Source organism: Xenopus tropicalis, chromosome 9 (genome assembly GCF_000004195.4).
Source record: "Xenopus tropicalis strain Nigerian chromosome 9, UCB_Xtro_10.0, whole genome shotgun sequence".
NCBI classification, from domain to species: Eukaryota; Metazoa; Chordata; class Amphibia; order Anura; family Pipidae; genus Xenopus; species Xenopus tropicalis.
The window spans coordinates 27,167,005-27,311,183 of NC_030685.2; the positions used below are offsets into that span (position 1 = coordinate 27,167,005).

Here is a 144,179-nt window from a genome sequence, read left to right on the forward strand (position 1 = left end):
ATAAATCTTTCTATATACACAGCTTTGCCTTGAGTGCCACCCTATCCCTGCCTGCACCATGATGATGATGATGGTATCCCTGCTATGTGGCTATGAGACATACAGTAGAATTGTTGCAGGAATGATTTGTATAGATCCCTGAGAAGCTGCCGCCCTCTCCTTGCCTTTGCCGGAGCTGCAGACAGACAGAGAGAGAGAGAAAAAAAGCCCCAGGATTTTACTTTTAGCTTGAGGTTTGTCCTGTTCCTATCGCTGTAGCCTTCCTATAGCCAATCTCCTTGTGTGTGACGTGTGGGGGAGGCAGGTTCCAGCGCTTGCACATAATATTTAACACACCCACAGGAGGCTGGAGTTGCTGCGCTGCGAGTAGGGGCAGACTGATGCTTTTTGAACAGAACAGGGGGATTTCACTCTGCACCTGCCAAAGACCTTCCCTTCTGCCTGCTCGCTATCCGCTCTTCTTGCTCCCCGGCCCTCCCCACTGTAAGTGCCCAGGCTTGATAGGAATCAAGGAGACCCATGAATGCCAGCAACACAAGCACCCCCCCAGATCTGCTCTAATCTCTTCCCTGTGTGTGTTGCACTGTTTCAGCAGCTTGTTTTCCAGCCATGCTGAGTGCCAAGCCGGGGCTGCTCCTATGTCTCCTATCCTCTCCTGTGTGACTGCCCTCTCCCTCTCTCTGAATGAGGATTTCTGGATACATTACAGAAGAACCGTCCCAACCCAATGATTCCCAGCTCTGTGCAGAGGCAGCCCTGCAGCTGAAGCCGGGGGTCACTTCAGTGGGGATGCCCAGCAGCTCTATGCCCAGCTCATTCCAACGTTTCGGATTCTTCTCTTTCTCATTTCACTTCTGCTAATTCTCTTCTTCATTTTGTATTATCCATTCCTTTTTAACTTTTAATATTCCCTTTGCCTGCGGACTTGATTGCGATACCATCTTTAGAACCAACAAGGCAAATGGAGACTATTTATAAAGAACGCATTCTCCTTTAGAGCTTGTCGCCGGGGGTTACTCCGTCTACCTGCGCCGCCTTTGGTTTTGGACCTGGTTGTTGGGGGTGGGGGGGTGGATTCTGTATTCATAGAAGGGGAAAATGAAGATGATTCTGGTTCGGAAGTTCAGGGTGCTGATCCTGATGGTGTTCCTGGTGGCCTGCACCCTGCATATCATGATAGATCTCTTGCCAAAGCTGGAGAGGAGATCAGTAAGGAGTGATGGGGAGATGGGGTGCGCCTGCTCTCAGAATCACAATGAGGAGTCCCACCAGCAGGGATGGGGTAAGGTTCGACCCAAGAACACAGGGGAGCCGGGCTGGCCCAACAAGCACACCCTGAGGATCTTACAGGACTTCAGCAGCGACCCCAGCTCCAACCTCACCTCCCATTCATTAGAGAAGCTGAGTGGCACAGTGGACAAAAATGAATCGTTCAGAAAGCTGGAGCAGCAGGAGGGCCCCAGAGACATTGCTGATAAGCAGCTGATCCAGGAAAGGAGTATAAACAAAGCCCATGTTGGCACTGGGCACTCCAGGCTGGCAGCCCTCTTCCAGCACCCCCTGTACAAAAGCTCAGTCCCCCCACTCACAGAGGATGATGTCTTATTTAATGTCAACAGTGATATTAGGTTTAACCCCAAAGCTGCTGAGTCCCAGGACTGGTAGGTCATTTAAAAAAAAATTTATTTATTTTAAAATCGAACCCTGCGGTTCTTTACCTGTATTATACTGTACACTTCTATACCTATGTATTGTTTACTGTATTCCCTCATTGCCTCTGGGAATCCCAGCTATTGCAGGACTACAAGTCCCAGCAGGGAGTGCTGTAGTTTAATAAGAGCAGCAGGCCCCTAAGTTGGATTTAGCCATATGAGCTGTGTCCATATAAACAGGGGGTATAGGACCGTGCACTTACAATCTCATTTTCATTCATTCTGGGTTTCCAAGATAATTTAATTGCTCTATATCACGAGTGGGCATTCCTTACCTGCCTCATTCTCACTAGGCTGGGTTGGCAGGCTTGTCAGAATTGACTGCACAGCCTGCAGGTTTCAAACCCTTGCACTTTATTTGAGCAAACAAAAAGAGCATACATGCATGTATTTGCATAGACTCTTTCCTTATCCTAAACCCCACAGGGGAGTTAATATTTCTTACTAATTCCCCCCATTCCCTAAGAAAAAGGGGGGATACCTGGGCTGCTATTTCAACAAAATGACCATTAATGGTGTAAATTATATATAAATGTATATAAACTTTAAACAAATTCTTTATTGTTTGTAGGTGTACATTTATCTAGTGTATATATAGAAACCAGATAGATAGATAGTGTACTTTCACCCCCTTATACATATAATATACAGACAAGTATACCTGCTGGGCCAGAAGCAATATAATGGAAATAACTAGAAAACATATACCTGGGACCATCTGTTTGTCCCAGGTTTTACACTTAGAATAAGTACAAGTCTAACCTGTATCGGTTTAATTGTCAAGTACTCTTTGCTAAAATAAAGAAAAGAAAAGGTTGTATGTCATTGTAAGGCAAATGGGGGGAGCCGGACTTAATATAATACAACAGCACCCTCTTTCATGCTCAGTGACATTGTGTTGCCCAGAACAGCTGCATTGTTCTTGTCTTTTGGAGACGCTAGATAATTGCAGGATTAAAGACTTAATTAAGGCAGTAAATATATCTTGCATGCAGGGTGCCCCCTTTTCAATAAACAAAAGCCATTTCCTATATTATAGAGGGAACTTAAGGTAGAATATACCTGTATAGGTCATATTAGTGGGTTATATTTTATAATACACTTCTACTTATCATAAAGCACAAGTAATAACAGATGGCAGGTAAATGGAGTAATCAAGTATAATATATATAAATCTGATGCTATCAATGTTATTTTCCCCATTAGATCAGCTAGGCCCAAGGAAACAATGTAACAAGATGTCCAAGGCTTCGATATATTGCAATTAATAATATTAAATGGCTTTATATCGCTGCTGCATTATTACAGCATTACAAAGTCTGTGCTGGGGAAATGCTGGATAAAAAGCATGCTTGTTTAGAATAGATTCACCCACTTGGAATGTTCACCTGTTTCGCCATTACCCAGAATGCATCTGTCAACGCCAAAAAGAGATTGGGGAGCTTTGTGTAATGAAGTCTTTATCTGGCAGAGGCTGAATTGAAAGTCCCATTGCCCCGGGGCAGAGAGAGATAATGGGGTGTGTCACAAGGTACCAAATGAGAAAACAAGCCAAGCATCTCCACTTCTAAATAAAAGTCACCTGATATCATATATTATAGTACAGGCTATTTATGAACACAAAGACCATTAATGCATCACCATTACAAATAGTTTCCTAATGTTAAACTACCACTCCCATTAGTCTTAGCCACCCAAAGGTGGTAAGGGGGGGGCACAAGTTGCAACCTTGGATCCAGTATATTGAATATGCCTCTGTTAATAAGCCACATACCATGTATTTGTTGAGTACAAGGTTATCCCTGGACCTTTTCATATAATATAATTATGACTGCCATCATTTTCATGCTCTGACCCACTTCTGTGCTGTATGTGAGCTGACAGCAGCATGTATGTGGCCTTTCTCTTTAGGCAACACGTAGTCAATGAAGGCAACGAAGAGGAAGTATTTATGCCGACGGGAGAAGCACATATAGATTCCTATCCCAACTGGTTAAAGTTTCATATTGGCATAAACCGTTACGAGTTGTACTCCACGCAGAATCCGGCAATAGAGACTTTGCTTCAAGACCTGGCCACTCTAAAAATCAACACTGTGGGTAAGTGGATTTGGAACCTCAATATATTCATTTGCTTCCATGCATGAAAAATCTTTCATCTGCAGACTTTGTGGTGTTTGGTTTCCATAATCACACAGGGTGGCAGAGAAAATAAAGATGAGATGGGATGTCCCATATAGCACCTTTAATCTGCTGCTGAACTACAAGTCTCAGCATCTACTTAGAGCCAAAGGTGTTAGTTTATGTTGAGACTTATAGTTCAGTTAGCACGGATGGTGGCCATTCTTTGTATAGACTCATGTCATAGAGATTTTTTTGTTAAAAATATTCTGCCTGTAATATCATATAGGGAATAGGTATCTCCTTAACAATATTAGGGTGGTGATAGTTATTGAAAATTCCTATCACCATATAGTAGGCCAAGTGCTTATATTGGTCATAAAGTAGTGTAATAACCTCATGTATTACAATGCAGGTTACATTATTTTTTATAATGCATGTTTCAGTAAGTCACGTGATGCAAGCGACATCACTGAGCACCAATTATAACACACAACCTAACTAACACCATTTATAAGCATATATTAAACATGGACCATGAATACCCCGTAAATTATATCCTAATAAGTGGAGCTTAGTGATCAGTTATAAATGGTGCTTAGTGATGTCATTTCTGTCCCATGACTCATTGAAACTTGTATATACAGGTATAGGACCCATTATCCAGAATGCTCAGGACCAAGGGTATTCCAGATAAGTGGTCTTTCTGTAATTTGGATCTCAATACCTTAAGGCTACTAAAAAATCAATAAAACATTAATTAAACCCAATAGGATTGTTTTGCATCCAATAAGGATTATTTATATGTTAGTTGGGATCAATTACAAGGTTCTGTTTTATTTCTACATAGAAAAAGGAAATCAGTTTTAAAATTCTGAATTATTTGATTAAAATGGAGTCGGGCATTCCGTAATTCGGAGCTTTCTGGATAACGGGTTTCCGGATAAGGGGTCCGATACCTGTAATAATAAATAATATACCGCCCCCCCCCCATTGTAAAATATAGGTGCCATTGCATTTATATGGTCTTGAAATTCCTCAGTGACTTATAATATCCTTATATTTTTACAACAGACGGTACATTATTTACTATATATCATACATTATTATAAGGAGTGCCCATTCAGTCATTAGCAAAGAGAGCTATTTATCCTATCCTAATGAGCTGACTCTGATGATAAGTACAGGAGGGGGCTAAACAACTTTATTACGATTTCTCAACATATTTGTGGGCTGTGAACATTAATAAGGCTTTTGGCATCATACAGCATACGCAGTGTCAGTGGCGTTACCCTGAAGCAGTCTTGTTTTGCCATGTTTAGGATGTGAGCAATCCCACAGTAGGTATAGCCTGGTCTCGGCTTGCAGCAAGCTCCGTGCACAATTAATTGTTGCCTAGAGCTTTAGGGCAAGATTTACTAAATAGCGGTAATTATAGCTTGTGTAGCACCTACAATTGTGTTATTATCTCTGGGTTAATAACTTCCAATTCACTGAACTTTTTGGTTTTAGTATCACCATGGGAGGAGTTACCAATCTGTTTGCTTAGCTTAGAACCCTGTTTTTAGGTTTATATATAAAATGCAGGCACTTAAAGACTTTGTTATAAATAAATGTATATGTGCCTATGTGCAATGCAGGTGACTATTGTTAGACTATTGTTTTTTAGTGTTTTAAAGTACATAATACATTTTGCTTTCATAGCAGGGGAAATGTGGGCTAATAAACACTGCTAAAATGTCATCTTAAATAGATTAGGAAGCCTTTAATCAGTGTGGTTCTTAATGTGGTTGTGAAAAAGCATAATAAGGTAAAGGTCCTGCAGCAAGGGATAATGGCTCCTAGGTGTAGGTGGCTTTGCCTCCCTGTATAGATATGATAGAGGCATGGGATCTATTATCCAGAATGCTTGGTCCTGGAGTTTTCCGGATAAGGAGTCTTTCTGACATTTGGATCACCATATAGTCTACAAAAATGAATGTAAACCCAATAGTATTGTTTTGCCTTAATTGAGGATTGATTAGCTGTGATTAAGTAAAATGTACTGTTTTATCATTACAGAGAAAAATCATTTTTAAAAATGTGAATTATTTTATTATAATGGAGTCTGTGGGAGATTGCCTTCCTGTAATTTGGAGCTTTCCAGATAACAGATCCCATACCTGTACTCATGCCCTTAGGCTACTCAGAGGCACTGTTACATGCTATGCCTGCTGCCTAAACGTATGCTTTACTTATCTCTGCTCTCACCCCCTGATAGGGTGGGCCCTTCAGCTCACAAATATATCCAAGCTCGGAGGCCTTGTTTAGTAATCAGTGTTTCCCGTCTGGCTCCTGAAAAATGTGAAGAACCCTCTTTTCTTAATAAAATTTGTAATACCTAACTGGGAAAGCTTTCTCTCTCTCTGTCCCCTTGTGCACCACTTTAAATCAGAATCTAATAAACTGGCATAAAGAAAAAAAAAAAAATAAGAGCAATTTGTTTCTCCTTTGTTATCACGACTTGCATTCATATAGAGTTCTGCAGACAGATTCACTCGTTGTTAATAGGAAACACGATGTGCTCAGGCCCATTGCCAGCTCAACCTGATTGTCATGGACAGTGCCCCTATTTTGACTGTGCATTCCAGGAAATTTTTGCCCCCTGGATATGTTCCAGGTGACCACCTGCGCAGAACAATGACATTGTTTCTATGGGCAGAAAACAGTTGCTGTAGTTATTGGAAAGCTGCTTCTTTACTGATCCCTTCACATTCTATATTGATGGTTTCACTATAACCAGACAGCCAGTCTCAATTTCATACCAGCAAGCAGTAAAAGTATCCATTCATATAGTGGCATATGCTTTACTCTACCAGCAGGCCTGGAATGGCAATCTGTAGGTTCTGGCAAAAGCCAGAGGGGCTGCTGTAAGATGCCATAGACAGTCAATACTTAATGTGGAGATCTTTGGACCACTCTGTACCTGAAATGTCAGGGTCTATTTTGATTCTTCCTCCGGGTCTGTCTACGGATCCCCCAGGGTAGAGGGGGTGAGCAGAAGATTAGAAGGTCCGTATAATTATACAAAACATTCATGTTAAACCAGCGGACCTTTGTGGTTTCACAATGTTAACGTTGGAACGGATTTGTTTGCTCGCTAACCCTTTATCAAATACCTAGAGATTAAGTAGATGAAGTTTTTTTTTTTTTTGGTTCTCGGAAATTAAACTACAGCAGAGATTAATATTGAATATGATCTTTTAGATTAATTCTGTGTTCCGAGGATTTATCTCAGCACAAAATCATCCAGCCAAGTGTATTATCCCATCAAATGACTTAGCTATTGTTTATGATGGCAATTTTATAATTTTGGCACAATTCAGCAGCTGCAACTAAAAAAGTACTTATGATTAAAATGGGGGGGGGGGGATGTAATAAAAGTCATTAAAGGAAAAAAAACGCAAACAATGCAAACAGTCTTTTTAAAGAATAATAAGAAAAAGTTTTCAATCATTTTATAATCCAAATTATATTGTGAAATGCAAATCTTTTTTTGTAAAGGGGATCTTAACCCAAAATATTACTCATGTACAAACTTATTCAGAGAGCTTCTTCTGAGACTCTTACACTTTACATTCATTTCTGAAATGGTTTTAGAGATAGTTGCATTTTTTAGACTACTAATAGCATGATATTTATTTGTCTTAACCTAGAGTCAGCAACCGTAGGGTTAAGTGTATACAGGAAGTGCAGAGATAGGGCCACTGACACTTAGGGGTGCCACCTTTTCCCCCTAGTATACCAGCCTGTGTTGATTAAGGGGTGGTGGTGAGGTCATGGGGATGGGGTGTGGGTGTTCTGGGGGTTGGGGGTAGGAATGATGGGGGTGGGGAATTTGTGTGTCAGGTCTGTGGGGAGGTCCTGGTCATAAAATGTGGATCAGAGTGGTTAAAAGTAAGTACAGCAGAGGGAGAAACCAATGAAATAGGGGGAATTACATATTTTCTAGCAATTATATTGTGGGTAAATTTGTAATACTGGCCAGTGAACTACCACCTGAGTGGCAACCCTACTTATATTGTGGGTAAATTTGTGTGTCAGGTCCGTGGGGAGGTCCTGGTCATAAAATGTGGATCAGAGTGGTTAAAAGTAAGTATAGCAGGGGGAGAAACCAATGAAATAGGGGGAATTACATATTTTCTAGCAATTATATTGTGGGTAAATTTGTAATACTGGCCAGTGAACTACCACCTGAGTGGCAACCCTACTTACACTCTGGGCCTTTAGTGAGCCTTCAGTTTTATATTAGCAGTATAAAACTGCTTAAAACTACTAATTTCTCAGAAACCACTGAAAATTCATGCATATTGCATGAGTGCTCAGGAGACTACTCTGAGTAACTTGTTTAGTTTAAAGGAATACTGTCATGGGAAAACATGTTTTTGTCAAAACACATCAGTTAATAGAGCTTCTCCAGCAGAATCCTGCATTGTAATCTGTTTCTCAAAATCACAAACAGATTTTTTTATAATTAATTTTGAAATTTCACATGGGGCTAGCCATATTCTTCATTGCAACAACCATGTGACCTGTGGGCTGATAAACTTCAGTCACACTTTACTGCTGAGCTGCAATTGCAAGTGATATCAACCCCCTTCCATTTCCCCCAACAGCCAATCAGCAGAACAATGGGAAGGGAGCAAGATAGCAGCTCCTAGTAGTTATCAGAATAGCAGTTGATAGTAAGAAATCCAAGTCCAGCTTGGGACTCCTCTAGTTACATGGGAGTAGCAGAACCAATATGGTAGCTGAAAGCAGTTCTAATGTGTAGCGCTGGCTCCTTCTGAAAGCTCAGACTCAGGCACAATGCACTGAAATGGCACCTACACACCAATATTACAACTAAAAAAAAATACATTTGTTGGTTCAAGAATAAATTTTTAAATAGTACAGTCAAATATTTGAAATGTAAACAGTGCACTTTAGAAAAAAGTATACCATAAAAATCAAGACAGAATCCCTTTAAACTATTTTTTATTCTTATTTACAACTTCTATTATATGTAACTAAAAAACAAGGAGACCCAGAGACTTCTGGGATCCCAGGGGGTATAGGGACTTAAGTTTCCATATATGTTTATGAAAAATATCTTATTCCCAAACTTTAGAGGGCCCTAAAGGATTGTGTTTTGGAGCTCAGTAACTTCTAGATACACTGTCCCTACAATACCTACTACCAACTGCCTACTATAGTCGTGGCTGTAGGGGTTATAGTCCCAATTTATACATGGATGCTCTAGTGGAGCAAGAATTCTACAAATCTTTATTCAAAATCATTGCAACACTTAGGTTAGTTCAACTGAGAGTCAGTTTCAAACTTCTGATACATGTCTAACTCTAAATAGGAGTTTTCAAAACTTGATTCCTCTATTTTATATAATATTATACCAGACCGTTGCGAAGGAAGATACACAGAGTATTCATCACTGTAGGTTAGACCAGGTGTGTGCAACAGTGCATACAGGCAACATCTCAGGCATGAGTTTATTCTGTGGGTATATGATATTCAAGACCCTGCTGCATGCAAGTAAAAACTAGTACTCACCTATAAACAATATGCCCTTTCAGGTAAAGAATGAGGAAATAATTTTGTAATTATTTTTAATAGAATGGTGTTAATAGGACATTTTTTTGTCAGGTCAAGCTTAGATGTCTCTCTATCCCCTTGATACATTTATTTGAGATATAGGTGTATCAGTTGAATATCTAGGACATCACATAAGTGTTCATCTCATCATAATTGCCCTTCAAGCTAGTCTTTCAGATGTATCTAGGACAGTGGTCCCCAACCAGTGGCTCGTGAGCAACGTGTTGCTCACCAACCAATTGGATGTTGTTCTCACTGGCCTCAAAGCAGGTCTTCATTTTTGAATTTCTGACTTGAAGGCATGTTTTGGAGGCATAAAGACTGTGGGTATTGCCAAACAGAATCTCCTGTAGTCGGACAGGTCACATTGGGCTACTAAATAACCAATCACAGCCTTTATTAGTCACCCCAAAGGAACTTTTTTCATGCCTGTGTTGCTCTCCGACTTATTTTATATTTAAATGTTGCTCATGGGTAAAAAAAGGTTGGGGACCCCTGATCTAGGAGATCAAATAAGTATTCTTCCCAAATCTCCTCCCAAACTAACCTTCAGATGGGGCCTTCTTTGCCACCACACCAACCCCACCGTTTGAGAACCACTTCTGTAGAAGGAAAGACTTCAATATTGTAGTTTCTCTTATTTATTTGTGCTAGCATAAGTCACAATTTTCTAGTCAAACTCAGCCTTTGTCCCTCGCACAGCAGAGTTCTGGCAGTGTTTATACCCATGTCTGATCATTCAACATAATTTGACACAAGTGTAGTCTAGAGAAAACAATCCAATGTGAATGTCACTCCTGCATGGTATTGTGTGTACCCATCTCCGACTGTTAATGATGCTGATTCAATAAACCAAGCATTTAGCCCTGATGTTACCTGGCAGATAAACACTCCCATTTTCCCAGGGTCACCTTCTGTGTATTGCAACACTTCCAGAATAAACCCAGTGGTAACACACAGCAAACAGCTTACATTTCAGAACGGAGAGATAACAATAAAGGTTGGATGCCAGGATACACAGAAATCTAGTAGTCTATACACTAGTCATTGTAATTGTCATAGATATATTTTGAAACATCACATATATACTTGAGATTGATCTCTTTAAATAGAACATAATTTATTGTTATATTATGAACAATTTACTTAGTGTATAACACAGAGGTACTTATCCAGTAGGTACTTATATTACGGGAGCTTACAGGTAGTTTGTGTCATAGAATGTTTATACAGATATACAATGACCTAGAAGTGTATTGCTCAACAAACAGCGGCTCTAAAAGGTTAAGTGTTCTGCCAGCAATGAGATATGGAGGACTGAACCATTGTGCCTGGAGTACTGACGAAGAAAAAGAGGTCAGCGGTTGTTGCTTGCAACTCATCACCAGCTCTTTATAAACAAAAAAGTAGGCCAGCTCCTCTGCATTTAACTTACACCACAATGGCTTAGCACTGTTAAAGAAATGTTATCATTAGCTATGAGAAAATAGGGTGTTATTTCTATTACAAAGCTTTTGCTTTGTCAGGCTGATTGTTGAAGCTTGCTTCTTGGTACATTACTCTGCTGACTTTGGGCCATAGTCATGTTGGCACTGATTGGCAGCATTTTTTTATTAATGGAGAAGACTTTAATGGTCTACTATGAAACAGGATACTCCTGTTGTACCATTGTGTTATTATGCAACACGTTGCTTTTAGCCTTTGTCTTAATACACCATTGTATTGACCTCATTCTACTGGTAGTATGGTTACAGCTGAAGGTCCAAAACTAGAGGATCCCTTCTGTATTGTATATTTCTAGATGGTTCAGAGATGAACAATGATTCCATGTTTTTTCATGATGTTATCATTAGACTATTCCAAAGCTTCAGAATCATTTCCTATGGTTTATTTAGATGTTACAGGGTTTTATGCAATGTATTATTTGGGGGTATAGTATTCCTTTAACAATAATTTGTTATTTGAAGTGACAGGCATATCGCTCACTTATTGTCACTTACTGTACATACACAAAGCAGATACTATTGGTACATTAGGCATGCATGTCATTACAAAAGGGTATGTTCATCTATGCCTGCTCATTGGTCTGCTGCATCTATATTTCACCTTGAGAAGGGCCTCAGATTACAGCAGAGACATCAGTTTGATGCCCACAAATTCTATAATTTATATGAATGTTTTCACCACTTTACGGGAAAAATATGAATTCAAAATAGTCAAGTACACTAGAATTACTTGTAGCAAAGCCCCAGCAAGCCGGCTATAAAGAGAGTTAGTCGTATTTACCCACAGCACACATAAAAATGAGATGGGCATTGGGCTATGTGTATGTACAATAACTGATCACTGATAAGCCATTTCTGGAATTTGTGGTTACTCCCTGCACAGCTCTGTAATATATACAGTTTGTGTATCTACACACTCACATACCGTTTATGAGGAAAAGCAGTGTCAGATGAGAGTTATTTTATTTGTACTTTCCATTTCCTAAGGTCAGAGCAAAACACAGCAGGGCCTTTCTCTTGTAAAAATGAGGGTTTATAGAGCAAGAGAAGACTTTCCCCCATCAGTTTAAAACATGATTTCAAAAACACATTTTATTAGAAGCAACATGCACTTTAGCAGTAGGCTTCTGTTAAACTGAATCTTTTCTATGTGATAGAACATCTCATTTTTCTGCATGAACTTATTTCTCTTCAGTTTCATTATACTCCTGTAGACAGTAGAATGAACTTCACCACTTGTCAGTCCTCGGCAATATGAAATCCAGCAGGTCACGGATTAAAGTGCACCATGTTTTCTGTACTTTGCTCCAAGTAGTGCACCATGAAAAACTGCCACAGAGAGAAAGCTGCACCCCATTATTTAGCAGCACTGTATTTATTAGGGGATGGGGTTGGGCACATAGGTGTCCCAACCTCCACCCCATAGGTATCTCACTACTTGTAGGTCATTCAAAAGGATGCAGGTTGCAACAGAACTCTCTACTAGATAGGGTCTGGGCTGCTGAGCATCAGTATTGCACTCAGTAAATAGCAAACAGCACTGGATTGTTTGTAGGATGAACACTTGTACTTCCATCCAGGGTCTTTGTAGATTGTGCCTCCTTATTCCCACCCATTGCTTTATAGTTCCTTTACCAAAAGCTAAGGGGGGCATGGATAGGGTTGCCTCCTGGCCCGTATTTGACTGGCCTAGCCAGTAAATCATCAGCTAGGGCTGTCACTGGAAGTACAAATTTACTGTCAGTGTACTTGCTGGTAAATTTGTAATGGCCTATAAATCCCTCCCTTCCCTGACCCTCTTTGCTGCCAATCACCCTTTATAACTTTAGTCCCACTTCTGCTCCGCCTATAAACTCGCCCAGTCCGCCAATTTCCCCGTCAATTACCGGCCCCATCCACCTTTCCCCTGCCCAGCCCACATATTTTCCCACCTCTTACATAACCCCGCCCCTGATTGATGTCACATCACGCCCACCCAACCCTATTGCCGGTATTAGTTATAGAGAAATGTGGCAACCCTAGGCATGGCCTAGCAGTCCCAGAGCATAACTTTGTAGAGGGCGTGACTTAACTAAATAGTGTAATTCATTGTAGTCTTCAAAGTAAATACAATTTCTTTTCTATCTAAACTTTCTCCCAATGACTTGTGTGGTTTATGGAAAGGCTGGGACTGGTGTGACAAAATTGCAGTTGCCAATAAATTTGTAATACCCTTTAAATAAGCCCCTAGCCTGCCCCCCATCCATTTTAATCTGGCCCAATTTCACCTTTTTTTCATTCCTGCTCCTTTCTAAGCCGCCCTCAATTGGCCTGTGCCTTGTTGCTCCACCCCTTTTATGTCACTGTTCCACCCCCCTTTACATCTCTGCACACCCCCTTTTATGCCCTAACCCATAGCAATCAATCAGCAGGTAGCATTTATTGGTCACCTGTTCAAAACCAAACATATTATTGGTCACCATGAGTTACTGCTTCGGGGCAAACCTAGTGCCTTTTATTTTATATGGGGGTTAGTTTGCTTTTGTCTTTCTGCATAAAATCTTCGGCTTGAATAATAGAAATATTCTCTCTCTGTGCTGGCAGATAAGAATGGCTTATGGGCTGGGGAAGGTGGGGGGATGCCTGTAAAACTGATATTTTTAAATGTAAATATTGAATGAGCAGCGCTGCATGTGTGCAAAGCAATCAGTTAATGGGAGTGCGGAGCAGGCAGATGCAGAATCAGCAGTTTGGCAGAGATGCCATAGTTCATTCTCATCAGTTCCTTTTATTAAATAAACAATGTCCCTACCTGATTAGGATGCAAGGGGAGTGCAGTTTCCAAAACTAGTTATAAAACTTAGTGATATATCCCATCCCTGATTTCTTTATGGGGAGCAAGGGCAGTTAACCTGTCGTGGAACCTGCTGATTGATTAACATCCAGCCATGAGCGAACAATAAAGGCCTTTTTCCAATGGGGGTAACAAAAGCTGTTTTTATCCAGCAATATTTTAAAATGGTTAAGAAAAATTCTCAGTCTTAGTATATAGAAGCATTGAATATAAACTAAGGGAAGCCTACTGTGCCGCTTTTAGCAAAGAACAATCATGGGTGTCACTTATAGTTACTCTGACACGTAAAAAAAAAAAGCCAAGTTTGTTTAGCAGGAGCTGCTCTCCCATAGAAGGTAATGGGAAAGTCATGTCATTCAGGTTTTAGTTGAATAGCTAATGTGTAACCATGTGTAGTTTGCAATTGCTTTTGTTCCCAGTTGCTTTCTTAGTTCATGCTAGACTATAATTCTCTAGCATTCTCTGGCATAACTGCAAGGGGTATGTAGGCTCCTTTAACCCTAACTATAACTTTATTGATGTTGAAAAGGGTCATGCCGGCTTGTTGGCTACAATAATTATGGGAGGCTTTGTAGATCATATTTTGAAGTTATCTTTATAGGGAACCTCAGTGTACTTAATAAATGAAATGCACTGCTCAGTATAAATAGCTAAATGGGTAATAAAGTGATTGTATTTTACTTGATGATCTCCTCCTAAATGGGTAATAAAGTGATTGTATCTTACTTGATGTTCTCCTTCCCTTTAGTTTGTGGTTTGCCAACATAAGTATAGAGGTCAACATGTGGGGCAATCTGGTTAGGATCTGCGTCAACCATGGCTGCCGTAGTAGGAGTAGACATTGGAGCAGGAGGAGGAGTTGGCCTAGAGGTTAAAGTGATCAGCCCTTGATTTGGGATCTGATGCTAGAGACCCTGGTTTGATTCCATGTGGCAACTCCTTGTGACCCTGAAGAAGTCACTTAATCTCCTGGTGTCCCAGCATACTTAGTGACCCACAGTGGCCCAAGTGACTGCTCAATACATCTGTAGCAAATGTGGAATGCTGCAGGGCACCCTTGGAGTAGGGAAGGTTTCTTAGTTATTTCTCCTGCATCTTTCCTGTTTATGAGGCAACCTTATCTCCCTTTTTAACCTGTGGCTTTGTAAGACTTCCCCGAAAGGAAACGAGCAGTAAAAATACAAATTACTGTTGTGAAACTGCGTGTTGTAACAATCACAAACTTTCCTCGTATCCGAAGAGACTGAGACGAATAACGGCACAAGCTGTTCGCCAGCAGCAGGGGAAGCAATTTTCCGGTGCAGTTCTCACTTCCAATGTTGGTAAACAGCACAGTTCAGTGTTTATTCCTAACCAAAGTCTTTGGATCATCCATATTGTAGATTAATGCTAGAAATCTCAATGCCCATCTACAGGCCTGGACTGGGATTCAAAATAGGCTTTGGCATCTTAAGTATATAGAGCCCCAAACAGCTCCCCAAGAACCCAATAAACAGTGCCTGTCTATGGCAACTTAAAGAAGCCCCTCTGGCATTTGCCAAAACCCACAAATTGCCCATCAGTCATGTACATGTAAAACTTCACTTTGTGTTTTCAGAGACTAATCATGTTCCGTGTAAAAGGTTGTAAATGATATTGAACATAAAAAATGAACATTATAACATTATAAATGCATATTTCTGTCTCACAGATCAGGAATATACCACTTCTGGTGCTCAGATGGTTGCCAAACGTTATTTCGTAACATGCTTTCAGCAGCTTGATAGATGGAAATATTACAATTTGTAGTTCTAAAACACCCAACTTTCTGATAGATCGGCTAACATTGCAATAGAGTAGAAATGAGCATTTATACATGCCCGAGGACATTTTGTAAACATGCCAACCAGAATAACAGATGACCTTTACCCCAAGATAGTAAATTCTTACACTGCAATATAAATAGGAAGTAACAAAAGAATCTGCCACTTTATCACAAGTGTCTTTTACTTTGCTTGGAAAGTATAACTCTAGGCAGAATGAGTTCACTAATATACTAATAACATACTAATAATATATCACAACAATATAATCTCAGGCTGGATGCTAGTAGCATGTCAGTCACTCTCTGCCTGATCCTCAATGTAAACTCTATTATCTCCATTCAATGAACGAGTGAACGTGTTGCCCAGCTTATTACATGCAGTGGCCCCATTATTTCTCATATAGCAGGTTTGAGGGCCAGATTAAATTAAAATGATGATGTTATACATTGAAGTCTATGGGGCCTCTGAGCAGGCTGGGGGCCATAAATATCCTTTGGAGGGCAGCATCCGGCCCATGGGCCTCCAGTTGGACAGCCCTGTTCCAAGCTATGGGATACCAGCAAGCGCCCACGATGCTGTTGGCATCACTGAGGTCTCTCAGTCTTGTATTCCGATTATCAAAGCTAGTTGTTGGCAATGTGTTTCCACATGCATTAACCATTCACCCCCCAACAGGCTCCCACTATTACAGTGTCTCTAGGGGGTAGGAATGCAGCCCACAGTAATCTCTAAATCTCTATTAAAACATGTGATAGTAATTTAACATGGATTCGTCGCTCTGGATGTGGAACGTTTATTCAGCTAAAGTAGAGCCCAACTTGCTGTTTTAGCTGCTGCCGCCGCCTCTGTACCCTGAGGCTCTGCAAACCCTTAACGGCATCCACCAAGGGAGGGCTACTGTAATAAAGAATTGCTATTTAATAGTTATAGTGGGTTTGAAGTAGCAGAGGCTCAGACACCACAAAAAAATCAATGTTCTCAGGAGTCTGTATATTATGGTTGTATTAAGTTATTTTTCTCCATGGAGGGATTTTGCTGGGTTGGAAGTGCATTGCAAAATTAAGCAGTCACAGAATCCTGTTCATATGAGCTGGAACCTTTCTCTGCTTGGTCAGAGTAATGTTATAGTGTTAGAGAGTCATTTAAGTATTATGTGATTATTGTAATCCAAGATCTTCATGTAGTTATCAGACTGTACCCTTGTTTTGCACACTACCTCTAGGCTACCTCTAGGCTTATGTCACCCAGGCTATCGAGCTGTCAAAAAGTGCCATGTTGCCTTCACTGGTCAAGGTAAAGGGAGTCTGAGATGCACGTTAATTGTCCATGATCTGCAACCGTACATCACCACTAGGAATTTAAATCATTACCCTGGGAAACGGAGGTGCCTAATAAGACATACAGTGCAGTTACACTACATTTCCGCAGTCGCTCACTTTACTGATGCATGAGTTTACTTGCCAAGTGCCATATGACCTTGCAATTATTCTTTGTCTGAATGAACCAATTAATATGGAAGACCCATATTGAGGTTTGTAGGTGGATGAAAATATGAGCAGAATTCATTTAATATGGGTTTTTCAACAAAGTTATAAACTACCTACTCATTTCATCAGAGCAGCTATTGGAGGTAGATATCCAGGACTGTTGTATCTGGGATAATATGTTTTAGGTTTGGCAGCAGCACAGCTTGGCAAGGCAATATGTGGACACAAGTGGTACCTGTACTTGCCAAGTGTCCACTGCATTAAAAAGCTATACCATTTAGTTCATGGGGCCACAAGTTTGTATACAGTTGCCCTGCACATCACTGATGTAGTCCTGCAGTCTGTATATTCTCGTAGACAAGTTATATGTTCCTCATTTGAAGGAATTCCTCTGGAATCCCTCTTCCTGAAGAGGCTTTTCCTTGGTTGTTCAGTTTACTTTAATATGGTTGTTTATGTGCAGAGAACCTTGATCTGCTAAAATTTGTCATTATGATGCTGTCAAATATTGACTGACCCACCATTGTGGACAATTCCACCAATGAGCAAGTACTCTAGCAGAACTAGCCTTAAAAAGGTGAGCTTATGCCACACAGGGTGCATTAGATGCTCCCACGAGACCCACCCTAAGCCAAGGCATTTGTAGTGGCTTTCTAAATCCAGACCTGTCCTTTATTTTGTGATGTTTGTGTTTATCTTACCAGTACTTGAATGACTTTACATAGTAGAACCCCCAGATGAAAGAAAATCCTTCCGGTTTTCACCAACCTATATAATATATCTTTATAAAAAGTGTATAGTGATGTCATCTGTTATAACAGGTGATATCACATGACTCACTGAAACTAAGAATAATACACATGCTGGTATAGAATACGGCATTATTCACAACAACAACAACAAAGATACTAACTGCAAATTTTTTTCTCAATCATGTTGTTTTACAGTGATTTTTTTTTTTTTGCCAGCATGAAAAAACATGTCAATATCTCTTTTTTCTGTCCAAGTGGGGGCTGAGCTAGCCACATCCTGAGGGTTTATTTATAGTCAGAGCAGCATTTCTTGTTACCCTGTCACACTGTGTCAAATGTACAAGTGGTTATTCAGCAATAACTCATTGATGTTCAATGTCAGCGACACAGGTATTAGCACACTTTGACTTCCTGTATACGTTGGGAGTAACCGGAAAGGAAACCCAACTGCTTTGGTTCACCCCTGACTAAACTGAGAGCTGCAGTTAATGCAGCATGTTTTTTTCTTTTGATAAAAAATATTTATTTTCTGTTCTTTAGATAAATGCATTTTCTATTCTGTAGTTGTAAAAGGAAAGGTATATTTCCAGCATTTCTCTTGTGCAGCCCCCGGGGCTGTCAGGCCTACAGTATCAGGCATCGAGCTTTTGGCCTAAGGGTCAGTCATTAAGAAAAATCAGCCAACTGGGACTAGTGGAAATAAGAAGGCTGACAGACGTACAACCTTCTCGCTGCCGCAGAACTAACATATCCAGGTTACATTTTATTTTTAACAAGATCTCTAATGGTTTTGTATTTTAATTATTTAGCCTTTTCCTTTGGGGAAGTTCTGGCAGAGCATTAGAAAACATGGGTCAATACAAGCAACAAAGCACCTGAGATCAAGCTATAATGAGCCAGTAATTAAAGCAGAGGCACTTGCATAACAGTTTTATATTAAAAAAAAAAATGAAACGATATTGACCTACCAATACATTGTATGTGGAGGAACAGCCAAGTCTTGAAGAAGGCACAAGTTTAATTGGCATCAGTAACGGCCTGGGGCATTGTGTTACGGCAAACAGATTCAGTACTGGTAAGGAATTACAATTAATTCAGTTTTCTGCATCTAATTCTTTGGGTTAGTGTGTCTGATACATATTGGTGGCAAAACAATCCAGTTGGGTTCATTTAATGCTTAAATTATTTTTAGGTAGGAAGGTTCAAATTATGGAACCCTCATCTGGAAAACCCCCAGGTCTCAAGCATTCTGGATAACAGATTCCATACCTGTATATAGAGGCTCATTTACAAATGGGGGGTGGCATTGTGCCTAGTGTAAAATAGCTGGCTGTGTACCTTGAATTCCCCTGCCAAAGAATTGTGCCTCTCTCTTTATTTGGTGCTTGCTAGCATTGCTAATGAGTGCTAAATTGCATCCCCAGAGCCACATACACTTAACACTTACATTGGAACCTAAAGCAAGATTTACAGCTTGCAAAAGGCAGAGTGCAGTGCGTTCCCTCATCCCATGGTCCACCTATGTTCCAACCCCTTTGTATGTGTTGCGGGAAAGTACAAAGAGTTGTCAGCATGATCAGGGTCTGACTGGGCCCGGGCCCCTCCGACCCAGGCCCAATCCCCACTTGCTGCTCCCAGTTGCTGTCGCTCCCCCACTGCCCTCCCTTTCCCATTTGCGGCAAAGTATAAGATAAGCATGTGGGGGGAATAGGGTGGCCACATTCCCCAGGCAGGGAGGAAGGAAGGAAGCAGCGTCATTTGTCGGTGTTATGATATTTTGTGGGTGGGGTGGTGACATCATGGGGCGGGGCTATGACATTGCAGTCGACAATTGGTCAGTTGCGTCTTGGACTCTTGGAAAATCTTGGAAATTCCTGCCAGTTTTTAATAATTTGGAAAACTGGGAAGGCAGTTTTCAGATGGGCTGTCCTGGTCAAAAACAGACAGGTGGCAACCCTATGGGGGGAAGGGTTTGGCAGTGGGTGAGCAGGCAGTTGGGGGCCCCTGTGGTTGGTGTGAGCAGAAGTTAATTTAAAAATAAACAAGAGGAAGAGCAAGAATAGGCCAAGAACCAACCACAGATTTTCCAAGATTAAGGCTGATGCAAACATGCCATATTGTAGTGGCTGAGTTTGCTTCCTCAGGTATATACTCTGCTTATAGACTTGCATGCTAGTTTCTTGTTATGGAAGGTTTTTATGTGTGTCTGTGTGTGTGTGTGTGTCTGCGTGTGTCTGCGTGTGTCTGTGTTCAAACCACACATTACCTACTATATTTACAAAAACAAAATCAACATGTAATCTAATAGACAAGAGCAGCACAGCTCAGCCTGATAGAAGTGTGGGATTAGACATTTCATTTTCCTCTACTTTTCATTTGACTGAAATGCAGGAAAGGTGGAAGAAGTCTAAGAAGGAAACCATGTGTCATTACACGTTTCCCTGCAACCTGTGAATTGCACATTTAATAAGTTATTAAATACGGGTGTGGGATCCTTTATCTGAAAACCTGATTGTCTTATACAATAACTATCTGCTATAAAGTGATTGGTGTTGTAGATATTGTATGGTACAGGTATGGGACCTGTTATCCAGAATGGTCGGGACCTGATGATTTCTGGATAAAAGATATTTCTGTAATTTGGATCTCCATAACATACTCCATACCATACTATACTCATCATACTAAAAATGATTTAAACATTAAATAAACCCAATAGGCTTGTTTTGGCTCCCATAAGGATTCATTATATCTAAGTTACATAGTTACATAGTTACATAGGGTTGAAAAAAGACCAGTGTCCATCAAGTTCAACCCATCCAAGTAAACCCAGCACACCTAACCCACACCTACCAATCTATATACTCACATACATAAACTATAAATACAACCATTAGTACTAACTGTAGATATTAGTATCACAATAGCCTTGGATATTCTGATTGATCAAGAACTCATCCAGGCCCCTCTTAAAGGCATTAACAGAATCTGCCATTACCACATCACTAGGAAGGGCATTCCACAACCTCACTGCCCTCACCGTGAAAAACCACCTACGCTGCTTCAAATGGAAACTCCTTTCCTCTAATCTAAAGGGGTGACCTCTGGTGCGCTGATTGTTTTTATGGGAAAAAAGAACATCCCCCAACTGCCTATAATCCCCTCTAATGTACTTGTACAGAGTAATCATGTCCCCTCGCAAGCGCCTCTTTTCCAGAGAAAAAACCCCAACCTCGACAGTCTCACCTCATAGCTTAAATCTTCCATCCCCTTAACCAGTTTAGTTGCACGTCTCTGCACTCTCTCCAGCTCATTAATATCCTTCTTAAGGACTGGAGCCCAAAACTGCACTGCATACTCAAGGTGAGGCCTTACCAGGGACCTATAAAGGGGCAAAATTATGTTCTCATCCCTTGAGTCAATGCCCTTTTTTATACAAGACAGCACTTTATTTGCTTTAGTAGCCACAGAATGACACTGCCTGGCATTAGACAACTTGTTATCAACAAAAACCCCTAGATCCTTCTCCATTAAGGAAACCCCCAACACACTACCATTCAGTAGATAGTTTGCGTTTATATTATTTCTACCAAAGTGCATAACTTTGCACTTATCAACATTGAACCTCATTTTCCAGTTTGCTGCCCAGTTATCTAATTTTGTCAAATCGCTCTGCAAAGCAGCCGCATCCTGCATGGAACTTATAGTTTTGCACAATTTAGTAAAGTTGGGATCAAGTACAATGTACTGTTTTATTATTACAGAGAAAAAGGAGATCATTAAATGGAGGGTCAGTTATACGCTATACCCATCCTCTCTGTCACTTTATTACATGTGATTGCCTCCAAAAACACTGCTTTTCCTTGTTATGTAGTCTTTACCATGGGACTGCCTGGGGCTCATGTACAGCTATATCCTTTGATCCCTACATACTGTCAGTTCTTAAGGCTTTGTACCTTTTACATTATTTACCTTTGTTATACCTGTAGCATTTGCTTACATTGCATTTCCCTCATGTTTTACTGCAAGGCAGTGTTGTTACAGAAAGGCCATCTCCCATAGACTCCATTCTAATCAAATAATTCACATTTTTAAAAATGGTTTCCTTTCTCTCTGTAATAAAACAGTACCTGTACTTGATCCCAACTAAGATATAATGAATCCTTATTGGAGCCAAAACAATCCTGTTAGGTTTAATTAAGGTTTAAATCATTTATTTAGCAAACTTAAGGTAGGAGATCAGAATTATGGAAAGACCCCTTATCCAGAAAACCCCAGGTCCCGAGCATTCTGGATAATGGGTCCCATACCTGTACACACGTAACCAACATTTCAGGTAAAGCTGCCCATAAGGAATCTACCTACATAACTGTAAATCACAAGACAGTGGAATATCTCGTGATGTCTGTAGATTCTTCTCCGTGGGCTACAAGTTTTATGTAAGGTCTGTGAGGGGATTTCCAGACAATCTGATGGAATTTATCAGAATCAATTCAAATAGCCAAGAGAACGACTGCTTTGGGAAATGAAATCCCATAGAAGGCTATGGTCAAAGACCATAGTTTCTTACCCATAAATTAAATAAATATTAATATCTGTTGTATGAATGCTTACTTGTACATGAAATATGTCATCAAAATTATTAGTCTGATTTCATCCAATTGGTTATTTTCTTTAATATATGCCAAATATTTATGGATCTATCAGAATCAATCAATTCCATGGCAATGTTCAATAAGTATGGCTCTATTTTATCTTGTTTATTTGTGGTAGGGAGGTGTACTTGGTTCGGGGCTTTGTGGTTATACATATCACTGTGTACCCCTCCACTGGTTTTAATTGATATTATTATGTCTAATAGAAGACTGCTGCTACTAATAGAAGATTGAGAAACTTGCCCCCCACTGGCTGTTCTAAATACCATTGACAAACATGCCCAAAAGCTTTAGAGATGTTTTTGCATCACCCAACTGCTACATGTGTGCATATTCTGAACATTTTGTATCATTTCACTATTTAATTAGGTAAATGAACATTACTTGAACAGTAGTATGTATCCTTTATCCCATCAAATCATTTGGTATGGTCAACATACCTGATCAAGACCCTGACAGTCTTCAGAATGTCCAACTTAATAGAAGGAAACACTCAAGTGAAACCTAAATATGGGCACAATATTTAATAGAAAGAATCTCATTAAGGCACTGAAATCTGGCACAGCAACATGACACAATGAATCAATGGATGAATCTGGGGGTATTGTCTCCGTTCCCATGTTCTTCATCATCTACTCTGCCTTATTGCCTTCTTCTTTCATCATCCATCATCACAGCTTCTCCTGCCTACACAGAAAATTCCAAAAATCTTTCCTGATCTTTGTCTTATCTGCCTATCACCTTCCGTAACCACTTTTAACAATCACCAAAACAGATTCAAATAGATTCAAATGCTTACCTTCTCATGGTATTAGACTGACGTGACTCCAGCACATTTTTCAGACACAATTTAGAGCACCTTAATGATTGACAGCATTGCCCTGGTTTTTCACCTCTTCTGTGTTGCAGAGGAAGCTATATATAATTGCCTTGGAGGTGGAGAGATTCCTTTGTACAATAATAAGTGGCATTTTAGGTACGGCGATGCTGATTTCTGCATGAATACATTTTTATCTGCCTTCTGCTCATTTCTGCTAAAGTTTCTTCTTTTTTGAGCGACAATGTGTCTCCTTTGGGCCTAGTATGTACCGACAGGAAAGCTTTAGGCTGTTGTTGTTGCTCCGGCATGACAACCCTAAACTCTAGTATTGTAGTCAGTGCTACTCTAAGCACACCTTTGGGCATTTTATAGCAATATATTTACAGGTATAGGACCTGTTATCCAGAATGCTAGGGACTGGGGGTTTTCTGTATAAGAGATCTTTTCATAAAATGGATCTCCGTACCTTAAGTCTAATAAAAAAGCATTCAAACATGAATTAAACCCAGAAGGATTGTTTTGCCTCCAATAATACCTTAGTTGGGATCAAGTACAAGGCACTGTTTTATTATAACAGAGAAATCATTTTTTAAAACTAATTATTTTATTAAAATGGAGTCTATGGGAGGTGGAGCTTTCTGGATAATGGGTCTCCTGATAATGGGTCCATACCTGTACTCCCTTTTTGAAAAGGTCTTTGCCACCATCCCATTGATTGCTACTTGAGAGGTATGTTTGAGATTTCCATGAGGCAGTCTTTTACCAAAGGAGGCATGGTGAGAGCTGAGCAGAATGGTATAGATTCAGAGTTCTCAGATAGAGATTTATTATGTAAAGGCTTCATTATGAGTCAGAGCCAGAAAAAGGAGTTTACAGCTTTGCAGGAAGGCTGCGGCCCAATCCAAGAAAAACATGAATATCATGGATTTACAACCTACAATATCTCCAGGTGTTGCACCTCACTGGCAGCCTAAGCTTATTATGGAGATAGAAATAGAATGCCTTTATGGACCCCGTGACTGCTGGAGGCCCCAGGAATGTAAAAGGGCCCAGTTAGGTCCTTACTAATGTGAATGTAAAGAAGATGTTTGTGAAATAGGCCTTGTTCATAGAGATTTGGTGGACCTAAGGCAAAAAAAAGATCTGTGTGGCCACTTCCTTTTATACAACTGCTGCCACTTTTGTAGAGATGGAGCAAACTTTATAAAAACATTAGGGCTGATTCACTAAAGGTCGATAAAACGTGCATAATTTATAGCGTGCGTTAAAAATTTTATTGCGTAAAATTTTTTCACGAATTAACGCACGATTCACTAAAAGCATGCTTGCGTTAATTTACACGCGATGCGGCTTGCGTTATTTTAGTCGCGAAGACTATTTTCGTGCGGTATTTGACGTAATGCGTGCTAATCAACGCCCCGCGTACAAACAATCGCAGCATGCGAAAAAATGCATGCGATATGGGACTTAACACATGCGTTAATACTTTAGCGAATCGTGTGTAAATATTAACGCAAAAAAGCGTGCAATAAAACTTATCGACCTTTAGTGAATCAGCCCTATTGTATCAAAATGATGCACCATTTTATTCTCTTTAAATAGACCATTATCACACCTTCTCCATCTCTTCCCAGTGTTGTTTCTGCCCAGTAGTTGAGCACTGGAGCCCATGTTGCATCATAGTTAGCCATTAATCCACTTACTAGTAATAGTGGTTTCTTGACTGAATGCACAAATTTTGATTGAAGTAAAATAATCCCTACACAGATGGAGTGATGCTTGAGTTCTACAGAATAGTCTCACCAACTTTACTCATATGTCCTCTGTTGTGTGTGATTTTGTATAGTTGAATAATTCAGCACCATGGAAAGCAGCCATAATTAATTGGCAATGTAGTGTGCCCTTAATAGACTGAACAGCTGCCCCTTAGTAACAAGGAAAGCAGATCGTCACAAGGTGTGGCAATCGGCTTACAGTTATTTTTGCAATTTCCTGTTGATATTTGTTGTTTTTATTTTTGCACCGTGGCTTAAGCTCTGGAAGATTTGATTCATTTGAAAGAAAATTTGTCCAAAAGCCATAGAATGTAACAGTAAAGTAAAAGATTGAGGAAAAACACAGAAGAAACAATGATCTCAGAGATTTTTATGGGGGGAAACTGTTCCCATTAATAATACCCTGGGGCAAGGCGTGCTGCCATTTACAGCAGATGCACTGCTAATACATTCCAATTTCCAGGTGCACTGGTCATGGAAGGACTCTGGAGCACAGCATAGCAAGGGCACTTTTGGATCTTATTGACCTTTTTGCCTATGTGGAAAGGATTGCACATTTCCCCTGTGTCTCCAACTTTTGTGCCGAACTGGAAGGCTCCGTTCATACAGCCTTAGCTAGAAACTCTATGCACTATAGAGACAAATAAGTACAATAGCAGATGTGCTGATGTGAGACAGGGTTGGAGAGAGTCTTATGCATAAATTGACCCTTTTCTGCCCAATCTGCCTATTGTCATACCTGCTTCAACTGCTCAACCATTTTCTGCTGAAAAGCTACTTTAAACCGTGTGTTCAGCATATGAAAACGGATAATTATGTTTTAAAGCAACCCAATCTTGTATAATGATAGTTTTCTCGGTATAAACAGTACTTTTCAAGTAAATCACAATCAGCAGGGAGGTATCAGCAGTTTGGAGTCATTGGAAGACGTGTTAGAGCTGGAAATCAGAGTGCACTTATGCACAAAGATGTGTATGGTGTCTGAACACAACATTACAGGAGGACTGTAATGAACTACTTAGCAGGGCACTGAATAGTGAAGGAGAAGAGATACTTTATGCTCCTTTATGAATAAAAATAACCACTGGCTCACCTTGTGCCAATCGGCTCTTTATCTATCAGCTAACCAAGGGCCACCCACAGGTCTCCCCTTACATGGCAATCACAAGTTACCTGGCTTGTGTGCCATACACTTTCTGGAACTGGACACCTGACAGCACTGGGTACAAATATAAAGGGAGCAAGTTGCCCCGTGAGCTAACAAATAGCACTTTTTTGGCACTTTGTACCTTAACCTGTCAAGAAAATTAGCCCTTTGAATGCATTTCCAATGTTTTATTGGCAGATATTCATCTCTACATCAAGGTGGCTTCCACTGATTCTGTTCTTGTAGATCATGCCTGTAGAATACTCTGTAAGTGAACAGAGGATATTTTTACGATCACATGACAAATATTTGCAATGAGAGATCATGCTACACTGCCTTTGGCTAAATGTTGCTAGATTGCTATGTCAACAGTAAATATTCTACTTTATGGAGGATCTGTAATGCTGAGAATGTTTGTTTTTTATCTAAACAGCAATGAAGACTGGAGGCACGCAGCTTAAGCTCATCTTGACATTCCAGAATTACGGACAAGCTTTGTTTAAACCGATGAAGTAAGTGGAAGCTTTATATTTGACTGCAATGACAAACTATTGTTCATAAATGAATCCTTAGTAATTCTTAAAAAACGTATAAAAAGGGCAACTGAGCCTTTCCTCCTATCACAAGGTGCAAGCGTGGATGACTTTATTAATGTAGCAGTGACAAAGGAGTGAGGCAAAATATAACCGAAATGCCTTTATTTTGCAAACAGCACAAATCCATTATGTCTGTATCTCTATTTCATAAAATGTGTAATATTTGAAAATATGCAGGTTGGTTCTGAATAGGAGAGTTTGTGTTTTTCTGGAAATGTTCATGGGTTCATTTTATTTGTTGTTGTATTTTTAAAGTAATACTTGTGCTACCCTATATTTATAGGAATTGTGTCAGCCTGCATTTAAGGTAATGTTCAAATTATTCTGGATGTTGATTGCCTGGACCCTGCTGGTGCACTCGCCAGTCAGGCGATTATCATTTGGAAAGACAGCAGGCGATTACCATTATAGTCAATATAGGGGCAATTTAAAGTGTTTTGCTGCCTGTGCTTAAATCCTTCCCTGCATGTTTTTTATTCTTCTATAAATCTATCTCTTGCCCAACTTGCCTTTAGCCTGCCGGCAGCCTAGTAAGAAGGCTGCATAAACAGCAATGTCTAGGGAACCCAAGAGGGTGGGGGTCATAGTTGGGCATCTAGTTGTTGTGATGGGTTTGGGATAGGGGAAGGAGGGGGATTAATAAAAAATTTGATTCTAAAATACTGACACAATCGTTTTAAAATTGAAGTCGATATATTAGGCATCATTTGCTGTAGCTGTATACAGTGCATTCAAACACAAAATTGAGCATATATTTACAAGATTACTTGTGTCCATACCAGTGAGCGCTCCTGCCCAAGACTAGATGAGAACCTTGCCTCAGGTGGAAGTGCCCCCCAAGTTGCTAGAGGCAGCAGAAAGCCGCTCCTGGTAACTTTAAGAGATGAATTTTCAGTTATTGGGGGGAGAGGTGCTGGGGGAGATGGGCAGGCTTAGTATAGCTAGAATGCCCTTGGCCCTTATATGCTCCTTAGTAACATGTGCATGCTCAGTCTGCTCTTATGACTTGGATGGATGCAGGGGAACCTTGGAATAACCAGTAGGCTTTTCCTGCCAGGTTTCCCTTAGTAGGTTGTAGTTACAAATTTAGACTCTAATGCCATTATTGCCATTGTTCACACTGGTGATGGATGTAACGTAATTCCCATTAAAAAGAATATGAGCCACAACTTGTACATGATTTACCAAAATGGCCACTAATTTGCATCCTTTTTGGGTGCCATCTGTGGGGGAAATAACTCAGTATTGTGGCTTTTGCACTTTGCATTGTGTTTGTAAATGAGCCTTAAGGTGGTCACACACATGGCGATTTCTGATCTTTTGTGCAACCATTGGTCGCACGAAAGATCGTACAATCGGCCACTAAGCGTTCAGGGCTGAAACGGCAGGAACAATAGGATTTCTACCTCCTTCTGCCGATTCAGCCCTGAAGGCAGATTTTGATCAGGCGCCTTCTATGGCGCCCAATCAAAATCTTTTAACCTGGCCGATCGGTGAGTCGACCGATATCAGCAGCCTCCTGCAATATCAGTCGACTTGCTGACTTGCCATAAACGTACCGAATATCGTACGAAACGGGGTTTCGTACGATATTATCAGTGCGTGTATGGCCAGCTTTATTGTGGTACATAATACAGTCAGAGATATGCACAAGAATACGGGCAAATGCAGACAATAACTTTGGTTAAGAGAATGCTTAACTTAAATATAATTTGTTTTGAGAGATCTAATAGAAGCTAGCTAAGTTCCCACCCGTAGTAGCTGCAGTTTAATGTAGGTAGAATCCTTCTCCGATATTCCTTCCCACATTCCCATAATTCATAGTATCTGAAGTACAAACAGTCACTGCTGCAGAATGAGCCAGTGTCAGCCACCTCAATGGCTTGAGTTAAAGTGGCGTTTCATAATATCCTCATTATCTCCTCTCCACTAGGCTTCTCAATGCGTACCACCAGGATTCATAATCATTCTCTGTGTTTTGCAAACTGCAGAATAATAACACCATATGGGTGTTGCAGGAGTTATTTATAGACCTGACAGTGTTGGAGTTCAGAGAAGGTTCATTAAAATGTTTGTTCCAGTTTCTAGATCAAGATCCAGCAACAAGGGCTAGTCTGTAAGCCTAGTGTATGTGCATAGAGGCTGTAGCTTGGGTTGATATTTATGATGACACTGAGCTCTGGCATATGGTGACCCATGGAAAAGCAGCTATTTACAAACTAAGGATTATCCCTATATTGTCAATGGGGAATTGAGTTGGCTGGAATAAAACCTAGAACCCTAGCATAGAAATGTTGACCACTAAATCACAATGCTGCAGTGCTCCTCTTCACTGAAGAGCAGTGATCATGAACATCATATTGCTCAACAAAGTAGGTGCCCATTTTTAGCTTTCTGGGTCGGAGACACGATTTGGAAATGCAAACACAGTTTTACTCCAAGCAGAGCCTCCTACAGTCCACATGTTGCTTCCAATTTGCCAATCGCAGCCCCTATTTGGCATCCCAAAATAATCTTTTTTATGCTTGTGTTGCTCACTAACATTTTTACATCTGTGTGGCTCATGAGTAAAAAAGTTTGGGGATCCCTGTTCTAGTGCCGTGCCAGTATCTTGTTTCCTTCTCTTGGTAAGGTGAGATGATGGCAGCATGGCTCCCACTAGAACATGACCCTGGGCCAGTGGAGATGTCAGCCTATTAAATTTACATCCCAAGTAAACTAGCCTTTCTTTATAATTTAAGTATGTAAGCCAAGGGATGGATCATTTGAAAGGATTTGCAAGTTCCCTTGCCACAATAATGAAATTTAAATTCTATTAGACGAGATTCATCAGAAGGCATTGTCTTCCTACTAGTGCATAGTATGCCCCACCATTGAGGATTGGGGACAGGCTTTCAGTTGGGGGAAATGTATGGGCCATTTTTCTTTTAAATGTTTCAAAAATTGATAATAAACAAAAAGGACAGCGGTACCTCGGTGCTTCATGGTCCCTGAGCTTCTCCCTCCTAACGCAATTCATGCCACTGGGTGCATACCTGCCAGCATTTGAAAAATGCAAAGGGGGACAAAGAGAAAATTTTGACCACGCTAATTTTTGTAACCACAGCGCCTAAATACCACTCTCATTTTACACAATTTGGTGGGTTATGCAAAGTTTAAACCCATTTTTGGGGATTTGGGGATCTTGTTTTATGTATTATTACAGTTTTGCTAATGAAGGTGAAGTCTCAGTTCCCCCAAGAGACCTGTCTATCTTATTAGTTACAATTATTTCTAAGTGCAGGTGTTGAGGATTCTGGGCTCTCTGCCAAAAGCCTACTTGTCTAATTAAGTTTGAGAAACATTGTATCTTTTTTTGGCATTCAGTGCAGGAGATGAGGGAAATGAGGGATTTTTCAATACAGATCTGGAACTGGGGGCTGAGCTGTGCCAATCACAGGACGGGTATGTCCCAGGGTGCTTCACCATTGCACTAGCTGGCAGCACTGGCATACAAGTACTACCACACTGAGCCCATAGATTGTACATTTCTGAGTTTCTACTTAGTTCTTTCTTACATAATTTAGAAACCCCCAGCTCACAAAGGGTTAAAGTGAAATTTACATTTTTCTAAGACAAGAAGATGAATTAGTTTCTTGATTTAGTTTATGCCATTAGTTTAAATAGCAGGGGATCCTGTGACTGCTTGGGGGGGGTGGGGGGGGCTCAGATGTGGAATTTTAAGCCATGATTTAGAGTTGGGGTCCTGTAACCTCTGATTACACCACTGCTGAAAATCAAACATATTACCTAGAGTTATACGATGTGTATGTAGTATTTCACAACATTGCAGGAAGCACATACCTCTGAGTCAGAGGCTCCGTCCCATCCAACTGATGGCTTCATTTTCCTGGCTTCGTTATGTGTCATTTTCTGTCTGGGGAAAAAATATGTATAAAATAATGTTTTTTAAAACTGTAAAAATACTGTAAAATTCTGCAGCCTCATGACTGATTTGAGACATCTTTCAATAGTTTGTCTAATGTGACCGATTCATACAGTTTGGCAGTCTGGCAGGGTCAGTAAATACCACTTGCTGATTGATAAGTGGTTGCTATGGGTTACTAGGGTAGTAGCTTTGTACTTCTTATTACATTATCCCTAGGAATGCTTGTAGTTGTAGAACTACAGGTCACAGGTCAGTCATTTTATTGAGATCAGTGTATTAGGTTTGAAGTAATAGTGAGTAGTGATTATTGGGTTTATGTAATAAAAGGCACTAAGTTTGCCCAGGAGCAATAACCCGTAGCAGAAAGCATTTACTGGTCACCTGTTTTAAAGCAAACTTCTTATTGGTTGCTATGGGTTACTGCTCCTGGGCAAACTTAGTGCCTTTAATTGCATATGGGAGATATCTTCATATAATGTTCATCGGGTAATAATGACAGGCTAACTAAACAAAGGGCCCGCAACTCATCCTTCTTGCTTCAGACTCTCTGGATAACTTACCAGTGAATACGGGTCATTTATCAACACTGGTCAAATTTGCCAATGGTTACTAACCTCTTACAACCAATCAGTGATCATCTTTTCTCAGCCAGTTGCGGTTAGAACAGTGAATGCAACAATTTGATTGGTTACCATGGGTTACTGCCCACAGGCTGTTCACTAACGGCGTTAGAGCTGTCATGGAAGATTACAGCAGCTCTATATATTAATGGGCCTAATTGAATCATTTTGCATTTAATTAGGTTTTTGGCAGTCGTTTAATATAAAAGCGGGCAAATAGCTGGTTCATCTTAACTCTGCTCTAAATGATACATTTTTATTTTGCATCTAGCATCTCCTTTATTTTACAGTTTAGCATTTCTTTGTCTCGCTGGCATATGCATCACTGTGTCCCAGAAAGTAAAGCATGCCTTTCTATTGATACATTTCATTTGCACCACCTTTTCCATTGCCTCTTAAGGTGGCCACACACGTGGGATCTGACAATCTTTCGTGCGACCATCGGTCCCACAAAGATCGTCAGATCCGCCACTAACCTTCGGGGCTGAAACAGGCAGATAAGGAGGTAGAAACAATAGGATTTCTACCTCCTTCTGCTGATTCAGAGCTGAAGGCAGATTTTGGTCAGGCGCCTTCTATGGCGCCCTATCAAAATCTTTTAACCAGCCCAATCGGCGAGTCGACCGATATCAGCAGCTTCCTGCGATATCGGTCGACTCGCCGACTTGCCATACATGCACCGAATATCGTACGAAACGAGGTTTCATACGATATTATCGGTGCGTGTATGGCCAGCTTTACAAGCTGAATGGCAGGATAGAAATTGGGCTGCCTATGACATGGGAAGGAATGGGGGAGCAGAGCTGCTAAACTTTCAGGAGGAAGCTGAAGGGTAGAAGAGGTAATGGGTGGGATGAAGGGGGAGTGGGGGGGGCAGGATTGAGGCGGAGTTGGGCGGAATTGGGGCGGGTGGAGGAATTACAAATTTTACTAAATCAATTTGTAATTTTCTTGCTGGCTGGTATTTTACTATCTACAAAATACCGCCTGGTGACAACCCTAATTTTGTTTAGGTGTGTGAGTGCCTAATGCAGCTTTGCTACTGGATTTGTTTGGCCCAGGAAAATGAGATGATTTAATACAAGGTCTATTCATGCCAACATGGGATTTAAATGCACAGTTCCTTCTATTGTACAGCTAATAACACACCACGTCTCTGGTTTCAGGAAGGCAACACAGAGACATAGCAGTTGGCACACACTGAGGACGTTTCAGAAATGTGTCTCTGATGATCAGGCTACTTTGCCTACTTGCTTTGGTGAATAATTAGAAAGGCTGCTGTACAATTACATGGGAAACCAGCCACACTTATATATTGCAAAGTATCCTGCTCTACAGATGGGGATTTCGCCTGATACCGTGTTCCTTCCGTGGTAATCTCAGAGGGGTCATAATATGGTCAAGATGTTTCTTGGTAGATAAAAGGCTGGAGATATTTTGAATAAGATACAGCTTGTTCCAGGTTTCTGAGCTAATTCCAATTTTAAATCCCTTTCAAAACAGGCATAGATAGGAGCATTCTGAATGAAGCAAAAGAATACAAGGCAGAAGTTAAGCAATGCAGAAGTTTTACGGTGCTGGTAAAATATTGTGTATATGTTCATTTTAATCATGTGCAAAATGAGAGTACATGGTATGTTTATGTTACCACTCAACTACTACTAGGGATAAAGCCCTAACAGTAATGGCTGCCCCTTAAATATTAACTATAAACATCATTGCAATCATCATTGCTAAATTATAGGATGAGTATAAGAGTATATAAGTATATAAGAGTGTTGAAAGAACCAACATCCACAGAACAGCAGGGATTAACCCCTTTGTTAATGTGTCATGCACAAAATGCACACTACATTTTGGGTCAAAGTACAGAGGGTTATCCCCATTCAGCTTTATATCTGTGCTGGTTCTGGCATTTTCGGACTTTTGGAAGGTGGGTGCTAATCACCTCTCATCACTGAGCACCAGAGTAAACATTTATGAGAAATCAGGGAGTGCTTGTGAAACTGGTACAACCTTGTACAACCGCACTAACAAAACAGCGCCCTGCCCAAGGCATTGGAGCATCAAGTGATAACCTGGACACACCCTTCCAGGCCTGGAATGGCAATCTATGGATTCTGGCAAATGCCAGAGAGGCTGCTGTAAGATCCATAGACAGTCACTATTTATTTAGCTGGTGGGGGGCTGTTTAGGCCTCTGTGTACTTGACATGTCAGGGCCTATTTTGTATCCCAGTCCAAACCTGCACTCTTTTTAGTTTCACACTCTCAAGTGTCAGTGTCCAGGAACTAGACCAAAACCCCAGCATTCCTCTGCATGGATTTATGTTCTACAAATACATATCCCCATATGTATTTGTAGAACATAAGTTTGATGTAGAATTCAAAACTGAACATCCAGCTGCTGGCCAGCCAGGCTGTGATCTTGTAGATATTGTTTTGGGGTTCACTTCCTGTCTCCTCTGTTGTTGGACAACTGACCGGGACAACAAAACACCCCTATATTTTAGCATCATTTTGGCTAGATATATGCAGCATATTGCCCTCTAGACACTCATAACTAGTAACAACTTCTCAGTTAGCCCAGAAGATGATAAGACATCAAATATTCACTGGCCGTTTCTTTCTAGGTCCATCTCCCTAATCAATATTGGCTAATAAAATTACTTCAAAATAAGGGAACAACCACAATAAGAATTGGGGTTCCATGCAAGTATAACATATGGAGCTCATGTGATTTGTTGATGCTGGCAGACTAAAGTAACGGATGTGTGTATTATATATATATATATATATATATATATAGATAGATAGATAGATATACTGTATATAAAAGTATTGATGTAGCTGTCCATAAAAGTACAGTATGTGTCAACTTAGCAATCACTATTCATCTTGGTGCTGTTGTGGATAATAACATGACCCATTTGGACAGGGAGGAAAAAGCATGTTTTTTTTCTAAATCTCCATTTTAGTGAGACAGATCAAAGCTAGACATTGCCCTTTTCATCATCTTGTGGCTTTGAGTCAATATCATAATGTACTTTACTCATTTATCTCCGTGTGTAAAATTCTGTTAGCAGGAATTGCTGTACGGTACTAGAAAAACAGAGTTTTGAAGAAGATCTATTTGGCTTTGCTCTGCATATTTGCTTTCAGACCTCAGGCACAGTTGGATTCCTTGCATTATAGTCAGTTGAGCCTTGGCTCAAAGCCTATCTGCAGTGGCTCAGGTCTGCGAATAATTAAAATATATAAATATGCATAGAGAAGTTTTATAAAAACATGGGAACCAAAGATGAAGAGTGCAAAAAAAATCCATGTGCCTCTCCTTAAAAAGGCAACCAGAACTTTCTAACTTAAGTGATTGGAAATACATAATTGGGGGCAGGAGCAGGATTCAAAATAGGCCCTGGCATTTCAAGTACACAGAGGCCACACAGCACCACACAGGCCCAATATATAGTAACTGTCTGTGGCATCTTATAGTGGCCCATGGGCATTTGGCAGAATCCACAGATTGCCATTCTATACAATCAAACATATTCAAACATGCAACCTGGGACAGGCCTGTTCTGGGATGCAAAATAGGCCCTAGCATTTCAGTACACATAGGCCCAAAGAGCCCTCCCCCATAGGCCCAATAAATAGTGACTGACTGTGGCATCTTACAGCAGTCCCTCTGGCATTTGCCAGAATCCACAGATTGCCAGTCCGGGCCTGGAAGAGTCCAGGTTATCACTGGATGATCCAATGTCTTGGGCAGGGCACTGTTTTGTTAATATGGGGCAGTTGCTGAAATGCAAGGCAACCGCCTTCCTCAGTGGCCTATCACTCGGGATTCTACCTGATCCTTTGTAAGGCTAACTTAATCTGTAATTCATGACCAGGGTGCTCTAAGTCATCAGTGATGTCACCTACCAACCCACCCTCTCCTGCCCATGTGTTGGCTTAGAGTAACTTACAACTACTCTTTTCATAATATTGCTAACAAATACTGTGTGTGCAGTACAGGTTAGGTATAAAGTACTCATAAAGTTCAGAGTTCTCTGTTATTCTGACAGGACCAAACTGAGAAGAGTGACATGAGTTTGCTGGATTCTTGCCCAAAGATATACGCAGAGTTTTAATGCAAAGTAGACAACAGTGAATGAGTTATTTTGCTAGGAAGTGTTGTGATTTATAGAAGAATACAACCCTGGAGTCCAGTGTTCTGACTTCAGTTTTGAAGGAGCTGCAGCCTCCATTCTAAGTTAATTTAGGTTATAGTTTTGTGTGCTGTGTACCAGACATACTACTTTACCAACTTTTCCATCTCCAGACATAAAACAAAATGTATGCTCTTCTCAATAGACATCTTAGTAGCCCCATTAGATCATCTGGGCAGACAGGAAGATCCTACAAGATGAGAAGCGCATCTGCTCCCTGGTCAAGTCCTGCCATTGTCTTTGGGACTAGAACGTTAGAACCTCTCTTTTTGGCCCACTAATTAGGTGGCAAACATTCACTCCTTTGGTGACCTGGCCACATGAGTAGTTCTGTGCATTTATGGCCATTTAAAATGACAGAAGGAGGCAAATGTGTGAAGTTTTAGTAATGGGCTTTGCAAAACTAACCATTATTTGCTGCCTTATTTAGAGCTGTGATTTATATAAAAAAAACATATCAGGTTTATATTTAACACTCAGTGACAAGTCATATTTTTCCTCCTGACTGGTATTGTATCATCACTGACTGGTTAACCTTAGTCATCGGATTTGGAAAACATCTGATAGTGGTGGGCGGCTGCAGACTTCTGGGTAAATGATGACTCTGGCATCATCACCGTCTGACGGTACAATGACCCGACAGCGTTACTGGACTTTCCAGTGCTGGCACTGTGCCTAGGATTGGGGATCCAGTTCAGATATATTTACTGCTACTTTAGAAAGGGAACCTGGGAGTCTGGCAGCTAAAAGCACAGAAGCACAGGCTGCAGAAGTAGCAAACTAACAGACAAACCCAATTTAGATGAAAGTCAGTTCTGCTTTTGAGTAACTTTGGGGAGATTTGGGTCTCAGCAGCTCTGAACATCAGGGCTAATGTTTCACTTCTAAAATAACAGGTAGGGTTAAAAGTACCATTTCATGTCCGACTAAGACATGTCTTTAACTGGCTCTGTTGTCTTTCTGCCAACTATTCTGAAACTATTTTCTTATTTTTAACCAGTATATGTTTCACACGAACACTGTGGGTTAATGATTTGCTTGGGTAGATCTGTCCCAGTGACTCATTGGCTTATTGATTCACATGTGGGTCTGTGCAGATACCGAGCCAACATGCACTCAGGGTGTGAGGACAGGGGACATTTTTAGGTTAACTTTTGGAGACTTTGGATTTGTAAAGCAAATACCAGGTCTCCAGGGTCACCAGCTGAAAACTAGTTCAGAGTTTTTCAAGTCTCTGTCCTTGCCCTGCTTGACCTGTTATCCCACCTACACTATTTCATTCCTAAATCCTGTAACTGAGCTCTGGGAGCCTGGAGTAGGAGCTGCTGCTGTGACACATGTAGGGCGCTGTTCCTTGTCCTAATGCAGAATAAGCTGCTAGAAGCTCTGTAAATAGCTGTCATTTGCACAGATTATATTGCTGCAACCCCAGACTCTGCAGTTTTCTGTATATAAGGGGAAAACATTTTGGAATAGAGTTAACCAATTTTAGTCAGCACTTGGTGTGGGTACTATGGGGATTTACTTGAACATTTGAGAAGGGGATTTTGTATCTAAATGTGGTGTATCTGAAGAAAATGTATTTGCTGTATTATTGAGAACTATAATACTTATTTAAACAACAGATATGCTTAATATGTTGGTGGCATATTCCTATAACATACCTATTGATGTTTCAGACATGAGGTAAGTTAAGAACCAAGCCACCCCTGATAACATATAAGAGGCCAATTTCCAAAAATTATAAGCATAAATGTGTAGAGAGGTCAACTTTCCTCTCTGCTCCTTTGAATTAGCCCCCCTCTGCCCACTACATGCATTGGAAGCAAGAGATGGGTGGGGAGGCATTGAGTCTACAGCCTGAGAGGCAGCCCACCTACAGTAGATGTGTCACTGGTGTAAACTACAACTATTTAGTGGTAGGAGAATGTTATACTGTATATGGTACAGGTCAGGACTAATCAAAATGTAGCCTTTACTGGTCAGATTGATTGGTATGGTTTACTAGACCTGGAACATGTTATTACATTCCCCCCTATAAATATCAAAGCTTATACATTGCTCAGCCAGGCCCTTCTTCATGTTTAACACATACTCCAGGGTTTTCCGGGGCCTGGTTTTATAATGGTTAATTCCTGCTGTATAGTTTGGTCATCTGCACTGTAGAAACATGTCTCTTATATTTCCATGGAAGCCTAGCATGGTGTATTATTAGACCTATTATGATACATACACAATTACGAGAGAAATGTACCAAGTGGATGTGGGTGGAGTGCCATTGTGCTTTAAAAAGTGCTGTAATTTCCAGTTATTTGATCCTATTTATTTCATGCTGCTAGTAGTGTATAAGATATCTGTCTACGCTTTCAGGGAGACGGACAATAATGGCCATGTTTCTTAGGAATTCCTTCCTGCGGTTTTAATCTTTCTAGAAGTACAGTCAGGCATAGAAGCTTTGTAGCTTTGTTTCACTGTATATTAGCACAATGCAGAGGTTTTCAGTGTAATCCCCCTTTGAGGCTCAAAGCTTGCTCTTGGCCCCTTTATTTCATAACAAGGTTACAGAAATTAGATAATACTCCTTGTTTAGTCACTCAGCCATCCTTCTAAGAATATCTGGGACAGGGAATAATTGTTCACTTCAAGTGTCCCCTTAACTGACCTTCAGACTGGGCTTTCTGTTGTATCCTGAAGAGCAAGTAGGCATAGGATCTTATTTATCAACAGTGGGCAAATTTCCAACTGGGCAGTACCTTTCACCTACAGCAACCAGTCAGGGATTAGTTTGTTTCAGCCATTTGCAGGTAGACCAGTAGACACAGTAGCTATGGGTTACTGGCAAGGTGCAAATTTGGCCACTGTTGAGAAACGACCATTGTCTTCAAAGCCTTCCCTATCTGTACTTCAAACTGGTGCCCCCAAGCGAGACTGTCCTGAGCCCCACTAAGGGGGGGGGGGGGGTGCAGCCACATTGTATAGAACCACTGTTATGTGGTAAACCATGTATATTGTCCATAAATGAACATGAATTACTTTTCTTAATATATTACTTAACAATGATAAGGTGAAGTTTAATAACAGGTGCTCCAGGTTGGACGCAGGTCCCGTAACCAAAAACAGCTAAGCACTCAATTTATGTATTGGTTTAGTGCACTAAAAATGAAAGCACCTTATTGATGGGTATGAGATACTAGACCTTTTATTGCCTGGGATGATTCTCCCAGTCAGCCAGTTATATCCAACACCTAGTACAAAGTGCTTTCCCAACTGAGCCATATAGTTTTCCTTGCAGGAGTTCTAACTATGTCTTTAGAAGATGGTGGTTGTCCCTGTAGCGGCTTTTAATTCCAGCTATTTATTGTAGCTGTATAGATCTCCGCTGCACAGTCAGGATTCTGTCATTTGATCACTGTTCAGATGAACTGTGGGCTGTTGTTTTATCTTCCCTGTACAGGAAATTCCAAAGCCACATGATTATTAATCAACCTAACTAGAGGGCAGATTTATTATTTCCATTGCCTGTATCAGATTAACCAGGCTCCCGGCATTAAATGGTGGTGCTTTCCATGAGCATGATGGGCTGAATCAGAATGTATTTACAGCCTCCATTGTTAATTAATAGAAAATATTGGAAGCACATCATGTATGTGTGTGTGTGGGGGGGGGGGGCAAGGGGAGAAAGTTACTTGAACTATAACAAAATCTTTTACTTGCCCTTTCGCGGTGGGAAGATCAGTTCTGCACACTTCTAATAAATCTGGGCTTTAGGCAATAGTGGCTATTAGTCATTTGGGGAAACCACATACCCAAAAGGGTTGCACTCTACTATGGTTAGGGTTGGCACCTACTTGATGCTAATATTATTAATATGGAAAAAAAATGTATGATTACATTAATATTGAATAAATATTTTATAAATAGTAACTTTCACTTATATCAGCTACTTGGAAGTCATTTTACTTTTTAAACACATCTGTAATGCCCGATCCTTAGACACCAGCAACTGTTGGGTCTCTATAAGCCTGTAACGGTGGCAGTAGGTGAGATGCATCTTTAAAATAGTTGCTTCCCTGATTATAAGGGTAAAGACACACTGAGCAGCTGCTTTTTCATTGCTACTAAATGGCAGAAAATACTTTGCCATAGACAATACTGAGAATTGCCACTGCTAAAACACACATAGAAACCTTGAGACAATTATCAGTAAATGATCAGCATTGTATATTTTAGTAGCTGCTACTAGTAGCTCTGTGTGTCTTCACCCTAAGACCTGTGGCACATGGGCGGCTAATCTCCCCGATATGACATCGCACCGGTGAGAATGTAAATCGCCGGTGGGATGGCATACGCAGCGCCGCAATCGCGGAAGTTAATCGGGCGACTAATCTCCCCATGTGCCACAGCATTAACCGACTAGGCATGTGCCTTGGGCTTGCACACAAGCGGCCACATGGTATGGCCACCTACCTATTGTTCTTTATCTTTGTGCACAAAATCGATAAAAACAGAAGAAAGTGAAGATGGGCGCAGCTTCCAATGGTGCAATTGGTGCACTGGCCAACATGGTGCATCACCAGATTAAACCTGCCTGATTCCCAAACCAAACATCTATAGTACATGGACATCAATCAGAATCACTGGGCTACCATACATGGCTCTTATGATTGTACCTATATGTATATGGCCACTATAAGAAAGCCTATTGAAGCCTGAGATAATCATTTTTACCATGGAATGTGCACAGGGAGCACCACAGACAGTGCCATCTTATACTTACAATCTGCCCTTAGAAAGACCCCGCTAATCTCTTTCAAATCTCCCAGCTGGCTAGAATAATGAAATGCAATAAAAGTCTCTGTGGATCAGATTCATTTTAATATTATTTTAGTAACTTAGATACAGTACTTGTTTTGAAGGCTTCAGCGCTGTTGATAAGATTCAGCTCATTTACTCAAGGATATTGCTGGCTTGGGCCACACATACTTTCTTGAGGCTTTGCCAATGCAGCATCCTTTCTTAGATTTCTTTCTCTCTATACAAGCTCAGGCTTTGTAATAGCAAGATCAGACAGTAGGCAAACAAACTATTAATGAGATTGTTCTCTAACAACACACATACAGTATGTAACCCTAGTGAGGTTTCTGCTTTTTCATTTTAGTACTATTCCCCCATAGTGTCCCCGGAAATTCTTCTCAAATATTAAAACGAAATATGAATGGTCTCTTGTTTGAAAGAGCCCTTTCTGACACCATTATTGCAATTGGACCAATCCCTCGATTGTGTAGCTTAAGCAGTAGCTTAAGCAGAAGAATTCAAGGTGTTAGATTATTTGTACTGTATATACAGTATGGCTTCAACTGTCAAGGTGAAAAATAAGATGAAAAGTTCTGTGTAAGCACAAGTTTACAGTTGCGTTGAAAAATGGTGAAACACCAGAAAAACAAGAAAGACAGGGAGGGAGAGAAATGTAATCCTAGGAGGGTTTTTCTTGTGGTGGAGAAAGCACACAGTGTGACACAATAGGTTGGGAAATTCTGTTTGAAGTCTTGTGTGCTGAGGAGCAAACATTGGTCTGGCACGAGCATTATGTCTCCAAAATAAAGGTAATATAATAGTAGATGGCACACAAATATCACTTTTATGCCTTTAAACAACAGTTTTAGTGTGTGATGTGATATTATTGACAAGCACAGCTTTATTACAGACCTATGGCTATTGGTAGCTATGAGGTGGCAAAGAGCCAATGCCCAGCTTTCTTATCAAGGTGTTTTCAGAGGTCATTGTTTCTTATCTGCAAAGCTCCAATTTGGAGTCTGTCCAGGGTTAAAAGCTGCAGAGTTAAATGTAAACTTCTTGTTTTGCTCCAGTTTGCATGAGACTTGGGAACTTGCAGAAATAGGAGTGAGTAACCTCCATCATAAATTATACAGGTACAGAAAGTCATTGTATTTGAACAAGATCCTTCTCTTAACCCAAAATGCAGGAAACTCTTCTGCAAAAGTCATATTGGAGGCTGATTTATGAACTTAGGTGCAACATTGCACAAGTGCAATGCAACCAGTGCAACCAGTTTTAGACAAGTCGGAAAATGAAAGCAAAGATCTGATTGGTTGTAAATTGATAAGGGCGCTTGTGGTATTTTCCTCTTAGTAAATTAACCCTACTACCCTACAACAGGTGGTTTAATAGTTCTAATTTCAGCAATAAGCATTTGACTGTTTTATATAGTGCATATATTGGTGGTTTTGAGCTGTGAAGAGACTTTTGCCCAGCAAATTGTACAGAATAGCCATCATTGTATTTATAGGAGAATCTATAGTATAATTCATGCCAGTGAGCAGGACATCGGGAGCGCTGCATGAGATCTAGCGCACAATCTTTAGGTTGCCCGGACACACAGCTGGCGCTCCTGGGGAGAAAGCAGGAGTGTGGCTTATTATATGGATACAGCTGGCTCATTGGGACCCTACTGTGAGTTCTAGTTGGATTGCATTACTCATCCGTTCATTAAATAGCCATTATCTCTCGCATGGTATATGGGTTTTAGGTTGAAAAAATAGGTGTTAACTCATTGTACTTATTAACATTAATGTAATAAAGAATGATGTGATGCGTTGCTGGCTTGGGCGCACCACTGTGACATGGATTAATAATAACAGCATGATGTAGTGGTTGCTAGCAAACGCATCTCAGTAACGTGACTTCACTCCACATAAAGTGCCAATAAAAAGTAAACCCATATAATAAAATAATATTAAAATAGTTAAATGATCTCCTGTTTAAGTGGCACACATATACCCTATGTATGGATTAATAATAATACCCTTGTCGTGTCCAACATTATTAAGGAGCTGCACTGGAAACTCCAGCAGATTTCAAATCTCCTTCAATCTCAGCCTCGTCTGCTTTTAAAACGTAAAGAGCTGAGCAGACAAAAGTGGTGGAAACTACAAGATTTCTGCACTTTTTGGTCATGGCATTGTGAGCAGCTAGCTGGGCCGGCAGTTATAATACTTAATTCTGTCCCTATAACACAATGATCAATGTCCACCACCATGGGGAATACGGAGACCAACCAGTGTTCTAGCCACCTCGGAGAAAAACAAAGACTACAGCGGCGTTCTCATTAAAAGAATTACTGTGGTTCAGTTCCCTAATTGCAGACTAGGTAACAATATATTTAATACAGTATTGTGATTTTGCACTTATTCCGGGCCTCTGCTTGTGTAGAAAGCACAAAGTTGCAAATTAACAGTTCATTAAATCATTCGTATTAAAAAAAAGAAAAACCTGATGTGTTTACTCTTTTGTAGTTAACAATTGAGATTCAGTTCATCAGTTGCCTGGCTATTGTTCTGGGTGATGTTGTTTAATAGAGCTGCGGGATGTGCCAACAGAAATCAGATTTAATTTTGAATGTATTTTGAATAAAATTAGATTTATTGAAAGGCTGATTATTTCACTGGAATATTATAGCTATAAAAAAAATCCAACATGCTGGCATTGAGCATGGCATTAATATTGCCAGCATAAGAATGGGAATGGGAATTTACAAAATAATTAAGATAAATAAGAAGCAAAGATGTTGCCTTAGTGTATATGATATGTGAATCCTAATAACATGCATGCCATTGATTGGCTGGAGCACAACTATGTTGAAAACCCTGTACAGCAAGCTATAAGAAAGATAATGCAGAAAGTTAATACCCCGCACCATTAATAGGCACCCTACAATGTTATGAATTATATGACAGGACGTGGTCCTTTATATATGCTTTATATGCTCATGGAACTCTTTGGAAACTTTTATATCCTTAATATTTATATTATGGGATATGTTAGCTCAGTTATACTTGGAATTAGACTAGTGATAAATAATATAACTATGTTTTGTTCTTTATAGGTAATATGAGCCTTTCTATAAAGTATAAAGATATTTAAAGCCACTGAGCTGCTCCATGACCTGTAAAAAATGTTCAGCTTTGTGCTTTTGTTGATATGACATTTGCACACACTTCTTGGTATAATTCATTATCTTAGAAAGATCTATTTGTTCTTTGAGGTGCACCACCTCAGTGACTAAATGTAATACTTTGAAGAAGTAGGTGCCATTGCCTTGTGTCTTAGAATCCATAGTGCCGTCATGTCATGCATTCCCATACCTCACGGGACAGTTACGTTTTTAACAGCTCAGCCTGCAGTCCTGGATTCTTATTGAAAAGTCACTCATTTCCCTTTGAGTGGCAAAAAAAATACAAAGTTTCTCAAACTTAATTAGATAAGTAGGCTTTTGGCAGAGAGCCGAGAACACCGGCACTTAGATACAACTGTAACTAATAAGATAAACATGTCATTTGGGCGGAACTGAGCTTTGCATTTTAACGGGCAATTTCACCTTCATTAGCAAAACTGTAATAACACATAAAACAAGACCCCAAAACCCCCAGAAATGTGTCAACATTTTGTAAAATGGGAGTGGTATTTAGGGGGTGTTTTCACAAAAATAGGAGTGGTAAAAACATTTTTGCCACACTGCGTGCACCGTTGTTGTTGTTTTTTTTTTGTCCCTCTTTCCATTTTTCAAATGTTGGGAGGTATGCAATCTACCAAGGCATGGCAAGATAAAAGCTCTTCGGTGTGTTTAGCGGCAGCACTGAACTCTAACACCCTGAGTCAATAATTCTAAACTACAAGGGTGAATTAAAAATTTCTGAGACTAGATCCCATAATTGATGCAAATATAGTGCAGTTCATAAACAAACTGCTATCCAGTTTGTCAGTTAAAGTACTATCCTTCATTCATAGCATCATGCAGATAATCTTTAAACCCAATCAAGGGCTGTCATAGTATGTTGTTAAGTTCTAGTGTATGAAACTGTAGGTTAGTGATTATATGCCTACAACTGTATCCAGTAGGGGTGTTGGAGAAGTCAGTATCATTGAATCATATCATTGATTTGCCGAGCTTAGTTAACATGTGGGTTTTCTATATATCCAGAGAAATGCTTCTGCCTATTCATTTCACTCTGATTCTACCACTGGAGAGTTTATTATGCTTGACCCAGATGGTCATTTGGATGGCACCCACTGCCTTAAACATGGTGGCCCATAGCTCAGCTAAAACTCTCTATGCCAGGGATCCCCAACCTTTTATACCCATGAGCCACATTTAAATGGAAAACATTTGGGGAACAACACAAGCATGAAAAAGGTTCCTGGGGGTAGGAATAAGAGCTATGATTAGCTACATAATAGCCTCTATATGGACTGGCAGCCTACAGAAGACTCTGTTTGGCATTACAATTGTTTTTTATGCAACCAAAACTTGCCTCCTAACCAGAAATTCAAAAATAAGCACCTGCTTTCAGGTCACTGGGAGCAACATCCAAGGGGTTGGTGAGTAACATGTTGCTCCTGAGCCACTGGTTGGGGAACGCCACACTAAAAATTGGTAACCCCCCCCAAAGGTCACTTCTAAGCTTCTGTTCTCCTTTCCCACCACATTGTTCTCTTAAATACTGCATAAATGATTACATATATGTTTGTCATCCTCAGGCCTGTGCTGTATAACCATTTTCTTGGTAATGACAGCTTTTACATTGCTTTGTCATTCCCCTCTTTGATCTGGCAAGGGAATCATATGGTTTGGTTTTAAATATTCTTGAGAGTAAAATATAAATTTCTAACATCGTCAGCCTCAAGGTCAGTATTTTATGGATTCCTGCTTTAAGACTGACATGCCCCACTTAAAGTAGCACATGTCCGACACATGTATGGCATTGAGAAACCTACAGCAAGTAGCCTCTAAATTCTTACCCGTTTAGGCATTTTCATGTGATGACCAAAGAGTGCAGAATTAAAGCCTGTACCTAGGGATTGTGTAAGGGAGTATAAAAATGATTTCCTTCAGGCCTTTGGCCCCAGTAGCTTTGTTCTAGCTGATCCACGTCTATTAGAGTAGCCTAATGAGCCTTGTCTTTAATGGACTTGAACAAAGGACTCTTGCAGCTGGCCTACATCTGACTGAACTGCTGTAGCTCAAAATATTTTCAGCCTGAAATCCAGTCTGCCTTACACTTATTATATGATTGACTGAAGTTATGGAAGCAGCTGCATGTGTGTTCAAGATGTAGCTTTAGAGTAATGTAATCATTCAAGTGTAGACACACAAATATACGTACAAAAAGTTTAAAGTCTACCGCAGTGGCTTCTTACTTTTTTGGTTCAAGCCCCTTCTGTTGAGGCTCATCTCTGTTTAACCCCCAGCCCTTAATAAGGTTACATAGATATGAAAACATTGCTATACCAGTCATTCAGCAATTGCTCCAAACATATCTGGGTTGGCAAATAAGTGTTTATCCTAAACCTTATCCTAATTGGCCTTCAAAATGTGCTTCCAGGAGTATGTAAGAGAACAAATATTCTCCCCTAATTTCACACTAAAGGACCTTTAGGCTGGGGCCACCCAGCCACTGTTCTGGGCCTATCTAAAGGGGCCAGCCCCATTATTGGGGAATGGTTTGTTTTGATGGACAAAATTCCTGCCTGCCACCTTTCCATAATTTGATCATTTAGCCCCAGACCAAATAAGCCTAAATTCCCCCGATATCACCCACCCATAGGTGGGGATATCGAGAGAAGATCCGCTCGCTGGGCGACCTCGACAGGCGAGTGGATTGTTAAGTGAATTTAACTGCTCCCTAAGGGGCTTTTGTCTTCTTATGTTCTCCACCTGAAGGCAGGGGTGAAAAATTTGGCTTAAACTCTAGGGGCATTTGATTTTTATTCAGCAGCTTTATATATAGCATTTTGGGTTTTTAACTATTATCTCATTGTTAGGACTCCCCTTCCTTATCGACCAGACAGGGATTTGATTTACAGACTGAAAGATGAAAAGGAAAAGAGGAGCAATAAAGAGTTATAGTCTCAATAAATTGATAGCTTTAAAAAAAAAAATGCTTTCTAAGTTGTCTAGCCAGTCCAATAACTAAGAAACCTTAAATAAATAATTGAGGATATTAGTTTCTACATCATGGTAAAAGTTACATTTAAGCTTAATATCCTATTTAAATACTCTCCTGAGATATATGCCAACCAATATTAATACTTGTGTTTAGTTTCAGATTAAAATGAGGTGGAAGAAATCCAAAGGCCCCTGGCTGAACTACAACCACAGCCAGAGATCAATGGTGCCTGACACCCCACTTATTGATACTCACTATAAATATATTTTGTACATTTACTCTGTCTCGTACAGAAAACAAAAATCTTGTTAATAATGCCGTTCTATTAAACGCTAAGATGCTTCCCCCTGGGTCGCATTCCACACAGTGACCTTTCCAGCGAGTTTAATCCTGCTCAATTTATTTATTTATTTCCATTTAATCTCATCGGACTCCATGGCCAGGTAAAAAAGGAAAAAGAAAAGAAAAATAAAGCCGAAGCAATGTTTTCCAACACAATAAAATGGAGATCTTGGCTTGGTCACTTATAGGGGAACAGACTTTCCAAGTATCTACATCTGGTCTCTTTGGTAAAAGAAACATCCCTAAAAAGATGGAAAAAATGTGAAAATGTTAGTTCCTTTTTGTGTAATAGAAAGAAAAAAAAAATGTTCTCATATTTTCCAGGCTGTTTTATTAATGTGAGGAAGGGTCTAATAGTCATATCGGCATTCAAGCAATGCCATGTTTATTAAGCTGTTAAAGAAAGAAATGTAAAGAAACCAGTGGTTACGGAAAGAAATATTATTTATGTGTATATTTTTATGCTGTTAGGACAGCGAACACCAGGAAATTAAATACCTTAAAAGCTCTTGGAGGTGATGTTTATTTAGGCCTTTAAAATATGACTGCACTTGATCTAAATCATGTAAATTCATATATACTATGTGGCCCAAAGGAGGTGGGCGCCCTTTCTAATTATTGGAATGGACTATGTAAGCCACAGCCATTAATTCTGATGCAGTTGCCACTACATCTTACATTGACATTCTAGACAATTCCATGCACATTAATACCTTTTGCACAAAGCTCCATCTGTACAGAATGGGTTTGGTTGAGGAGGAACTTGATTGGTCTGCCCCAACCTCAATCCAAATGAACACCAGCGGGATGAATTGGGACACGGACTCAGAGCTAGGCCTGATTAATAACATCAATACCCAACCTCAATAATGGTCTTTTGGCTGAATGGAAGTAAATTGCACCAACAGTGTTCCAAGATCTTGGAAAAAAACAAAAAGCCTTCCCAGAATAGTTTAGGCTGTTACAGCAGCAAAAGCAGCATTTGTCTATGGTTATCTATATACTTTTGGCCATGTAGTGTCAAATGTAATATAAAAACTCAGAGGGGCATGGAGTACATCCATTGGGCAGAGAGGTCAACCCAGATCAGAAGTGATCTGGTTGCATCTTGGCTTTATCTGCTCTGCCTCCATTCCATCCAAGCCCTCAGTCATGCTTTCTGCTCCACTGTATTTAAGGATTCTGGTGATGATTCTGTTTATTTCAGTAAAGTGGATAAGTTAGGATTTTGGTGAAATTACTGACTGCAGGTGAAGGGCCTGTTACTGTAAGTGACTGGGTGGGGTTAATTCAGGTTAATTCCTAAAAAGTACAGGTGAGTTGTCATGTCATGTTGACATTGTGGTAAGCAATGAGGTCATTTGATTTACACTTCTCTTTTGATGTTATGGCTTGTGTAAATCTGAGAGCTCAGTGCTCCATCTGTTTTATACTTAAGCTGTCAGATCAACTGCAGTCTTAAACTACAGTATAATAAAAAATCGTGCATGAAGCCTTAGGGGCTGATTCATCAAAGTACGAGTTTGAATCCCGAAATGGGTAATATTCGGATTAGATACAATAATTTCTGATGATCGCAAATATCAAGAAAATGCTTACGAAAAATTTGTATTAGTCGCGATAATGTCGTATTGGCGATCCGAAAGTCACAAAATGTTCGTATCCGAACGATCGTAAATGGCGGGAAAAGCTTTCTGACTTTGATCCTTCAGTGCATGATTTTGGAAGCCTCCCATAGGAATCAATGGCACTCTGCAGCTCCAACCTGGCCCAAGGAAAGTCTCCCATAGGGCTCAATGGCACTCTTCAGCTCCAACCCGGCCCAAGGAAAGTCTCCCATAGGGCTCAATGGCACTCTGCAGCTCCAACCCGGCCCAAGGAAAGTCTCCCATAGGGCTCAATGGCACTCTGCAGCTCCAACCTGGCCCAAGGAAAGTCTCCCATAGGGCTCAATGGCACTCTGCAGCTCCAACCTGGCCCGAGGAAAGTCTCCCATAGGGCTCAATGGCACTCTGCAGCTCCAACCCGGCCCAAGGAAAGTCTCCCATAGGGCTCAATGGCACTCTGCAGCTCCAACCCGGCCCAAGGAAAGTCACGATACCGAAGCTTGAATGAATCCGAAATGTTCGTACTCAACGTGAAATTACGATTTGGTCGCGTAATTTTTGCCGCACAGTACGAAAAGGTTGTGCAAATTAGAGTAAAAATAAGCAAAAATATGCAAGGTACGAAAAATATGATTTTATTGTATTCGGATTCAATCGTATTAATTGATAAATGGGCCCCTTAGTCTTTACCAACTGGTATAATGGTAGCAAACTTTGCAACTATATTTTTGCATTACCCCCTATGAATTCCATCAGCACCCAAGACCCAAAGTCCCAACACTCTCATTTAAAGATGAGTGAATTTCTTTCAGTCCTTTTCAATATGAGTTGTTTTGTCACATTTAGATAGAATAGGTAGAGTATCTGAAATCTGACCCCATGGGATGAGTCTTTAGGTTTTGCTTGGTTTTAGCACTTCCTTGACCAATATGATAGATGTATCACCAACTTTGGAAACTTGATGAAGAATTTTCCTCATTTCCACCCATTGTCACTATTTAAAGTAAATTAAGGTACCATATAAGCACATACAGTAAAAAAGGTTCAGTGCTCAGTGTTTTTGTGGGGAGGAAGAAACCAAAATAGCTGGAGAAAATTAATGCAAGCAGAGTGGTTATCATTTTGCAAAGGGGGCTAATAAAAATTCAAAGCTCTATAACTGGGGGTTGATTGATATAGGTACACCCCCTTCTACCAGACAATGACTAGAGCTCTTTAGTTACTATGCATAACAAAAAAAAGTAATTGCATAAAAACTTGAAATGTAAAGAATAGTGTCTAATTAACAGTGGAAACACAAAAAAGATATACAATATTTATAACATATGGGTGTGTGAACGAGTCTTGTTTTTTTCCTCATTTATAATTGAAGACCTGTAGATGCATGATGGAAATACACTATTATTTTTAAAAGAGCTGCCCTATGTCTTTTGTCTGAAACAATACACAGCAATATAACTCAGTAGGTGCCCCCGTTCAACAACTGTACTGCTCAGCTGACATAATAGAAGACTATTGTTATTACGGAACATAGATTAATTCTCTCCAGTTGTGTGCCAGGAAAAACACTTCTCTCAGTTAACTGCGCTCGTTAGAGTGATATTGAGAATATAAATTTTATTCAGCCCTATACGCGCGCACTTCTGTTTTTTTTACCGTGTCGCCTTGGCTTTGTACCTGCAAATGGCAATAATAAGCGCTATGGAAAGTCATTGTCACACTAAAGCCTTACTAATTCTCTGTGTACGATTCTCTAAGCCTGAGAATGCTGCAGCATTTACTAATAGACATTTAGAAATGTTTATCCCTTCACTGCCTTGCTAATACTGCTTATGATAAGGCACGGCTGCAGCCCAATTACACTGTGCAGTTTTACAATATACATATTAAATATTTTTCAGCAGCTTTGGTTATTTGTCAGTGTAATTGCTATCGAAAGCAAAACTTTCCCTTTCTGTTGTCTAGTTATGACTGTTGAAACAGTGGAGCAGAAGTCAGTTCTTTTCCAGGTCTTTCAATCAGCTGCTACACTGCGGTAAAGGTAATGGAAAAGGACCAACAGATGCAGCTTTAAATAGCAATTACATGTACAGAAACATTTATATTCATTGAAAATATATATTCAATGGATATTGGATATTTGTTTTGAAACATATCTGAAAACAAAACTTGCTTCTATAAAACGCTGAACAAATATTCAGTAAAACATTTATTTCTAGATTTGGATTACAGGTATGGGATCCATTATCCAGAAAGTTCAGAATTACGGAAAGGCCGTCTCCCATAGACTCCATTATAAACAAATAATTATAATTTTTGAAAATGATTTCCTTTTCTCTGTAATAATAAAACATTACCTGTACTTGATCCCAACTAAGATATAATTACCCCTTATTGGGGGCAGAACAGCCCTATTGGGTTTATTTAATGGTCAAATGATTCCCTTTTCTCTGTAATAATAAAACAGTACCTGTACTTGATCCCAACTAAGATATAATTACCCCTTATTGGGGGCAGAACAGCCCTATTGGGTTTATTTAATGGTTAAATGATTCCCTTTTCTCTGTAATAATAAAACAGTCCCTTGTACTTGATCCCAACTAAGATATAATTAATCCTTATTGGACCCAAAACAAACCAATTGGCTTTATTCATTATTTAAATGATTTTTTTTAGCAGACTTAAGGTATGGAGATCCAATTTACGGAAAGATCCCTTACCCGGAAAACCCCAGGTCACGAGGATTCTGGATAATAGGTCCCACACCTGTATTATATTTGGCATTATTATATGTTTAATGGCTCCAAGCAGATGTGGGGAATCATATTGGCTTTATAAATAATGAAATACATCCCATTATGGGGTTAAAATTTCTTTAAAAAATGTCAGCTCCCATGGGGTTCACATGCTAACGTCACTTCAATGTCTAGAGCTGAAAATGACTTAATCCCCGCTGTGAAAATGGTAGCCGCAACTTGCACGGCAAAAAGGACCAAGGAATTCTGGGAACAAACGCAATGGGGATAAAAAAAAGTGCAATTTGCATCTGAATTTTGGAAATGTCCCTTTATATTTCTTATTAGCCAGAATTTCTTTGTATAGAAAAGAGTTTCATTGCCATAGTCACAAATAACCCCTGCACTCATGATAAATCACTTGGCAGTACTGTAATAAATTTGACATTTGTGCCATGTCTATGCAATGGTCAACTGAACACAAGTTGGTTGCTATGGGATATTAGACCTTGGTGTTTTTGAATAGTTATTATCTGCTATGCCAGGGTGGCTCTACATTCCTGCCGTTCCTTACATGGCAACTTCAATTACTACAAACAATCTCATTTATATAAATGAACCAGAACTTCTGGAATAAAAAAAACAGTTGTACAAGAGCTGGGTAACTATACATCATACATACATATGTATACATTTTTGAGCAACCCTTTTTAAATATAGCTATAAATATGTATAGATTTTAGAAACTAAATGGCAGGTGGAGCTATCAGTTAAGGCCCTCCACACGTCACATGATTTTGTTTGACTTACTTAAAAAACACATTTTTGTAAAGATTGCGCTTCAGTACATTATATTTAAGGAAACTAAAATGTGTTTGTTTTATCCCCCATTTAAACCTTTTTGGAAGATTTAAATGTAAATGCTGTGCACTGATTGCATGCATATTGCATGAATGTTCAAAATATAAATAAAAAGGATGAAGGTTTATAATGAGACTTTAGCTCCGAACATCATGCTGGCATTGTTCGACATCCCTTTGGTCTATATATATATATATATATATATATTTATATATACATAGAACACATAAGCACAAAAATGGTTCCTTTACCGTCGGTGTTTCAGTCCCCCTGTGAGGACCTTTCTTAAGACATAACCACAACAACCATGTTGTTGTTCCACTATGAACACTCACTAAGCACCAGTCTTTTTCTGGGTGTTCACCAAGTCTATATGTATTCTCAATCCTCTACGTGCAGGGTCGGTCTGGGCCGCTGGGACACCGGGGAAAAAACCTGTGGGCGCCGGCAGCCCAGACCCGATCCCTGTTGCCGCTTCCCCTGGCCACCGACGTCCTCCCTTGACGAGTTTCACGCTCAGGGGGAGGACGTCGGGTGGGTGGTGGGGAGGACGTCAGGTGGGTGGTGGGGGCCCCTGCAGGGGGTTAGGGGGATGAGGGTGATGTGGCTGGCAGGGGCACCTTGGGGGGTGCAGGGCCTCTGGGGAGGCAGCACCGGTGGGCGCTGCACCCAACAGTCCGACCTGTTTTCATTAAAAAACAGAAAATATTTTTTTATGCTGTTCCGTGAGTGCTTTTTATTGATATATCTGACTATATCTTTATATATTACCGCTCCTTACAGGTTTAGTCATTCATTCACTGCAGTTACTTTCAATCTAATTTCTATATCACAAGCCTTCTAGGGGCAATTTAAATAGGAATTAGTTCATATAGCAGTATTTTTGCACTGCACTACACATTGCAGTGTGTAAACACAAGACTCCAGCACTATCAGTCAACTAAGCTTGCTTGAATGTTACCATGGTGCTCATGGTATTTACATTACATACAATGTACAATATAAAATATATATATACACAATATATTATATTAAAGGACTAAGGTAAAAACTAAGAAAGGTTTATCAGAAACTCTGCACGGAGTTCTCTGTCAAAAGATTTGTTATGTCTGTAATTCCTGTGCCAGAGACACACAGCTCTTTCCTCTCTCCCCTCTCCTGCTCCCCCCTCCATCAAGAATGCTCCCCCACTTAGGAATGTGTGATCTGAGCCAATCAGCAGGAAGCTTCCTCATAGTCTAACTAACTGAGCATGTACACTGGTCTTGGTCTCAGTGCAGGAGTGAGGCATTATGGGAACTTTCTTTACAGAGCTCAGCGTTTTTTTTCCTATGAGGCTTCTGATCATCTGAAGGGGAGAAATATGGGGAGACTTAAGGGCACTATTGAGAGAGCTGGAGGTATGCCTGCAGCTTGAGATTAACTCTTTATTAGCCTTTCCTTCTCCTTTAAGGCACAATTAATTGTATAAATCTAACACATGAACAGATTACACAACCATCTACAGCAATGATCCCCAACCTTTCATACCCGAGCCACATTTAAATGGAAAAATAGTTGGGGAGCAACACAAGCATGAAAAATGTTCCTGGGGGTGCCAAATAAGATCTATGATTGGCTACTTAATAGCCTCTATATGAACTGGCAGCCTACAGAAGGCTCTGTTTGGCATTATACTTGGTTTTTATGCAACCAAAACTTGTCTGGGCACCTGCTTTGAGGCCACTGGGAGCAACATCCAAGGGGTTGGGGAGCAACATGTTGCTCATGAGCCACTGGTTGGGGATCACTGATCTACAGTATATGGTGGCAGTGAAATAATATAAATTATAAATTATATTTATTTGGTCAGACATGACAAAATCCAAAAACATCTCATTTAAAAATGTCTCCGTAGTGAGCTAAAGATTCTCTTAGTGTTTAGGACTAATCTTGTCCAGTGATAGAACTATTGTCGGTGCAGCAGGGCTTGCCCCTGCCATGGGGTCCACTGAAGCTACCAGTAAGGAGCATAAGTGGGCAAGTGGCAGGGGTGTGTGGCCAGGTACAAATTTCATACCAAAGCAGGTGATTTTTAAATTCCTGGCTTGGAGGCAAGTTTTGGTTGTATAAAAATCAGGTGTACTGCCAAACCAAGCCTCCTGTAGGCTGCCAGTCCACATTGGGCTACCAAATAGCCATTCACAGCCCTTATTTGGCATCCCAGGAACCTTATGTTGCTTCCCATCAGGGGTCAAAACGTTTGGGGACCCCTGGTCTATAATTTTTTACCTATACCTTGTGGGCTTCATCTTTTGATGTTGTATTCCATTTTGCTGTCTTAAATTTGTGTTTCTTTTTGCTTTTGAGTCTACAGCCTGAGGATCTCCTCATTTGTTACAATAAGAATACACCTTCTGGTTTACTGAGCGCTTATTAAAAACATAACACTTAGGAACATAGTCACCATATGATTTACAAAGACAGGCCCACCTTAATCATAAATAATGACGTGAAACAAAATGCCGGCAGATCAATCATTTAATTACCGGTTTAATGGATATTCTATAGAAAAGAAAGATTAGTGAGGCTAAGACATGAACCTGTAAAGATGACAGAGTGAAGGTAACAGGGTTAATATATTTCAGTTATGACTGTATTATGATGTACAACAATATATAGATGTAGATCGAAGACTCACCTCAAATAAGAATGGAAAGCCAAAATGGAACAAAAAGGAATACAGAGAATGACACACATGAGTGCTTTATGCTTCTGATACACAAACAGAATGAAATAGTCTATAAATTAGTAAGTATTGTTATTCCATACACTCAAAATATTATGAGATTGCCACAAAATACGCATTTTATTGTGCAACATTTATCATCTGGCGGTGAAGGGCATTCATTTTGTGTATGAATTTCTCCAATTTCTTCTGTTCTCTTGGCCAGAAAAATCACAGAGCAGGCAGATAAAAACCAAGGTGACATTCTTGCCGCTACCTATTACAATGAAAAATATATTTACTTGTACACTCTCACATTTGGTCTCATTGCACATTTTAGACTTGCAAAAAAATGCTCTAACTCTAGAGTTATTTGGTGCCAAGACTCTTTCTCCCTGGAATGATAAAATGAAATTGCTCTTGTGTGTTATACTAAATTGATTTTGTGTAGATCATAAAAATCCCATGGTTGTTGCAGAGCATTCGCTTATCAGCTACAAAGGATGAAGTTTAATACTACCCATTAAATATATGTCTGGCTGCCTGACCTAAGCCCACCTAAATATAATTGATAATTGCTAATGTGTGCCACTCTTATAATATTGGGCACTGCTAAATAGTTCTCATTCCTATTTTCTCTTACGTTCTTGAAGTCTTACCAAATTGGCGAATGCAGAACTCATTACCATTTTATTGCTTAATCAAAACGGGCTGTGATCATTTTCCTGCAGATCGGAATTTTCACTTAAGTTTATAAGCTTGCGGTTCTTTGTTTGAAATGAGTGTTGGAGCAAAGTATGTTTTTAAATCCTTTGTCGTAGCCAATTATGGCTCCTTCTTCCCTCATTTACACATTTATATGTGGACAATATAAACAAGGGCTCATTTACAATCGTGCAAAAATTGCCACAATCGTTGCATAAATTGACGCCATTCATTAAAAGTACTTGTGTCCAAAGATGCTCCTTGCACTTCCATAAAGATTTTAAAAGTGTTATTATTAGTGATGTGTGGGCTGGGCCAAAACTCACAGGAACCGTAGGTTTACCAGCAGGTTGGGCGGTTCAGACTTACATTCTAATACACAACAGAAGCTGGCCGCAGGTGGGTTTGTGCCAAGCTCTTTCTGCTGCCCTTCCTGCCCCCAACCTGGGCACTGGGCCCAAGGCAGTGCTCCGCTCCCCTTCATGATGTCAGAGATGGGACGGGTGTGGGTCTATAAATAGATGTGGATCCCCGGGTTGGGAGTGGATGGGTTAAGGGCGGGGTGATAAATAGTCGAGCCGCACCCGACACTAATCAGCTTATTGGTGCAGGGGAACCCTAGAACCACCACCATCTTCAAGCTAGTGGTAATTCCAGGGTTACTGTGAGCTGTGTCCATTGGTGCAGCAGACTTGTGCCTAAGAATCATAAGCAAACTTCATTTTGATGCTGGAAATAACACAATTCTGACTCCACAACTCCTCTTCTTGGCTACAGTTGCACTGGAATTATGGGGAAAAAACCCTAAATTGTGGGTACAAAACTTGGTCAATAGTATCCAGAACTGTACTTTTCACATTGCACTTGGGAAATGCTTCTTATGGTCTTCATTGTCATAGGCATTTGGTTTTTTATTTGTCTACAATGAAGTTCAATTAAGTTATTTGGATTCGACACACATAAAAGTCTATTCCTATTCTGCCAATATAGAAAGTTGATGGGTGGAAACAGCTTGGAAATGTCTAACACCAATGTCTGAAAGTAAATGGCAGCATAAATGAGGCAAAATATAGGTCTATAGTGGATTTTTTTAGTTCGTAACACATTTATAAAAAATTATACAAGTACTCAAATGTGCACAATAAATTAATTTCAAAGGTAAGCGTAGGCAGCAGTTGCCTGACTGTCGCTCATATAATTTTCTCTTGACCTTCGCCCATAGAAAATGGTTCCTTGTTTAGCAAAATTATACTTTTATTCTATAGGACCAACATTTTATACAGTGCATAGTAACACCCCAGTCTTACCCTATCACAGTTACACATATGCAAACAACTAACAACAATCCAAATTTACCCACTACTGTGATTGTTGGACTGGAAAGAAGCCTTTATACTGTATGTGCAGTGAAAAGAACATACAATCTTCTTGCAGTCAGATTTAAATGTATGGAATCTGTACCAACCACTTAGTCAGCATGTTTAGGGTATGTGTCTATTCCATGTAACTTTAGTGGTCATTCATGTTTTGTAATTGCTGCCTTGCCTACTGGAAATTGGTGGAGGTCTTGAAACTGTGGGCTGGAGGCAACCATTGTACTTAACCATTTACCCCATATGAGGTTCATATATACTGTAAGTGATGAACTATTATTCCTAAGTGTATTGTTTTGTATTAACTCTGCCTTACTAGGAACAATACTTATGCAATCATTGCTGGATGCATCCAACCCAAGCAGACCAGGTCCTGTAAAATCAAGTCCTGATTTGTGTACAAAGATAAGGAAGAGTATTGTAGTCAAATAAGAATATGAGATTGCAAATACTCCTTTATTAGTAGTAGGAGGGGGTTGAAGGATACATTGCTGAGTACCTCTAGGACTGGTATAGGTGCACCACCTTTGTAACATATATCTATAGGATATGTGTGATCAGAGAGGACAGTTGTAGGCTCATATTTCCTGCCATTTTATCTGTGTACATGTCTTTGAAAATGTATGAATTAGTGAAACTTCCAAAATATATTGGTGAAAACTAGTTCAATGCCTTGGGTTGATCTGCCCAGGTCACTCGGATGGACAAATTGGGTAAATATCTGATCATTTGGTGAACTTGACTCAAGAGGATCTCTGTATGTATCGTATGAGCCTGTCTTATCAGGCATTCTTCATGCACCATAGTCTTCATATGAAAACTCTTGGCTATTTATTTGCAGAATTACTGATGCTATTAATAGGCCTTGGCACTAGATACACAGAAGCTGAAATAAAGTTGTCATGGAATTAATGTTTGTATGCATGCCTGTATTTTAGTGTGTTTGTGCCACATTGTGTGTGCGTGTAGCCATGGAATTCACTTTCTTTTTTCTCATAGCTAATAATGGTTTCCCAGATTGATTTGTGTTCCAGAGAAAACCCTCAATTTATTTCAGTTTGTGCCACTGCCGGCTCCCGAAGTCTCTGCCCCGCACACTGTGACATTTGCTTGATACATTTATCTTCATTAAAAGCGGCTGCACCATTATAAGTTCATTTTATCAGTCTAATTGAATTGAGAATGTGTTTGCTATAGACATTATTTTCCCTTGAAGGCAGAGGGAGGGATGCTCTTTAGCTTTTGTCTTTGCCTATGAAATCTATCATCCTTTCCCCCCCCCTGTTCCTCAGGGGGTTTCCCCTTACACACGGCTTCATACTTTTGAACTTCAAAAATGAGAAATCGTACAATAAGAAAAGCCGTTTCTTTCAAGGTGCTTAAAAGGCACACGGAGTTGCTCATTCCGACCGACTCAGTAGGGAAATATCTCAACAGCAAAGTTGCTCAAAGTGAAAAATATATTCTATGTCTCCAAAAAAAACCCTTCTATTGATTGCATTGTTTTAGGTCAAACTCTGCGGCATGACAGCTTATATGAGGCTGTGCCTATGACAAATATATATTCTGTTGTGATATTATCTGATACAACACTTGAGTGCATGAAAGGGAATATTCCCTCACGTGTGCGGCTCACCTTACCGTCATGTCTGAATTTTATGGGTCATCTGGGATTTAATGGTACTGCAGAAAAAGAGAAAAACATTACATTTTTCATGCACAGCTAAAGGATTATATTCTCCTCTGCAAATATGTACAGGTATGGAACCTGTTATCCAGTTATACTCAGTACCTGGGTTTTCTGGAAAAGTGGTCTTTCCTTAATTTGGATCCCCATATTTTAGGTCTGCTAAAAAATTACATAATATTAAATAAATCAAATAGGATTGTTTTACCTCCATTAAGGACTTATTCAGCTTAGTAACCATCAAGTACAAGAAGTACAAGGTGCTGTTTTATTATTACAGAGAAAAAAGGTGAATTATTGGATTAAAGTGGAGTCTGTGGGAGATGGCCTTCCCAAAATTTGGAGCTTTTTGGATAACATGTTTCCATGTTGCCAACTTTTGCTGCACCTAGCTCCGGGCAGGGGGCGGAGAACGATGTCACCTGGTACGGCAGTGACTTCACATGGGTGGGCTGGTAATGTTTTGGGGTGGGGCTATTACATGGCAATCGGCTATTGGTTGATCCTCATGTCAATCTCAAAGAGTCCTGCCCAGGTTTTCCAAATTGGGAAAATCAGGCAGGCCCTTTCTGAACTAGACAGGTGGCAACCCTAAATGGATCCCATACCTGTACTAAATATATAACTATTTTATTCATCAGTCTTCACATAAGGACGAGAAGCAAAGCTAGGGCAAGGGCTGAATCAGACTCTATCTGCAGACTAGTTTCACTATTGTTAAGTCTTGTTTGTACAGGGTCAGTTAATGTTATATATATATATATATATATATATATATATATATAAAACACCAGTAAAACACCAGTACACCTGGTGTACCTGAGGGATCTTTCTGTGATTTAGATCTCAATACCTTAAGTCAACTAAAAAATTATTTAAACATTAAATAAACCCAATAGGATTGTTTTACCTCCAATAAGGATTTATTATACAGTATCTTAGCTGGAATCAAGTACAGCGTACTGTTTTATTATTACAGAGAAAAAGGAAAACATTTTTAAAAATGTGAAATATTTGATTAAAATGCTCTATGGGAGATGGCATTCCCATAATTTGGAGCTTTCTGGATAATGGATTCCATACCTGTGCCTAGAAGAAGTCTCTTACATAGCACAAGATACACTGCACACAATGTTAAGGGTATTCTCAACACATTCCATGCCATGTTTTTTTGCTCTCATAAGAAACACGAGTAAGATTTTTATAATTAACATTATTATTTTATAACAGTTGTGTAAGGCGTGCTGGGTTATCCCTGGGATAGCTGCAGTGCATATGTGCATAGGCCTGTTCATCATCTGAACATTCATTAAACTCTCATCCATAGACAGAGGCCTCTCCGGTGTCCTGATAATCAGTTACAATGGTGTAATGAATCCTTAGCTTTACCCGATTAGTATTTAAGAGAAACACCACACAGCCATGATAATGCCCTTTTTCTATCCATTAAGATTACAGCTATATATATACATGTTAATGTTTTGCAAATTTATCATTACTTGGTATAATGCCTCCCAGTGAATGGCAAGCACCGTGGCACTGCGCTTCTAAAAACAACTCTGCTACAACTGTACTTGAATAATATTCTGCACCACCCACGCTGCTCCCTGGAACATTAGTTCTCAGCTAATATGCACTTACACTGATACCTATTGTTTCTGATTACTGCTCCTTTTATCCAATTAAACTGTATGCTCTTCTGGACACGTCTCCCTACTCAGTGTTTCCCTGCTGATGTATATTATCACATATTCCCTTTTTGTATTAATGATTTTTATTTGTATAAAAAGATAGCGTAATACATAGCCAATAGTTTGCATATATTATACATATATAGTGAATAATGTAACTCCTATTCTAATATAAAATAAAATATAAAGGTATTAGAAGTCACAAGGCATTCCATGACCATATATAGCTCATGGAATACAGAGGTGATTTTTAATATCTTCATACTTTACAACTGGGGGTGCATTATTTATTTGAATGCACAGGTTCCAGTGAGCAGTGGCGTAACTATAGAGCAGGGGTCCCCAGTCAGAGAGCAAAACAAGCATGAAATAATGTACATGGGGTGCCAAATAAGGGCTGTTTTTGGCTGTTTGATAGCCAATATGTAGACTGACATACGCCACTTCGAAAAGCCTAACCCTCTCAACCACAGCTCCAGCACTGGATTTCTGCAGATTTTTTTTCATTTTTTTAAGAAAAATTATATAGGCACCTGAGCCCCCTCCCCCACCAATAAAAAGCTGCTGCCCCAGGCATAGGCCTCAGGTGTCTATATATATAAGTCCATAGCAGTATTGGGGAGCTCAACCCTCTGTTAACTTACCCAAACAGGTATCAGGTGCAAATACTGGAAGAACCTCACCTTGCATGGGGGTCAATATCCAACAGCAAAAAAAATCCAGTAGCACACTGAAGATGCAAGCCGAAATAAAACACTTTTTTCACGGCTTGCATCTACAGTGTGCTACTGGATTTTTTTGCTATATATATAAATCCGGCCCTGGAGACAGGAGGGTCCTGGACCATGGGGGTCTGCTTCCGCTATAGCTTTAGAGGACCCGCACCCCTACTGTTCTACCTGAAGGGGGACTAGATGGGGGGTGGGAGTTGGGACGTTAGGGCTGGGCAGGCGGGTAGTGCTTGTGTTGTGTGCCGGCGCCCTTCTAAAGATGTTTTGCAGGGGGGCCCGGCGTGGTCTTGAAACACCACTGCCAGTGAGTCATGTGACATGATATCTCTAAGCAATGATTATAACTAATATATATATATATACAGCATATACAGGATATTCATGTACAAACACACACACTTTATATATATATATATATATATATATATACGTTTATACATATATATATACGTATATATATATATATATATATATATATGTATATATATATATATATATATATATATATATATATATATATATATATATATATATAGCCAAGTAAAAGTGTCGGCACTCATAGGATTTAATCATCTAAGCACAAAAACAATAAAGGCTTTTTCAGATGCAAACGGTGAGATTTTATTTCCAACGTTTCAGTCCTTACCTAGGACTTTCCCTGACGAAAGTCCTAGGTAAGGACTGAAACGTTGGAAATAAAATCTCACCGTTTGCATCTGAAAAAGCCTTTATTGTTTTTGTGCTTAGATGATTAAATCCTATGAGTGCCGACACTTTTACTTGGCTGAAATTTTCTTGCTCTGGCACCGAGGTTTAGTACGATTATTTGGTGTGCTCCCCACTCTGGACTCTATATATATATATATATATATATAAACAATTAGATTACTCTAATATCACGATTGGATCTTATAGTGTATGACCACCTTAAGCTCCATTGGGGCAGGGACTGATGTATAATCTCTTTAAAGATCTTCAAAATATGTCGACCCTGTATAAAGTAATAATAAATGAATAATTGTAGACACGGTTGCCTAAAGTAATAAATGGGCCATTTACACATCACTAAGACAGACTAGCTTTTATATAATACAACTTGCAGCATGCCCAGCTCACATCACAAGGAGCCACATGGGTTGGACATCTCTACATTACGAGTTCTGAGAGGAGGTTTTCCTTTGAGAGGCCAGACAGCCGCTAGGGTAAGACACTAGTGTGTGTGTTACTGAAAACAGATGACGGTGCTGGTACTTAGATAAGGTGGGAAGATGTCTGCTTCCTGAGTCCCTCCTTGCCAGCGTTTTGCTGGAGCTCACCCTGTAATTAACCTATAATAACATGCTGGAGAAAGTAAAACAAATATTCCTACGGCTTCTATAAATACAACAGCCGGGGCTCTGGTTTATGTATACTGAGAAATATGTTTAGAGCCGAGTTAGGAAAATCCAAAAGTCACGTTAATGCTTTCCGTTCTGGGCGATATTAAATCATCTAAGGGCTCCCCTAAATAAATGTAGTTTGGAGCATAACACCAGACATGTGATTAACAAGGAATCATACACATTTGCAGAACAGTTGGTTTTCTCTTTTCGTCTGCCTATTTTTCCCAGCAAGCTGGCAGTTAGTGTTGGCATCCGGTATCCAGAGCTACAGATGGTATTGTCCTGCAGTGAGTGCAGTCTTGCCAGGCATTGTAGTCTGTGGTTAAGATAGGACATGGCATTGCTGGGAAAACTGTGCCGTAGACTAAATTAATTAGTGATGAGTGAATCTGTCCCAATTTGCTATGCAGAAAAAATTGTGAAACGGCGAACACACGGGTCATTTATCAACATTGGGAAAATTTGCCTGTGGGCAGTAACCCATGGCAACCAATCAAACTATTGCATTCATTGTTCCACCTGCAGTTCGCTAAAAAAAGCCAGTTACTGATTGGTTGCTAAGGGTTACTGTCCGCAGGTAAATTTAGCCGGTGTTGATAAATAACTGACAAAATAATTTTACGCAAAAAAGTCAATGGGCGTTTATTGCAGCTTTTTTTTTTTTTTTTTGCATAAATACATTGCAGCCGATGGGTGTTTTTTTGTCGCATTTTTCTCCCTTCTTTTTGTGGTGAAAATTTTGCACAAAGAAATTAAGCCGCGTTTCCAAGAAAGAATTTACCAATGGCAAAACATGGAAATCCATGTGTGCCGAAAACTTTAGTCTATCACTAAAATGAAAGGGGTTAACTTGGGTTAACTTTCAGTACGACCGATTACTGGCAGCTTTGCAATTGGTTTTCATTATTTATTCTTTTCCGAATTTTTGAATTATTTGCCTACCTCTTCTGATTCTCTCCAACTTTCAAATCCGAGTCACTGACTCAGGCAGCCAAAAACTATTTCGCTGTGAGGCTTTTAATCTTATTGTTACCCCGGCGGCCCAGATCCGGTTGGCGGTTTTCCTTCTATGATGCGTTAAACTGAAGCGCTCAGGGGAGGACATCGGGCAGGGGCCCCTGCGGGGGGTTATGGAGGCTCAGAGTGGGCCCCTGTGGGGGGGTTAGGGGGTGCAGCGGGGGCCCCTAAGGGGTGCAGGGGGGGGATGTGGCTAGTGGCGTCACCAGCTCCGGTAGGCCCTGCACCCCCCAGTCTGACCCTGCATATTCCAACCTCTCATTCAAACCACTGCCTGGTTGCTAGGGTAAATAAGACCCTGGCAACTAAATAGCTGCTTAAATACCAAAGTGAAGAGTTACTGAACAAAAAGCTAAATAACTTGAAAAAAAAACAAAGAATTAAGAATGAAGACCCGTTGCAAATTGTGTAAAAATATCAATCCCTATATCATAATAAAATGTCATTTAAACGTGAACTACACTTTTAAGTATTACCTAGCTTAAGTGCACTGTAGATCATGGCTCCAGAGTGCATCAGGTTTAACCACGGTCATTAATGAGCCAAACTTTCCCTTTATGTGATTAACAGAAAGTCATCTCCGTGGATACAGTAAAAGCATCATAGAATTTTCAGTTTCTCAGTGGAAATATTATCTGTACATTTATAGATGGATGGCAATCAGTTTTATTGCTCAGCCATATCCCCAACGCCTCAGCCAAATGTAATGCTTAAAGCAGGCCCAGAGCTTTGCATTAAATGTACATTTTCTTGTGCACCAAAGCCTAAGAGATCCCATATATTTCACAGTGAAACGCATGGGTTTAATGGCAGCTGCGTGTGTTGATATTTCATTTTACGCCCAGCGTGTATCCATATTTTTTTTTTCGTGCTTGAGTTGCTTATAGCGTACAGCTCGGCTGGGGAATATATCGGAATTGAGGAGTTTAGTATATACTTGATATTTATTCTTGCTAAACAAAATGCATGGTGTGATGACGACGGAAGCAACTTCCCACAGGGCGAGGCAAATGCTATGGCTTCTAGATGTACGTTTTCATTTTGGTGATTGGGTTCACTGCAACCCTGGTTGTAAATCACAGTTGGCAAAAGAATGTCTCTTTTTTATATGGTCTGCGGCTTTGCTTAATCATGGGTAGATTTTTCCACAGCAACCGGCGAGAAGCTATTTTTCATAATTCGAACAGCTTTAGATCTGTAAAAGTGAACAGAACTAGACCGGAACAAACCTATTGTCAACAGCACAGGTTCGATCCCAGCCAGTGCTCTATGGCCGGAGCGTTTGTATATTCTTCCTTGCATTGTTTTCCTCTCTGGAAACCTACAGGCAGGTTAATCGAATCCAGATAAAATTGACTAAAGTGTGTGTAAATACAAATGGGACTATATGCTCTATTGGAACAAAGAATGATGTATAATTGTCTGTAAAACACTATGGAATAGGTGTGTGTATAAATGAAGAATAATAGTGATAACCTGGTTTGAGCTTTATTATGGCATCCCCTTTCCAACTTCTTTGTGACCTTACCAAGTGACCTTACCCTTTTGAGCCCTTTTTTTGTGTTCATATACTGTAAATAATCATAATGGACAAAGGCAATAGGCACTTATAGCCTAAAGCAAATGCACATAAATAGCCAGACGTCAAACAGAGGCTTCTTTGCTAAACCCATGCATTACGACAATGCTCAGTAGAGGTATAGGATCTGTTATTCATAGTGCTTAGGACCTGTAGTTTCTCTAGAGGGGACTTTCTGTAATGGGTTGCTTCATGCCTTCAGTTTAGAAAGGTTAAAACAAGATGGATGAATGAAGAATTATTTGTTTTAATTGTATAGGATGAGAATAGGAATGGCAATGCAGCTTTTTGGAGCTTTCTGGATAATGGGCTTCTGGATAACTAATCCCATATTTACACTGTAAGTCTCTCAAATGCTTAAGAGTTTAAATTCATAAGACAAATGAGCTTGTTGACGCCCATAATTTTTTACTGTGACGTCATAAGTGGGTTTTAGCCAGTAATTATAGTTAGCTATATCTGTCAGAAAGGTTGGTCTTCACTACCAATACAGTATATAGTTTCCCCTAAGGCTAAAGACTATACTTTACTTTTAGGTAATTGGTTTCATTCTTATTTCTTTGCTTTTCTCTCGATAACTACAGAGAATTACCCTTTGACATCAACAGGCTAATTACATATTTTAGAAGCTTAATGACTTTCAAACCACAGTTAATTAATATTCAACACAATACTGTAACATTGCTCCGCTGGTTGTAACTCAATTTAAAGAAGAATCTCTGAAGATGCCCCAGTAGCTCCCATCTTCTTTTCTGCTGATTCATTGCACATGCTCTTTGCTGCTGTCACTTACCAGAGCTTAGGGACCAACAATATACTGTATATATAGAATATAAATGTCACAATATAAGGCTGGTTAGTAGGTTTTTTAGATCCACATTACATGGCAGCTCTGAATCCACTGCATTTAGGATCAGAATTTAATAATCAGCCCTGTAGCATCAGATTCCTGAAAAATGTTTTAGATAACCCTTCATATCAGTCATAGTCTGCTTCCTCAGTTTATTACCCAGAGAAGCAAGTCCTTCCTCTCTCTTTTAACCATTTCATGGTTGATATACGCAAACACTTAGCAGACCTTAGCATACCTTGACTATAAGACCCTCTCCAACTGATTTCCACCTGTTTAGAGAAGCCTATTAATGCCCCTTGACTGATCAGAAATCAGCTTACAATAAGGAATCACCAACTGTTTTCAACAACCATATATGTCGATTTTTCTTCCCCCCTCCCCATTAGACTGTATGGTGAGCAGGACACTTGAATCCTAATTTTATTCTCTGTGTTACATTATTGGACCCACGTTTGTTGGACATAAATGCAAAACTCTTTGTAACTTGCTGCTGCTAAAAAAATGAATGATGTTTATTTATGGAACAGCCTTTATCTTGCTATATGTTGAAGGTATGAGATTATCACTGCCTTTCAACTGTTATGCTATGTGCTGGGGGGCAGGGCACATGACGCTACTATATTCTCGGATACAGTATGGCACTACTATATTCTCAGATACATTATGTGTCAATTCGGAGCTTTCTGGATAATGGATCCTTAAGACTCTGCAGCTTATCCCGTGTATGAGACTGGCTTGATTTTTTCATCAGACTGGGGACCGCATGGGCTCATTGGTGCAGTCCTCGCTCCGACTTTTCCTATCTGTTTTATTGCAATGCAATAAAAGAAAGAAAGGGAAAAAAGTAATATATGGTGTCTAAATACTTAGGACCAAGAGGCAGCTACAAAAGAATTAAATTATTGAAAGGGAATCTATGGGAGATCTTCTTTCTGTAATTTCTGAATAATGGGTTTCCAGAAAATGGATCCCATACCTGTACAAGATACTAGGGCTCAGTGGTACAGGTTCAAGTGCTGGAGTGCTAAGGGGCACAAAATAACATGCTACTTATGCCAGGAGACCATGTGCCCTTACCATTGGCAGGGCAAGTTCTTAGTGCTGAATACAGAGCACCATGCCCCTTTTTGTAAGTGAAGCCTACTCTCTTGTTACTACAGAGAGAAAGCAAATATGTCAAAAATGAAGAATTTTATGTTCAATAGAAATCTATGGGAAATGGCATATACCCTGTATATATATTTCAGAGCTGTTTGGATAAAGCTATTCTACAGATGCAGCCAAGTCCCTTTACCATGTTGTCACGTTATGTCTCTTCCAGTTAACACAAAGAAAAAAAAATTTGGCACATCATCTATGGCATTTTCTGTTGTGTTTTGTGTCTTATCACTCTAGCACCATCTAGAGGCTCACAAAATGATGTCTGGACATGGTGAGACAAAATGTGAAAACTTGCTGGCTGCATCTGTACTTCACTTGGCCTTCCAGGGAGTTTTTATGAACAGATAAAACCACATTTTATTTATCGAGATTGTCCCCTCAAATGAGTCATCTTTCTTCAGTGATTTTACAATATGTATTGTACCTTTTTTTATCGGGGAAGAGAATAAGGCATTGTTCTGTTCTGCTGACTCTACCTGCAGACTTCACTGAATCTGTCTTTGTGGATTGTGTTCTTTACTTTGTCCTTGTTAAAAAGAGACTTTAGAATTAACTGTGAAAAAAAAGAATCCAGCTGGGTAAGAACTGCGTGACAAATATTTCATGCGGTATTCATTTCTCCATTTTGTTTTATGGCTCCAATATGGATTTGTCTTTATATTTATATTTATGCTCTTTATAAAGTGGTATTGGGATTTAAATCCTAATATAATCTGAAACACAATAAAAACAAAGAAGATTTGTGAGTACCCATGATGCGCCTTGCTGCTATATATTTACTTGACTCTCTAGCTTACTCATTATAGTCGATAACAAAGTGCAACAAAACTGAAAATGAGACATAAATATAATTATTTAGCAAACACTTCCAAGTTTTTTCCTTGTGCGTATACTGTATTGTAATGTGTCATACATTTATTATGTAAAGAACAAATAGGAATAGGAAATGCAGCATACTGCAGAACAGAAGAACAAGCAAGTGGCACCATGAAAGAGCCTGGATATGGAATTCTGCTAATAATGTTAGACACAATGGTGCTACATAATAGGGAAAGTCAGGAGGGGTAACACAGGGAGATGGCAGGGAACCAAGAGAAGCTAAGGTGAAAGAGAAAATAGGGACATATTTATGGAAAAAGGGAACAGAGAAATGGAATAGAGCATGGGCGGAGAATAATGAAGGCTTAGCCTCCCCAAAAACAAACCAGCTGCCATATGTAAGTATTTGTAAGTGTATAATTATAAGCTCCTCTGTGGAGAGTCATCTATTGATAGCCTCTAAACAAACATTGCACTGTCCTTCCCTGAAAGAAATCTGCTGAGGTGACATAGGGACACAAACAAAATAGAACAAGAGAAGATAAAGACAAACTCTGAAAGGCAGGATCTAATGGAGGCAATGGTAAGGAGATAACAGTAATAAGGTACATCCAGATATTATCAAGCACATTGATGGGGAATATAATAGAGACAGGATGAGAGTGAACAGAAAATAGAGACACAAAGAGTGTGGGAGTCAAACTGGATAGTGCTGAGGGGGAAATGGAAATAGAGACACCCAAGTGGATGATAGAGTCCCACTACAGTGTTTAAAGGTAGACTAATTTACATTGGTAGGAAAGAAAGTTAATACAACCAGATGGGAAACAAAATGTTATATTTTTGAGATCCTCCAGCTAGGTTTTTGTAATTAGATGTAACAGGTGTATGGGTGGGTACCCCAAAATGCTCTATGATAGAGATCCAAGCCCACTAGTTTTCCCTGAACCTATTTTTCTCTGCCAGAATGAACTATGACAAGATCTGACCTGACACTTGCTTCTCCTATACTGGTCCTACCTCATCCCAAGGCCCTCTGGATCACACCTCCTCCTCCAAACTAGAGACAGAACACACCCAGGTTTCCCTTTTTATTACCTTAGGTACACCTGACACCCTTGTCACTAGGGTAACTACTCCCCCTCCCAACTTATCAGGACCAGCCTAGCTGGCTAACTCAGTGTCAAGGGATGCCCTTTTACTTTTGGTTGAATGGCAGTTGTTTTCTACAAAGCTAGACAAAGATTTCAGAAAAAACAGCTCAGTTGTTTAATATATGATGTCTATGATACAGAAAGATCCCTCACAAACAAAAATTTGTCAAAGGGGCCAAGCACACAGGGATGAAGCGCAATCACAAACTTAGGAGTCATCAATGATCACACCCGCAAGTGGGGGTGCAATGGAGAGCAGTAGAGCACATATTGATACAATTCATTAAAGTGCAAACATGTTCCTGCACTTCCACATAGTTGCCAAAGTGTCCATCTTGCTTCTTCTGATAAATGCTGCACAACTGCACATATGGACTTGGCAGTAGCTCCAGGGTTCCCACAGCTGTTGTTTTTATAGGTGCACCACATTTTTTTCCAGCAAATCAGATGCAAACACAGAAGTGATGCAAGCTGCCACTCTGAAAATGCTAGATACACGGCAGACAGAACTCTACTGAAATTATGGGAAAACATGCTGCATTATGGGTAAAGAAAATTTGCTACAAAAATTGCACTTTTGCAATTACATTTGACTTTATAAATGTCACTAATGTTATATTTATGAATAAATTGTGCTACACTGTATGTTAGACAGGCAGACAGACAGACAGACAGTAATCCAGCCTTCTGTACTTCAGGTGTTAGGAAGATTTTCCAGTAGGACAAAAACATTCATCCAATGTGCGGAAATCTCTCTCTCTATATATATATATTTATCCTCAGCACATACCAAGTCTAGCCCTTAATTAGCTTTATGGAATGTTAAGAAAAGAACCAAGTAAATAAGCAGAGAAATTTCTCAACAGAAAAAAATGCTTGGTATTATAACAATGCAATTATCGCTGCCACGTACGATATGAACCTATCTTTCCTGCCAAAGGTCTGTCTTTTTACTATCTGAAAATATATCAGGTTCTTAAAAAATAATATTCTGTCTTCCTTAGCATATTCCTTTCCAAATAATCCTGATCCTGCGGTTCATGAAAGAAGCACTTGAGGCATGCTGGGAGAGAAGCTGTGCTGCTAGAATACTGCAGGCCAGATATATGAATGCATAAGAAGGTTAAAGGGAATGCAAAATAAAATCTGGGCTATAGGCAATGATAATTTATTCTCTTACTGGGCCTGCCACTGATTTGTATTGTTTATTTGCCAACTATCAGTTTAAAGATGAGCTCCGGCTTGGCTTCCTCTAGGTAGTCCAGTTTACTACCACATTTTAAGAACATACAGGTTGGTTAACTGGCTTTTCATGAAATATACCCTTATGTGTGTGTGAATGTGATAAATACAGGTATGGGATCCCTTATCCGGAAACCCGTTATCCAGAAAGCTCTGAATTACGGAAAGCCTGTCTCCCATAGACTCCATTTTAATTAAATAATTCAGAATTTTAAAACTGATTTCCTTTTTCTCTGTAGTAATAAAACAGTATCTTGTAATTGATCCCAACTAAGATATAAATAATCCTTATTGGATGCAAAACAATCCTATTGGGTTTAATTAATGTTTTATTGATTTTTTTAGTAGACTTAAGGTATGGAGATCCAAATTACAGAAGGATCTCTTATCTGGAATATCCTTGGTCCTGAGCATTCTGGATAACGGGTCCTATACCTGTACCTTAAATCTAAGATCTTTATTACATTCACACACACATACTAGGGTACATTTCATGAGAAGCCAGTTAACCAACCAGTATTTTCTTAATATGTTAAGCTTCAGTGGGGCAGGAACTGATGTGAATGGTGAACAATTTGGTGAAAAAACAAAATTACTAAACCCCAAATCTGCAGTCACAATTGTGGTCCTATGAAGGACTATACTTGATGTATAAAACCTGATCATTTCCATCTCTGAGACACACCCTTTCAACATTCCTGATTAAAAAATAAGTACATTTTAGGCACCTCCCATATCTTCTGGGGCCATATCTAACTTAACCACACAACTATTTTCTACCCGGCACTAGCTACTTCTATCTGTATAATTGTACTGGCCCACCTTAATAGGCAGTATGGAATTCTCCAAAGGTTATTGCACAGGAAAGCTATGGTAAATAAGCTTTCTGCTGCCTTTGAGGTTGATCTGGCAGAGTACAATCTGTAGATAACATTTCTCTTTGAGGCAGGTTAGTGCTGATTTGGCACATTGGAGTTTATTGATTGGATTTCAGTTGACATGTAGATGTAACAGATGCCCTTGACATAGTCATACCCATATTCCCTCTGAAATAAATTCTGTTCCACATGCACTATGGGTACTAGATGCACCAAAAAAGCCCTTCTACTAGTGAAGTGCAAGCAATATGAAACCAGCCAACTTGAGTGGGTTAAGTACTAAAGAACATAATGACTGCAACACCTTCTTAGCCTTGGCTGTACATCCCCCTAAACTTTGAAACCTCCCTTGATACTACAGGTGAGTTATGGTGATATTGCTATGTATACACCATGTAATATAATTCCAAGAGTATTCCACAACTGATGTCCTATCCAACTTATAGGAATAATATCCCCCTTTAGTTATGTGGAGTAACATAAAGGTCATTAGAGAACTGATTTCCATGACACCACTTGGACCCAGTTAAGCAGTGGAACAGTGCTCCCCATTAAAGTCTTGCTGTATTTCCATTAAACAGTTGTATTCAGTGTCGGACTGGCCCACAAGCATACCAGGAAAACTCCCAGTGGGCCCAGGGGTCAGTGGACCCTCCTACTCCAAACCATTTGGCCTACTTCATGGTCATTCACTATTTCTGAATGAGAAAGAAGGAAAGAAGAGGAAGAAGAAGGATCAATGCCAACATGTAATTAAAAATAATAGGAGTATAAAGAGGTTGAGTGAGGAAAGGAGGAAAAATATTTTGGAGAGTGGGCCCATGGTCTAAGGTTTTCTGGTGGGAAGGTTTTCTGGTGGGAACATTGGGGTTCCAGTCCAACACTGGTTGTATTGGGGGTCCAATCATAGAAGTACATGACACTTTAAGTAGGGACATGCTGGCAATTTAATATATGACATGCTGTTTAAGTATTGATCACATACAGAATTTTTCAATATATTATTTCAGGTTCTTTACGAGCAGCACTTGTTTTAGGGTTAGGCTGAAATGTCCTTTAGGAGGAACATAGATAAAAGAAGAAAGAACATCCTTACTGCTTTGCCAGGGGTCCCTTTTTATTCCCGTTTTCAAACTTCTATTCTGTGAGGCTTAAAACAAAACGTTGTTTCACAGCTCATGGATGCCTCATATTTATTTAAGGTGAAGATGCAAAGTGTGAAGAGTATTTATCTTGATAATGTTTGCAGCTGTAAAATGCCTCATTGCATGAACACAAAGCAGAGATCCAAACCTCTTAGGGAAATGAGAATAGCTGAATCATTGCTGCATTAATGGCACTACATTATCTCATGGTTTTGTCTGATTTGAGGAGAAAACAGAGGGGAAATGGAGAAATTATGCCAAGATAATATACATCTTGTTTTTATTATGAAGAAGTGGAAATGTCACCAACCATTTACTCAACAGGCACAGTAAATAAATGGTAAAAAGGATAACGTTGCGATGGAAAACAAGTCATATACATATAGGCTTATTTATTTAGCAAGGCAAACAAAAAGCTGATCTTTTCCCAATTTGGTCACCTATTTGGGTTGGGCTAATCCTCTGGTTCATATCCATTTAGATATTAGCTGAGCAAGCTGACATTTTGGCCCCATACAAGGGTCCCACAAGTGGCTGACTCAAGAGTGACCAAGTCTGCAATCAACATTGACCCCCATATCAATATGAGAATGACCTTATCCTCTGTAGTAATCAGACAGTAGGGGTGATTATAAACACTGGGCAAATTTGAACCTGGGCAGTAACTCATGTCAACCAATCAGTAAATTGCCTTCAGTGTTGAACCTGCAGCTGGCTGGAAAAATGTAACCACTGATTGGTTGCTATGAGTTACAGCCCTGGTGCAAATCTCCCCAGTGTTTATAAATAAGCCCCAGTACCTTGACAGTAACTAAGCTAGCATATATGCATATCGAAGGCTATATAATACTTTTGTTTTGATGTTTTTTTAGTAGCTTTAAGCCATGGTTCTCCGCATTACAAAAAAAAAGAACTACATATAAAAAGCCCAATGAATTCCAGATAATAAGACCCTATATTTGTATAACACGCAATCCCAGCTGTAAAATAGCCTTATCAATAGTCATAAATAATAATAAAGTAATAAATACTTTGAAATTACAGTACAGGCGCATCTGGCACATAAAGCCTCTCCCTTTTGCTTTATGCTGTGTGCCATGTTTGCCAGATGCTGAAATTGTGCTACCTTCAACTCAGAATTCTATTCAGAGACATATATTCAGATTTTATCTAACAGCATTGCTGTATCCTTTTGATTGGAGTAAAACTGGGAGCTTCTAAACATTTTCATATACATCTACCATGATCCCCATGAAACTAAAGGTGGTCAGACATGCACCGATATTATCGTATGATACAAATAAGTATGCTTCATATAATTATGAGTGTGTATGGTGGGAGATAGGACGCCCAATATTGGCAAAAGCCTTGGATATCAGTCATCTCGTCGGGCAGGATTCAAAATTTTTGAAGGTTCTTGAACATCAGCAAATGTTTGTTCATTTTTACCTGTATATCTGACTATTTAGCTCTTAACATTAGTGGAGTGGAGGAAAACCAGAGGTTGCTGGAGAGATTGTAATTGTAATGTGTATGGGCCACCTTAAGGGTTGTATATAGAGTACTGTATCGGCGAGCTGAGGATCTGCACCTTTATTTGGTGACATATTACTGTATTTCAGATATAAGTATTTATATATATATATGAATTTATGTAACAAGGACAGATTAGGGGAGCAGAAATAAGGATAAGAAGAAATTGGACAACCTGTCTAAGTTGGGGGAGGACATCTGCATTCCACACAATAGGCAAAATATTGGAAAGTGCTGGCTCTGATGTCTCAGGATGATTTACACAAACAAGCTGAAGAGTACAGGACTCTTAGCAAGAGGAAGATGTGTCTGTAAGATGCTGAGCTAATGATGGAGATAGTGGGAGCACCCAGAGCTGCAGGCAGCTATTAGAAGAGAGGAATTTGTGAGAATGTACTGTTCCTGCAGTGATTTAATGGATGTCCCATATGCCAGTTATGCAGCAATAAGGAACAATTACAGCTTCTGCAGCTGGCTAAACTGTCAGGATTAAGCACAAGCTTTTAATTCTGCCCGTTATTCTGAAAAACTCATTGTTTGTTTGCCACTCTATACAATGCCATTCCCTCCGCAGGGTAAAAATGCCAACAGGCAAGTTGAGAAAAAAAGGCACCGGTTTTGCTAAAGGAGAACTAAACTCTGAAATGACATTAAGGATGAGCTCTTGTAACGTTATTGACTAAAGACCATCTGTTTTTAAATTTTAAACATTAGTAATGGCATTAGTGTGTCAGTTTTGTGTGTGGGAAGCCAGGAAGTAACATCTCATTAAGGCAGGTATTAATTCCAGGTCTCCCTTGAACAACTGCCTAGAATTCATCACATTTATAGAACTCCCATCATCTGGTCAAATCTACCTTGGTTATATTTTTAGTGCCCCACTGCCCACCCATATACATTTACATTTATGTGTAATTGCAATCAAAAGCAGTATTTGTACATTGCTTCCTATTCTCTGCATACCTGTTTCTAACACAGGGATCCCCAATCTTTCTTACTCGTGAGCCACAGTCAAACGTAAAAAGACTTGGAGAGCAACACAAGCACCATAAAAGTTCATGGAGGTGCTAAATAAGGGCTGTGATTGGCTATTAGGCAGCCTCTATGCGCACTGTCAGCTTACAGAAGGGTTTATTTGGCAGTAAATCTTGTTTTTATTCAACCAAAACTTGCCCCCAAGTCAGGAATTAAAAAATAACTACCTGGTTTGGGGGCACTGAGAGCAACATCCAAGGGGTTGGGGAGCAACATGTTGCCCCTGAGCCACTGGTTGGGGACCATTGTTCTAACACTTGTAGACATATGCATAACACACCTAGGAATAAGTCTGCAGGGCGTTGTGGGGATTTGAGGTTTTTGCTGGAGGAAAGCTGTCTTCTGATATAATATTTTAAGATTTAGAACCAACATAAAGAGGCAAACCAATACCACATTTGTTAATAATGTTATACTGGGCCATAACTAAGGGCAAGCACCTGCCTAGGGTGCCTTGCTTTAATTTGATAGGGCTTATTTAGGCCTACAAGCGTATTTGTGCTCCCTCACTTTCCCCCCCAGTGCTTGTGTCAAAACGCGCTTCTTGCACTTCCGTATATTAGCACATTTGCAGCTGCTCAATCCTTCCTGCCTTTTGTTCCAAATTCAGGGCTGCTGCCCATTGATGCAAAGGAACCATGGAGCTACCGCTACCTCCTGACTAGGCGTATAGCTGCAGAGTTTCCCTTTGTGGCCAGTGTCTATAGGTACCTAAAGAATCCGGCGCAGGCGTCACTCGCATGCTGAACACTGCTTACTATGCCAGATAGACTTTTAATTGCATAAAATTTACAATGCAGTTGCGTTCAGTTTGGTGAAATGGACACAATTGCATCAAAACCATCACCCTCTTGCAACCACAATGATGCTGGAATTCTGGGGAAGGAAAAACATTGCATTGTGGGAAAAAACCTTGGCGATTGTGCTTAAAATTGCACTTTACTCAATGCCCTTGCTGATGTAAATGAGCCCTAATATACCCTATTACAAGGAAGAACCATGAATTCCTAATTCCTCTGCTGTTCTGCCTCCAAAGCAAGCTAAGCAAGCTTCATACATTTGCACATGCTGTGCATATGTACATATATACGTTTATGCGCACTATCAATCTCAATAAAATGAAGCAACAATCTTAATATATTCCATTACTGAAAGAGAGGGGAGTTGCCTGTATGGTACGCGTAGGTTGTTATAAAAATGCTCCTCTAGATATTCTTGGCAATATTAATCCTCGAAGGACAAATTCATTTGAGATGACTTCATTACAAGCTGCATTGTTAGAGAGGTGAGCAGCATCAGTGCCGAGGCTCCTGTAACTCCCAGCAACCTTCCCAGGCATCCTTAGGAGCCAAGCAAGCAGCAGGCAGCAATGACAATGGATTTCCAGCTTTCTGACATTTATGGGGGACTGTCAGAGTCTATTCAAGGTAGATGCACTAATAGGAAAAAGGAACCTATGTGGCCCACAAAGGAATATCATGCAGTCTCATTTTGATTAATCAAAGAAGCACTAGTTAATGACTCTGTGCTTGTCATTGTATAAGTTCTTGTTCTGTTACTGTGATAATTGGGAACAAAAGAAGAGGATCTCACATATCCTGAAAGATTAGTCTGTGCTTTAGTTGGTATCACAGTTCTACCTGGGTAATCCTTTCCTTATTGCTCTTTGGATTAAAATGGGCAGTTCCAGGCAGAGACAACGACCCACCCTTTATTGTGTGAATTGTGGGAAAGCATACTGTATGTAGGCTGCAGGATATCTTATAGGAATTGATGTAAATGTTCAATCCGGTGTCTTGGGTTTTGCCTGGATACCACTGGTAACCATCTTTAACTAACACAACCTTTCATTTTTTCCCTTTTGTTAAATGGATTTATAAAGAGCTAAATGCAAATGTCTATAAAGATATAATTTACTCTTTACAGTTTAAATGTAAAAATAAACATTCTGTCTTCATATATAGGTCTCCAGATGTTTTAGAATCCCTCTAGAAGAAGCCAGGAGGGGGTGGGACTTAATAGACTAGGGGGCATGGCATGATATCAATGAGGCAAGGTCAGCGGAACTAGGCAGTTTTAGGAAACAAGGGCCCACTAAGGGTATGGACCAAGGGGGAGGCTGAACTGGGAAACAGGCAGGACAAATGCTTGGAAAACAGGAGCACTTTATGAAAGCATGGGCAGAGTTAACAAGGCAAGGCAGAAGGTGGGCACTAGCAGGCAAGACAAGAATTTAAGTCCTGATACAGGAAAGGCAATTAGGATGTTCAAACTAGTAAGACAGATTGGTTAACGCACTAGGCAAGACACAGGAAGGGCTAAATAAGAGCTCTAGTTCAAGTCCAGACAATGGCTCAGGGCTGACAGTGATCAAACAGGGCCAATACAAGCCAAAGTATTAACAGAGATCCAGTCAGGACACAAGGGTGTTATCGCTCCTCTCAAAGCCAAAGTTATTTTTAAGGATAAAAAAGTCAGTGTGAATTATTCAATTCTTTACCAAGTTTTATTTGAAATCCCACATATTCCAGTAAAGCAAAATATTACCATCTTGCATAAAACAGTCTAATTGCCTTGGAATGCACAATGCGTATGTAAGAGGCATTAACATGTATGAAGGCTGGGTATTACTATGCATACTAGGCAAACACAATTTGGTCTAGTCTCTTGTGACACAGTTTATGCCAGGCCACGCACGCTGTTGACACTCTCTTTTAATATTTGTCTTTCTAGGCAAACAAGAGAACAAGAGACGCCACCTGACTTTTTCTACTTTTCGGACTATGAGCGGCACAATTCTGAGATTGCTGCTTTTCACCTTGACAGGTAAATGTATTTCCAAAATCTGGTTGTTGATTAAAAAGGCAATTAGCTTTGTCTGAGTGATCTCCACTTGCTTGGCAAGTAGTATTCAACTGCTCTGGGAGAGCCAAAGTAGCACTAGTAACCTGCACACCCTGAGTATGTAGAGGCAGGACTTTTGGCTGTGGTTTTGTATTATTATGTACATGCCACTCTCCATTGTACAGCACTATATACATGGAAACACCCACTTTATTCCTATTGGCTGGCTTGCTGAGCAACAACAAGGTGCAGGGTTAATGTTACTCTTGCGTGTAAGGCTTCTACAACTATGGAAAGTGAGGGAGAGTTAATATAGCAGATAGTGATGAGTGAATGTTTTTGCCAGACATGGATTCACAGTGAAATTCCGCATTTCACCATTGGCAAATTGTTTTATGAGACTAGCACACAATTTTGTCAAAAAAGTTGCGCAGTACCCACATTTCACAAATTGTTCATCGTTTTGAGAATTTTTCTGCAAAGCAAAACGGGACAGATTACTAACAGCAGATCAAACACCTAAAGAATTCTTAGCGAGTTTGTAGTGCATTTTGTTCACTGACTAGTTAAATAAGTTCTCCTTTTACAGAGCAGGTTAATTGGCCGCAGGCTCTGTTTAGGAGGGAGGCCTTGTGACTAGCCATGTGAATGCATAAATGTCATTTGTAAATACTTCAGGAGCACTGTAATACACTACTAGAATCTCTACATGCAGATTTGTGTAAGAGTTGGTAATTTTTAAAGACGGTTAGCGCTTATATATTAGGGCTTATTTACTCCCCCAGGGAAGCCCCTTAGTTCTCACTTACAGAACATTTTAGCCCCCTCCGGTGGTTGCTGGTCTCTGCACTGAGCGCCGGACCAGGAGAAAAGGGCCCCCAATGCAGATAGCACCTCCTGATGTTCCCTTGGACCGATTCGGCAGCTTATCGGCCCGTGTAGGGGCAGAACCGAGGGGCCTGGCCGACCGATATCTGGCCTGAAATTGGCCAGATATCGATCGGCCAGGTTAGAAAATCCAGTCGGATCGGGGACCGCATCGACTCGTTGATGCGGTCCCCGAACCGACTGCCCCATTGCCGCGTGCAGAATTCGATCGTTTGGCCCCAGGGCCAAATGATCGAATACGCCTACATGCCTCCCCGATATTGCCACCCGTAGGTGGGGATATCGGGTGAAGATCTGCCCGTGTATGGCCAGCTTTAGGGGCAATTAAGAGGGAGATGGTGCGATGCCTGCTTGCTTTCCCCCCCCTGCCCTATAAAAATCCATGTGACATGCTGCAGGTCCCTGGGCTCCAATTGTAGCCTTTTTTGCACTTTGCACTCTGTGTCCTGCATTGTAAATGGGGCCTATTGTCTGGGCAAAATGAGCACACACCAATGTATTTGACCTCACTGTCAATCAAAATCTGACTCCAACTCCTGCATGAAGAAAGACAATTTTTAAAGAGAAGCAGAATTTTTAATTGATATTTAGAAATGTCCTTACTTCCACATGATGAAGCTCATATTAATGTTTATTTTCATGATATGTCCCTCCTAAGCTCCAGGTAGATTCTATTTCCTATGTTATAGCACCATATAATGAATACTATTTGCTTGTAAAGAGAAGCACCCTGGTGCCCCCACTCCCAACCGTGGGCACAGAGGTCAATGGGGCAGTTAAGGCTTTGCGTTGCTTTTCTCTGCTTGCATAAAAAGATGTATTTGCTGTAATGCGCAGCAGCTCTACTCCATGCATTAAAGGCACAGGGGAAATTTAGTATTAGACTCTAGATCTCATTTATGAGACTTCGAACATTTTTCCCGTGGCATGTTTCACATGGGAATTCAAGCACAAGAGCCTGCAAAGTGCTGTTTAAACTCGAGCTAATGAAATAGGATATTGCTTTTATCCCAATGTGCTGCTATATTGATTTTAAAAAATGTCTAGAATAAACATAACTGTAATGTACATGACATGGAGCAATGAAAGGCTGAGCAATAGCAGCGATTTGCAAACAGTGCAGCTTGCCCTGCCGTATTTAATAGAGCTTCAGTGAACCAAACAATAAGCAGATGGAGTGTCCGCTATCTCGCCGGCACGCCGCTTCCTATGAACGGGGGCCCCCGATGATAATCTTCTCTGTGTGTCAGACGCCGTCAGGAGATGGAGATACAGGGATAATTGTCATAGTTCATCAGCCGAGCTGCTAATTAGGGCACCATATGTATGTGAACACATTTAATCCAATATAATGGTTGCTGTTATTAGTGCAGGTGTTTATATTAGCAATTAAGGGTCATATTTGGGGGGTGTACAGAACTGCCTAATATACTTATAGAATTATCTAGCATTAAAATGTGATTAAGTGGATCAGCTGCTAGCTACAAACTAGTCTATCTGTCCCACTGTGTATAATCCAATTGCATCCAAACAAACCTGTTTATGTATGCTGCTCCTCCTATACAGTAATTGGTTCAGTATGCCATGTTAGAGTACTCACAGGAGAGGGATCAAACGCAGCTTGTTGGATGCAGCACAAATGACGATATCAGCAGGCAAATTATTCTCAGATGAGTCCGATGCGTTCCTATAAAGTAAAGTTGAGGATTCAGTAAAGTGTATATATTGATATTTTGTTCTATGAATAATGATATCCATGGCTACCAAGCAGCAGTATCTCCAGATTTTATTTTGATGTGGAAAAAACAAAAAATCTGGAAAAAGAACCCCAAAACGTTTATTGACGTGGGTCTCATTTACAAAGTGCAGGGTGCAACATGCAAAACTGGGTGCTAACCACCATGTTTTTATACTTTTGCACCTTGTTCAGTTCTTTGCAAACAGTTGTTTTGTTGTATTTATATGCAGCATTGGACTAAGCCAGCGGGACACTGGGAAAAAAAACAGTGGGCCCTGGCCACTCCACCAACTTAAACCCGCTTCCCTCTGATCTCCCCTCCAGGGTTGCAGTGTTACATACTCTTTGGAGGTATTGAAGGCAACATCACAACTGGGATGGAGGGGCCCTGGGGTGAAAGTACTGGTCCCCGTCCCCCCCAGTCTGAGATTCCTCAGGGTGATGAATGGTTTAACTGGGACAGAAAGTGGCAGATCTTGTCTAAAGGCAGCCATACATGAGCTGATAAAAGCTGCTCACTCAGTCCCTCAAGACCAACTTGGCAACTTATTGGCTAGTGTATGGGGTCCACCATCTATCTGGCTGAAAATCAGCTAGATATCAATCAGACAGGTTTAATACAGCTGGGTGAGGAGCGTATGGTCATGTTGATGTGGTTCTCCATAGGCCCCATTCGTTGATGGACAACTACCAATGATTGGATCAACTGATTTGGCCAAGCTCATAGGTGACCAAATTGGTCCAGATCCTCTTATTTGGTGACCTTGCCAAACAAGTGGATCTGGCTATGTATGGCTGTCGTTGGAAGATGGAGACCTTATGTGGCAGAATACTTCTGGGCTTGAGGGGTGGTACAGTATAGACTGTCCTCTTTAACTGACCTGGTTTCATTTAGAAACAATGCAATTGCTGTGAGGCAAAATTTTCATTTTCATTTTCCACTTTTTGCAGGATTCTCGACTTCCGTCGCGTGCCACCAGTTTCTGGCAGATTGGTGAACATGACTAAAGAAATAAGGGATATTACAAGGGACAAGACATTATTGAGAACGTTCTTCATCTCACCAGGTAAATTAAAAACTTACATTGATTAAATAGCAGGGCTGTGCATTTTCTCTGCCCTTTCTCATATACATTTGTGTCATTTCCATTGGCAAATAGGGTAAATGTAACTGTTTGCTTCTTTTCTAGTAACCTACAGCAATTTACTGGTCTACTGAGGACATCTGATTGTTTGTCCTGTGCTACTAGATCTGTTTTATTTGATTATTACACATTTTTCCCTGATATTAAGAAATACTATGGTATTTAGGATATGAATGAGCTGGAGAGAGTGCAGAGACTGTAACTAAACTGGTAAAGGGGATGGAAGGGTTAAACTATGAGGTGAGACTGTCAGGGTTGGGGTTGTTTTCTCTGCAAAAGAGGCGCTTGCGAGGGGACATGATTACTCTGTACAAGTACATTAGATGGAATTATAGGCAGATGGGGGGGTTCCTTTTTCCCATAAAAACAATCAACGCACCAGAGGTCACCCCTTTAGATAAGAGGAACGGAGCTTCCATTTGAAGCAGTGTAGGTGGTTTTTCACGGTGAGGGCAGTGAGGTTATGGAATGCCCTTCCTAGTGATGTGGTAATGGCAGACTCTGTTAATCCCTATAAGAGGGGCCTGGATGAGTTCTTGAACAAGCATAGTATCCAAGGCTATTTTGATACTACTGTTAGTACTGATGTTGGTGTGTATATATATATATATACACCTTGAGAAAGGTCCTAATGAGGACCGAAACGTCGGTTTTAAACAATATGTTTTCAATAAATTTTTGACAAAGTATTGAAGGGAGTGCCGGCCACGGATGATTATTACTTTTTGCATACTCATATTTTGGCTGTGCACCCCGCAGGATATTGAGCCTTGGAGTGCTGACACTATTTGGATTGATATGTATATATATATACTTAGGTCAGTATAGGTTTATGTGTGTGCTGGGTTTACTTGGTAGACTTAAACTTGTCGACTGTTTTTTTTTTTTCAACCCAATGTAGCTGTATAAAATGTGTTATGATAATTGTCACTGCTTCAATATTTGTATGATCTACTTAAAACTATTGTTGAGAGTGGTAGGGGTGTAAAAGGCTCCCTAACCAACAACAGTATCATTGCATCAAAGGTCAATCAGTTGCCACCAGTTGTCTTGCAAAAGAACATCAGCCATTTCTAAAAAAAATGCTCTTTTGTTTGCATTTTTACACATAGTCAAAGTAGTGTGTGCAGTGTTTGGTACCTGAGACCTATCAGGACTGATGCTGCTAGACAACTGACCACCTATACATGCACACCCCAACCCTAAAGGTGGCCATACCCTATAAGATCTCCCCCTCATATGCCCACCTAATATGCCCTAAGACCAAACGTTCACATTACAATGAAGGGGATACAAGCCATCGGAGTGAGGACTGGATCAAGGAGCCAATACAGTCCTCATTCTGATGGGAAAATCAAACCTGCCTGATCACCATCTGCTCCATTTTTGGTCTAACATCGGTCGGGAAAGCCTGTCGGAGGGCCCCATACACGTGTCTAATGAACCCCAATCAGCAGCTTAAATCTGCCCCTGCATGGCCACCTTAACCCACTGTTATCTTATTAGACCCTGTCCGAATGGGCGTGCTCTGATATCTTGTATAGTTGGACAGCTCTGCTCTGTTTGATGTCACTGGGGCCGGCACAGGTATATAAGAGATATAGAATCCTGGGCTGAGTTGGGGAAGTTTGAACCATAGGGGCTTTTCCTGGCACCCTGGTGGGCAATAACTGGAATATGTGTATGTGTTTACTAGTGCCACAACTTTTTTAGTTAACTAAAATTTCAAGAAATAAATTGTATGTTAATTCATTATAAAGCCAGAGTTGATGTAGAATCTCTTTTAAGGCAGTCCTGTCATTTTTTTAGCTTCAGCTTTTTAAATGTGAATGGTGACTGACAGCTCTGCACCCATGTTTTCCACTCTGAGCTAACAACTTACTCTGCAGTGGACAGGTGGAATCCAGCAGTGGTTTAAGCCAATTATATTTCTAAAAAGCTTTAGGGAAGATATATCCCTGCCCCCAGACACGCATGTCCCTAAGATTACAGGAGCAGCTTTTCTCTTGAAATTAATTTCTGAGTGGGTTCCATTGCCTTGTGGCTAATACTCTTGATATATGAATACTGACTGACAGCTCTTTGCCCAAAAGGGTCTCCGGGACAAGCATGCTTTCAAACAACCTGCTTTGTACTGTACAATGGGCATCCTATGGTGGTAAGCCAATTATATTGCAGTAAGCTTTAGGGGATGCGCCTCCCTGCTAGAGCAGCCTTTCTTTATTATTAGGCCAACCATTATCCTCTTCAAATTTAACTCGTAGTGGGTGCTTTTTTTTCAGTCGTTGGAGCCTAGATTGGCAATTTGTGTATACATGAAGATAAAATATACTGCGGAAAGAAAGATCCGATTTCTAAACACTATGGCGCCGGTGCTATAAATAACACAATGTCAGGGCTTAATACACTTAATCCTTATAATATTGGTTACTGAGAATATTCCAGCCATTTATCACTGCTTCTCAACTGGGAGAGGTAATTACTCTGGCAAGATATGTGTCTGCCTTTCTCCTCCATTCCTCTATTGTCTTTCTCAAGCACTGCTCACACAAGGCAGCCTAATGTTATTGCTCCACTTGAACAGCAAAATAAGATATTTCTTTGCATAATTCACTGAATACCTTGCTGCTTGAATGTACACCCTCTCGCATAATCCAAGCATGGGGTTGCATAGCAATCTTTAATTACACCAGCATTAGTATGCACCATCTACTTCTAATGTTTAGGGACTATTTATGTGTTGGTACCACTGAAATAAAAAAAAAATACGATTATTTTTGTGTTGACTACCAATATTCACTGTGTGATGGAAGCAAATCCTCATAATATTATACATTTTCTAATTTATATGATGGGCATACATTTCATTTAATCTCTAGTAAATCTAGTATTCAATGGACATAGATTATTCTGCAGAAAGAGTCCTATGATTTCTTTGCAGGTTGCAGCATTATTGTCCTTGTATAATGTAATTAATAGACTACAAGGGAACACTGCCCCCAGTGGCTAAATTATCAAGAACCTACAATGCTTTACCAGGCAATAAATTGGAACTATTCCACTGGTGTCTCTTTTATACATTTAGGGCACATACAAACATGGGAACCGTATTTGCAGTAATAGCAGGATACTATGGTGACCCTAGTGTAGACTCATGACCTTCCTCCTACTCTTCATCATAAAACATCCCATAATGTTTCCATTAGAACCTACAATGCTTTACCAGGCAATAAATTTAAACTATTCCACTGGTGTCTCTTTTATACATTTAGGACACATACAAACATGGGTACCGTATTAGCAGTAGTAGCAGGATACTATGGTGACCCCAGTGTAGACTCATGACCTTCCTCCTACTATTCCTACTCTTCTGACCTAAAACTTCCCATACTGTTTCCATTAGAACCTACAATGCTTTACCAGGCAATACATTGAAACTATTCCACTGGTGTCTCTTTTATACATTTAGGACACATACAAACATGGGTACCGTATTTGCAGTAATAGCAGGATACTATGGTGACCCTAGTGTAGACTCATGACCTTCCTCCTACTATTTCTACTCTTCGGACATAAAACTTCCCATACTGTTTCCATTTCCAAATCAAGACAAGGAACAATGGTAAATAATTCTAACTGGCATTAGTACCAAGTAAAAACAACCATGGGTGACATACCAAATAGGTCCTTTCTTCATTAATTGCTAGTTGCTTGTGTAGAGTATATATCACTGTTTCTTCTGCACCAGTCATAAATAACAACACACACAAAAAGAAACATATATATATATGCCTGAAGAGGTTATTAGCTTGAACCAAGCTCATAAATAATAAAGGAGTTCTTCTCAAAGGACTTCATCTTCAGGAGTGGGAAAGAGACACAAGGGCCACCTTAAGTAAAGCTTTATTACATTCCATAAACAGCCCAACTCCATTAACCAAGCTGCAGAAATAGTCAATCATGTTTGAAATTTCAAACAGTATATAAAAATATAGTAAGTGGTGGGCTGCTTCACCATCGTCATTGGAATACTTTTGAACTTTTGAGAAAAGCCTTTAGATCTAAGAGATGAAAGGAACTAGAAAGCACCCTGCTATATCTATATATTCCAGAATGTTCCAGCAATATTATATCTAGTGAGCGGGGCCCATCTATATCTTCTAATTCATCTCATGATTTGACACTCTCAAGGTTTCTTCCACTGCTTATAAGTCACAGTCTGCAACTCAAGTTGTGCACTTGGCTAAGGTACTTTAGTGGGCAGCTTTTCAGAAAAGAGGTGTGTATTCTGTTCTTTGGTTAAGGTGGCCATACATGTTCAGATTTTAGTCTTCTTTTGACAAATGTTTGGATATCGGTCATACATTTTCATGCAACAATCTGAAACTAACATTCAGACTGAAATTGTAAGATAAATCCCTTAAAACAAAAATCGGAGGATGTTCTGAACATGAAATAGTTGGCAGACACCAATCGTACAAAAGTGACTTCCACTGTAGGTCCCCCAAGGATATCGTCCGATACACAGTACATGCTCAGAGTTTTTCTTTAGCCGGCCGAAATTTTGTAACATGGCCGATCGAACGAATTGGTACGAAAATTATCAGGATGATAATTTGGATCATAATTTGGATCATAATTTGGAGCCCAAAAATCGTACAAAACTAGGCCTACTTGTTCCCAACTTGATCCCAACTCAGATACAATTAATCCTAGTGGAAGCTAAACAATCCGATTGGCTTTATTTAAAATATTTGAATAATCTTTTAGTAGACTTAAGGTATGGAGATCCAAATTACAGACCCCTTATCTGGAAAACCCCAGGTCCCGAGCCTTCTGGATAATGGGTCCTATACCTGTATGACAAGTTTAATAGTGCTTGTAAGAGAAATGTGACATTTTTTCTGTCCATAGTTAGAAACGTGTCATTTTCTATCATATTATAAATAAGAACCAATTGAGGACAACTAAAGCTGCTTTTAATCTCTACATTCTGCTGCTTAACTCCAAACATTTCCATAGTGAGTGGTTGATGAAGGAGTCTGGGAGTTGTAGTTAAGCAACCATTAGAAAACCTTAGGTTTCAGATGGCTGGTAGATCCTTAAATGTGTGTTGTTTTGCCATGTTTACTTACCACTTAGCTATATTAAAAAACACCCCCACTATATATTGGTTTGCATGAAAAAAGTATGCATGTCGCAAAGGTCAGCTTGTGGCATGATGTTTATTTTGTAATTGCGGTTCCGTGTTTCTCTTTGGGAGATCTCTGCTGCTCGGAACACAGGAGAACTAAAGCGAGTGGATGTTTTAGGCTGGCACAGTTTAAGAGCAGAACACTGAATGTTTTGTACTCTATGTTTTCAAGTAAAAATGCTGTTCTAATTTGGGTGATCATTAAAAGGGAAAACAAGTTAAACTAAGTAGCCCGGATTGGCCGCCTGCAAATGACTTGCATTTTTTCTTTACCTATTGCGAAATCTTAAAAATAAAACTCTTTTGGTTAATGTGTATCGCAGAGAGTTTCCACGTGTTAATGTTAAACTATACCAATTTGTGTAAATAGGATATTAGGCTTTAGGGCATGTTTGTTCCTATAATTATTTAGATTTCTACAGTTAGGGGAAGATTTATCAAATACATAGAGACTTACCCACGTATTGTGCAAACCATGAACAGTAGAGTCAATCTAGAACCTGTTCCCTAGGGGTTGGCAGAACTAGGGGTAGGCAGAACAGGTACCAACCAACCTAGGGCCCAACAGTAAGGGGGTGCAGCTACCTCTGTTGCCAACCCCTAGTCCGGGATCTCTAACCCCCACAGCTGATTTCCCAGCGCTCCTCCCCGAATGGCATATGCACTTTGTGCACTGCTCTCCCCTCTTTACAGCATCCCCATGTGTGTGTTCGTTTGTACACACGCGGCGGGAAGAGATGGGGAGAGGGGGAAGTGGTGGGGGCTAGGTGTAAAAAGCTTGGGTCATCTAAAAGCTTCCTGCAGTCAATGGGAGTTGTCCTATCAAAAGTTCATTTTTTTTTTAATCAATTCAGTTTTTTCAAATTTTTCCCAAATTTTTGAGAGTTTGTACATTGAAAATCATGAGTAGAATGCAAATTTGTTGCCATTTCACACTTTAATCCAATCAAATTCTTAATATTTGGGTTTTTTAATAAACAAGAATACATTCAAATGTGTTGTAGGGGTCTATTTATTATGCTGTGTAAACTAAAATTCGCAGAAAAAATGATGTAAAAAACTGCTTAAAATAAATGGCGAATCTTACCGTACCTTTTGGCAGAAGAAAAAAGTGGAAAAATGACGCTGTTTTTTAAGCAGTGAAGCCTGGCGATGTGTGATGGATTGTGTCGCCATTTTTTTTTTTACAGCATAATAAATAAGCCCCTTAGAGTTTATTAGAATTAGAAAAAAAAATCTAGATTTACAAATAGACCTCTAAATAATTTGTCTTTGATTAAACCAGGCACATTAATTTATATTAATTTAGGCCTATAAATAGCTATGTAATTATACTTAGATATTCATAGGCCTAAGTTAATGTACCTGGTTTAATTGGGATGAACTGATGAATTTGGCAGTGTATGCCCCTATAATTTATAATTATATCGGTTGTGTTTGGACAAGGACATCCGTGTTGGTCTATTAGGCCTTAATGACCAGGTGAAACTGCTGGATACGGGGAGGTATGTTCTTGCCTACTGAATGTATCTAAACCCAAACAGAGGGTTGAGTTGCTGAATGCTGAAAATTAATAACTGTCTTGAAAGGCAGCTGATTTTTTTAGTTCCTAAGGGACTTATTATAAATTCTCGAGTCCTTAACAAGTTCACAAGCCACTGGGTGCAGCATCATTTTATTTATATCGTTGTATTTGAAATGTAATTGGGCTTTTTTGGCACATGAACGACTTAAAGAAGACTTAATCAAAAGAGCTGATCAGGCGGGGGCATTTTATCCTAAAAGTCATTGTAAAAACCAGTCATTATACATTGTAGAGTATCTTTTCAGTCATTTAAAGGAGTGGGTAGGGTGGGAAGCCATCTCAGCTTGCCGGGTCCATTTATTCAATGGCAGGCCTATAATGTATTGATGCCCAGTACAACATAGTTTATAAGGGTGGATAATTATGTCTCAGTTTGTAATATGGGCCTGCTAGTCAATAACTCTAATTTGCCAAAGAGCTATTAACTAGCTCTTATGAATAATGTTCTCCTATCATCTTGAAGAGTAAAAATCTTGTGCTCTCAGTCTTCTGGTTGACCTGTCCTGGAATGTGCCAAATCTTCGGACACCCCTTCTGTGCATCCATTGTACAGCTCGTTTTTTGTAGTCCAATTTATTTGTTTGATTTTGGCATAGCAGAGAAAACATTGGCCAGCAGGATAGGTTCACTGTACAGGGTCAGACTGGGCCACTGGGCTACCAGGAAAAAAACCGGGGTGGGCCTAGGAGGCCCAGACTTGATCCCCACAGAGTTCTTCCCCAAGCCACTGGTCTCCCTCCCTTGATGTACGGATGGTAAGTTTAACTTAAGTGTGCTCGTGAGAGTGGGTAAGATGGGTGGTGGAGGCCCCAGTGGGAGATGTGAAGGCCTTGGCGGGGGCCCATTGGGCGGTGGAGGGGCCCCTGAGGCACTGCACCCCCAGTCCGACCCTGTCACTGTATGTAAATAAAAGTGTAATAACCAGTGAGCGCAGAACTTTTCAAAAGAGACCAAATTCTCAATGGACATAAGCAAATGGGCTATTCTTCCTAAAACTGCATAACTCTTTTTTTCCATGCCGGAACAAAGAGTAAACCAATGTGTAACTGCATTAATAACACTGTAGGTTACTTTTCAGCCTGGGGAAATTTCGGATAAGGTTCACCAACCCTCAGCTTTAATAGCTGCTAGTGAAATACTGAAGAGGTACATAGAAATGCACTGGCAAGGTCCTCAGAGACAAAATGAAGATCATGTAGCTTAGTACTACATGTAAGCTGTACTTAAATGTATGGAAACTATGCTTATAAAATGTTGGGCCTATTAATCCAGTGCATTGGCTATTTAATAAAAATGCCGTGGCCTGTCCCAGTATAACCTGATTTCTAACCCTCCTTATGTATTGCTTACATCCTTTATAGTCACAAGTTAACTGTATAAAATGAGAGGGAGCTGAGGGGATCTCGTGCTCAGTGCAAAAAGCATCATTCCCCGGGGTACAATTGCTTAGTGAGTGAGAACTATGGGGCACATCATTCAAATGAAATAGAATTTGCATGCAGTGATGTATCCTGCCGCTGGCAATGCTGTAAGTTGGAGGTTTTTAAAATTAAGTTTATCTCCACATGGGCCACCATTTGTTTAGGGCCCCACTACCTCATAACAAGGTTACAGGTATATGAAAAACTGTCTTTTCTGTCACCCTTCTATGGATCTTAGAATATATTCTGGCTTTCAAGGGTTCACCCCTCCTTTCTCTTTAATTGGTCTTCAGGGTAGGCTTCCAAGAATTTCCAGAGGAGCAAATAACCATTGACTCTATCCCTAAATCTAACCCTAAATGGGCTGTAAGCTAACCCCACTGCTTTCAGCCCCAGTAGGGGAGCCAGGTGTAATTTTATTGTCTCTATAAGAATCATATATCTCATTATTAAATGTTCCTTTTCTTATTGTGCAACTCATTGCACCATTTTAATGAATAGGCATGTGAGGGCCCTGGACCTATTATTGTACGAGTAGACATATGTTTATTATTAGTAGTAGTATTTTTTTTGCACTTTGCGCACACGTAATTTAATGCATTAAATGCAACTGTTTTCAGCCAGTTCCAATGGATCTTTATTTCTTAATTTTTGATGTCTTACAGCAAACAACATCTGCTTTTATGGAGAATGCTCCTATTACTGCTCAACGGAACATGCACTTTGTGGAAAGCCCGATCAGCTAGAAGGTTCCTTGGCAGCGTTTCTCCCAGACTTGTCCCTGGCTAAGAGGAAAAATTGGAGAAATCCATGGAGGAGATCATACCATAAGCGAAAGAAAGCAGAGTAAGTTCATGGGAAGGGGGAGCTTACATGGTACAGTCTATTTCATATTTAATAAATGGGGTGGTGCATATTTTCTGCATCAATTGTATATCACAAATGAATGTTATTTTGAGGAGTTTCTTCTTTATAAAAGTTCTCGATTAGAGAACGCACCATTTAGATAAAAACTGGAGAAACAGCATCCAAGCACATATTTAAGTGGCAGCTCAGGTACAGCATAGGCTCAGCTCTTTGCTGCATGTCTTGGCATCTCTCCACCTGCCTGATAAGGGGAGGCTGGGGATGCTGTCAGTCTCGCTAGCAGAATGCCTGAAGTGCTGATGTGAAGGAGAGAGTCACTTTCCACAGTTCATGTTACCAGCAACAAAGGACATTGATATTCTGTTAACAGCAAGGCAACCCTTACATGTAGCAAAGTATAGCTCAAATACATAGCTGAAAAAGACCTTAACTACGTTAGGGACACTTTATAAGAAATTGATACTTTCCTGTTATACCCCTTAATGACCAAGTAGTGGATTTGTTTTATAGCCCTCTAAAAGCTTAGCTCTGGACAGTGGCCAGTGCATGGGCTTATTGCATTACTTGTCTCCCTGCTCCTTTCCATTCATCATTTTTGGCAGCCGCGGAGATATGATTTCTGAAGACTTATCCATTCCGATCATATTAGAGAGAGGTGGACGAGGGAATGTAGTGGGTTGGCAGGCCTGATGTGTCATCAGATAAATTGCTCGATTAACCTTCTCCGGAATAACAGTCCTTAACCCTTCAATGGACCTTCAGCATTGAGACTTGAAATGGTGTTAATCTGTAGGTATACTACAAGGATAGGAATATACCATATCTGAATTCCAGCTTGGAAATTGAATGTTGTTTTACCTAGACATGGGACTGTTCATTACTTCATGCATTGCAAATGCTTTAGTAACTGTTAACAAAAGAATATCCAGCTGCAATGCTTCCAAGTATCACTGCCTTAATTAGACATAAAGTAAAAATAAATCCATGAGGATAGGAAGCTAAAGAGAATATTTCCTTGGGTTAGTCATTATGGCTCTAGATACCTAACACAAAACATGAATAAAAGTCATTTTGATGGTAATTAATTTGTAAGACGAAGATGTGATATTATTGTGACGAACATAACTATGACGTAAACCTTTGAAATCCAATGTACATGAAGCCAATGATGAGCCATGCCAATTAAAGGCCAGATCTTCAAATATATATGACGACATGCGAGTTAACCTTTAGTAAGTCCTGTCTCCTCTTATTTTCAGTCTTCTGAAAATATCTGGAATTGTACTGCCAATCAGATGATGGTTTTTTTTTATGCATTAAGGCCACAGTACAGCTTGACATACTGCAGTACAGTATGTAATTTCCTTCCCTTCAGTGTAGCATCCTAGATATCTCCTTTTATATCTGCTGCACAGCATTCTGCATTAGCTTTTTTCTGTACCTGCAGTTAAGTGCAATGCATACATTTGTCACATGTAATCACAACAAGAGTGTCATTGGAATTCCTGCTAATCGGCTTGCATTCTGCCTAATTCACTGTGCTTCGAAAACTATTGATATAAATATTTATAATATTTCCAATGGCAATTTATATTTCGTCTTGATGTTCTATATACGAACACGGGCGTCTGGATTCTCTGTCGGATACTGGATCCCAGGGGCATGGTTCATTTCCGCCCACGTTCAGCCATTCAGGGAAGGTTTTTATTTTATTTTTTTCAGATAGGAAACTGAACACAAAATTGCTATTGAATGCTATATGTTATGTGACAGTTACAAGGACATTAGGTGGCAGATTGCTTAGCCACAGTAACCCAGTTGAACAATGAACCTGCTCAATGGTAGATGGATTTACAATTTAGCTGTAAGATTGTAAAACACCTGCCATCAGTTACAGCTCCTCGGGCTAGAGCTGTGCCTGCCTGCCTGACTGTGGCATGAATATATAAAAAGATCCAAAATAAACCTATTCAGTTCCATGCATCACCTACTATTTAACCTAGGAGTAATGTTCTTAAACCACCACTTTCTGAGTTTTTGAGTCAAAACAGAAAAGGGCAGTGGTTCTGTGTTGCATTAAATGGTTCCATTATAAGAATGATTTTTTTTAAACTAGTTGTGAGGAGCCAATGGGCTGTGTTACTACCAAACTTATGGGGATTAGACATGAACTGTATAAAGCTTAATTAAGGTAAACTGAAAATACACAGACTTCTGCTGTAAATATGGAACTGGAAAAAAATAGTGTCCAGGTTCAGGCACAAAGCCAGGACAGGTGGCAAGTAAAACAGAGTCTGTGAAACAGACAAATGTCTAGGCAGGCAGCAATCAAACAGAATCCGTGAAACAGGCACAAGGTCAGGGTAGGCAGCAATCAAACACAGAGTCCATGAAAAAGGCAGAGGTCAAGGCAGGCAGCAGTCACACACAAAATTCATGAAACAGGCACACGGTCAGGGCAGGCAACAATCAAACACAGAGTCTATGAAAAAGGCAGAGGTCAAGACAGGCAGCAGTCACACACAAAATTCAAGAAACAAGCATAGATTCAGGCCAGGCAGCAATCAAACACAGATTCCATAAAACAGTCTGTGACCTTTGTGAAACAAGCAAAACTCTGGGCAGGCAGAAATCAAACACAGAGTCTGTGAAAAAGGCAAATGTCTCAGCAGGCAGCAGACAAAATGGAAGTACAAAAACAAGCTAAGGGTCAAAACCAGGGAGTTAGAACCAGAGGAGACAAGGGCAGGGCAGAAGCAGACAGGAAGTCAAGGCTTTGAATAAGCAGAGGGGCTTATGATCCAGCATCAGGTTATGGGAGAGGCAGGTTACCATAGAACAGAGACAGAGGGAGAAGCACTAGACATTATCCACCATTCCCCAACCACCCTGCCTTCTGTGGCTTAAACACGAGGGAGAAGCACTAGACATTATCCACCATTCCCCAACCACCCTGCCTTCTGTGGCTTAAACATGAGGGAGAAGCACTAGACATTACCCACCATTCCCCAACCACCCTGCCTTCTGTGGCTTAAACACGAGGGAGAAGCACTAGACATTATCCACCATTCCCCAACCACCCTGCCTTCTGTGGCTTAAACACGAGGGAGAAGCACTAGACATTATCCACCATTCCCCAACCACCCTGCCTTCTGTGGCTTAAACACGAGGGAGAAGCACTAGACATTATCCACCATTCCCCAACCACCCTGCCTTCTGTGGCTTAAACATGAGGGAGAAGCACTAGACATTATCCACCATTCCCCAACCACCCTGCCTTCTGTGGCTTAAACATGAGGGGCAGTGGCCAGTACACAGCAGGTTTCTGGCTCTGATTCCAATGGTGGGGTGTCTTAAACCTTACCTACAACCTTGGAATGCAATTTTTATATCCACGTGAAACCCTATAATAGCGCTGTAAAAAAGAAAATACTATTTTCAGTGAAACAAAATTTGCGTTGCACTTGCAGCTAAAGGGTTAATATTCCCATTTCTACATCATTAGAGGTAAGCATTTACAGCAAATCTGAATTGTGTTATCCAGCCGCTGTCAGCACTTTCCACCTCGAACACGAAGAAGCCTCAGATTCTCTGATGGAAGAATATACAATGTCAATTTCAGTAGCTGATCTGTAACTGTAAATGTACTGCTGCTCCATCAAATTGAATCATTCCCAACGAGTCTCCCTTAAGAGACAGCTAGTGGATTGTTCAGAGACCTTAGATGGGGATCAGCTTTGTGGGTAATAATCTCTATGCGCTGTGTTTCCTTTTTAAAGATTAGGTGGTTGAAAATCTGATAAATTTACTATTTTAGCATTATCTTTAGTAAATATTAATCTAATAACTGTGAATTGGAGCTTTGTATAAGATCTAATAATAGAGCAAATCTTTATCTTGGAAGCTTTGACCTTAGAGGCCCTGCAGGCTTGGCCATAGCAAATAAAGGTACAAAGCTTTAATAGAATACTGATCTACTGCAATTTTCCTTATGTTAGACCAGGGATCCACAAACGTTTTCTACATTTAGATGTAAAATGTGTTGGTGAGCCACACAAGCATGAAAAAGGTTCTTTGGGGATGCCAAATAAAGGTTGTGATTGGCTATTTGGTAGCGCCATGTGGAGGAGGCTCGGCTTGGAGTAAAACTGTATCTCTGTGCTTCCAAAGCCACAGAAATGTAAAAATGGCCGCCTACTTTGAGGCCACTGGGAACAACATCAAAGGGATTGGTGAGCAACATGTTGCTCCTGAGCTACTCATTGGGCATCACTGTGTTAGCCCAATGCTTCATTCTAATAACAGTTCTCTAATGTATTGAAATACATTTGTGCTTGCCAATATTACACAGACTTCAAGGGCGGATACAGTGCTGTTGAGTGTTCACAGCACAGGAATTATGTTAAATGCCTTCGGTAATGATACTATGAAACCAAGAAGATTGCACTAAATAGACTGATGGTCCTGAAGGACCTGAGAAAAGCTTTGTTGTTTGTTGGTTGAAATCCCCTGACATTCAAGGAAATGGAAGGCTGCAGAGCTACATTCGAGCACTGCTCTGGTAGCTGAAAAATACCAATGGAGAATATGCCCAATGTACAATTGGGTCGGGTAAAGAAATGTTTAAATCCAAAGTACATGTACAGTCTAGTTAGAATAGCTTTGTTACTTTAAGCTGTAAACACCTTGTTGTCTCATACAGATTGTACTAAATCTAGACCTTTGGCTCAGATGACTCTTAATTTCAGGTCTGAACTGGAGTCAAAATAGGCCCTGGCATTTCAAGTACACAGAGGCCCAAACAGCCTCTCACAGGCCCAATAAATAGTTATTGTCTGTGGCATCTTATAGCAGCCCCTCTGGTATTTGCCAGAATCCAGCCCGGGTTTGCTCAAGTTGGCTTTCATTGAAATACATGGTGTCAAAACACAAAACAAACATGCTGCTGTATACAAAGAACTGAACTGCGGCCAGGCATGATCCTTTTTGGAAAATCATCTTGCATACAAAACTCACATCTCCCAGGTTGTCCCTTTTTAGCCTGAATCCAATGGGTGGTGCGTATTTAGTAATAACTCAGCATGGCCAAGACAAATCCCCTGATTTGTCTTGGCCATGCTAAGTTATTACTAAATACTAAATACGCATGGCCTATACGCACAAGGCCTCAATTGTCTTTGTGTTTAACCACAATGTGTTTGGAAATACGTTTTGGGTTCGCACTGCCTACTACGGAGAGGTGGGGCATGTATCAAGAGTATTTTATAGATGGATAACCTCTCCATTAATGCTATTTTTTAGCTATAAAACTATTATAACATATGAATATAAAGAGTCAGGTATTTTTTCTATGTTGTATACAAAATATGCTTAGTATATGCTTGCAATATATTTTTAGTGAAAATTGGGGCCAAGGTAAAGAGTTTATGGGGTAAAACAAGAGAATTAAGCAGTAACCATCTTATTTCTGCTGCATGTCCAACTTCATGTCAGGCCTCTCTACTAGCAAAAAGTACATTTTTCTCTGTAGGCTGCTTGGACAAACCTACTAAATCATGCATTATATTTGTTTGGAAGCGCTAGTAGCATAATGTTTGCCCTTTTTAATCGAATGTAGGGATTTCTTGTGTGCACATGTGTTACAGAATGTGTGCATACGCATGAGCGCTCAGCTTAGAGGGAACATTGGTGACAGTGCCTGGAGTAATTGCTGAGTGGGCGCAGAATGTTCATATAGCAGAAATATTAGCTGCACGCCAACTTCATACCCCCCTACCTGCTGAATTCATAACCTGGACCCACTGTACCCATCTTATCCAAAAAGATATTACGTTTGTTTGCTCTTTGTAGCCATGATTTGTATTGTTTTCACGGTTTCTAATACCATACCATGATTATACCAATAGAAATTGGGTTGTACAAGCCAAAATTATTACATTTAACTTAATCCAGTATTACTATTTACTTTTGTGTACTAGATGCAATTCACAGATTTTAGAACATATGTTGTTTTCAAGGCATTGATAATGAAACATACAAATAAACCACTTTTATTCTTACTACACCTGTTTATAGGAGTACCAATGCCTACTAACAATCCTCAGTCTGAAGGGCGTCCATATCTGTCTATTACAGGATCTTGGCTAATGGGCCTGGCACTAGATATATAAAGATTTGCACCTTGAAAGGAAAGGTAGATTTAGGTCATTGTACTACAGTTATAGGATCTGGAAACCTGTTATCTAGAAAGCTCCAAATTGCAGGAAGGCCATCTCCCATAGACTCCATTATAATCAAGTATTTCAATTTTTTTATAATTTCCTTTTTCTCTGTAATAATAAAACAGTACCTTGTACTTGATCCCAACTAAGATATAATTACCCCTTATTGGGGCAGAACAGCCCTATTGGGTTTATTTCATGGTTAAATGATTCCCTTTTCTCTGTAATAATAAAACAGTACCTGTACTTGATCCCAACTAAGATATAATTACCCCTTATTGGGGGCAGAACAGCCCTATTGGGTTTATTTCATGGTTAAATGATTCCCTTTTCTCTGTAATAATAAAACAGTACCTGTACTTGATCCCAACTAAGATATAATTAATCCTTGTTGGGGGCAGAACAGCCCTATTGGGTTTATTTCATGGTTAAATGATTCCCTTTTCTCTGTAATAATAAAACAGTACCTGTACTTGATCCCAACTAAGATATAATTAATCCTTGTTGGGGGCAGAACAGCCCTATTGGGTTTATTTAATGTTTAAATTCTTTAGAAAACCCCAGGTCCCGAGCATTTTGGATAACAGGTCTCATACCTGTAACAGTTCCTTGGTGACTGTCATACAGCATATTATCTATATTAGTATTTCTATGAAAGAGAGATGCCTGTATGGAATATACATTTAAAGACCGCCTGCCCAGTGGGCTAGAGACTTTGATAAATTAAATGTTTCAGCATCTGATTCTAGAGTCTTCACAAGAGATATTCAGCACGATGTGTTGTGCTAGATAATGTTTTGCACAGAGAGGAATGTCACACTAGGGGTTTTCTGTGGAGCATGATATGAAAAATATCTCATCATTCAGCTCATGGGTTTCTCTGCGCTGTATAAAATTCACCACATCTCATTATCCAAGGGCTGGGAAGGAAATCCTGGCTCCGTTCCTATTCAAAATACATTTTTAATCCTTCATTTCATATTGAGAGCATCGTATTCACGTTAATCTCACCGTGTGCAGCACAGTTTAGATTATGGTAATTTCCGAATCCATTGCAAAAAAATAAGGGACCTTCCCAATATTGATTTTGTTATCGTTTATAATAACAGGGTACAGGCAGGTTTAGTAACCCATGGCAACCAATCAGATGCTGGTTTTTATTTTAGTTGAACGGTTTTGCTAATCTCTTATTAGCTGCTATAGGTTGCTTAATCGGTACATGTTTTATAACATTTTGGACCTCTTATTCTTCTTTATTTTGAAATAATGCTAAATCTTACCTATAACTCTGTACTCAAAAGCTCTTCAAATTTGGCAATGCCTTTATAAGGCAAGAAGATAATTCAGTAAGAATTCTATCAGTTCTTCTATCTAGCATAGGGAGAGTGCTGTGCAATTTGGATTTGCCAAGAATACACACTAACAAAGGTTGAACACAGTGGGGCTTATTTATTGGCAGTGCAAAATGTGTACCTGGGTGGTAACCCATAGCAACCAAGAAGCAATTAGTTATGTTCACCCAACTGCAAGATGAATAACAGAACCAACAATTTCATTGGTTATCGAGGGATACTGGACTTTTGCAAATATTCTTGCTGTGGAGTAATTTTTAAGCTTTTTTGTAGGTATTTTTTGCAATAAAAAATGTATCTACTAATTCAATCCTATATTTCTGCATAGACGTCCACTAAGGTTTTATTAGACAATCCAAAAGTCAGGTTCTTCTCCTTAAATCAGGTCCAGAATGTGTTTAATGTCTTTTTTGATGATCTTGTGAACAAATGGCTGGAATCCAGGTGTAAACCAAGTAGGTAGGGATTCTCTTTGGAGGATCTTCTTCAAGAGGTCCACTAACCTCCTAAGAAGCTGGAGATTTTTTTTTCTCAGGCAGAACTGCTTTGCCATCTGTTCCTAATGTTACTGAGCTGAGCATGTTTAACCATAGATAAAATGATGAAGGCCTGGGATTTGTAGTCCAGGAACATTTTGGTTGCCCAAGGCTAAGCAGCAATGCTTATATCCCTTTTAAAGAAAACATACAATTTACAGTAGTCCCTGCGGGGAGTTGTACATCACAAACAGAGCAACTGCAGGTTTTCCATTCTTGATGACAATGCTAAAAATAACAATTAATACATAATGTAGAACATATGTAATGCACATCAATTACCAAGGACAGTTCTGGCCTCAGGGCTGAGTCTGGCCACAGTAGACAACCTGTGAATGTCAAACGCTGTAATGAGCAGAAGCAATAAAAATTCATCCAGAAAGGCAGTCAATCGGATTCAGTGCCACACAAGAGTCACTTGGCTCATTTAATCAAGTCAATAAATGATATTCCCAATGGTTTCAAGCTTCTTCCTTCGTAAAAGCTCCCTTATCCATCATTCATATATTTTTAAATACAGCCAGTGTAGTGTATTAGTATTTACTACGTCTGCATGGGGTGATACAAGTTACCCACAAATTGTCCTTATTTCCTCTAAACTGTCCATATCAGGTTCATTTAACTCTTCATGTTCCTGTTTAAACCTATGTGTAGCATTAGAAATATATAATCCTTGACCTAGGCTTGTTATTTGATATAAGTGGGGATAATTCTGAGATAATACTTGATACTAAAAGATGGGGACACTCAACCATTTTTATCATATAACAACAACAGTACAGTAGATTCACCCCTCAATTAAAATAGCTGCAGCCTACTAAGAATTGTAGTGATTGTGCCTTTAATAGAAATATTGGAATGTATCATTTCTACCAAAACATTCTAATTATATATTTCTTTTCTAGGTGGGAAGTTGACCCTAACTACTGCGAAGGAGTAAAGATGACCCCACCCTACGACAGCGGCACTCGGCTCCTTGACCTCATCGACATGACTGTGTTTGACTTTCTGATGGGTAGGTTGCACGTTGGATTGCTTGCTGAAGTGCAATAACTGACCCAGCGTCATGCTGTAATTTGAATTCTACTACAAATTCAATTTTTTTGGAAACACATTCTCCACAATGCTTTGAATGTAAACCTTGCATTATGGTTTATAAGTATAAAATAGGGGATATAGAGGTGTGACTCATAGGGGCTGATTTACTAATCCACGAATCCGAATCCCGAATGGGAAAAAATCAGATTGGAAACGAACATTTTGCGACTTTTTCGTATTTTTTGCGATTTTTTCGTCTGTGTCACGACTTTTTCATAAATTGTCGCAACTTTTTCGTAGCCATTACGACTTGCTCGTGAATTGTGGCGACTTTTTCGTAGCCATTACGACTTGCTCGTAAATTTTTAAATTTTTCGTATTGAGCGCTCGTAAACGCCGGGCAAACCTTTGCGACTTTGCATGATTTTGGAAGCCTCCCATAGGACTCAATGGCACACTGCAGCTCCAACCCGGCACAAGGAAAGTCTCCCATAGGGCTCAGTGGCACTCTGCAGCTCCAACCTGGCCCAAGGAAAGTCTCCCATAGGGCTCAATGGCACTCTGCAGCTCCAACCCGGCCCAAGGAAAGTCTCCCATAGGGCTCAATGGCACTCTGCAGCTCCAACCCGGCCCAAGGAAAGTCTCCCATAGGACTCAATGGCACTCTGCAGCTCCAACCTGGCCCAAGGAAAGTCTCCCATAGGACTCAATGGCACTCTGCAGCTCCAACCTGGCCCAAGGAAAGTCTCCCATAGGGCTCAATGGCACTCTGCAGCTCCAACCTGGCCCAAGGAAAGTCTCCCATAGGACTCAATGGCACTCTGCAGCTCCAACCCGGCCCAAGGAAAGTCTCCCATAGGACTCAATGGCACTCTGCAGCTCCAACCTGGCCCAAGGAAAGTCTCCCATAGGGCTCAATAGCACTCTGCAGCTCCAACCCGGCCCAAGGAAAGTCTCCCATAGGACTCAATGGCACTCTGCAGCTCCAACCCAGCCCAAGGAAAGTCTCCCATAGGGCTCAATGGCACTCTGCAGCTCCAACCTGGCCCAAGGAAAGTCTCCCAGTGGGCTCAATGGCACTCTGCAGCTCCAACCCGGCCCAAGGAAAGTCTCCCATAGGGCTCAATGGCACTCTGCAGCTCCAACCTGGCCCAAGGAAAGTCACGATACTGAAGCTTGAATGAATCCGAAACTTTCATACTCGGCGCGACGGCTACGAAAAAGTCGCAACAATTTACGAGCAAGTCGTAATGGCTACGAAAAAGTTGTGACAATTTACGAGCAAGTCGTAATGGCTACGAAAAAGTCGGGACAATTTACGAAAAAATCGCAAAATACTGATCATTACGAAAAAAACGCATCGTGGATTAGTAAATGTGCCCCTTACTGTACAGGGAAATGGGCACCTAGTAGAAACTAAAATAAGAAAGGGGTCAAATGCTTACCAACTAATATAAAATCTGTGACTTTAAGCTACATTGCGCTGGTTGCACTTTCAGATGCCATATTAGTATAAAAAGTGGATCCATCTAGATGCCTTCCAAGGACGAGTCAATCAGTTTAATCAGCTCTGTAAATTCAACTTCAGTGCCATTAGCCTTCTGGGATTATGTTTCTTGATAGTTGTCGAGATTACCACTTAGTTCTGAAGATCTCAAGCTTTATACTTGTTACCGGATAAGTCATTTCATATACAATAGGTTTACTTCTCAAGTGCCGGATTTACAGGTGCAAAAGTCAAGTATCATTCATGGCTATTTGACAATATGTAGCATAAAATAGGACCTGTGCAAATCTTATTTATCTTTCTATCTTTTCTCCTCATATATGGGATACATATGTCCAGTAATTATTGTGAATGAATGACATGAGTAGTCATTTTCTTGTCATACAGTACATACGGCACTCTATATTGCTTTACTAGGCTCATACATGCATAATGTATTCCAGCAGGACTGGATGTGGAAGTCTGTGCCAGAAATAAAAGTGAAATGTGCTTACTCCTTACTCAAGGGCTGTTTATCAAAGGTTGACCAAAACAAAGGGGCACATTTACTAATCCACCAATGTCCGAAAAGCGTCCGAATGTGTTTTTTTCGTAATGATCGGTATTTTGCGACTTTTTCGCAAATTTTTCAAGCGCTCAATACGAAAAAGTCGCGTCAATTCGCGAAGTCGTAATGGCTATGCAAAAGTCGCGACAATTCACGAAAGTCATAATGGCTATGCAAAAGTCACGACAATTCACGAAAGTCATAATGGCTATGAAAAAGTCGCGACAATTCGCGCAAGCCGTAACGGCTACGAAAAAGTCGCGACGGTGACGAAAAAATCGCAAAAAATACGAAAAAGTCGCAAAATGTTTGTTTCCAATCTGATTTTTTCCCATTCGGGATTCGGATTCGTGGATTAGTAAATCAGCCCCATACAGTTCACCACAGAGGAGAATTTCACAGTTCACTATTCATCTGTATAGGATATTTTAGAATTCGCCTCTCGCGTATGAACTACGGAGAAATGTCTGTTCATGCTATGATTAATAAGCTCTTGCCAATCACAAGCTCTCTCTCTCTTATTAGATGAGCACTGGCAATGCATTTAAACTATCTGGTAATGTATCAGCAAGATTATTCTAGGAGCCAGAGGGTGCTGAAGAAAAAGGATAAACTCTATAGTACAATCATTATAAATAGAATTATATTAGATATTATGTCACAGTAAGCAATTTACACAGGGCACCGAATACCACATTTATTTTGTACAAATCAAATTTTAAGAACACAGGGCCTGCCTTTCAAACATCTAATAAAAACAGTTTTGAGGAAGAGTAAAGTATTATTCATATAATGTCTGTGCTTTTAGACACTTTTATCAGTGTTTGGGGGAATTTATATCCAGTCTGCTGTTTGCGCTTCAAACACAATAGACTGGTTGTCAGATGTATCCTATGCCTCATTGCTGGCTGGAGCGGTGAATGGGAGGCACAGTTAGTATGGTGCTACTAAATACCAAAGGCAGCTACAGAGCTCTGTTGTGGGTTTGTTTGTTCCTTAGGAGATAAAAAGACAAAAGGGGGAGCTTCAAAATATCCCGGAGACAATTCTAAGGCCAATGGGACACCTAATGCTCTATATCCCTCTGTGCCGCCGGCCGTTTAACAATGACAGTTGATTTCCATTCAACTAAGTGACAGGTGGCACTTGGAGGCATCTATCATTTCTCTGCCAGCTGAAAAATGCAAGTGGAGCATCATTATGTATGCCATTGTCCTATACATGCAGTAGAACATGCCTATGGCAGGCCATACATATAAGCGGTATTTTATTATTCGCATTAGTCATCCATCCATCCATCTCTTTATTCTGCCAGTGAGTAACAGGTACATCCCATCATATTATGACTACAGTTTAAACGACATCATCTGTGCCTATAAATTAAGATTGGGCCTCTTGCTTTCACATTGTGAGATTTACATTAGGTCAGTGTAAGATTTGTGAGCTTATGGTGGAATCAATATTATATCCCATTTAAAGCAACACTCTTTATGACACCGATCTATCTCTCGCTCTAGGGAATATGGATCGTCACCATTATGAAACCTTTGAGAAGTTTGGCAATGAAACATTTATCATTCACTTGGATAATGGAAGAGGGTAAGTGTTTTAGTTAGGCCTGCACAATTGTGGTTTGGAGGCCTTCAGTGAGAACTATAATCCCAATGTTTTCACGATGTACACAGCAATACCTACAGGGAAGGCAATCTCAGGCACAAAACCCATGCTGTTCAATTTTTTTTTCATGTTTCATAGCTAGTAATGCAATCACTGTGCATTGATTTATTTTACTTACGAAAAACATATTCACCAGGACCATTTAATAAATAGTAATAGGGGCATGTTGAAAGTCTAATGGGTGCTATAGGATCAAATGGTGTTGGGGTGCCTGGTGAGACATGTAACCCAGTAACAGCCACCGACCAGTGGCTACCCAGCAGTTGGCAAAGGTCTCCTATCAAACCCTTTATAATTCATAATCTAAACTCCAGTAACCCAAGGGCAGTAGTAGTAGTTCTATTGCACCTGGTCAAGGCCTTAAGGTCCCCATACACGGGCCGATTGTAGCTGCCGATATCAGTCCCTTAGACCGATTCGGCAGCAAATCGGCCCGTGTATGGGCACTGCCAATGGGCCTGCCAACTGATATCTGGCCTGAAATCAGCCAGATATCGATTGGGCAGGTTAAAAAATCTAGTCAGATCGGGGACCGCATTGGCTCGTTGATGTGGTCCCCGAACCGACTTTGCCTATACCCGTTGTGATAATTCGATTGTTTAGCCTACACGTTCCCCAATATCACCCACCTGTAGGTGGGGATATCGGGGAAAGATCCGCTCGCTTGGCGTTCTCGCCAAGCGAGCAAATCTTCACGTGTATGGGGACCTTAAATTGGAATGTGGTAAATAATAATTGTGGTAAGCAATTCTAGGCATGGAAGTACTTAAATTGTATTAATGGTAGACGATAATGGTAATTGTAAAGGTGGCCATACACGAGCAGATCCGCTCGCTTGGCGATGTCGCCAAGCGAGCGGATCTTCCCCCGATATCCCCACCTACGGGTGGGCGATATCGGGGACCATTTAGGTAAAAAAAATAATAATCCGATCGTTTGGCCCTGATCCGACCAGATGCGGTCCCCGATCCGACCAGATTTTCTAACCTGGCCGATCGAGATCTGGCCAATTTCAGGCCAGATATCGGTCGGCCAGGCCGCTCTGCTCTCCCCATACATGGGCCGATTAGCTGCCGAATCGGTCCAAGGGATCGATATCGGCAGCTATAGTCGGCCCGTGTATGGCCACCTTTAGTAACAAATCCAAGTGTAACCTTGCTCAGATGGGTGCAAGAAATCTGTACTTATTGCCTTACATTGCCATGCCTTGCATTATGCTGATTTTGCCACAGCTATAAATAACCCATATTCCAGGCTATCTAAGGTAGTTATCACTGCAGCTATTTGCTAAGCTGGATTCAATTGTTTACTTAGAGATAGCTCAAGATAACATGAATTTCAATTTGCACAATGTTGACTTCATCTCTGCTTGAAGGTCTTTCCTGCCCCCAAAAAGTCTGAAAGGCTAATTGCAATGTCCATGGCGTTGTATCTCCTCAACTATTGTGGTCCGTACCTATTTCAAAGCCATTACACGTAAAAGTGAATTAGGGTCATCTACCAGGGAACACGTTGATGTTCAATGAAACGCTTTAGCCTCCAATTTATAAAGCTTCCAGCCTTTAAGCATTTTATTAAACTAGCATAGTCTGCTTTCAGGCTTTCCATTTAAAAAAGTAACAAAAAGTTCTTTTGTTAGTGTTAAAAGTCATTGCTTTCTTAAGACAAAAATGCCTGAGGTTACCATGGTAATTTCAGTTGGCAATGGACTCAAGGGAGGCATTTATATTGACCTTGCAAGCATGTACAGTAATATTTCAGATGCTTTTATCTTCTGAGCGAAACACTGGATTTAAAAAGGAAAACATCATTTAAATTTGCTTATTGACTCTAAAAAAAAATATCTAATAAATAGGAAGAGAATAAAATGTGGGCAAAACTGATGCAAATAAATAGTTCCTTTACAGCAGCTGCGACAATTTCTATATGATGCTTCGGTGTTTATCGTAACCATTATTAGTGATGAGCGAATCTGTGAAATTGGTGAAATGGTGAAAATGTTGCATGGCATGTTTTTGACATGTGCGCCAAATTTTTTTATGCATCATTTTTGTTTACATGCAAGACAATTTTTTATTTACGCTGGTGACAATTTTCTGTTGTGCTGCTATTTTTTCCGCTGCACATTTTGTTGACTGTTCCCGCAAATGCCGAAACGCGGAAAATCTCAACGAATCCATTACTGGCGAATTATTTTGCATATCCCTAACCATTATTAATATTAACCTGAACATGGCTGAATATACAGGTATGGGACCTATTATCCAGAATGCTCGGGACCTGGGGTTTTCCGGATAAGGGATCTTAATTTGGATCTCCATAACTTAAGTCTGTTAAAAATTATTTAACTATTGAATAAACCCAATAGGCTTGTTTTTCCTCCAATAAGGATTAATTACATCTTAGTTGGGATCAAGTACAGGTACTGTTTTATTATTACAGAAAAAAGGGACTCATTTAACCATTAAATAAACCCAATAGGGCTGTTCTGCCCCCAATAAGGGGTAATTATATCTTAGTTGGGATCAAGTACAGGTACTGTTTTATTATTACAGAGAAAAGGGAATCATTTAACCATTAAATAAACCCAATAGGACTGTTCTGCCCCCAATAAGGGGTAATTATATCTTAGTTGGGATCAAGTACAGGTACTGTTTTATTATTACAGAGAAAAGGGAATCATTTAACCATTAAATAAACCCAATAGGGCTGTTCTGCCCCCAATAAGGGGTAATTATATCTTAGTTGGGATCAAGTACAGGTACTGTTTTATTATTACAGAGAAAAGGGAATCATTTAACCATTAAATAAACCCAATAGGGCTGTTCTGCCCCCAATAAGGGGTAATTATATCTTAGTTGGGATCAAGTACAGGTACTGTTTTATTATTACAGAGAAAAGGGAATCATTTAACCATTAAATAAACCCAATAGGGCTGTTCTGCCCCCAATAAGGGGTAATTATATCTTAGTTGGGATCAAGTACAGGTACTGTTTTATTATTACAGAGAAAAGGGAATCATTTAACCATTAAATAAACCCAATAGGACTGTTCTGCCCCCAATAAGGGGTAATTATATCTTAGTTGGGATCAAGTACAGGTACTGTTTTATTATTACAGAGAAAAGGGGATCATTTAACCATTAAATAAACCCAATAGGGCTGTTCTGCCCCAATAAGGGGTAATTATATCTTAGTTGGGATCAAGTACAAGGTACAGTTTTATTATTACAGAGAAAAAGGAAATCATCGTTAAAAATTAGAATTATTTGCTTATAATGGAGTCTATGGGAGATGGCCTTCCCATAATTCGGAAATTTCTAGATAATGGATCCCATACCTGTATCTACAGAACAATTTTATTGGGTTCAAAATTTGTTTTCTTATCTCAAGGAATCTCAATAATTTATCAAGAATTATTTTGGTAGCCCTGAGTTGTTAAAAACAATTATAATCTAAAAATATTGCAAGTTTGACTGAAATTCTCAGTTGGCAAAATAATGTTTTGAAAGGCTCATGAGTTGGACAGTATTTACTTTCTCTTCTCATTGATTGGGGGTCCCACCTTCTTGTAGTGCCAAGGACCCAGGGCCGGAACTAGGGGAAAGCAGAAGAGGCATCTGCCTAGGGCGCAACAATGAGGGGGCACTAAGCAGGCAGGTAACTGTGTTGCCAAACCCTAGTCTGGTATCTCTTACCCGGCACTTCCCCTGCACCCGGAGGGGGGGGGGAGTGATGGGGGTGAGGTGACCAGCCAGGTTGACTTGGCCCGCCTCTGCAAGGACCCCTTCATCTCTTCCTGACTCAGATCTCACTGTACGCTGAGTCAATTACCTTAGCTTACAGCAAGCACATTATTAAGCAGTCATCTGGGTCAGTGCTCAGGTATAAAACAATCATTGCGGAAGCTGTTGAAAACTCACCTAGGTTATCAAAGAAAGCCGAAGGTCTGTAGATGGGTACAAATTTACCCATTACGCAAATCTTGTGCACTCATTACTAGGACATCTAGTCAAGGCTGAATTACTTAATCTCTATTTTTAAAGTGGAATAGGGTAATACTATAGGAGTGTTCTGCTGAAATGCTATCTACAAATGCACTATATTTAATTTTGCCATTTGCCATGATTTTGCTATGCAGAACTTCTGTTTACCAAAGCCACCTTCATTATGTGCTGGCCTTAGCAACCCATGTGTTATATCCATAGATATAGAAATTGCTTGAATTCTAAAGGAACACTTCCCACTGATCTCTTTAGCATCTTGACAGGTTTTCAGTGATGGAGTTTCTGGTTTAAATTAATCAATCTCAGATATTCAAGTTTTGAAATCTCAGATACATTCACAATCACATTTTGTTGGCTCCGATTTTCTCAAATGTAGAAATGGTGTATGAAAATGGGTGCTGTGGAAGTAGGAATTTTGGCAACCAGCGAGCTGCCTGTGTCATACTGGGGGACCTCCAATCAACTACTGGTATGCAAGTTATGGCATACAAAAAGGAGAGGGGGGTTGATCAATGCACATTCCCTGGTCCCCTGTTTCATAAGTAAATTATCTATGACTCAAACCAGCCCCCAGGTCAAGAAAATATAGAAACATAGAAATATGACCAGAGGTAAATAGAAAGGACCACCATACGGGGTTTACCTTGATGTGGTATGGTGGCTTACCAATCTTATGATCATAATTTTGTAACTAAAAACCCCTGGGGAATGTGCATTGATCAATCCCCCTCTGTCTTTTGTATGCTTGTAGTTAATTTGGCCAGATCAGTCGCACTTCCATTGTATTTGTATACTTTATTTAGCCTTGGAGTGCTCCCACTACCTCCTATGTATGCAAGTTATGGCACACATCATACATATATCAGTTATTTGGTGGTTTTAGGATGGTGGATAGACTTAAAATATGGGTAAACTATGAAGAATAAAGGGGTAGGCCCAAAGCACAGGATATCCTGTATAAGTAGGAAGTAGGGCTGACTATCAGGAGATTGAACAATATATCAGTGATATACTGAGGTCATTAAATCATTTTATATTGAAGTAAAGTCATGGTTTCCATGCTGTTTCCATGTCTTATGTCATTCCTTTTTACCTTTAAACAGATTTGGAAAATATACACACGATGAACTCTCCATCTTGGTCCCTTTGATCCAGTGTTGCAGGTATGATTATTTGGTTTGAGACAAACAGTCTGCAACCATTTTTCATCCATTTATACATTCCGCTGAAAGATTTAAAGCTATAAATATTGTAATTCTGTGCATAATAATAGCAAAAATGTTTGACTGCAAGTGACACACCCAGGTATCAATATCAAAAAGGCAGTGTTTTAGGACTGAGTTTCATGTTTACAATTGTTCCAACAGTCTATGATATTGCGTATTAAAGAAAAGCCAACGAGTAAGCCCATTGCATAGACAAGAGCCATCAGACCACTTGTGATTTATGTATAAATCTTTTCATACACATCCCATTCTGTTGGCTTCTCACAGCTCAGCTGAGATGTCTTCTGTAACAGTCCCTACACTTATTATAAATTGCAAACTTTCTATTAAAATCTTCAAGGCTAGAAAATAGGCTGGACAAGATAGCAGTATACTACTAAACTTGACCTTTATACTTAATAAATAAATTCCATAAATTCTTGTTGATTGGATGCCATATTACTTTTACCTTGTATGATAGTGTAAGGTCACACACAAATAAAGTCATCAGATATGGTCCTTTCTAAAGTAGCTGTAGCCAGTAACTCCCCCTTGACTTTACTGTTGATATAATTTATAATAAAACAGTACCCTTTACTAGTGATGAGCGAATTTGTTTCGTTTTGCTTAGCTGAAGAATTAGCGAAAAATTTCATTAAAAATTAATGAAATGGTGAAAAATTTGCGAAATGCGTTTGTCACATGAATTTTTTTAAGCGACTGCAAAATTTTTACGTTTCCACACCGATTAGTTGGCAAACTCGCCTATTTTTATGCGGACGCGACTTTTACTGACACATAACAGATTTTTTCACATCGAATTTTCGTGGAAGTTCCACGAAACAATTCGTCAATGACGTAATGCGGAAATCCATGCCTGGCAAAAATCTTCGCTCATCACTGCCCTTTACTTGATCCCAAATTTATAATTCATCCTTGTTTTCAATGTTTTCTTTGGCAGACTTAAGGTCCCCATACACGGGCCGATTATAGCTGCCGATATTGGTCCCTTGGACCGATTCGGCAGCTAATCGGCCCGTGTAGGGGCAGAACCGAGGGGCCTGGACGACATCTGGCCTGAAATTGGCCAGATATCGATCGGCCAGGTTAGAAAATCCAGTCAGATCGGGGACCACATCGGCTCCTTGATGCAGTCCCCGAACTGACTGCCCCATTGCCGCGTGTAGAATTCGCCTACATGCCTCCCCGATATTGCCCACCCGTAGGTGGGGACATCGACATCGCCAAGCGAGCGGATCTGCCCATTAAAGTACGAATCCGAATCACAAAATCCGATAGTTTCTGATGTTTGCAAAAGTCACAAAAATTCCATTCTGAAAAAATTCCAGTTTGAATACGAATATTTCGTACGTACGATCCAAAGTTCCAAAATTTCCGCATTGAAACGATCGTTTGCAAATGGCGATCACAAATTTTTTGTATCCGAACAATCATAAACGGAAAGTCACGATACTGAAGCTTGAATGAATTCCGAAACTTTCGTACTCGTTGCAACAAATACGATTTTGTCGCACAAAGTGTCACGCAAATTGTCACAAAGTACGAAAAAGTCACACAAATTAACGAAAATATTGCAGAAAATACGCAAAAGTTGTAAACTTTAGAAAAAGTATGAATTTTTTGTATTCGGACCTGTCGTACTTTAATGAATGTGCCCCCTATAGAGACCCAGATTTCAGAAAGATCCCTTATTGATCCCTTCCAGAAAGATCCCAGGAAACCCCAGGTCCCAAGCATTCAAGATAACAGATCCCATCCCTTTTTTGCAGACGTTAATGTTGTCAAATGTCCCATCCGTTAACTTTCACCTTTATCAATAGAACTGTTTATAATTCATGCTCCCTTTCCTATTACAGAATAAAGAAATCTACTTACCTGCGGTTACAGTTACTAGCAAAGGAAGAGTACTTGCTAAGCCGAGTGATGGAGGAATCTTTACAACTCGATAAGTTAGCACCTCTTCTTTATCGGCCACATCTAGACGCATTGGACAGAAGATTACGGATTGTTCTAAACGCAGTCAGTGACTGCCTTGAAAAACATAGTTATAATGACGTAGTTGAAGATGATTGGGACTCATCTGATGCAAAAGACAAAACAACCAAGAGGTAGTGACGTTAAATTAAAAAAAAACGCTGCTAACTTCAAAGGAGGTGAAGACAACAGTCTTAAAAAAGGGACTGTATATGCTCCAGAGTGAATTCAGTGAATTCAGATTAAAGATGTAATTGTTCCCTCTGTAGTCAACCTATAGACAGACACGCAGGATTAGGTAAATAAGACGTTTGTATTATAAGTAGATTTTATGGATGTGCATAAAAACGATATGGTCAAAGACCCTCCGAGTTGGGCTTGTAAGGAGAATATGTTTTCTTTGTACAGATAGAAGCTCTTTATTTAAAGAAAACATATTTATATATGGTATATCTATTAAAGGAAAAAATGATGATCTACCTACCACTTTTTCTAACAAAAAAAAAAAAATTATCTGTGATATTGATTTAAGATAAAGACACCAAATGATTGTCAGGAGAATTTTAGCTTTATTTTGAAGGGATATGATTGCAACTACTAGTACTTTTTTATTTAAAAAAAAGGTTTACTAATCCAGTATCTGAAAGGTACATGGAGTTAACAGGATACAATCCACGGCAACTGTGCAATGGAAGCTTTACTGGAATGCAGAACAACAAAAAAGAAAGGATATTTATCATGTCTTTATCAGGCCTTTATTTTTGGACCTTCATTTCAGGGCCTCTATCTTCTTAAGTTGGTTTTTAATATGTTGGTGTAAATACTGTACATAACATACCTGGATACTGGTTGCCATAGGCAGCTGTATGCTTCATTTTGCAACATTTTTGTGTTTGCAGCGTGGTAAAAGTGCAATAAAAAAGGCAAATCTGCACCTCAAAGTGTCTTTTGTCAGAAATTGTCAGTCACATATTATAGGTGTTGCTTTGTTGGTTCATGATCTCTTTCTCCTGGGATTCACTTAATTCTTGCCCCACAGAAGCATCATGAGAATTGTACCTTCTATTGTACATGTGTACAAAAAATAATGGCAGAGAGTCACACCGGAAAGTGATTATTGGTGCTGCATACACACTGTGCATTCAAGATGCATGGAGGCACCCTACATGTGAAACAGTTAATCCTTTGTGGTTCAGTTTAAGCACCACTTGAAAGTCCAACCTTTCCCCATGGCCCCCATTAAAGGTCTTACCTTTGGTCAGGGCCTCCCTTTGCTCAAGAAATGAGTATAATTATGGGAAACTATTGGTTTATTACTCTTCCAGTTCATAGTATTAAGACTTTACTACAAGACTTGACCTTTATGCTGGGCTTTTGGGTGTATCTAAGAAGAGCAAATGGTCGTTGTCACCAATTCTTATCCTAACTAGCCTACAGGCTGATCCCATTCTGCTACTGCTGAAAAGTGGCTAACACGGGTACATTAGGCTCCTTAATTGCATTAATTGCCTTAATTAAACCTACAGCTAAAGTTCTTAGTGAAACACCTTGCCATTTCTTAGTTGTTGAACTTGTATATTTTAGATATTATGAAGCCTTTGTAAACCCTTCCCATATCATAGCTTGGTGAGGGAATGGTAAAACAGAGAGTGTTTCACTGTGGCTTTTGCACACATGATAGATAAAAGAAAAACTTTTGTACAAAATACAATTAATCATACCCCAGACAGTCCGGGTCATAGAGTTATACATTTTTATGCATTCCCTGTTGTAAGTCTGTCTTTACCCATTTTGCAGTTTAGCTTTGACCTGTGAATGCTAAGTCACATACAAACGCATATATAGCTATAGATATTTTTTATGTATTAGTCACATGACTGTGAAGTTCATAAAAAGCCCTTATAATCATATAATCCAAAATTAGTGATTAGCGAATCTGTCCCATTTTGCTTTGCCATAAAATTTGCGAAACAGTGAAAAATTTGCGAAATGCATTGGCATAATAAGTCACATGCATATGAAGAAACCCATGGAAATTTTTCGTATGCATGTGACTTATTTCTCACTCCAAATACATTAAAGTCGATTGGCATTTTGTTTCTGCAAATTTTCACAGCAAATTCTGATTGGAAAATGCAGCATTTTGCCACAAATCCATGTCTAGTAAAAAGATTTGCTCGTTACTATCCAAAACCTTTATAATTTTGTTAATGGCTGTCCAGCTGAAGGCCCAATGGTCAGAAGTGGCCTTTCTAGAGACTTTTCTGGAACCTAGACAGACTTAACACTGAAAATGTTATGTCTGCATGATATTGATTATAATCCTGCCCCTTTACATTTTGTAAGATAGATAATCACCCACAATTACACATGTCCACCTTAATGACAGATAAAAGCATGGGATTTGGTACCAGGAAGCCAAGGGACAGATACTATATGTCTTCCCAATGTATACAATCCTTATTGTCATAGTGCTTAAACCAGAATTAAAGCATTATCCAAGTTTGCGCAGTTAAGATGCACTTCAGATATACTAAAATGGTTGGTTTCTGCTAGAAATACATCCATGCAGAATTTATTCAAGCCTCATGAATGATTAAGGAAACTGAGTGCTGGCTTTATATCCAAATCCAAACCCTAATGCACATGAACCAGACAATAGTGCTACAAATCATGTTTACAGACCAGACTGTGTTATCAAACAATGGGTTTATTTTCCTTAATTAGCAGTGTTCTATAACGATTACAGTATGTCTGTATATAACCTAGAATAGAATTCCCTCTTTGTTATTGTGATCATCTTTCAAAGAATAAAATAATGTTTATTCTGTACTGTGGGAATAATGTCAAATATTTCTTAATGTAAATCTGTGGTACCTACAGTATGTTAAAGAACTCGAGTTCAGTTACCATAAGTAAAGGACCACTAACATGCTGGTGTCATTTTTTTCTCTTGAGCTCAAGGAAAGGATTAAGGTGGGCAAGACCTGGTAATATGTATCTAGCACAATTAAAGGAGAAGGAAAGGCTAGTAAAGAGTTAATCTCAAGCTGCAGGCATACCTTCCGTTGTCTCAGTAGTGCCCTTAAGTCTCCCCATATTTCACCTGTTCTGAAGATCTGAAACCAAACAGAAAAAAACGCTGAGCAGGGTAGAGAAGATTCCCATAATGCATCGCTTCTGCCCAGACTTGGCAACTTGGGACTGTAGGCGGCGCATGCGCACATGCCCCTCTTAAGCAGCGCTAGCAGGCGCGCTTCCCTTCCCAGATAGACCAGCAAGCATCCGGTTGCCATGGCGACGCACTATATAAATAGCGCGTTCATCGGCGAGCCGGGCCATTTGAAGTGGAAGCAGCAGGAAGGACAGGCAAGTCCTGGTGGGGGGTGGGGGGTGGGGGGAGCAGGCAGGGGCAGCGCAAACTGTTTGGACGGGGGGGTGCTGGTGGCTCTGCACACTGGTGGGTGGGTGCCGGCAGGTTCGGTGAGCGGGGGGGGGGGGCAGTTTGTGAGCTGGTCAAAGTCGCAGGATATTGGGGACGCATGCGCAGTAGAGACGGTGAGGGAAAGGGTATGGGCATCCATTTTTAAAGATGGCGGCGCCGTTCACTGAAACAAGTCTGTAGAATGTAGCAGGTGTATCGCTGTAAATCTTTCATTAGGCAAGCCAGAATTATAGCGTTTTTACTCAGCAATAGTAGTACTATTTAATAGTGTGCTTCATAGATTTTGACTTTCCTTCTCCTTTAAGCCTAAAGCACTGGACTTTCTACTTTTTTATGACAAAAAGGTTACCACTCCAAGTGCCTTCTTCAGTTCTCGGATGAGTGGTGACATTTTTTCAAGAAACTCAAAAGTCCAGAATGAATGAGAATCTTCATAGACAGTTATATGGTCTGATAAGGAGGAGTTGGGAAAGAAAGGGCTGCAGTGTGATATTGGGGGGCAAAGAATTTTCAGGGAGATATCACTTAAACTTGACAAACTCAAAGCTCTAAAAACACGTTGTGGTTGTCATTTTTATGTGGATAGGGCGAACTTATATGGTGCCTTCTACTCAACACAATGCAACACAACACATTTTTTTCTCCATTCTAATAAATACACAACGCTGTGAGCTTTAATCCATCATTATGCACTTGTCTTGTCTGCATGTTCCTGATCTACTTCTGTATTTGTAATGATACAAATCATGTGACACTGGGAAAATGTATTGTCTAAAGCCTGAGGGCAGTTTTGACCATTGTAGGCTGTCTGAAAGCAAATTGCACTTTTTACTGCTGGTTCATCATTAGGTTTTACTTTTAGGAGAGCAAACGTTTCTCCACTGAGTTTTCTGATAAAGAACAACAGAAGAGTGGGACGTTGGCTGCTCATGCAGAACCAGCCCAAGTACAAATGAATTACCAAAAAGAAATGTGTAATGATCTGTTTCTCCCACTTGTTCTAGAAGGAAAAGGGCTATTTCTCCTCACTAGTTTGCAGACATTTTCAGCACTCAATCTGAAAAAATAATGTAACTTGTGCTGTAACATTTGGAGGGCCGTGAAGGAGCAGTCTGCTCCAGCACAATATTGTTCTTCCTTTTTGAGTTTATTATTGATTGCCCTTGATCAGGGATGTTCGCTGGTAGCACTTCTGCAATGCAGCACTGAGGTTCCGAATTTCCAGCCTAGGTACTATCTGCAAGCAGTTGGTTTATTGTCACCGTGTCACATGGTGTTTGCATCAGGCCTGTGTTTGTCAGTGTGTATATGTTGTACTTGTCAGGGAGGAATATCCAAACTGTGTCCTTCAAGCTAGAAATGATCTACAGTGACAATGATTGACTCCCTGGAACGAGGGAGTAACATTTTCAGTTCTGTCTGAAAGGTCTAAATACATTAAAAGAAAAATACAGTCTTGCAGTTATGAAGATATACCCTGTATTTTCTTTAAAACCCAAGTACCCATAGACTAAAAAAGAAACAATTATCTCTTACTTTTCTCAGGCAGTTTTTTGCCTGCTCATTCCTGTAGAGGAGAATACTTTGAATACATTTTATTTCAAATTACCAGTACCTTTGTTCTAAGTCAAGCTCTATCTACAAACCCTACCAAGCATTACCCATGCTATGGCTATCTATGCCTCCTAAAAATACACTCAACAATGATGTTTATAATCCAATAAAAGTAGCATATCCTAGGGTTCGGCCAGTATGGTTCAGCAAATAAAAGAACTTTGTTTTAAGCTATCCTCCTGATTCCCTGACACATTAAAACGAGATCTGAGCAGTGATAGCATCTGCTTTGCTTTCACATATGCCAAGGCTGACTTTGCTGTTTTTGATAGACACTAAGAAAGTCCTAGGCAAGCATAATTCTTTCCAGGAACTTTATGTTTGAGATCAAAACACCACCAATGGGTTTATAAAATGCTTTGTAGTCAACTAACATTTCAAGGCCCTGACAACCTTTTTATCATGACAATGACTGCAATAACATAGAACCTCCCATAACTAGACACAAACCAGATTGTCAGTAGAAAAACATATCAATACATCAGTAAATTCAAAGTAGGCTAAAGCTTAGTAAATGATAACGGCAAAGTTATTTTACCAATTTTCTTAATCTACATGTTGTGTTATCTATAATATACCCATGCATGGTCTGACAATTATATCTAACTAGCTATAACTGTAGAATACAGAATTAAGGTTCTTTATAATGCTAGGGATTAGACTTCACTCTTGATAGGATACTGTGAGCATTTTTTTTAGTTTATAGACAGAAAATGGCAAGGAGCTGTGATGGGTCATTGCTTGAATGCACCCATCAACACCCATATCATTAATATTGGAAAGTAATCCAATCCAGCCAATGAATAGAATGTCCTCAAGGTCCATTAAATTCTAGAAAAAAATGTCCATGTCCTTATCGGTGGTCAAGAAAATGGGGCAGTGTGCCTGCAGATCCGGTGCCATACCCTTTTTCTCATATCGTTATTAAAGCTGCTGCACATCTCAGATGTGTTATCTTAATGGCTTAATGCAAATGGATAGATAAGACGATAGATAATACGGGAGCCTATTTTTCTTTGAAAATTGATTTCAAGGCACAACATTAAGGTGGAGTAATGGGAACTGGGTCTTTGGCTGACAGATTGTGGTTATAGCTGTTATTTCAAAACCCTACTGTGGGTTTTTTTTTAAATCTTATATTACTGACAAATTTACAAATGAACCCATCAGAACCCTTGGTGTTTCTTATCCAGAAATGCACCAGAAACAAGTCACGTTGGATAAGTGATAAATGGATGCTTCTTATTCACTACAGCTTCTAAGAAAAGGCACATGACCAAATCATGTCAACTGGTTTAATGAAACTTAGCAATATCAAAAAAATGTTATAAATCTAAAGGTAACCCCCCCTTCTGTTTCTTTGAGGGTATACAGGCTCAGCATGCAGCTTGGTTAGACCATTGCTTTCATGTTATCTTCTCTATACCCAACCTTACCTGGGGCAGAAGCCAAAAAACCATGGCATGATGTTATTGACATTGTAGCAAGTCTAATGGAGGTTTAGTACATAAAAATACCGTAAATTGACGGCAGCTTGGGCATTCCTGTGTACTAATCACAATTCTACAGGAAAATTAAAAGTATAATAGCCCTTTAAAGAAGCAACATCCCTTAACCTGTCAAGAGGAAATTGCTGCTTTCATATCTCCATATTAATTATTTAGAGGTCCATTTAATGCAGTGCCGGCCGATGTGCTGATCTCTTCCGTTTCCCTGTGAATCACGAGACACGATACCAATGCTGCATGCAAGCTTTAATATTGTGTTCTCTGCTGGATCATTCTCCTATGAAATATAATGACTAGGAGTCTGGTAATTCTGAAGGAATTGTGATTTCCCAACAGGCAAATGCTCTTCCATATGTTATCCTGTACCATGGTGAGCTGATCCATGTTTGCAAGAAGAAAAGATTTCTGATCAAAACAATAAAACCGAGATTACTTGACAGGAAAAACTGTAAGAGCAGTAGGCAAGAGGGTATCGGAACATCTATATAATATTCATAAAAAGAAAGACAATGGCAGTGTTCCGAGGCATGTCTCTCAGAATCCTGGTTATTAACATTCTCATTTTCGTGGTTTTTAAAACCACAATTAAACTCACTTTCTCGAAACCACGAATGCAAAGTAATTTATTAAAAACCAGCATTTTGAAAAAATACCATGAAGCATGAAAATACCATAAAGCAAAAGATCTTCCAATTGGAAACAGCAGCCCAATAACCTCAATAAGGTTTTAGATGCCATGCTTTTACTTTCAGATTTTTTACACATAATAAATGGAGGGAAAAAATGTAATTTTTTCACAAAAATGTTTTATTTTTTGTTCATGATAAGAATCATGAAAAAAATATGAAATTTGTAATACTGGAAATATAAACAGAAATATACAGAATGTTGTGTTCTCCTATAAAATGACATAGATGGCACTGACAAACAAACCTGAATAAAAGCAGCTACACAAAGAAGAGCAAGTGGATCAATAATTGGACCATTAGCCACTCCTCCTGATAAAATGGGAGTGCCAAACTGAGTCCCTTCATTATACGGACTTTTGATTAACTAGCTTTTATCTAAATTGGGACTGCTCGGGACCAAGGGTATTCCGGATAAGGGGTCTTTCCATAATTTGTATCTCCATACTACAAAATCAATAAAACATTAATTAACCCCAATAGGATTTTGCATCCAATAAGGATTAATTATATCTTAGTTGGGATCAATTACAAGGTACTGTTTTATTTCTACAGAGAAAAAGGAAATCAGTTTTAAAATTCTGAATTATTTGATTAAAATGGAGTCTATGGGAGACAGGCTTTCCGTAATTCGGAGCTTTCTGGATAATGGGCTTCCGGATAAGGGATCCTATACCTGTACTAAGATATGCACTTGAAACATGCAAAATGTGTGTGTGGCCATTTTTAAACGGGAGTGATTCAATTATAATAAAAGGTTAATATGCTAAATATTCACTCTTACATATAAATACCATGAAAGCAAACAATGAAGAAGACAATGAAAACTGCATTACTATTGGGAGGTTAAGGATATTATCCTGCCAATATTCTTTGTAATCTTGTGAATACCTACCTGATTTATGGGACGGGATCAGTCAATTGGGTTGGCACCTTTTTCTGTCAATAATACTGGCATTTGGGTTAGGGGCGGGTCATGATTTTATTTTGGGGTGGGGCTATGACATAACAGGTGGGGAAACTTGTGGGCAAGGAAATGGGCAGTGTTATAGGTGAAGCAGAGGGTAGCCTGTGGTTTTAAAAGGTGAATGGCAGCAGAGAGGATCAGGGAATGGAGGGATTTATAGGACAACTTACATTGTCGGTAAATTTAATTGTAATACCAGTGCCGGCCTTATCTGATGATTTACTGGCTAGGCCAGCCAAATACCAACTAGGTGGCAACCCTACTAGTCAACACCCAGTGCCCCCCACCAGGTGCCAAGAATGACACACTCTGACTCCGGCCCCCACCCACTGTCTGCACCCCCAGGCTGCTCACATTCTCTTCTCCCCTCCAGCAGGTAGGAGAGGGGTGACCCCTACAATCTGGGCCTCCTATCCTCTGGGCTGCTCTGCGATTGCATGATCTAATTCTTCTACAGTTACACCAGCGGACAGAATCATTCTTTGATATTGTCGGACTATAACTCGCAAACAAAACGCTTTTCTGTGGTTTCTTTTAATCCAGACACCTGTGAAGAGTGTGCCTTCCATTATTGTGACATTTAAAACTATTATGTTCTATATGTGCTTCTTCCTAGATACTATCCATATGTACTTCAGGGAACACATTTTTATTTTCCTCTAGTGTGGAATAAACCATACTGTATGTGGAGAAAAATGATGATAACTGCTAAAATACACATTTATAAGCACTTGCATAAATCACAGATGCTATTTAAATTGTATGTACAAAACTTTACCAAACTGTGTGTTTACTACAGATGGAGCTCCAGTTATTTTAAGCCCTTCTACTCTTCCGTCTCAGCTGGGAAATGCAGTTTCTCTGCCTTTGAGCTCAAGATCTCGATTGGCATGAATGGTGCAGCTATAGTAATTTACAATGCATGTGGTACTCTTTAACTGAAAATCACTACTACGGGTCCTTGGTTTTATTTGCAAATTGGCTTCAACATCAGCTTGTGCACCATGTCATCACACTTCTACAAGCTTTCAAGGCTAAGGATATATACAGGTATAGGATCCCTTATCCGGAAACCCGATATCCAAAAAGCTCCGAATTACGGAAAGCCTGTCTCCCATAGACTCCATTATAAGCAAATAATTCAGATTTTAAAAATTGATTTCCTTTTTCTCTGTAAAAATTAAACAGTGCTTTGTATTTGATCCAAACTAAGATATAATTAATCCTTACTAGATGCAAAATAATCCTATTGAGTTTAATTAATGTTTTATTGATTTTTTAATAGACTTAAGGTATGAAGATCCAAATTATGGAAAGACCCCTTATCCGGAATACCCTTGGTCCCGGGCATTCTGGATAATGGGTCCTATACCTGTATAGCAAAGGGTAAAAGGCAGCCTTCTAAAAATAAATACTCCAAAGCATCACATTTTGGGTGTTGTGTGAACTGCGTGATGTCAAAGTTGTATCCCAAGCTGTTGCTACTATTTTGCACTGGCCCAATAGCAGCACAGTAGCTAAAATCTACTAATGTGTATTGTGCATGTACAAGCCCAAGCCCTGGGGCACCCATTGAAAACTTTAGTCATTTTAATCACTGGAGGGTGCCTAATATTTCGAAATCACCCAGTAAATTAGCCTTTCCTTATCCATTAATCTAGTAGTGTATCAAGATACTTAGTGCACCCATAAAGGGTTACCATACTTGCCATTTGCTGTGATAGAAAATATTCATTACAGCCATTGCATTCCAAGGACTATTCCTTTCAAGTACTAAATAGTGCCATTGCTTACATTGGTCTTTTCTTTACTGGCATAAATGAGCCATTATTCTGCTCCTTATAGTCTCTGAATGGCTCTCTGTTATATTTGAATACTTTTCATATCTTTATTCTACAAGTTTTAGCCTTATTTGTTGCTCTTGCCAGTACTGGTGCCATTAATATCAATAGAAGTGCTGTATCTTTGTATCATGTATAGCAATTATGGCATCATTTATGGAAAACTAACTATAAAATACAACTGAATGTACATCTCTTCAAAACATTGCGTGATTCCATATAAAACTGAAGTTGAAAATGCCTGTTTTTGGGCACCTAATCAAATATGAATGAGGAAAAGATCAAAACTGTTCATTTTTTTGTGCTCCAGTTGGCTGCGGTACACTAGCGGGATGATACATAGCATATATAATAAGGACCTTTCATTCATTATTCATCACAAAGAATACTTATGAGAGCCAATCAAGGCATTTAGTATTTGGTGAGATCTATTATATGGCAGTTCACAATGAGGAAGGCTAGAACTAACAGATGCACAGGTTCACGTGCCCAGCCACCAACCAAAGATGCCCCAGGATTGCTTGTTTTTGCAATATACCACTAAATATTCTAAGGATTTTTACACTTCAAAATACTGAAGGATAGATAGCCCATGGGGATAGCATGGAGATCCAACTTGTTTGATGGTGAATACATTGCAAGATGCTTTCCCACTGCTCAGTTATTATTCTACTTTTGATAACCTTTATGTTGTTCTAGGGAAAAAACATTGTCCCAGAGGGTGCTACATTTGTTGCTAGAAATACATTTTGACACCTAAGATGGTGGTCGTTGGAATGCCTTAGTCCTGTGACGCCCCAGACTTGCTGCAGATGCTTTACACAAGGGTAGGACATGCGAAGACATGCAGCAGGAAGATTTACTTTGTACTCCATATCAAGGATCAAAGAGATTTCAGTCTTTTTATTTCCCAGCCCTACTGTACATTATAAACAAGGAGCCATTCTGCCTTACATTGAATCCCATGGTGGGGAAGCAGTGTTTGCTTGGGTTTTGGGTGGGTTCCATCTTTTTTTGGGAATAGGAAAAGTTGGAGCTATTTTGTCTGCTTAAAAGCTGATACGTTTAGGTCCGGGTTTTTTTTTTTTACATTAATACATACCTACTTACAATATCCACAAGAATGTTCATGCTTTAAAGGAGAAGTAAAGTCATTTTGGCATTTTACTGCCAATAGATTGGCCACATTACTGCCACCTAGAACACTATATTTATTCTGCAGAAAGCATTACCATACCTGAGTAAAGAGCTTTCTCTGTTTGTTTAAGATTGCAGCTGCCATTTTAGTTTGGTCTTCATATCTTCCCTCTTGCACCTTAGCCGTTATGGCTCAGATTACACATTCATAAGGGTGGGAGGGGGAGTGAGTTTTATGAAATATTATGGGAGGGGGGAGCAGAAGAGGGGAGGGAGGAGAGAACTGTGCAGACTTTGGTCCTGGAATGAAGGATTTTTCTGAGAGAGGAAGTTAGATACCGTAAGAACTAGTGATGAGCAAATCTGTCCCGTTTCGCTGCGCCAAAAGATTCGGAAAATGGCGAAAAATTTGCGAAACAGCTAAAATGTTGAGCGTCAAAAAAAATTGTCGCCCACTGCTATTCTTTTGTTGCGCGGCTATTCTTTTGTTGCGCGGCTATTCTTTTGTTGCACGGCTATTCATTGTTGCGCGGCTATTCTTTTGTCACCCGCGGCTATTCTTTTGTTGCACGGCTATTATTTTGTTGCGCGCTATTCTTTTGTCGCCGGTGGCTATTCTTTTGTTGCGCGGCTATTCTTTTGTCGCCGGTGGCTATTCTTTTGTTGCGCGGCTATTCTTTTGTTGCGCAGCTATTCTTTTGTCGCCGGTGGCTATTCTTTTGTTGCGCGGCTATTGTTTTGTTGTGCGGCTATTCTTTTGTTGCACGGCTATTATTTTGTTGCGCGGCTATTCTTTTGCCGCCGGTGGCTATTCTTTTGTTGCACGGCTATTCTTTTGTTGCGCGGCTATTCTTTTGTAGTGCGGCTATTATTTTGTTGCACGGCTATTCTTTTGTCGCCCACGGCTATTCTTTTGTCACCCGCGGCTATTCTTTTGACACCCGCGGCTATTCTTTTGACACCCGCGGCTATTCTTTTGACACCCGCGACAATTTTTGAAGGCGTGGCGAATTTTTCCGAGGCAAACATTTTCATCCGTTTCTCAAACCAGTCCGCTGATGGTGAAACGCGGAAATTCGCAGCGAATCCATGCCTGGCAAAACATTTTGCCCATCACTAGTAAGAACATGTTTACAAAAAAGGAGATAAGAAAGCCTGTGTTTCTTTAATAAAGGACAGAGCGTTTCTGTGAGTGCTTATGGCTGTATTTACATAGACCTTTATGATAAAACTTACTTTTTTTTTACCTTTCCTTCTCCTTTAATACTACATGCAGATGCAAGTATAGGATCCGTTATTCGGAAACCCATTACACAGAAATCTCTGAATTACGGAATGGCCATCTCCCATGGACTCCATTTTAATTAAATACAAACTTTTAAAAATGACTTGTAGAGCCACAACATTGGAGTAAGTTATGGTTATCAACAGTGTTAATAATATTTTGTATATTTCTATATTTTCTGTTCAGGCCCCTTGCTGTTCATCTTGAAATGACTATTTGCAAGGGTCACTGGCAAACTGCGAACAGCGTCTATGCAAAATTGGCAAGCTGTAGTACAAATGATTGAAAAAATAATTGAAAAACACAAAAAAAAAAAAGTTGTTTAAATTAAAAAAAAAATAATAATAAGACTGTTACAACAAACTCCATTCAATTTCTGTTGCTTGAAGGTGGGAGGCTAATAATAACAAATATGTAAATAGAGATATTCCCCAAGACAAGTACAGAACCAGCATTTAAAGGGGAACTCCGGTTTCTGAACCAAAATTTATTAAAGATCCCAACACAACACAGAAACCCCCAATATACCTATCACTGTAACCTGCTCCTTAAAAAAATATGAATAAATGCCACGTGTATATGCTGAATTATATGCAGCTGCAAAAACAGTTCTTGTCTTTCAGAATCATTTGAAATCCTGGCAGGGGAGGAGGGACTAAACATTGATAGAAATTGTAACAACTTCTTTACAGCTTACAGACAGCATGCAGGAACTATATAACCCACAATGCACTGCACTGTGATGTTCCTTTCCTTATTGACATCACGTGTGCAGGGAATTGTGGGATTGGGAGGATACAGGCTGAAGGCAGGCTGAGGACAGTCGACTATTGTCAGAGCCTCTGGCCTCTAAACTGTAAAATCAGAACTGAGGAGAAAAAAGGTACTGTGAAAGGTAGGACAGACCAGGTAAGGAAAACAGATAGGACTGGCTAGGCAGTGGGGACCAGTGGGACTTACCACTTCACCCCAAAAACATTGCTTAAACTATGTGCTATTATTGGCACATCCCCAGTATGCTTAAAGATGTTTAATGTTGTATATGATCCCATATAGGAACCTATTGCCAAAGGACAAAGCAAGATTACTTGTCAGGTGAGCATGGTACCCCCCTATGCCCCCTCTGAATCAAGGGTCCCAAAAATGGGGGCCGCTTATAGCACTGACTGGTTCTGCTGACAATGCACTCAAATCTTTGTACACAACTGCTTTCCGATTGGATAGGAGGCTCAACTTTACTACTTCTGTATCCTGTCCAATCAGAGAGCAGCTCATACACAGCAACATTTTTTGCCAAGATGTGAAAAAAGTTTGTGGCCACAAGTCACTAATGTGTCTAAGGCCCCTTAGTGTTTATTTGTCTCTGCCGGAGGGTGACATTCACTGCCTGAAGTTAAATGAGCAATCAGACAATTGTTCTTGCCTCCATATGCAGGCCAATAGACTTCATCCAAATACCGACCCTGCTAGTTTTATGGCTTTAGGTTTAGGCCAACTTGTCTTCTAATGGATATATATATATATATATATAATTATTGCCCTGAGGGCCATAGGATCGCTTTGATTGGACCATCAATTTGGTAACCAAATCGGGTAAAGATCTACTCATTTGGTGCCCTCACCAAACAATAAGGTCTTCCAATGTATGACAAGATGACATCTCACCAAATGAATTTTATGACTTGCTTACAATAAAGTGAATAGGCCAAGACATCAAGAAGCTGGTATAATAATATTTCACTCACCACCTTCATTGGCTGACAATCCCAAATCATCCGACTGAAATAAACCTCAGGCAAATGACAGGTTTGCAGTCTTACCCACTTCAGTGTTATATCTCCCATCATGGAATATACAACATAAAATATAAAGTATAACTATGATAGATATAAAGCTAAAAAAAGGTGATGGTTTCTCCTTGGTATCTAATTAGCCATTTGATTTACTGCCTGTACTCGAGCAAGGATAAACTAAAAAGCCAGGATATCCTGTCACTAAGCCCGGATCAATGGATCTGTGAAGCACAGCGATCGATGACGGGTACCTGCCTCCTTCTGGCTAATAATGGCGTGCATTGTAGTTCTGCAGCAGACGACAGCCTGCAGGTTTCCCACTTGTATTGATGTATTCATTTATCACAATGACATTCTATATCTCTCTCTCTTTTCAGACATGCTCACCCTTTTTTCATTTGCTTTTTCTTATATCATGTATGGAATGTATCTTTTCTATAGGATACAGGTAGAAATAGGTAGCTGTATAAAGCGTTTGCTGGTGGGTATGTATCTGACTGAATTCCTTGGAACAAGAAGCTGTAAATATAATAAACAGCAGGTGTTAGGCTGCTTCTTTCCATTCCTCTTGTTATGAGAGTATTTAATATATTCATCTGTTGCAAAATTAATAAAGCCTACTTCCATTATCGAGGTGGCGGCTCTTCCAAAAATGATAGATGAATAAGAGAGAATGCATTTTTGTATAGACTTGCCTCCCATACGACTCATATAGCATAATGGGGCTGATGTACAAAGGATTTACAATACTAAAAAGAAAAATGATCCTGTCAGACTTACAAAGGGCTTTTGAATTGTTCCAGTGTAGAGGAGAGCTTTTTTATGAACCTGCAGTCCCTTTACTTACTTGCATGGCATACAATTTAACTCAAAGCTCATTACATTTCCAGCATTTTCAATTCTGTAAGTTTGTTAAACCTCAGTGCTCTCCGCTGAGCTCTAACACCCCAGTTATCTGAAGGGACAGCTTAAAGCAGGCAAATGCATTCTGATAAACTGACGTGTTTTTGATTTGATAAAAATGGCAGTTCATTAAGTTAAGTATTTGGTAACTATTGGGAACCCTTCTCAATTAAAATTGTTGTAAATTGACAGCTGGCACGTGGCCCTTTTATGTGGTTGACTATTCCAAGAAAACTTCCCATGCAGGGAAATATTTGCCACTCTTCAACAGACTATTGAGCAGAAAACAAATTAGTAAACGTTTTCTACATGCAGGGTAGGGTGGAAAGTGCTAAAAATAGGGTAAATTCCCCATGTTTTGTGCACTTTGCACCTTGCACTTCACAAAGAAAAATTGCCACAGATCTCAATGCTCCAAAACAGAATGTAGAGACCTGTAGCTGGATTTCTTGAGTAAGACGTGACCCTAGGGCAGCAAAAATATTTGAGCGGCATGCTACCCACCCAGTCCTCATTGGAGGGGATGATGCTGGTGCAGCAGTGGCTCGGGTTGCAAACATCAGGAAGGGGGTATGAGCAGCTGGTGGGGGTGAGCAGGCCATGTATTCTAGGAGTGCACAAAATCCACCTGTGTTTACAGTACGACCTGCACTTGGCAGCATTCATAAGTGGTGGATGGTGGGATGTGCATAGGACTCCCCCCATTTGCCAGCTTTCCTTCTTTTAATTGTGTGCCATTCAAGTTAGGGAGGGATGGTGGGCCCTGTCTGGCTCCAATGGAACCCTGTACGTATCAACTGCCACAGGCACCCTTGCTCCTGCTGGAGCTGCACTTTGTACCTAGTGCATCATTTATTGTATCCGACACGAGTTGCAGAGCACATTACCTTTGTATCCAGGGGGGTCTGTAAATGGCTCTTTATATCTGTTCTCAAATTTTCCCTTAGGGTTGAAAAAGACCTAATCACCCCAACTACTGTCAGATTAAAAATCTAAATGTGTAAAGGTCACATGACACACATTTTCTGCCAGTTTTGTATATCGTAACTTCTAGTTATTTCGCAATTCAGTCAAATATGGTATATAGATAATATATTCCCTGTCTGGACTCTATGAGTGGAATGCTACCTTTATATAATTGATAATGACACAGTACAACCACAAGGAAGAAATCTCATCCCATTATGGATTTCTTGTGCATTTTCTATGTTCTGTTTCCACCAAGATTTAACAAAGTGGCTTTTTTTTCTTACTAATTACCATTTACAACTGTAACCTCTGCCACTCTTTTGTCTTTCCCACTAACATTCTCTCCTTCACACTAGACATTTGCAAATTCCATATACCTAAAGGTACATGTGCTGTTTCCAAGCGATCCTACTGATATGTGTAGCTGTCACCTTTCCATCTTTCGTCTGTATCATTTGACCTGCCTCATAATTAGTTGCAGACAACAGTTAAGGGAGGAAGAAAGGAAATTAAAAACTACTCTCCATTTACAAACATCTTCGGCAGGTGGGATCTTCTGCAACCAGCTTGGTCACACCTTCCCAGCATCAAACTCAAGTCAAAAATCTCATTGCCTCAAAAGAGGCCAAAATTGATCCCAATGCAATTACATATATGAATGGTTTGCTTGGACTAGTAAGATGCCTGAGAGTTTTACAACTACAATAGACTTTTTCAAAACCAACTACTTTTTGTTTTATTTCTAATCATAACATTTTCACCCGTAGCAAACAGCGAGAGTGTGGAGAGTTTGAAGTTTGACGTGGCAGGGGGAGGGGAACTACAGTACAGCAGACCCCATGATCGGGGTTTTTTGTCCATTGAGCTGCCCCATGACTGTTTGTCTGACTTTGGAAAAAGGAAGAGGTATAGTGGAGAGTATCTAGTGAGAAGGCTATCCCAGCTGTGATGCCAGGGGAGAAGACAGAGGTGAAGTCAAACAAGAGCCAAGTTCGAGGCAATCAGTACTGGTTCAGGAAGAGTAGTCAAGTAGATGGTGGGGCACATAAAAGTTAGCCAAGGTCAGGAATAGACTAAGTAACAAAAGGAACAGTTGAAGCAGGGATAAATGCTGAAGATCACTGGAAGAACTAGAATAGAGGTTGGGTGGCATCTATTACATGGTCTTGGGAAAGTCTGGTCTGGCAATCTGTGAATTCTGGCAAATGCCAGAGGGGCTGCTGTAAGATTCCATAGACAGTCACTATTTATTGGGCTGGTAGGAGGGGGGGGCTGTTTAGGCCTATGTGTACTTGAAATGCCAGGGCCTATTTTAAATCCCAGTCCAGACCTGGCCTTGGGTGACCATTGCCTTGGTGGCAGAAAGTAGCCTTTGCCAAAAATCCCTTTCCTTTCTGTAAACAATCAACAAAATGTCAAATTACAACCACACATTTCTAAACTATTTCTCCTTCAGGGTTTTACAACTTTCACAACCTGGTAGCAGTTTGAGACTATCAGAGGATGCTAGTAGTTAATTTTTAGCACCAGCTCGAGGGCTTCTTTTGGTTTCATGCCTTTCATAAATACCTTTATCTGTTTACCTGGGAACACAGCAGCAGATTCCAATGGCAATATCGCAGTGAAGAGTTAAGGCTTGAAAATTTGATAAGTAAGACGGATAATATTTTTCTCACTGGCTCAGGGGAATATATTTTCTGTCTTCTAAAACAATACTGTTTGGCCATCAAGAGACATTTATATATTTTGCTAGTCAATTTGAACACTATTACCATGTTTCCCTAAAGCTACGTCTCTCTTTATTGTTTCTGCAATCTCGCAAAAGTTATTTTCTCTCCCCAAGGCAAGTGATAAATTAAATTGTAAGCTCCTAAAATAATATTAGTGAAAATGTATGTGCATGCATCCACATAGCAGTATCCAGCAGTACAGTCCTTTCCAAGGCAAACTTATATACTGTACGTAATGGAATGTCCGTGTTCTGCTGGGATCCATCTTCCACATCTTCTTAAAAAACGAAGCAGACAAAATGGGAATCTGTGGGCATGTGTACTGCTGTGAAATCAACTCAACTTTTATAAGCTGTATTAAAACTAATGTCATAAGATGGAATACATTGTCCTGTAAAACTGAACCAAAGCTCTTTGGATCCAATTATGAAAAAAAAAGTTTGTACAACGCAACAAAAGAATTAGAATTCATGGAAACATTCAGCTGGTAGGCTACTGGCCTTCTGCATCAGCCTTGCTACACTCAGAGATGTCTTTAAATATTATATTTTGTCATTTTTATTGATTAAGATTACCTAAACCAATAATGTGCTGTCAAACAATATATCTTCCCCCCATAATTAAAAGGAAAATGCTATTACAGGTATAGAACCCATTATCCAGAATGCTCAGGACCAAGGGTATTCCGGATAAGGGGTCTTTCCGTAATTTGGATCTCCATACCTTAAGTCTACTAAAAAATTAATAAAACATTCATTAAACCCAATAGGATTGTTTTGCCTCCAATAAGGATTATTTATATCTTAGTTGGGATCAAGTACAAAGTTCTGTTTTATTATTACAGAGAAAAAGGAAATCAGTTTTAAAATTTGGAGTTATATGATTAAAATGGAGTCTATGGGAGACAGGCTTTCCGTAATTTGGAGCTTTCTGGATAACGGGTTTCCGGATAAGGGATCCCATACCTGTACTATAAATTATACGTTTATAGGTTGCAGATGTCAAAACGGAAATTATATATATGTTAAGTCTACTAAAAAAATTATTTAAATATTAAATGACCGAATAGGATTGTTTTGCCTCCAATAAGGATTAATTATATTTTTGTTGGGATCAAGTACAGGTACTGTTTTATTATTACAGAGAAAAGGGAATCATTTAACCATTAAATAAACCCAATAGGGCTGTTCTGCCCCCAATAAGGGGTAATTATATCTTAGTTGGGATCAAGTACAGGTACTGTTTTATTATTACAGAGAAAAGGGAATCATTTAACCATGAAATAAACCCAATAGGGCTGTTCTGCCCCCAATAAGGGGTAATTATATCTCAGTTGGGATCAAGTACAGGTACTGTTTTATTATTACAGAGAAAAGGGAATCTGTTGTAGAAAAAATGTAAGTACAGGTATAGGACCCTTTATCCAGAATGCTCGGGACCAAGGGTATTCCGGATAAGGGGTCTTTCCATATTTTGGATCTCCATTCCGTAAGTCTGCTAAAAAATCAGTAAAATATAAATATACCCAAAAGGATTGTTTTGCATCCAGTAAGGATTAATTGTTGGGATCACATACAAGGTACTGTTTTATTATTACAGAGAAAAAGAAAAACAATTTAAAAATCTGACTTATTTGATTATAATGGAGTCTATGGGAGACGAGCTTTCCGTAATTCAGCGCTTTATGAATAGTCGGTTTCTGGATAACGGATCCCATACCTGTATTTGATTAGCATTTGAAGCCTTTAGGAGATGGCCTTCCCATAATTCTGAACTTTAGGGATACCAGGTTTCTGGATAACAGATCCCATACCTACATACAGCTACATCACAGAGAATTCAAAAGTTATTAAAGCTAATTGGCTATTTTATAGTTTTTTTTGTCATTGTTCACGCAGGCATTTTATTGGCAACACTTCATTAGAGCTGGATGTTCAGTTGTGCATGGAATATTGACTTTCGAGCATCCTAGAGGGGTATGCTAGGTTCATTTTGTTTGACCTATAAATCATATATGCTTGGGGCAAAATGCAAATGAATTCATAAGCCACATATAGACACTGTATACAGACCACAGACAAATGAAAACAAATGAAAATCTGTCTAACTGAACCTAGATAGGCATGCTATAATGGCTACTTTAATTTCAAGGTCACATTAATCATTTTTCCTTGGTTCTAGCAATCTATTGTTACAGGGAAGCCAAGAGCTACAGGGTTATAGAAGAGGTGTAAGGGTCATAATAGTGGCACAGTAGTCTTGTTAAAGACCTTGTTCCCAGCATAAAGTTACAAAGTGTGTTCCAGTATGTTACAGTATAGGTATGGGATCCGTTATCTGGAAACCTGTTATATAGAAAGCTCCTTATTACGGGAAGGCCATCTCCCATAGATGCCATTTTAATCAAATAACTAAGATACAATTAATCCTTATTGGAAGCAAAACAATCCTATTGGGTTTAATTCATTATTTACTTAATATATATATTAAGTATTTTGGAGTAGACAAAGTATGGAGATACAAATTACGGAGAGACCTCTTATCTGGAAAATCCCAGGTCCTGAGCATTCTTGGTAACAGGTCCCACACATGTACTGTATATGCCAGCATAAGGTGTATCTCCCAACATTAAGTGCCATAGTGGATCCCCCAGAATAATGTGCCGAAGTGTGTCCCAGCATGAAGAGCCCACTGTATTCCCCCTGTATTCCCGATGTCGGGGAAACAATCTCAGTTCAGTGTTGTCTGGCATAAGCCAATGTCAGGAGAGCAGCCAACAAGTGGTGCCATGTTGATGTGCAAACATTACATAACAACTTACATCATCTCATATGAATCCACTGATCATACCCCTTTTATCGAATTAACAGACAATGCACAAATAAAGCTATATTGTACAACTTAATTTACAAAACATAATCCAGTCAAGTGCAGGTTCAGCCACAGTATTTAGTGCAACCATCTGCACCCACAGGGCAACACAAACAAGCTGATCTATACAGACTATCTATACAGTGGAATGGAATTTCATCAATAGTATTTCTACAATGATTTCTGGTGCAAGCTTTGTTAATTGTCTTATTTAAGGCTAGAGTCATTTCATTAGGTGCTTTCTAAAGATTCTCCACATTTCAATATATCCTACAATGAATGTGATTAAATTAAATGTACTAACATACAAAGCATTAAACAGCCCTGGTAATGGCTTCCCATGAAGTTGTGTCCTACTTAACATCATGCAGCAATTCAGTACAGTTTAGTATAAGTAGCTTCCATGAAAAACTGGCAAAATTCTGAGTACAAAATAGGATTGCTCATAAACAAGTCAGTCAACATGATGAGTAACAACAGATGTGGCTCTCCAGCCAGAGGCCAAAGTGGAAGGAGACATCATTAGGATTATTCTATATAAAGGTAAAAGACAATCTGTTCTTTTAGTGAGGAATATTGTGGAACAGAATTTCTACCTTCTATGTCAGGGTTGTCCAACTGGAGGCCCTGGGGCCAAAGTTTGGCCCTCCAAAGGATTTTTATGCTTTATTCTTGATTGTATAACATCATCATTTTAATATGATCTGGCCCTCAAACATGCTGGATGAGAATTATTCAACCCACTACATGTTATAATTTGGACAGCACTGTAATCTATGTCTAATGAATAACTTACTTTCTGTTCTCTATTTGTTGGAGAACGTGATTTCTTAGTGGGACACATTTTTAAAAAAAAAGCAGCTTAATGAGTGGCGCAGTCACCTGAATGTCCACCACCAAGTCACAGCAGTGGTATCAAGGCTGCTGCCTACTTTCACTAAAAAGAACTTCAGCTAGTGGTTTGGGTGACTTTACTGCCAAAATAACAGTTTCCTTTTTTCATATAGAAATAATTGATGGTTGCCATCTTTCAGGCTTCTTCTTACAGGCCGGGGCAGGTAAACGGGGAGGGTCCGTGACATCAGGGGCGGAGCAATGATGTTAATGGGGGCAGATCATGTAGTTGGTGGGCTGCATTCAAGGGGAAATAGTAAGGCTAGGAAGAGACCTTAGAGAGGGGATAGGAGGTGAGCTGGGGGCGATCAGAGGTGGGCTGGGGGGCAGAGACAAGGTATTACAAATTTACCACCAACTAAATTGCTTGTAAATTTGTCTTTACCCTGTCTGGTATGTTGTATTACCAGTTAGGCCAGTGAAATATCAGCCTGGTGGCAACGCTAGGTGTCCTCTGGTTCTGGTTCAGTGGATGACAGAGGTAGTGTTAGGTTAGAAGTGTTTCTTTGATTGCAGTTTTGCAGTTGCTCTTGAAACAACTACACTGCACCTACACAATTGCATTCAGTTCGGCAAAATGAATGCAAATCATTGCAAATTGAGTTCAGTTGCGCAAAATATTTGGAATCATATATGATGTTGGAGTATCTGGAGTCATTTCTGATGTTAGACTTGTGCACCCTATTCTTTTGTCACAACTGAACTGCAGTGATTGACACAGGGCACTGAGGGAACCCTAGAGGTACCACATGGTCCAGGGGGGTAGAGAGTAGTGCTGGGCGGTATGACCAAAAATTTATATCACGGTATTTTTCAAAATTATATCGGTATCACGGTATTTGACGGTATTTTTTTTTCCCCATGCATGATTAGGTGACCACCCCAAACACCCGCCACCCGCACACCCCCCCGCCACCCCAAACACCCCCCCATCCGCACGCACCCCCCCACCCAACCCCAAACACCCCACCCCAAACACCCCCCCATCCGCACGCACCCCCCCCCACCCCCCCATCCGCGCGCACCCCCCCACCCCAAACACCCCCCATCCGCACACACTCCCCCCACCCCACCCCACCCCAAACACCCCCCCATCCGCACACACCCCCCCCACCCCAAACACACCCCCATCCGCACACACACCCCCCCACCCCACGCCACCCCAAACACCCCCCCATCCCCTTCACATAAATATAACCCACCCACCCCCACCCCAAACACCCCCCCATCCCCTTCACATAAATAACACCCCCCCATCCCCTTCACATAAAATATAATTACTTGCCAGGCACCCCCCGACAGCTCACATTGGTATCCGACTCTGAATGCGTCCTAGCGATGGCGCTTTTGTAGAGTGTGCGCGCTGACGTCACGTGCGCGCTGACGTCACGCGCGCACCCGGAAGTATTCACGCACACCGGTATGGGGGTATGTAGAAAATTCATATCGGTTTCAAAAAAAAAAACGGTGATCGGTTTTTACCGGTATACCGCCCAGCACTAGTAGAGAGTAGTTCCAGGGTTCAGAACAGAAGGTAAGTAGGACTGAACAGCAGGTATTTAACTGTGGGGAAAGTGCGAGGACTACAACAGCCCTTGCGGATGTACATGTAACCCCTTTTTGGCTGTATTACACACAAGTCCAGATAGAAATGATAAGAGCATGGGGTACATTAGACTCTCTTTCTAGGAGTACGCAGTGCAGTTTTGGGCTCCAGTCCTCAAAAAGGATATTAATAAGCTGGAGAGAGTGCAGAGACTGCAAATAAACTGCACTGTTTTCTCTGGAAAAAGTTGCTTGCGAGGGGACATGATTACTCTGTACAAGTACATTAGAGTGGATTATAGGCAGATAGGGGATGTTCTTTTTCCCATAAAAAGTTCTTGAACAAGCATAGTATCCAAGGCTATTGTGATACTAATATCTACAGTTAGTATTAGTGGTTGTATATATATATAGTTTATGTGTGTGAGTGTATAGATAGGTCAGTATAGGTTTGAGTGTGCTGGGTTTACTTGGAAAGGTTGAACTTGATGGACTCTTTTTTCAACGCTATGTAACTATTTGACTACATACTTTTTCTGGATATAGTGTTTTATTTGGGGAATTAATGAAGGGTAATGGCAATGAACAAGTCGCGACAATTCGCGCAAGTCGTAACGGCTACGAAAAAGTCGCAAAAAATACGAAAAAGTCGCAAAATGTTCGTTTTCCAATCCAAATTTTTCCCATTCGGATTCGTGGATTAGTAAATCAGCCCCTTAAGGTAGGGGATCCAACTTATGGAAAGACCTTTTATACCTTTACTTTTGAAAAACCCCAGGTCCCGATCATTCTGGATAAATTACTTGAATATATACCGTATTTTTCGCCGTATAAGACGCACTTGTCTTGTGTGTGGGGGCTCCTGTCTATGGGGGGTACTGTGTATGGGGGAAATTGGGGCACTGTGTATGGGGGAAATTGGGGCACTGTGTATGGGGGCACTTTCTATTGGGGGCACTGTGTGTGGGGGATACTGTCTATGGGGCAATTGGGGGCAATTGGGGCACTGTGTATGGGGGCACTGTTTATGGGGGCAATTGGGGTACTGTGTATGGGGGCACTTTCTATTGGGGCACTGTGTGTGGGGGCACTTTCTATTGGGGCACTGTGTGTGGGGGTGTCAGGTACCTGGTCGTTCTAAGGTAGGCGCGCGCCCGATCGCCAGCGCACGTTCCGACGGCCACGCGCGCTCCGTCGCTCGCGCACGTATTAATGCCGGCGCGCGTCTTGACGCCGGCGTGCGTCATGATGCCGGCGCATGCGCATTGCGCTCAAAAGGACGCCAAAGGCCTACCAGCATTGCGAAGTGATCGTTTCCTTGTGAAAGACGCCAAGCTTGTTTCCTGTGATTGCCTATTTGATTCTCTGACCCGGCCTGACTCTCGATCTTGAAACCTGCTGCTTGTACCGACTTCCCGCCTGTCCGACCTCGCTTTTGCCTGCCGATTTTGCTCTGACGTTCCGGTTCGGCACTCCTGCCACTCCTCCACTTGGTTCAAGTCCTGTTTCATCCTCAGTGGCTGTGATCCTTAGTGGGAGGTGTAGGAGAGGTCCTTCCTCAACGAGTTCTTCCAGTGACGCGCCCGGCTAGTCCTGACAGGGGGCTACTGTCTATGGGGCAATTGGGGCACTGTGTATGGGGGCACTTTCGTAATATTTGGGGGGATATTACCCCCCCCGTGGACGTCCATACCATGCGTCCTCTTCCCCTTGCAGTGACGATCGGCGCGCACTGACACTGCTGACATTGGCGCGCGCACCTCTAGTCATGCAAAGCACACAGCAGGATGGCAAGTACTTGATAATTAGTATATTATATAGTTCAGAATCTTTTTTTTCTAGATTTTTCTCCTTTAAAATTGGGTGTGTCTTATATTCTGGAGCGTCTTAAACTGCGAAAAATACGGTAGTTTATGTAAGTGAGTGTATAGATAGGTCAGTATAGGTTTGTGTGTGCTGTGTTTACTTGGAAGGGTTGAACTCAATGGACTCTGGTCTTTTTTCAACCCTATGTAACTATGTAAGTTAAAGTCAAATAATTCCAAGGCACTTTGCTGCCCTTAAGGTTTGGGGGTTGGTGGCTTTCCTCAACATTCAGGTGTAGACATGGGTGTTTTTGCAGAGCTTGCAGTAATAGAGGTAGAGTTGCAGAATAACAGACTGACACACCGGTTCATAGATGAATGTATAAAGAGAAAGACACATTATCAGCTCATTTTACTCCACATTCACCTAAACACTATTATTGCAAAATTATATAGTGTGACTCTCCCTCTTGTAGCAAAAAGAAGTCATTTCAGTTTAAGCACACAGATCTTTAAATACAGTTCATAAAGATAACATAATTATAATCAATTAAAACAAAATGTTTTTAATTACAGGCATACACTTATTATGTAAATCCCAGTAATGTAAGCATGTACTCATTCCTCATTTGTGAGTTAATTACAGGCAGATGCGAAAAAGCTTGCCGATCACAGTTACTGTGTATTCAAGGTAATAAATACAAACATCTATAAACACTGACTAGGAATCTGTGCTACTTTTCTCTATTTGATGCCTCAGGCAGATTAAAAAGTGGAATGTCAGAGGTCCAATAAGGAGCAGGCTCCCTAACACTAACACAATTGATGGGATAGTGATAGGGGCAAAAGAGGAGGGAAATGTATGTACAGGTATAGGACCCATTATCCAAAATGCTCGGGACCAAGGGTATTCCGGATAAGGGGTCTTTCCGTAATTTGGATCTTCATACCTTAAGTCTACTAAAAAATCAATAAAACATTAATTAAATCCAATAGGATTGTTTTGCATCCAATAAGGATTATTTACATCTTAGTTAGAATCAAATACAAGGTGCAGTTTTATTATTACAGAGAAAAAGGAAATCAATTTTAAAAATCCTAATTATTTGATTATAATGGAGTCTATGGGAGACAGGCTTTGTGAAATTGGGAGCTTTCTGGATATTGGGTTTCTGGATAAGGGGTCCGATACCTGTACCTGAGGTTCTCCAGTAAATACTTTATGGTTGCAATTGCTATTGCACTTGGTACTTATTTTGTGAAGTGTCTGGTTTTCTTCATTTGCCCAAAATGGATTACTAACGGGGGACTCTTGGATGTGGGCATAATACTCTTTTTTTTCTTAGGGGCAGAGTTGGACTGGGCCACCGGGAAAATACCCGGTGGGCCCCAGCGGCCCAGCCCAGACCCTATTGCTGCTTTCTCTGGCCTCCGATGTCCTCCCCTGATGCGTGTCCCATATGCGCTCAGGGGAGGACATTGGACAGGGGCCCCTGTGGGGGGGGGGGGGCTTTAGGGGTGCATTGCGGGGGACGTGGCTGGAGGAGGCACCTTGGGGGGTGCAGGACCCTTGGGGCAGCAGCCCCAGTGGGCCCTGCACCCCCCAGTCCGACCCTACGTAGGGGGCCATTTACTCATCCACATCTTCTATGTCTTACCCCATTATAAGCGAGATCCAAAGGAAATATGCTGCTGCTCAAGGCTTCAACCCCCTAATTTGCCTATTTAGCAACATTCTCATTTATGCAGTTTTAGAGGTTTCTGAAACCACGACTAAACTCATTTTTTCTAAAACCACAAATTCAAAGTAATTTATTAAAACAGCTTTTTAAAAGGAGCCCAAATGAAAAAAAGACAGGGATATTTTTCATATTGCCTCCGAAACAACCCCCCTCTGAAAACCTCTAAAACCACAAGCAAAGAATGATCTTCCAGTTGTAAAAAAGACAGTTGCCATTGACTTCAACATGATCCCAACAGCTTTTAGATGGAGTATTTTTTGTCGCAGTTTTGTTGCATAATAAATAGCGAAAGAATTGTGGGGGGGGGGGTTTTCTGTGATAAAATTGTACTTTTAAATACTACATTTAGTAAATGTCACCCTTAGGGGCTGATTTACTAAGACACGAATTCCGACCGAATTGGAAAAATTCCGATTGGAAAACAAACATTTTGCAACTTTTTCGTATTTTTTGCGATTTTTTCGGCGCCTTTACGACTTTTCGGAAATTATCGCGACTTTTTCGTTACCAATACGATTTGCGCGAAAAAACGCGAGTTTTCCGTAGCCATTCCGAAAGTTGCGATTTTTTCGTAGCGTTAAAACTTGCGCGAAAAGTTGCGCTTTTTTGTAGCGTTAAAACTTAAAAGGCGCGACGTTTTGCGCAAGTTTTAACACTACGAAAAAATCGCAACTTTTTGCGCAAGTTTTAACGCTACGAAAAAATCGCAACTTTCGGAATGGCTACGAAAAACTTGCGTTTTTCCGCAAAAATCGTATTGGTAACGAAAAAGTCGCGATAATTTTCCGAAAAAATCGCAAAATACCGATCATTACGAAAAAAACGCAATCGGACGCATTCGGCCCGTTCGTGAGTAAGTAAATGGGCCCCATAGAATCAAATAATCAGCTCATTTTAATGGAATGTGTGCTGATGTACAGGAAATATCATGCATAGCGATGAGCCAATCTGTCCCGTTTCGCTTTGCCAAAAAGTTGGCAAAACTGTGAACAAAATTTGTGAAATGCTGAAAAATTCACGAAACATTATTTTGTATTTTCTTTTATAGAATCATTGCTTAATTTCTCTTCAATGTCCTTATGGCCTTTATCCTTATAAAGAAGTAAGAAGACTATTTTGACCAATAAGCCAATACTTAGCTAGGAAGTTATTTATCAAAATTCGTACTGGTGTACATTTTAATGTTACCAACCTTATTTATTAGAAATGTTTAATGGGTTACAAAGATGGAAAAAATGTTGCCTACGCCAGCTTGCATTGACTTCTACTTGACCTTGCAAGGTTTTAGATGCTGAAGTTTTACATTTGCTTTTTTAGGCTTAATAAATAAAATCTAAATTGTATTTTGCCACAAAAATATAAAAAAATTTAATGTTAGTAAATACCCCCCTTAATTATATTTTCTTTTTTAAACCAACTGGTAAACGTGAACTGACCTCAAACTACTTTCTACAAAAGCCTGTAACCAGGAAACTTGTGCGCAATTTAATATTCCGACTTTATACATCACTAGTGATGAGCGAATGTTTTCAGCAGACATGGATTTGCAGTGAATTTTCACATTTTGCCTTTGGCAAATTGTTCAGTAAAACTTCCACGAAAATTTGCAGTGGAAAAAAAGTTGCGGTTGTGTCACATTGGGCGCGGTCACAGCAAAATAGGTGTGGTTGCATCAAAATGGGTGCAGCTGCAGCAAGAAAAAAAGGCGTGCGTGACAAAAAAACAGATGCGGGCAACAAAAATGTTGACAACAAACGCGTTTCGCAAATTTTTCTGTCTTTTTCGGAAATTTCTTGGCGAAACAGGACAGATTCGCTCACCACTAATTATCACAGTTCTATAATTTTTTTAACTTTCATAAATTGCAGTCACAGAAGCAGGGCTGAGCAACGCATTACTTCTAATGTATAGTACAGTATCTCATACTGATTTTTTTAACATCTGGCTATTTGCTCAGCTTATTTCTAATGAGCTGCTGTTATAAAAAGGAGTTTATGGGAAAAACAGGGAATGTTTCAGCTGCGCCCATATTTATTGTAAATGATACCATATGGAATATCCAATCAAGCTAAAAAGGATATCCAGTTTCTGCAGGGGAGCATGTAGGGTAAACAAGGACTGCAGGGGATAAGGCATTAAAAGCCGATGCTTTTAAAAAAGCCGAATCACACAAGGATTCTACAAGCAGCAGGAAATGAGAGCGCTGTAAAATGAACCAAGGCCTTGAAATCATTATTAGCATCCTAATAAATGAATCTATTTGCTCAGTGTGATCCCCGCTTTTCTGGATGGTACATGACGAGCGAAAAGAAATCTGTTTTAAATTGTTTGATTTGAACGTAACATATAGGCACACATACAAGGAATGCAAATTTTTGCATTTCACCATCGGCGAATTGTTTTCACATAACTTCAGAGAAAATTTGCCAAGGAAAATTTTGCGCATCAAATTGGGCACGGTTGCGTCAAACTGGGTGTGGTCGAGTCAAATTGGGAGCGGCCACATTAAAATAGGCGCAGTTGTGATGCGGCAAAGAAGGAAGCACACAGCAAAAAACAATGCGGACAAAAAAAAAGTTGCGCAACAAATGTATTTCCCAGGTTTTTCGCCCACAGGAGAGATTCGCTCATCGCCAGGCATGGGTTCACAGTGAATTTCTGCACTTCACCTTTGGCAAATTTTTTTTGATAAATGGGCGACAAAATTCGCTGCAGCAGAAAAATTGTGGCCCGCGTTAACAAAAATTTTTGCCTGCGGGCACGAAAAATGCCACACGTCAAAAAATTGGCATGGCTACTAAACGCCAGAAAATACTCTGCCTTAGACAATACTGAGAATTGCCTCTGCTAAAATACACATAGGGGCTGATTTACTAATCCATGAATCCGAATGAGAAAAATTCGGATTGGAAAACGAACATTTTGCGACTTTTTCGTATTTTTTGAAATTTTTTCGTCGCCGTTACGACTTTTCCGTAAATTGTCGCAACTTTTTCATAACTGTTACGAATTGTGCGAATTGCCGCGACTTTTTCATAGCCATTAAAAATTTCGTGAATTGTCGCGACTTTTTCATTGCCATTATGACTTTCGTGAATTGTCGCAACTTTTTCATAGCCATTACGACTTTCGCAAATTGTTGCAACTTTCGTATTGAGAGCTCAAAAGTACCGATCATTACGAAAAAAATGCATTCGGATGCTTTTCGGACATTCGTGGATTAGTAAATGTGCCCTATAGAGACACTTATCAGTAAATTATCAGCATTGTCTATTTTAGTAGTCGAGACAAGTAGCTGCTGCTAGTAGCAGCTGTCGCACCGCAACAAATCTCCGTTGTCACGGGCGACTAATCTCCCCGCAATGCCATCCCACTGGCTAGAATGTAAATTGCTGGTGGGATGGCATACGGGGTGCCGCGAAGTCGCCTCAAGTTTCCTCTCAAGGCAAGTTCTTGCAAATTGCAGTGTCTGCATTGCGGGGAGATTATCTTTTTTTTGTGCTTTTTTTTTTTTGCTTTGCCTAGATATAGAGATTGCTACATTTCTTATCAATGTTTTAATGCAAAAAAAAAAAATTGTAATAGAAAAATATACCTATAACAATGTCCTCCCAAACACAGTTTGTGATTTTCTGCTGTTGGTAAATTTTGACATGGATTTCCCACCATTGTAAAGGTAACCCAAGCCACTTTAAAGAATTTACAAAAAAAATCCTAGTTTCTTTTTATCTAAAATGTTAATTACTCCTTTTTTTTTTTAAAGAGTTTTTTCAAAGCAAAAATTTGAGATTTATCAATTGAAAAAAAAAACAAAACTTTTTTTTGAATGGGAAAAATTTGGCAGCTAAAATGCAGCACACTTTTATATGGGCAATGAGAGGTATTTTTCAATATTGAAATTATGATTATTTGTTGTGTTTATAAATTTGTATTTATGAAAATGAGTGAAAAAATGCAATTTTGTTTTCATACCCAAGTTTTCTTTGTAAATATGCTAGGAATTAAAATATTGTCATGGGGTTTAACTGCAATTGTTTCCATGTATGAATCTCTAATCCACTTGAAAAACTATAAGTCTAATAAGCCTTGGACCACTGATGAACAGTATCCTTGGGTTCTATACTCCATCTTAATATTGCCTGGAAATGGTTGATGCCTGTTGCCGCTCCCCCAGCCGCAGGTGTTCTTCCCTTGACGCGTTTGAGTTATGTGCGCTCAAGGGAGGACGTGGGGAGGGGGGCCCTGCGGGGGCACCTTGGGGGGTGCGGGGCCCCTGAGGTATAGCCCCGGTGGGCCCTGCAGCCCCCAGTCCAAACCTGGGCCTTGATCTAAACCCAATTTGGCTCACCATCTGAGTAGGCAGATTTATCAGTAAGGGTGATGCAAGCCTATCTGAGTTGCAGCATGCCCCAGTATGGTTTGTGAATGCATGAATTGCAATGATTATCTATAAAGAGAACATAAACACAGGGCATTTTAAAATTTGTGCCGTAATAGGCACCCATTTATCTGTACCCCGTGGGCTTATTCAGAAACATCCACTAAAAAAATGGGAATTCTTCAGCAGATGAAATACATCCCACTGGAACTATAAAATGTGATTTTCCCAGCAGTAGGCGGCCCAGGGGGTAGTGATTATCAGCTTTTGTGTTGTAGATGAAAGCCTTTACAACTTTCCAACAACTAAGTTCCAACAACCAAGAGTTGCCTTCTCCTACATCTGCCTTGTTAGCTGTAGAAATGAGATGTTTAAAAGAAGAAATGAGTCTCTGCTACGCTCAGCACAAAGTCTAAACACTAGGAGGTAACCAGAGATGTGATCAGTGAAGGAATAAAGACAAAAATGCTTATTTAGATCTAGTTGTGAGTATGGGAAATCGTTTATGTAAACTCTTGCCTTGATAGAGGTTACAAAGTAGTGTTCTTAAAGGACATGTCATCTCTGCAGGATTCTTCTGCCATAAGTTATCCCCTATGTAATGTGTGCTAGTGGGACCCCTATCCTTGTGGGTCCTGGGCAAATGCCCATTTATTAAAACAGCTGCCTTAAAGGCAACATGAAACCACAGACAGTAAATATGTGTTCAGGTCACACTAATTTACCTCAAGGATTGTTTTCTAGGAACAAATGATCTTTATCCATTATTCTAACCTTAACTAGCCCTAAATGTTGGCCCTAGAAATATGTTGCTCGTGCACCTCTTGTGGCACCAATTGCCGGGGAATATCTTTAAGTGTGTATGCACAATAACACTGACTGGCAATACAGTGGATACAGCGTAAAAGAATATTACCACAGTCAAATGATTAAATATACATTTACAGACATGAACATCAGTGTTACTGACTCAGCCCACCTCAAAATAATGTTTTTTTAAATAAACAACATTTTGCCTGCGTTAAAGGGATACTGACATGATTGTTATTGTACACTTTTTATTTCTAAATTACACTGTTTACATAGCAAATATTCATTCTACCATTTCAAATTTTATTCTTGAACCAACAATTTCAATGCTGGATTCTGCTGGAAAAGCTCTATTAACTGATGCATTTTGAAAAAAGCATATTCACCCATGACAGTATTGCTTTAATTGCATTTTATTTGTCACTGTAACATTTATATGACTCGTTATGATGTTTATCTCCAGTACCACAATACTTGGTCATGTGACATGATACAGACATTATGACATCACAATGCCCAAGAAGGGTTACACACATCACAGGCACAGTGGGATCAGTCTATACTCAGACTCAGTGACTGGCAGAGGTGAGTACAAGTTGGGGCCAAAATGAACTGATTGTTCACTTTATTGCTCATTAGAAAGAATGTCATTCATATATAAAGCAAACCTACAATACAATATTATATTTACTGCAAAAATGAACATATAAATGCATTGAAGCAGATCAGCATTAGACTGCTGCAATAAATACATAGCGGTCCCCGTGTTGTTAATATATATATATAAATTGACAAACCTATGTTAACTAACTTAAATTAGATTAACAAAGAATACTGTAGATATTTATGTACGTGTTCCTATTATATATGCAATTGTATGTAATTCAGTTAAACATCATAAAGAGTCTTATAATTTTTACGATGACTAAACTGAAATTCCAGTATTAGATTTTAATACTGTAACATTTATATGACTCGTTATGATTTTTATCTCCAGTATCACGTCATGTGACATGATACAGACCCGTTATAATGTTTATCTCCAGTACCACAATGCTTGGTCATGTGACATGATACAGACATTATGACATCACATTATGACATCACAATGCCCAAGAAGGGTTACACACATCACAGGCACAGTGGGATCAGTCTATACTCAGACTCAGTGACTGGCAGAGGTGAGTACAAGTTGGGGCCAAACGTATTAATTTATAATTCATTAGAAAGTTTAATTTATAGAAACATTTAGCAAATCTATATACACTTGCAGAGAAGCAAACCTTCTATATAATATTATATTTATTTAACAAATAACATATAAATAAATGGCTTACAATTTGCAATAACAGCTGTATTAAAGCCTATCAGAAGTTTACACAGCAATATATACATAGTGGTCCCCAAATGCCAAATGCCCCTTTTTTTTTTAAGAAGTCTGGTTTTAATGTGCTTAAATATAGATTTTAATGCAATTTAGTAGTGTTACAGTCTTTTTACATTTTATATTTGTATTCATGGCAATTGTTCAACACATTTCAATGAATATTCTGTTTAGTCCTGATTACAATAGAGATTTTTATATGTGTGTGTTATATAAATGCATTTGTATGTAAGAAAGCTAATAATCAATATAAATATTATAAATATTACAATGACAAAATCTGCTTAAAAAGCTGAACTTTATATTCAGATT

General features: G+C 39.9%; 1 protein-coding gene across 1 annotated transcript; it reads left to right on the forward strand.

Moving 5' to 3' along the window:
• The first annotated feature begins 321 nt into the window (after positions 1-321).
• On the forward strand, positions 322-113,392 carry fam20c (family with sequence similarity 20 member C). The gene is made up of 10 exons (XM_002931944.5): positions 322-1,661; positions 3,624-3,811; positions 26,673-26,751; positions 77,528-77,620; positions 81,216-81,331; positions 90,275-90,455; positions 99,491-99,600; positions 103,195-103,276; positions 108,464-108,523; positions 110,443-113,392. The coding sequence occupies exons 1-10, from the start codon at positions 1,099-1,101 to the stop codon at positions 110,696-110,698; spliced, it is 1,728 nt and encodes a 575-aa protein (XP_002931990.1). The 5' UTR covers positions 322-1,098; the 3' UTR covers positions 110,699-113,392.
• The last annotated feature ends 30,787 nt before the right edge of the window (positions 113,393-144,179 follow it).

Coding starts and splice junctions, on each gene's coding strand:
- fam20c (XM_002931944.5), top strand. CDS start 1,099: ATGAAGATGATTCTGGTTCGGAAGTTCAGGGTGCTGATCCTGATGGTG. Junction 77,621..81,215: donor GCTGCTTTTCACCTTGACAG/GTAAATGTATTT, acceptor CACTTTTTGCAG/GATTCTCGACTTCCGTCGCG. Junction 103,277..108,463: donor CACTTGGATAATGGAAGAGG/GTAAGTGTTTTA, acceptor ACCTTTAAACAG/ATTTGGAAAATATACACACG.